This window comes from Amphiprion ocellaris, chromosome 24, assembly GCF_022539595.1.
Source record: "Amphiprion ocellaris isolate individual 3 ecotype Okinawa chromosome 24, ASM2253959v1, whole genome shotgun sequence".
Lineage (NCBI taxonomy): Eukaryota > Metazoa > Chordata > Actinopteri > Pomacentridae > Amphiprion > Amphiprion ocellaris.
In genome coordinates this window covers 10,448,451-10,567,264 of record NC_072789.1, presented here as the reverse complement: position 1 = coordinate 10,567,264, position 118,814 = coordinate 10,448,451, and the positions used below count along the sequence as shown (strand labels likewise).

Below are 118,814 nucleotides of genomic sequence, written 5' to 3'. Positions count from 1 at the left end.
AGGGGAGGATATCCTACCTCTGTCCTGTGGAGAGTGAGGAGCTGAACTCTACGGCCAAAACTTTCCCTCTGTAAGTGTTTTTAATTCAGACGTAGGCAGCGGCAGGAAGCCCATACTGAGCCAATGACTTCCTGCCAAGCCAAGCGTCTCCAGAAAAGACTGTACTGTCGGGGTTGGGAGGTCAGGAGGTTCAGTCATGAAGTAAACAACACATTTCACCTGCCTCTATCTCCCACAACGCCCACACACACGTATCTGGAACCGTCACACTTGTTGTTTGTGCTTCTTTATCATACAATTACCTCATTATCACTGTCATATAAAGGATGTTTTTCATTGATTTATTATCATTAGTTTAATTTTTATGTCTTTAAACAAGGCACTGAAGTTTTAACATCAGTTCATCCGAGCCATAAAACTCATATCTAATCATGTGGATAACAATGGTGTTAGTTTGGCGTTTGTGCAAAGACGTGAATGTAATTTTGTTTGTGGTATTTGAACAAACAATGATGCCACTCTTATGCCTGTAAATTATGCATGAAGCTGGAGCTAGGGCTGATTAGCCTAGCTTTAAATAGCTTGAGGTAACAGTAACAAAACAAAACTGACAATTTGCTCTATTATTTATCAAGAATTAGTTACAGTATGTTGCACGCCTTAAAAGGTGCAATTTTTACTGTTAATTTGTGAGCATTAGATGTGCTGTTTGCCACCTCTAACTCTGAGGTTGCACAGCACAGCCTGAGGTCAGTGTTATACTTTCTGTATCTGCAATCTGTTGCATCTGTCGGTGTGCACATGTGCAAAGGAGTATACAGCGCTGCTAGCATAGCAGATATTGGTGATTTCAAAAACTGTTTCACTGTATTTGACAATGGTCAATAATTCTCCTTTCTTTCTTTTTTTCCATGCATATATCAGTATAATTCTACAGGGTGTCCATAAAGTCTCTTTACAATTTTAAGAATTTATTGAAAAGGCGGTTGATAAGATATCTTAACCGGATTTGTTTTATTGTAATCAGTGTTTATTAAAGTTTGGAATCACATTGAAATTGTGTGTTTCAGGTATCCTGTTGGTGAAAGAGGTACTGTTAAATGAAACTCGATGTTTTCCTCAGCTGTTCTTGGTCACCCACTTCTCCCTTTATCCAACACTGTCCCTGTCTCTATAAATTTCTTGTGCCATGCATGAATTGAAGGACTTGACGGTGGATCTCTTCCATACTTATTTTTATAGTTTCACTGGGTCTGCACATCTGATTTTGTCTCAATAAACCATGATACACATTGAGCCTTCTCTTGAGGAGTAGCCATTTTTTAGGGTTTCATTTTCCTCTTTCACCAACAGGATACCTGAAACACACAATTTCAATGTGATTCCAAACTTTAATAAACACTGATTACAATAAAACAAATCTGGTTAAGATATCTTATCAACTACCTTTTTAATAAATTCTTAGAATTGTAAAGAGACTTTCTGGACACCCTGTATTTCTTGTTCATGCAGATGATGAAAAGGCTATCCAGCTACTACTACCTTCAGTCTCACCTCCCCTCAAAACACTGAATCCTGTGTTTATGAAAAGCATCCCATCATGTGACTATAATGCAGTTGTGATGCTTTTGTACTCTTTATGGGCCAAGTTTTCGAGTTCTCGTGTGGGCACAAACTGAACACACACACACACACACACACAGCGGCTGAGGGCACGCCTCTAGCTGGTGTGTATTAATTAGCAGTATGACACTGTCATTGGGGCGCTGCTCTGCTGCCAGGCAGAAACCAGCCTTACATAAGACCCCACCACCAAGCCACCAGCAGGAACACAGTGTTCCTAACCCCTCTCTGCACAGACTATCTGTGTGGAAAAAAAGAAAAGCACCTTTCCTTTTCTTTCTCTCTAACCAATTCTGTCTGGGCTCAGAAGGCAAACCGCAGGAGACGAGACGAAAGCAGAAGCCTTCGCTGTACGATGCTTCTGTTGTTGCTGGTGGTGTTCCTCGGCAGAAAGGACAGCATGCTAAATAAAGCGTCTCAGGGAAGTGAATTTCTCGAGACTGTGCAACAACAGTTAAGGCTTCCTAAAATACAGTTGACAGGATTCTGCTTGAAGTAATTGTGTGTGTCTATCTGGTCTATTCCTGGGTGTCCTCAGTTATTCCCAAACTTAGCATCACATTCACAATCACATGTTTATGCAGACACAGGAAGGAAAGAAATTTTTCAGGACTGTTGGAACTGGAGTCATGAAATCTGTGTTTTGTCTTTGTCATCGTCATGTGATGCAGAGGCTTGATCACCTCCAAACTCTGACATTCCCTGTGCATAGGCTCCCCTTGAAGATCAGTAAATTTCCTATCTGGAGCGAGATGGAATGCATTAAGTTCCGGAGGGAATAAGAAAAACATGTCAAACATATTAACTAAAGACGCAGCACAAAGTGGATTTGTTAATTTGATTACACACAGGCACGTGTAAACATTCTGTAAGCATTCTCCGGACATGTACATGTGATAGCTGATATTTTATCGCATGTATAACCCATTTTTACTGCTTCCACTTCTGCAATTTTATTTTGTGAATTATGAAAGGAACCATTTTTAGCCACTAGCACCAGCTCCATTATCAGACATCTGTAATTCACAGTAAATTGAAAGAGTAGCTCCAGTGAGAATTAAACCTATAACCCAGGATGGACTTGTTTGCATCTTGATCTGCAGAACTGTACTTTAAACTGCAATTATCCTCCTGTATGGAGTGGACTCGATGCACCCGCTGCCCTGCGAGTTAGAACAGCATGTGTGGTATGCGCTGTAGATTACAAACATGTGAGAGGGTCTTATTGAACGCAGTAGCTGCTCCTTTGGCAGCTTCATCCACCCTGTGCTCCACTGGGCCTCCCTGCCAGCTTGCTGCCGTGCTGTGCTGTGGCTCTTGAGGGGATTGGGAGTCTCTGGCCCCATTATTTCTCCCTGAATCAGCCTAAGGAGGGTTTCAGCCGGGCTCACTGAACTCCGCCGTGCAGCAGCAGCAGCAGCAGCAGCAGCAGCAGCAGCAGGGCGGTGCTGTGACCCACTTACAGTAGCCGGCTGTGGCTCTTCACAGAGGAGACGATGGAGGCACACAGCACTGCTGATCCCACATGAAAACATAACATACTGACATATATTTTAGAAATACCACACTCAATCAAATACTGGTTAGAAGAAAGGACCACGTGGTCTGCTGGTTAACAAAATGCTGCCTGTTAACGCTTTTGCATCTTGGCTTTAGGAGATAAAGACACCTAATTACCTGGGGAGCTGGTGAGCTGATCTCACATTCAAACAAACAGCAAAGCCCATGTGTGATGATTACAAACTGCACAAAATAAATACATGTTCATCCCATATAAAGGATGCATGCTATGTGTACACATGCTAGATCCTGGAAAGTCTCTCACTGAATGACGCACTACAGGGCCACATGCACACACTGCTGCATGAAGTTAGCTCCAGAGGATAATGTCTAGCCGTGGTCATGTCACTGCTTTGTTTCTGCTGTTCTCTGCCAACTCTGGGGATGAGTAGGTGATACTAACTGATTAGTTCGACTTGTGTAGGAAGCTACAGCTAGCGTGACTGATTGGTGAAGCCTTAAATCTGCTCTAATCAGCATGAAATCAACAAACAACAACAGTAACACCCATTTTACTAATGCTTTCAAATCAAAACAGACAACCAATGCTTTGAAAAGAAGAAAGGAAATTCTTAGTGTACTTCCCTTGCACCTATCTTGTTGTTCTTGTCATAACTACTTGTTCATCAGTAATGTTTATGTATTTTTTTTTTGAAATAAAACTTTCAAGTGAAACTTTTTGGAATTATTGGAAGTTTCTTCCTGAAGGTTTTGTAAATTTTCAGAAATTTGGGAAATTTTTTTGCTGAATTTTGAGATTTTTTTCAGACAAGGAAACAATATTTTTTGGTGCTCATAAATGAGGACAACAGGAGGGTTAAATCTTATCAGGAACCTGTAAACTGTGATGAAGAAACAAGTCTGAGTCACAGATGTAGTTGAACTGCACCAATTCTGTCAAGAGGAGTCAAATATAAACCAGAAGCTTGTAGATGGCTACCAAAAGCACATAGTTGAGGTGAACATGGCCAAAGAACATTTCACCAAATATTAGCATTTCAATGTGTGTTTTTGACTCAGTGTTTTTTGTGATGAAGCTACATGGGTTTCAGAGTTATAGAAGTCACTGGAAGTGTATGTAAACTTTATTTCATGACTGCAGTAGTTGGCATTGTGCTCCTGAGACGTTGTTTGCTTAGTGTTTCCGGAGTGTAATCCTATTAATATGTACAGTAACTGTTAATCACTGAGTTTATTCAGCGCTGCAGCCAAAATGAAAAAAAGAAAAATACCCTCATTGTGAGGGAGACATGAATGTCTGCACCAAAAACCTAAGTAATAGTTGTTGGGTGTCAATATTGACATGAAAATGTGTGAACATGCTTGTTTTTCAGCTTGTTAAACATTGTGAGAGGTTGTGTGGTCAGTTTCTATCTTGATCTCGCTTCAGTTAGCTCTATGTTCTCAACAGCAGGTCAGCCAGCAGCGTTAATGTCTTCTCTCTGAACCTTTTGTTGGCTTTTGTCAGTCATCACTTCTTCATGTCTGTCCCAACAGAAAACCGCCACAGGCAAAAATCCAAACATTAGGCTTTGCATTTCATTTTGAGCTGTTATTTTTGTTCCAAGAAAACTTTTTCAGTCTATATTTTTAAAACTAGATTCCCTCGGGATTTGTAAGAGTGAAACATCTGATAGCAAGCTGTGCTGTCAGTGAAGAGGTTTGGCAGATAAATCAGCAGAAGAACAAACATATTGCACATTTTTGTCTGTGAGGAAGCCTGTGCATGCATGTGATGTTGGTGTGTGGGAGAATGGAAAGCTCGAGTCTGTGCAGCTCTGTATCTCCTGGTCATGAGCACTCACAGTCCACGTGCTTGGACAGCATGTGGAGTCCAGGTCCTGCCCACTGCTCACAAACACTCCTGCTGCTGTTTACCATGCTAGCAGTGGAGTGGAAGACTCCAGCCTGCCGGTCCACATGCCGTCTTATCAGCCGACGCTCTCTCGCGGCTTGTAAACATGTTTTGCAAAGGAAATTCTTGGGGAAAACACTGTTGTAAAAAAGCCAAACACAAATCAGCTCATATTTTTGTTCCTCTGATGATGGCTAGTCGGCTGAAAGCAAGTGATATTATCAGAATCAATGATCTCTCGAAGGGAAGTTACTTGGCAACAAATGCTTAACACTGTGGAAGTTGTAAAATTATACAACTTTATCAAAAAGAGGAGAAATGTTTGGCTACAGTCTGTTTACTAACTTTGGATTCAGCTGAAACAGATGACCCAACCAGCCTGCAGGCTGGTTTTCTCCCATGTTCCTCTGCTTGTGTTTTGTTTGAAAACACGACCTGTACCCGATTACATCATGTTTTAGACTTCTTTGAGGCTGGAATTTTAGTCTCCCAGAGGCAAAGCGGGTCTGAAGGAAGAGTTAATCCCACTGGTTGATTTAAACCGCAAGGGGCAGAACAAAAATTTAACAAGTACAAGGGAACTTAGCAACACAGGAAGTGATAAAATTGGTCTGGGAGAAGCTTCACTCATGCAGACTTGATCAGCTAAGCTAGCATGCTAACTTGTTATTGGTGGCACAATTTGTTAAAGCAGTCAAATGGTGCTTTTATCTTGAAATTAGATTTGTATTCTCTTTCTGAAATTCATTTGTTTCCTTGCTCAGAGTTCAAAGATCAATACTGCTCTTATACACTATATTGCCAAAGGTATTGGCTCACCCATCCAAATAATCAGAATCAGGTGTTCCAATCACTTCCATGGCCACAGGTGTATAAAATCAAGCACCTAGGCTGCAGACTGCTTTTACAAACATTTATGAAAGAATGGCTCGCTCTCAGGAGCTCAGTGAATTTCAGCATGGAACTGTGATAGGATGCCACCTGTGCAACAAATCCAGTCATGACATTTCCTCGCTCCTAAATATTCCACAGTCAACTGTCAGCTGTATTATAAGAAAGTGGAAGTGTGTGGGAATGACAGCAACTCAGCCACCAAGTGGTAGGCCACGTAAACTGATGGAGGGGGGTCAGCAGATGCTGAGGAGCATAGTGCCAAGAGGTCACCAACTTTCTGCAGAGTCAATCGCTACAGACCTTCAAACTTCATGTGACCTTCAGATTAGCTCAAGAACAGTGCTTGTGGACAGCCTTCCCAGAAGAGTTGAAGCTGTTATAGCTGCAAAGGGTGGACCGACGTACTATTGAACCCTATGGATTAGGAATGGGATGTCACTTACGTTCATAGTCAAGGCAGGTGAGAGAATATTTTTGGCAATATAGTGTATCTATGAGTCAGACATTAAACTAGGGCAAACAGGCTGCTAGCTTAGCATTATCTTAGCATCCACAACCACAACTTGCCATTTTTGTGTTTCTGTTTTTGCAACAATTTAACAAAAAAAGGTATAATGTTATAAAACTTAAAGGTGTTTAGTTTTAACGTTAGACAGTCCTGCTTCTAGCCTTTATGCTAAGCAAGGCTGATCACCTCTACAGATATATATATATATACAAAAACAGGTGAGTGTGATAGCCTAGCATATTTTTCTGCAAATATATACTAGTCTGTTTAATGGCAACAATGTTTTTGCTAGAGGTTCATAATTTTATTTTAGAGGTCTGTTCCAATATGTTTCCATGTTTTAATGTTCAAAAAACATTTCTTTTGTTTGTTTATTGTACATTGCAACAGCACCATCGGTATGAAACACTTGGCTTGTGTCTGTTAAAGGCTCCCCACCTGAAAATCGTAGTGTGTTCTGATTGGCCCAGTAAAAGCGAGGTAACTTTTGTTAGTAACCCCATATTTACTGGGATGTACCTCTGAAAGAAGCATCTCTATGACAGACTGCGAGGAAGCTGCTTATTATTGGTTTGAGCCCCTCCAACAGACATACAGAGTGTTACATGATGACATAGATAAGTAACAGAAGAAAAGCCTGGACTTTAAACTATGTGTTTCAGGCAGGTTAGGAGCAGGTTTTCATGTGGGGGAGAAAAACTTCATTTGGTAAAGACTTAGGCTTTGTAACTTTGCAGATTTTCCACACAAAATAAGTAGCTATAACAGACTCAAGAAAAAGTGTAATATGGGCTCTTTAATACAAAGCTACTTGCAGTGCTTTCTAATGTTACAAAAATAACCAAATATAGGGACAAAACCTGAGAGCATCTTTTACGTATCACCATACATGTATTGAACCTTAAAATAAATTGCAAGACATATCTCCACCACTGCATAAACATCTCTAGCTCAGTATGCGTTGTTTGTCTGCATAGTCAAAGTACATGCCTTGACATTTTACACATTTAGATTTTTCAAACATTGCTCTCAGGTGTCACCCAGAGGGTTCAGCTCACTTGAAATGTGACCTGTCGTTTTCATGTCTTTGTGTGCAAGCTCTTCAGATGGGAAAACAGGCTTGGAATCCAGTGACTAAAGCACTCCGGCATGAGCTACTGCAGGCCTCAGGCTGAACAGGTGAACACACAGTGGTCGCACAGATCAATCAAAGGCCTCCGAAAAGCTAATATGCAAATCCACAGTATGACAAAAACAGTGTCATCTTTTTCTCTGCTTTGCATGTACAGAGTTTGTATGACCGTTAAATGTTGAGCGGATTATGTCTTCCAGCAGTTTACACAGGATTTAGGAACTTTAGGTTCCTGATGGCTTTTTGTCATCAGGACTTGTAGCCATAAATACTTAGATAATAAAGAATCTGGCATTAACCTAAAGCTCAGAGATTAATCTTAGTCTCTCAACATATATATTTGATAGAGATCTTATTTTTCATTACGTGAGGATATTTTTCTGAATTATATGTAAAGCCAGAATCGAGTTGGTAGTGCAGTATGTTGTTAAGAAACACTGTTAGACTGTGGTTGAGCAACTAGCATGCTCAGTATGTCAGCGCTATGTCAGTTTTTAGCATGTAATGAGTAGTAAGTTCACATTCTAATGCTTGCCAGGTAGTAAAATAACAACTGAGACTAATGGGAATTTCAATATTTTAACGTAAATAGTTGATCAGAAACCAAAGTGCAGTGAAATCCAATTTTGACCTGATGATGGTGCTCAATCAAAGAAGACTCAGGGGATCAGTCTTATAGGAACAAATGTGCACCCAATTGAAAAATTAACTTGGCAGTGTCAAACTCTCCGCTAATCCAGAAATGACACTGGTCACTCAAAGCGGCCACAGCCTTAATTCTGAAAAACTGTGGGTCCTTAGAGAATTATATATAAAAATGTACACCCCATACAGTTGTCATGAATGGGTAAATTAGCTACAGAGACCAACACCATTTCTTGTACCAGGCTGTAAACATGTTTATTTCTGTTGTAAAGTTGGACATTTTAAAATGGGGGTTCATGGCGATTGAATCACTGTTTAAGTCGGCCTCAAGTGGACATTTGAGAAACTGCAGTTTTTCACACTTAAATGCTGACTTAATTTTCCCACCCTGGTGGTTGCCACTTGCATTTAACAACCAGCTGGTGATAGTAGAGGAACAGTAAGGAGTCCCTGAAGTTAGTAAAAACCTTCCTCTAAAGACCAGGAATATCTGTACAAAATATCAGAGCAATCCATCAAACAGTTGTTGAGATCTTTCAGTTTCGGTTGACAGACCAGCTGACCCTGCCGCCCTTACAGTCATGCCACTAGCAGGTCTAAAAAGATTGAGGACCACATTGGCTTAATGTCATTTAATCTGTTATCCATCACGAAAAGAAGACTTCTTGCTATACTCACTGTAATTACAAAAATCTCTTTAAACTCGCAGGGAAAACAGTAAAAATCCAGCACACACAGTTTACCCTCTGATACTTAATCCGCATGCGTCAGGAAACACGGACTCTGCATGACATCGGAGTTTTCAGCACGCCATTCTCTGTCACAATCAAAAAGCATAACACGCAAGGCGAGATTAGGAGTTACAGTGACTTTGATGCACACAAACACTCATGCACATAAATCCTGTCGGCTTATCCATGTTTCCATCTGTGTTTCTGCCCTTTACTGCCCGAGAGGAAACAAAATTAAAGGCACACAGAGCTATAAAGTGGTTCCTAAAGAGCGTTTTCTCACATAATTACTGAAGACACCTTACTGTGTGCGATCAAAGTTTGTTCTGCTGTGAAAGACCTTGTAAAAAAGAAAGAATCCCTGACTTGTTAAACTGTGTGTTCTGGGTGATTTCCTGTAACTGGATAGCATGATGGCCAACAGTGTTCAGGTGTGACGTAAATGAATGCCACTGGTGTTCAGGCACAGAAAGGAAATCAGCAAACCACATCAAACATGCTTGATGTGAACACACCCTTAAGATGCTCCTTTAGAAAATGCAGCAGAAACAAAGCAGTGCTGGTGTAGAGATGTGTCTGATGTCGCCATGGCTTTCGCTGTACATTCTGCACTGTTGATGCATTCAGCATTTATGAGCAACAAGGTGATCTCGCTTTCGTTTTTCTTGTGCGTCACACTCTTCTGTATCCTCTGTGCGGCTGGCAGTGATGCCACCAGGTCCTGCGTAGTGGATGCTGTTTCAGAGCCGAGTCAGAGAGACACCGAGGCATTAGCTTAAGCCTATAATACCGAGCATGACAGTTTAACATTGAGTGCGGCCCTCAGCACACAACCAGTCTGACTCAGTGGATTTGGGATGATGCTGCCAATGACCTAAAAGCTGTAAAACACACAATCAAACATAGGCGCCTTTATTTAGTTTATGTTTTCCTGCCATCTGCATTGTTTTATTTTATTTTTAGCTGTGCTTCCTTTTTTTGTGCAGGAAAATGATTACATTTCGACAATAAATACAAACGCAAAATACTAGAAATACTGAGCTTCATCAATCAGCTTGACTATGAGTTTTTAAAGCCTTTATGTGTTAGACATGCTAGTAAGTTCAGAATAGAAATGCTTGTTTCATTCCCACAAGTTTTCCAGCTAGATTAGCATTACCTTACAGTAACTAAACAATATAATAAATACATGTAAAACACTTTCACCATCTGCCATATTCCTTTTTTTTTGTTAGTTACTGCTAGTGTTGGGTAGCATGTCTTCAACTACTGGTGTTGCTAGTTTAACTGCATTTCTCAGTAGCATTGTTCGCATTAGCATCCGCATAAGCTATATATTTGATGCTCACAAGTGTTCAGTACAAGACAATGCACTTCACTGTATCCATGGGATTGAGATTTATTTTGTCAGTTTTTACTAAATATGCAAATAGAGCATTACCTCAACAAAAACAGGACCAATAATGCATAGCCAGCAATCTGTGAAGGGTTTTTGGGCTGCCAGGTGTGTAGCCAGTTATGTGAAATATTATGCTAAAACACATATGAACCGCTAAGTTACACAGCTAGCATGTGTTAACCCAGCTAGCCTACTTTTAATTATAAAGTCACACAGATTGACCGTTCACACAGTCCAGCAGCTAAATAGCCTGTTAGCTAATTTGCTTTTCCCACTTCCTGGCACAAAAGGCCTCTCAGTCATACACTGCAAAAGTTGTTAAATATATAAAATATTTCCAGTCTACAATCCAGACCACCACAGCTGTTTCAGTTCACTACTTTACTCGTTTTTGTCCACTTTAAACACTCTTCTGCACACAGTCTACAAGCACCAGCTAGCAGCTTGTCAATAGCTAACTACTGGCTAGCTAAAGTAATGTTAATTACATTTGTCATGTTGGTGTAGCTTAGCTTAGCACATTTCACAGCTAGTGAGGCTTTGATTAATGTAATGTAACAGCTCGCTTAGCTCATTACAGTCCAATTAGCTGGCTTAACAGTGGCTGCTACTTCGACTAGCTTACGTTTATATGACCGATACACAGGAACTAGCTGTACCAAGCCTTCAGACCCATGCTCAGTAATTTATGTGTGAAGTTCACATGTAATTACAGAAAGTAAACAACTTTTAGCAAGACTTCTTAGCAAAACTTCATCTTCTTAATATAAACTGCAGAGCTCAAACATTGCTAGGACAATCAACGTTACGTCCACAAAAATAATTTCTAAAGAATGTATGCATTTAATTAAAATCTTGATTTCTTTTGCCGTTGTGTTGTTTTATCTGCCGTGATAGTTCACTTCTCAAACATGGAAAAGAGACACTCAGCTCTCCGAGCCAATGTTGTCCCTCCACTTTTCTCCTGGTTACAAATCTTGTTTTACTCCCCATACATTCCTCTAATCTCATCTCTGTAAATCTATTAGTGAGCCTCCTGCATCTGTAAAGCAGAGCTGTGAAAGCGGCGCCCCGGCTGCCTCGGAGTCTATTCTCAGCCTTTAGGTTAATCTACACAACGTCACTATGCATTAAAGTGTGGATGCCTGCATGAGCACCATCTGTGTATTTAACATTAATGTAATCAGCTTGCTGTCTTGCACTGTAACCTGCCCGTCTTAGTTGTTTGGACAGTAGCAGCTCTGAGTCTCCTGAGGGTGATCTTAGAATGAATGAATGCAGACAGGGATTGTTTTATGCTCACTCCTGTTCGACTGCAGCTTTAGGTGCTTTGTTATAACTCCTCCTTAAACCCAGAAGTTCATAAACATGTTGGTTCTCTCTGCATTGCCATATGAGGAAACACAGCTAAACTGACAATCGGACATGAATTGCTGGGATTTAACCTTTCACTCGTCGCTGTTCCTGCAAAACGTGCTCAACTACTAGAACTGTGAACAGCCAGGCTAGTCGTTCCCCACGTTTTCAGTCTTTACGCTAAGCTGACCTAACTGCTTCTTGCCCCAGTTTCATATTTAATGCAGGTTTTTTTTTTATTTTCATTTTACTCAGAAGAGGATTAAACTTAACACTGGAGGAGAATCAGCACACATACATGTTAACTTAAGCGGAACATATGTCTCTCATTCATATTGCTTCTGGATATATGCACAAAATCATACAGATTACAAATAAATCTTCATCAACATGGATGATAAAAGTTCCGTAGATTGTGTTGTGTTATGAGATTGCAAAAGCATAACTCCAGTCCACACTTCATTCACCAGAGCTTCAGAATTAGCATCTTCGTTGGTGGCTGCTTTTTTTTTTTTTTTTGGTGCAGTTTCAATTTAAGATGTTCCTTTGCATCAAACACACTGGATGCTCTCATTTTAATGCCACAGACTGTGCAATTTGCATATTTTTTTTTTGTTTTTGCTAGTGCAATGACATACTTGAAAATCACTGCTGATTTCTTTGCTGACATTTACTAATTTTCTATGGATTTTTATGTATTTTTCCACTGGGTGATACTAGTAAGCATCCAAAGTTGTTGATATGTGTGAACACAATATTCTTTTAATTCTATTAGGGCTGAAATATTACATGATAGTGAAGTGGAGTCTCTGAAAATAACATATGGCAAACATATGTTGATTTGAAACATTTGTGAAATGCATTCCAGCAGAAAATATACTTCTTTGAAAACATAATGGAGAATTCAGTTTAGGTGTACAGGAGAGTAACTTATGGGAGACGGGGTTTATTGGATTAGAGTCACATTTTCCACCTTTAACAGTGTCACCACTAAATCAGTGCAGAGAAGACAACATGCCGATCCTTTCATTTGCTAACTTACCATATATGAAGTGTTTTCAGTGACATACAGCTCGATCTGCAGGTCATGGATTCTGCACAGCACCGGAAAAATATATTATTTGATACATTTCTATTTCTCCATCTGTTTCTAATACACAGCTCTTTTCCTGGCTGCAGCGTTTCCTTATATGAATACAAGCATTTCGACTAAAATCTGGCTTCCTGGCAGGTCCGCAGCATATTTCTTCTTCCAAACATTCTCCCAGCACTGTCACTGTACTACAGTGGCAATTAACCGACTACGCAAATGGATGTTTACAGTTCTTGTTGATTACTGAGCTTTCTAAGCCACGCAGATTTTAATGACAGCTTGGGGTTTGTGAGCATGTGGGTCACCGAGGCTGGGATCTGCTGCAGGCTCCAGCGTCTGGCTCCGCAGTCGAGCCGGTACCTCACTGATTTTGACCTTAGTCCCGGTGCTTGTTTACCTGCTGAGTGGAATGTGGAGTTATGTAAGGCTTAATCTATCAGAAAGTACACGGCCCTGCGTTGCCTGGGCCACACAGACACACAAATGTCCACGCCGACTCGCACACAGACAAGCAGCCTAATGATATGGTGTATCTAAACTCTGATCGCGTAGGGAAACATCACCTTGTGTACACAGCGCTAAGCTTTATGACACAAAAGTGCACACGCGTGTTGAGGTCTTCCACCCTGGGATCAGTGTCCTGACGTGTACACTTTTATGACCAATAACTGGCCTTTTATGGTCACACAACAAAGATAAAGGCCCACTCAGCCGGTGAACCCACACTGAGTGGAAACACACACACACACACACACACACACACACACACACACACAGCTCTGGCTTTATTAACCAGCCCCAGTGTGTCTCTATTATAGTGCATCCCGTCTATGGAAACTTCCCTTCATGTTTGCTTAAAACGCTCCTCTGACGTGCTTCCGTTACATGTTAGCGCACCATTGACGTGCAGACAAGGTCAATATTACTTTCCGAAGGTTTCTGTGTGCGGATCGCCTCTGTGGCCTCATACTGGTGTGTGACTGGGTCAGACTGGCCGGTCGGAGCGTCTGCTGGTCACCATGCTGGGCACCGATGGGCCGACGCTCATAAGATTTTCAGTAAACACACAATCAGTCCAGTGAATGCAAAAACAGACTCAAGGAGCACACGTGGGACAAATATATGTGTAAAACCAACACAAACGGAGACATGTTGCAACCATTTGTATGCAGTGGAACATACCGAACGGAACATTACATAATCCTTTTGTTGAGTTAGATAATGACCTGAAATTCATTGTTATTTTCACGTGGAGCTACACAGATTATACAGTCAGAAATGCCAAGATTGCACAGTGATTTCAAGCTAAAGCTGTTCTTTCTGGAGGTTTAGTCACATAAATGAGCAGCTCTATAGGTGTTCTGTTTGTTTAGTGGAGCGAAGACCTGTGTCACCTACTTCCTGTGAGCTGGTATGAGTTTAATTCTTTGCACTTTAAAGGCGCAGCAGTGCTGCTTCAACAACTGCTCCCATAAGAAGTTTTAACCCTGCGGGTCAAATTGGACCCGTTTTAAAGTTTGAAAATGTGGAAAAAATAAATATTTTCACAGTGAAACTTCTGATGTCCACATTTTCAACACTTTTGGGAAATCGTTGAACATTTTTTGGTGGAAAAAAAAGAAATGTTAAATATATTTCTTAAGAAAATTCGCAAAAAAATCAACCAAAATTCAGCAAAATTCGCTGGATTTTGGTTGATTTTTTTTGAATGTTCTTAAGGAAAATATTAGAAGTTTTACTGACATATATGTAATCACTTTAGATATTTTTAGGATTTTTTTGAACATTTTTACTCATTTTTAAAAAATATTTACAAGAATTTTCTTGCCAAATTTGGGGGAGTTATTTGAAATAAAACTTTTAAGGAAAACTTTTAAGGAATTATTGGAATTTTCTTCCTGAAGGTTTTGCAAATTTTCAGAAATTTGGGGAATTTTTTTGCTGAATTTTTGGATTCTTTTCAGACAAGGAAACAGTATTTTTTGGTGCCTGTAAATGAGGACAACAGGAAGGTTAACAAGGAGCTGTCTGCAGGAACATGAAACCAGTCCTGTTAGTGGGAATGGGCTCATGCCTGTAGGAATCTCAGTCAGCGGCACAACAAACACCCACTAAACCGAGGTCACGCCGGGGTCATGTTTGCGGCAGCCAAGTAAATCATCCGTCAAACATGCCAGCCACAAGGCTAAAGCTTACAGAGCAGCCAGAGTCGGACGGAGACACACATTCAGAGGGCTTAACGGAGGCCGGTGGCACGCAAAGATGCTGCACCCAAAACCTCCCGACCTGATCCAGCCCTGGCAAGAGACACGCTTAACCTCTGTCCCTAAACAAGCAGATGAAGCCACGAAGAAAGATCCAAACACCTCAGACACCAACGGCAGGAAAGCGGAGAGCGAGTCAACCGGCCTGTAGAAACAAAGAGCTCATTATGGGACGGCTGTGATAGGTGGCAACGAGGTGTCCAAGAAGCAAAATAAACACGTGGTTATCTTCATATTAATGGCCGTAAGTGTGCTGTAAACACAGTGTGACCTTTCATTTCATGTCACAAGCTTACACAACTGAGGAAGACACGCCTGAAAGTGTTAACAGTGGACTTCCAAAGTTCTCTTCTTTTCCAACCAGTCACCTCACTAGAGCCGCAGGTTATCAAGAGCTAAACTGTTCTATTAATGACTTGATGAATGTTGCAAAGACATTTATTACTACAGCTACAGGAGTTTAATGGCATGGCATTAGTGAGAGTTGTGTGACTTGTGGCTGTGTAGATTTCTCCTCTTCCTGTGAGCTGGTATTCTGCTAGAATAATTTTAAGGAATTATTGGAATTTTCTTCCTGAAGGTTTTGCAAATTTTCAGAAATTTGGGGAATTTTTTTTGCTGAATTTTTGAATTTTTTTCAGACAAGGAAACAATATTTTTGGTGCCCGTAAATGAGGACAACAGGAGGGTTAAGATCTGCATGGTTCTGACTTGCTGTAAATGAGTTGCTGCACACTTTTCTCACATGACATAGAAACAATATTCAACAGCATCACAGTCCTGAATGTGCTGCACTTTAAAGAGCAGATGAGCGTGAACAGTCAGACCGAGCAGCTCCGGGCCACACAGACAGACTGTGAGCAAATGTTTGTTTACAAATGACCAGATTGTACTTGCTCCGATTGCTCATTGGATTACAGTCGCTGCCAAGTGTCTCCGATCGGCATCACACACTGAGGGCCAGAGTCCCGGCCTGAAGAAAACAAAAACACCCTGATAGCACAGAGCAGTAAACAACAGCGTATATGTGGTTTATTGATCGTCCCAGTGTGCACATTAAACGCCTTGTTGAAGCAATCAATAGTGCCCTGCTGTTAAAATGTCACACACTGCAAAAACTCAAAATCTTACCGAGTCTGTTTGTCTTATTTTTAGTCAAAATGTCTCATCCCACTTGATTTAAGATAAATTCACTTAACAAGTGACATTTCAGCAAGATGGAGGGACTTGTTTTAAGACAATGCATCTTAAATATCTTGTTAAGTCAAACAATCTTGAAATGATCTTGTTTTTAGTTGAATTTTACAAGAAAATTCAAAATAAGTTTAACCCTTGTGTCGTCCTGCAGGTCAAATTGACCCGTTTTAAAGTTTGAAAATGTGGGAAAAAATATATACTTTCACAGTGAAACTTCTCATGTCCACATTTTCAGCATTTTTGGGAAATTTTTGAACATTTTTGGTGGAAAAAAAGAAATGTTAAAAATGTTTCTGAAGAACATTTACTTCGAAAATTCACTGGATTTTGGTTGATTTTTTTGTGGATGTTCTTAAAGAAAATATTAGAAGTTTTACTGATATATATGTAATCACTTTAGATATTTTTAGGATTTTTTTGGAAGATTTTTACTCATTGTTTGAAAATATTTACAAGAAATTTTTTGCCAAATTTGGGGGATTTTTTTTTTTTTAAATAAAACTTTTAAGGGAAACTAATAAGGAATTATTGTAATTTTCTTCCTGAAGGTTTTGCAAATTTTCTGAAATTTGGGGAATTTTTTTTGCTGATTTTTTGGATTTTTTTCAGACAAGGAAACAATATTTTTTGGTGCTTGTAAATGAAGACAACAGGAGGGTTAATTTATCTCAAATTAGGAGGTTACATGAAAGCAAAAATCTATTTTTGAGTGAAAAACTGGGTTTTTTTTGTATATCTGGCTTATTTTAAGACATCTAAGCTTGACAATCCTGATAAAATATGCCTTAAAATAAGTTTCCCCAGCTAATTATAAGAGCTTAATATTCTAAATACCATATTTTATTTCAAGAAATCTTACCAAGTCATTTTCACTTGTTCTATTGGCAGATTTTATTTCACTTATTTCAAGGTAAAAGTTCCTTGAAATAAGTTTTTTTTTCTAGTTTTGAGAGGGGCATTTTTTCCAGTGCAGGAGTGTAAATTATCAGAAGTGATGTCTTTGTGGTGAAATAGTGGTGGCTCTACTGTAATAATAAATAGATTTATAAAAAGGTTAACCACTTGCAGCTACACTGAATAAGCCAGTTCAAAGCTCGCGTCCCATTTAATACATCAAACTTCACAGCTTACTGTCCTGGCATCGTTCCCTGATCGGAATCAAAGCTTGACCCCTGAGTCCCACAAGATGCCTCCCAACGCTGCATGTCATTAATTTGAAGGTTACGTAAGGAGCTGTTTTTGTGCAGAGCTGTGTCTTAAAGCAGGGCCTGGTGACAGCATGAGGTTGCATAAGGTGATACCGTTCAAAGTATCAGCTGCCGATGTGACACGAGAACAACGAGCGAAGGTGCCTCGTCATGTTTGAGGCTGAAGGTCGGGGATGGGAGCGGTTATCACTCAGGATCCTCTATCGGTCACCGGGTTCAAAGGAAGCACTCAGATAATGGGAGTGCAGCAGGTAACAACTACGGCGTCCACAATGCGGCACAATCAATGATGTGACCTTAGCGGAGGAGAAGCTAATGCCAACACTGCAAGTACATGTTTCAGGAAGCCTTTAGATCAGAGCACTTTTCACTCATTTTTTGAAAATAGAATAGAATTTTCTTGTGACATTTGGGGGATTTTTTTTTTTTTTAAATAAAACTTTTAAGGGAAATTTTTAAGGAATTATTGGAATTTTCTTCCTCAAGATTTTGCAAATTTTCAGAAATTTGGGGAATTTTTTTGCTGAATTTTTTTGATTTTTTTCAGACAAGGAAACAATATTTTTTGGTGCCCTTAAATGAGGACAACAGGAGGGTTAATATGGACTTACAAAAGGTGTGATTTTGGATTCTTGATAGTTGAAATGCTTTTTTTTGCGACATAAAATGTATATGTGAAATGCATCACTGTAAAGTGACAGATTGCGGTTGTAGTTCTGTTCTTTAGAACTCTAAAGTGGATTTTGGTATGACCCAGCTCGCTATGGTAAAGGGAAGTAGCATAAAAATAACCAGATGTTTCCAAAGCTGAAAGTATTTTAATGAATGATAGATTCTAGGAGGACAGTGGATGCTGCTCCAAAAATAGGAAATCAATACAAACAAAAAGAAAGACTTCCAGCTAAGTTTTAAACTCTGCAATGCAACCAAACCACTCATCATTACCTGCACTCAGTATGTGAAAAACAAAGCGTGCAGGTCAGAATAACAGCCCCGAGCGTGACGTATAAACACTCACTTAGGTTGCAAATTGTGGTTCTCAAAATGTACTTAACAAACCCCCCCAACCTGACTCAGCCTGCAGTGACGCATGTCTGATGCAAGCAACCAAACACCAAACACAGGTGAGCTGTGAACTAAGTTCCAGCTGCTCACACCAAAACACAGCTGCACCGAGTGACGGTTTTATCGAGCTTTTAAACAAGTGGAGCAGTTTGATTTTAAGAGCAGTGCTGGAGTGTCGGTCCAAAGCTGCAACAGATTTATAGCCACAGTTTGCTTTTATTTGTTCTGCTCAGGTGTTTTTATTATGCATGAGTCAAGATGAAGCTATATATAGGTCACAGAACGCATACGTGTGTGTGTTCATTTTCACTTTACTCGCTGGAGATGGTTGTCAAGGTGTCATACCAGAGAGTTTTTTAACTGTGACTTGGTGTAATTGTTTAAAGTGCTTCATATTTGCATCTTTACACCTAGAGAATACGTGAAAATGTTCTCTGATTGCTTTTCTTGTTCTGTAACTGTAATCAGCTCCTGGTTCCCTGTAAGCTTTCCTAGCCTTGTTGTACTTGGTTCTGGTTTGTTCCCCGTCTCGAACACAATATAAATCCTTAAGATTAAGTCTGTACTGTGTTTTGAAGGTTAGTCACCCCATGTGAATTGTCCCTCATAGGCTTCCCTAGTTTTTGCATGTCTTGTTCTCCTTCTGAGCATTTCTCCTGTTGCTTCCCCAGAAGTTCCTTTTCTTTTCTCCCTTGCTGCCCCAGTTTAGTCTCCCCATAGCTTCCCCATCACAAAGAGGCCAAATATCAGCCACAACAATCCACCAGTCGATCGGTTTGTCCCTCCTTCAAACACAGCTGGAAGTTCCAAAAACATCCATGAGAACTCTTTGTTTTTCGAGGTTAAATGCGAAGCAGTTTGTCCACATAGCAGAGCAGCACTTTCACGTTTTTCTGTATAAAAGGAGCCATGAAGTTTACTTCTACCGTCCACATTCATATCCTGCATCAGTCAACATACATGGACACAAATCATGTATTTAGTCACAGAGAAGACAAGTAGACATAGTATTTCAGAGCTGTATAATCTTGTCTCATAAGCTCATTTACTGTAATCGAAATAGCTTTAGACAAAAGCTGCTAAATGTTGTTTGGGAAAATCAGGCAAAATATAATTTCATCTACAATTTAACAATATTTCTTAGTCATTTAATCAATCAAGATCTAAGAAGGTACGACAACCAATGTGGATGATACAGTTATGAGCCTGCCTGCACAATGTAAGAGATCATTTATGATCCCAGTGAGGCTGTTTAAGAAAATATCACCACTATAAACTATGCACAGCAAGCTCTGTGAACAACAACACTTATTGTTCTGGTCCAAAAATCCCTTTAACAGCTAAAACACATACAGCTGTTTTGGAAAAAAAATATATTTATCTGTATCTCAGTCAGTTTATGATTAGATTATATATATCAGATTAAAGTTATTGAATTATACCGTAACCCTTTGATTCCAATAGGGATCTTTGAAGTTGGATTAAATATACAAACAAAAACAAAACACAGCATTAAAGTAGAATGTCTAATCCAATACATCCTTCCTGTTTCAGCCGGTTTTATAACAAATACACGCTGTATGTACACAGTGGTGCTCCGTATTTATTTAGCTGCCTGTTCTGGTTTGTATTCGGCAGTGAGCTGATAGGTCTGAGAATTTATCATTTAAATTTAAAGTGTGACCTGTAGGCCTAAAACAGGAACTTTAGAAGAATTATTAATCAATAAAATTAGGTTTCACAATGTGGCTATAATAAAAAAATGTTCTTTGGACATCACAATACTGGAGGGTTAATACATCTCAAATTAGGAGGTTACATGAAATCAAAAATCTATTTTTGAGTAAAAAACTGCTTTTTTTTTTTTTTTTTAGCATGTCTGGCTTATTTTAAGACACCTAAGCTTGACAATCCTGGTTAAAATATAGCTTAAGATAAATTTTTCCAGCTAATTTTAAGATCTCAATATTCTAAATATCATATCTTATTTCAAGAAATCTTACCAAGCCATTTTTCACTTGTTCTATTGACTTGTTCTATTGGCACTGTGACAATCTCCTCATGCAAGTGTAACATCGGTCCAGAACTTAGATCATAACTGCTCTATTAAAATGGCTCTGCTAGTTACTGTGCAGCCTGAACAACTAAACGTGAACTGATCCGGAAAGGCTGTTAAACTCCTCTAGGCTAGTTTGCTTTTAGATTCTCTTCAACAGTTGTACAGAGAACGTTTCTGTCATTTTTGTTGCGAATGCTAATTTCTTCAGGTTTCTGGAGGTGATGCAATGAGAGAGAGAACTGTAATCTCTCAAAAGATGTGATGAGACGTAATGAAATCTTTTTTTCACTTATGTCAAGGTAAAAGTTCCTTGAAATACGTTTTTTTTTCTAGCTTTGAGAGGGGCATTTTTTCCAGTGTGCTTCACTTTACTGCTGAAGGAGCTGCTTTCAGCCAGAATGCAGAGCGAGTCAGGGTCAGCGAAGGGCTGCCATGGCGACCTCTCGGCTCGGCTGCTATTACACCACATGATGTAACTACACAGGTCATCTGCCCGTCCAGTCAGGGATTTTATCAGAAAATCATTTCATAACAACACAAACGGAGCCGGGGGGGGGAGTGTTATGACACGGCGCGTTATGACAGAGTGAATGGGGAGACAGTCAGAATGTAGATGGGTAAAAAAACACAGAAGCTGGATTGTCTGTGGTGTGTGAAACTGATCTAATTCAGTCCATGGTCACCTGGTTTAGTCTGGCTGAAAAAAGCAATATTTACTGTTCTGCAATTTAGGTGAACAGGATCTCCGTGTCCTCATCTCTCTTGGCATTTGTCTGAGATTGTGTGGCGAGGAGTTCAATCGTGTCTTGAGGCGGCGATACATCAAAAAGCCGCTTTGGCAAGAGTGGGTTTTTTTTCTCACTGGGTTTATAAAACAAATGCTGGGAATGCACATGAGGCAGCGTTGGTACACACTGTACTGAAAACATGCTCTCATACGCCCTGTGATGGATATCAGCGTTCGCCTCTGGGCTGCACTGTGCTACAGAAACACAACGACGTCACACACATTCACCAGAGCAGTAAACACAATCCGGTAAATAAGATCTAATGAGTCTTCATTGATTCTCAGGTGAAAAACTCAGATGTGGGCTGCAGCAGAGACGTGGAGGACGCTGAAGTAGTTATAGATAAATAAGCACAGAAATAATAATATCAATAATGTTAATCCTAACCAGAATTACAAGGCGAGCACCTAACATGTAATGACTTGCCATATAAACAACATGACGCCATAGATATAGAAAAAATAGATTAAAAATAGCAGCAGTAATTAGTCACAGCCAGCTGTTGATTGACCTACTTTTACTTGTTTTCTGGGGTTGAAAAAATGGCTAAATTTAAACATAATGGAATAAATAAAGAGGAATTTGTCAGCAAAAATGCAATAACTAGTTTCTCTGCAGTCTTTGGCTAAATTCATGTTATTTGTATGTTTATATGTATTTAATTAGACGTGTTTATTAAAATCGGTCATGTGTTTTCCCTGAACCCTTCAGGTTAACTAACACAATGAAGCAAGTTTTCAGAGAGTTCAAGTATGTAATATAGTGTTGCATTTATATGTAAGAGTGCCACTATAACAGCAATATAACAATATTTGTTCCGTTAGATCAATTTTGCATGAAAAATACAATGACATCATGTAAACAAAGTGGCACTTAGAGGGTTAAATTCCTTGAAAATAAATGAATATTTGCTAATTATGATCAGAACTGATGCTGGTGAAACAAAATGAGTCACTGAAAGTAAAATGTATCGGTATTACATGAAACTTTTATGTTGTGTTTTTTATTTTACATGGACATTTTTGTAATTAAGGTCTGGAATGTGAGTTAATTTTTTTAAAACCATTTAAAAATTCTTTAAAATTTTATTTCTTGCCATATATATATATATATATATATATATATATATATATATATATATATATATATATATAAAAATTAAAAAAAATTTTAAAAATTTTAAATAAAACTTTTAAGCAAAACTTTTAAGGAATTTTTGGAATTTTCTTCCTGAAGATTTTGCAAATTTTTCTAAATTTGGGGAAATTTTTTGCTGAATTTCTGGATTTTTTTTTTTCCGACAAGGGAACAATATTTTTTGGTGCCCGTAAATGAGGACAGCAGGAGGGTTTAAGGACCTCCGTGTAACTTTTACCTACGATTCCCATCATGCAACGCCCACAAATGTCCACATCTTTCAAACTTCCACTCTCAAGTTGACCACTTTGTTGTACAATCTCAGTTTTAATCTGAGATAGCCGTAATGACATGGCAGTGACTCCATCACTCCACAGCTGAGCAGCAATCTGATCGTCACCTGTAAAACCAGCTGACTGCTCCTTTAACTGCTCCTCTCTCAGTATTGGCTTTCACCTGGATCCTCCCTCCATTCATTGTCCTTTAGGAAATCTTACAGTCAGTGTAAATAACCAAGGGGAAGCTTTTGGGAAAACACAGATCTTAATGTGTCTGCGTCCAGGGTCTCTGCAGCCACATCCAGCAGCTCAGAGAGGAGGCTGACGCTCCACTTAATCATCGGCCATGTCGACAGGGGGATTTTAGCTCTATTACTCTGCCCAATTCTCTCTCTTTCCCTCTGTATCCCCATGCCAAAAGCTCACTCAGTCCTACACTAGCACACTACAAACTGCCCCCTCCTCCCCTCCCGGGCCTGCTGCGAGCTGATGCATGCCACGGAAGCAGTGACGTCAGTTGTTTACTGTCTTGTAGGTCGCCTCTCGTTGCAGTGCAGCAGCACATCCAGCAGGGCTTATGTAACTGCCCCGGCCTGCTGCACGACAGCACCACAGGCCTCTGCTGCAGAGTGTGTTTTTGGAGGTGGTGGATGGTGAGGGGGAGAAAAAGGGGTGTTGTGCTGCAGCCTGCAAAGCATCACCCACATGAGCGCAGGTGCATGCACATACTGTAGTGAGCGCACGCAGCCCAGCTTTTTCCTCTCCGCTGCACTGCATTGTGTGTGTGAAGTGAAAACAGAGGGTTCACTGCTGGAGCACATAGTAGCCCTCCTCCCCCCTTCCTCACCCCCTCCCTCCCCACACATATCCCAGCATCCTCCACTGCAGCAGCAGCAGCAGCAGCAGCAGAGAAGTAAACAACTCTGACTGGCTGTGACTCAGTGATCAGAGCCGTTGATCCTGAGCAGAGTCGAGTCGCCTCCTGCTGGCAGCAGGAAGTGAAGAGCAGCAGCTGAATGTGGGCTGCTGGGGAAGGGAAAGTAGAGCCAGGATCAAATCTGTTTACTAGAATGATGGTCTGTTGTTACTGATCTTATTTCTGTGCTTAAATGACAAAAAAACAAAAACAAACAAACAAAAAAAAAAAGCTCTGGGAAAATCCAAAACAAATCCAGTTCATAGAGGACCAGTTTTTTTCATTTCATCATACTAATACTAATGCCAGTACTTTTATGACTGCTGTTACTACTATGACTACTAATTCTTGTTAGTAGTAGTGTAATTAAATTCATATATGATAGTATATTTTTATTATTGTAATAATAATAATAATAATAATAATAATAATAATAATAATAATAATAATACTTTATTATTAAATTAAAAAAAATAAAATTAGGTCAAAATATTTAAATACATGACCCCTAAAAAAATCACTAACACAATGTTTAAATTAAGAATTTTGAGTTTTTATAACTTTAGACTAAAAACTATGAGGTAAAATTAAGAATTATTAATGCTAATACTACTACTAGTAGTAATTGTAGTAATTAGTGTTATTAGTAGTGTAATTAAATTCCTATTTGAGAGTTAGTCTGTATTTATTATTGGTAATATAATAATAGTAATAATATAAATAACAAAAAACAACAACAACAACAACAATAATAATAATGATAATAATAATAATAATAATAATGATAATAATAATAATAATAATAATAATAATAATAATAATAATAATAATAATAATTATTATTATTATTATTATTATTATTATTATTATTATTAATAATAATAATAATAATAATAATAATAATAATAATAATAATAATAATAATAATAATAATAATAATAATAATAATAACACATTTTAATAAATAAAAAATTAGGTCAAAATATTTAACTATATGACTAAATCACATGTTTAAACTGAGAATGTTGAGTTTTTATAAGTTTTGACAAAAAATTCTGGGTTAAAATTAATGTACTAAGTCAAAATGAGTAAAAATGTTACTTACTGTTTAGTGATCTTAACTTGAAAGTTCAAAAACACTGAAGCAAAAAAAAGTACGTTTCAAAAATACGTTTGATGTTCAAAATAATAATAATTATTTTCATTGTTCTTCTTCTTATTATTATTATTATTGTTGTTATTATTATTATTATTATTATTATTATTATTATTATTATTATTATTAGTGATAATTAGAATAATAGTTTTATATTATTGTTGTTGTTACAGCAGTAAATATATCTTTAATTGTCGCTGTACATCCACAGTTGCAAACAGTAAAGTGCATCAGTCAGAGGTATATAAATGAAGATAATTCTAGAAACATGATACCACACATACAAGGCATTTGTACATTTCAGGTTTTGACTGTTAAGTGCAGTTTTGGCTTTTGGGGAAAAACTGTTAGATTTTTTTTGCAAATAAGATTTTTGACTTTGCTCAAAATGGTCTAAATGTGTCACATTTCCTTTCAATTCTTTTTGTTGATTTGTATTTTAATGCTTATTGTATTATATAAAGCATTTGGAGTTGCAAAAAAAGTGACATACAAATAAATTAGATTTGTATTTCTTCCAACAAAGAAGAAAATTTCAAGGTATTAATTGGTCAACTACTGAATTTCATGCAAGACCTGAGTGCAGCATATAAGATATATGCTGGTGTATCCGATGGAATGTGAGGAAATCCGGGGTTATTTGGGAATACGGAACCATTCTGTCCACTCATCATCTCTAATCCTGTGGTGAGACGGTGGATATGAGCCAAAATGAAGTTTGTGTGAGAGGATCCCAGTGCATGCAGTGGTCGGGGATCAGGGATTTAGCTGCAGCTTATCAAGACCTCCACTCCTTTCATCTCCTTTACCTCACTCAGCTGCTTTGAATTTGTCGACTTAGTTTGAAAAAATAAAAAACAGATATTACTAGATGAAATTCCTACTGGAAAATATTGGAAGAAGACCCTCCAAAGCTTTCCAAGAGAAAGATCTAATTTGAAAAAGTATGATTTTGTAGCTGAGCAGCGCTGCTTGGTGTCACAGAAACCTCATGAAAAAAGAGAAATCGGGTAAATATACACTGCAAAACAATGAAAAACAAGCCGTGTGCTTTGCCAGTCAGTATATAACAACATTCAAATACACAGAGCTGCATTAAAACTCTGCTGTCTATAAAATGTCAAGTTGTTTTTCAGTGCTAATAATTGATATATCTGTTATATATTTTCCCATTAAACTTAAAAACAAGAATTAAGAGAATTGTGCAATATGACGGTATCTATGAATATGGATCTCATATCATGTAAATATAAATTTAGTTAAATTAATTAGCTTCTTGAGCACAGTTTTCCAGCACAGATTAGGGTTGAGGCATAGAGTAACTGATGATACAATGCAATCCAAGTACACTGCATTACATTAAAAAACAATCATACATTGTGATACATGACAATATCTGTGGAACTGAAGCAGAAAAAAAAATCCCCTTAAAAAAATACAAGAATATCTATTTACTCCTTAAACTGTGGGGTCAATCAATTTCATAGCAATAAATAAATAAATAAATGCATACATACTAAAATATAATAAATTAAAATAAAATAAGATAAAATATAATAAAAAATAAAATAAAATAAAATAAAATAAAATTAAATTAAATTAAATTAAATTAAATTAAATTAAATTAAATTAGACTAAATTAAATTAAATTAAATTAAATTGATATCTGGTTCCAGTGTAGAGATGCTGTACTGAACCCTTTGAACAGATTATATCTAGTGTAAAATATGTCATAGAAAAGAACATAGTGCCGCTGTTATCTCAATTATTGTGAGCAGTCGATATGTTACTTCTGATATTTAGACTTTAAAAAAAAAAAGTAATTCTGGACAATTCCTCTATTTAGTTTTTATATTTATGTATAACAGAAGTGAACAGGTAAGGACAAGTTTGCATAAATATATAACTTCCTCATGAAAACACATTACAAAAGGGGATAAATTATATTTTTAGTAGATTATAAATACAATAAGTACTTGTTAACATTGTGTGTGTGTGTGTGTATGTGTGTGTGTGTGTGTGTGCGTGCCTGTGTGTGTAATATGTAAATGTGACCTGAGGCCTTAGTGAATAAAACATAAGTTATTGGTTTTCATCTTTTTTCATGTGTGTTGCGTTCATTTTAACATAAATAAATTCCAGTGAGATGCTTTAGGATCCCTCCTCCCACACTCAGGTCAGAGGTGGAGGTCTGAACATCACCTCTGATCCTGGAGGACGTTCACAGTCACGCACCCTCAACCTGCCATTAAACTATGCAAAAAAAAGCCCTGAAGTCCACGAGATATGACAGCTGAGGGACTCACATTTATGAAAAACGAGAATCAGGCACTAAGTTTGTTTAAATGAACCCTGTGTGGGCAAAAGAATGTGACCTACGTTTGGTGGAATCCACATAAGCAGAAGCACTGAATGCTGTTGATTGGACACATGACATCGCTGGAATGATTTCATGTTATTTTACAAGTGACTGCGTGTACTTGGAAATCTACCAGCCACCACCTAATGGAGCGAGGGTCAAAACAAGTTTGTAATGGAAACACAGCAAAAGGCTTTAAGTAGTGAAGCTGTTAACCAGAGATGAGCAGGAAACAAATAGTTTTTGGGGCCTTAAATGGCTCTTCTGAAAACACTTTAGAACAACTACTGTTCTTAAACATATATATATATATATATATATATATATATATATATATATATGTGTGTGTGTGTATATTTATATACACACACACACACACACACACACACACACACACACACACACACACACACACACACACATATATATATATATATATATATACATATAGTTTATTCCATTATTTTTTGCTCTTTTTTTCTATATTTGGGTCTTACAGGATTAAAGGACATATTCTATAGCACTACATCAGTCAAACTTCACCTGAAATGCATTTTTTTGTGAAATGCACAATCATCAGTATTACTCTTCGGAAGGAGCCTGTCTTCACTGTCGGGTTTTCTATAACCTGCTGCCACCAGACTCTGATCCATAAATGTCTTACATAATGATTACAGAGAAGAGAAACGCCTTCTTGTGGCCAACAAATGAATTCTTATCTTGTACTCCCAGCCTACTCCTGCCTCAGACCCAGGATGGTAAACAACCTCAGCACTGCAGCGACTCACTGCTGCCCTCTTCTGGCCAATACGCGGAAAGCAGAAGATTTTCTCCAGTTTAATTTGGACCAGTCTACTGAAAGTCAGAGTGAAACTGCAGCATTGGCATTAAATCTATTGAAACAAGTGAAAAAACTCCAGAGTAATCTTTGTCTTTATCACCTGCAGGATTATAATTGTCTCCAAAATGATCTCCTCAACAGGAAACTGCTTCAAAACTCAGCTGCAGTGTGTTGATTGAGACCAGAAGAACTCACATTACACCAGATTTAAAGCCTCTGCACTGCTGCCTGTCTGTTTGGGTTTTAAGAGCCTTTCATTGGTTTATAAAACTCTTAATGTTTGTTGTTTTATCTGTTTTTCGGACTTTCTGTTGTACGATGAACATCCCAGAACTCTCAGGTCTTTTTTGTTTTATTAATTTCTTTTAATTCAACCCAAATTAAGGAAAAGACTCACAGTGAGGCATCTTCTGGTAATTATGCAACCTTCCTAAAGACCTGAGGGCAGTAGAGCGTTGATATGTTTGAAAGCAAATGTAAGACACACCTTTATAGAATGGCTTTTAATTGATTTGGTGTGCTTTTGCTTGTTTTTTTGACTGTTTATTTATCTATTTAGGCCTGTTTTATTTTTTAAAAACCACCTGACTTCGTTGTTATTGCTTTATTTTGCTATTCTGAATTTTTTGACTAATTTTTCCTCCTCTGTTTCCTCATTGCATTTATTTACATGGCCTTCTTTCAGTTCTTTAAATTTTACTGAATTCTTCATTCATAATTTAATGTTTCTGGAAATATTGTTTGTGTGTTTTTAAAGTTATTTCCTTTGTTCTGTAAATCACGTTCAGTTTTAAAGTCATGTCTTATTGGACAATAATAGTATGTGCACAAGTATGGAAGAATAATAATAGTCAAATAAACGCCGCTGGGAATAGGAACAGAACTTCCGCTCTTGTTTCTAGGGGAACGTTTTCCTTGCAGGACCTACTTTAAATTCCAGGAAATGTCAACATGTAGTCGTCTGTGATTCTGACAGTTTTTATCTTTACTTTGGTGGCCTGAAGGAAGACGGTAACAGGTAAATATTTTATCTGTCATTACTTCTGATAAAACGTGTCAAAACTGTGTCTAAAACTGAGCTGAAATAAAACGCGTCGTAGTTTGGCGCTGAATTTATTAACGTCCGGCTTTATGTGAACACAATACAACTCTAAGCTGCCTTTAGAAACACTAAATGGGTTTTAAATTACAAAATTTTGTTAGTATATGTTGGTTATTTTTACGGATAGACATGTCCGGACAAACTGAACGTCTTATGACAAGGAAAACTCGAGAAAATAAACATGAATTGGTTGTTCATTTAAATATATTTCTAAGTACGCAGTGTAAATATAACAAACTCATTTCAATGTATCAGATTTAATATAAATGTATTAACTACAAACAAGTTTTGATTGTTGGTCTTCCTGGTTGTGTGTCAGCTGAAGGTGTTTACAGACATGTCAGAACATGTCTGATAGATCCAACAACCTGCAGCTGAACACTAGTGGTGTGCGATACTGCAAGATTTGGTATCGATCCGATACCAAATAAATACAGGGCCAGTATCGCCGATACTGATACCGATACTCCAGACTATTTTTTTGAGTAGTTGGTAGGTTTAGAACAAAAGTTAGGTGCTGTATATGGTTGTCTATGTCGTAGTTTCTCTTAAACCTCAAGGATGTGTAGATGTTGAAGAAAACGTCCATTGACACTGTTACGTTTATAATATAATTTATTACATAAATAAGACAGCATCTGAACAGGCACCATGGTCTGCCTGTGGAGAGTTTCCCAGCCAATATGAAAATCCCACTTGAACAAAGGGCTGGTGGTCATTTTATACCCTCTGGTAAAGGATAGAATTACAACATCTGGTTTAAACCCCTACTCAAGAACAACACCTCCTCAGACAAAAACCCCCTACTCTGCACATTCCTAAGGGTCACAGGTCAGCTATAGGTTAACAGTGGACCCCAATGTCAACACAGCATAGGGTTTCTGGAGCCGAAAACACATTCCTCAGTACTTACTACCACCTGTTAGTTAAAAGTTCACTCTATGGTCAACAACTATCAGAACTCATATCAGATCAGATACTACATCTACATCTGGAATGACGATGGGGTTGTAAATGCTTACAGGGTTTAAGAATCAGACTAATTCCTGAGTAGGTTTTCTGTGGGTCAAGCGAGGAAGAATCTGGGGTATCAATGAAATCACAAAGTGAGGGATAACCTCCTTAAACAGTGTTCATTTTTGACCGTTTGGTCGATATTTGTGCAATACATCTGTCACTGAAATAGAAATGCTCTTTTAAGATGCATTTTTAAATTTTTTTTTGCACAGTTACTTTTGTAATGTTGAATATGAAAAAATTTCCCCCCTGTGGTTATTGTCTTTGATAATAAAGCATGACAGACATTGTCAGTTCGTCTCACCCACCTGGTCCCCCTAGTTAGAGGTGAAACACTTCACTAGCAGAACGTTTGCTTATTGACAGACGCTACATTTACCAATGTTCCCTAAACACCTCACAGTGCAAACTGCGGTAGATGCTGCTCAGACGGCGCTAGTCTTTGTCATTGGCATACAAGAGAGAAACTGAAAATAAAATATCAATCTTATTACACTGATATCAATATGATTGATATTTGAATCAATCTGCCCACCTCTACAGACCAGTTAGTAACACAGATCTAAGTTCTCACTAACTACATTATTCTAACTCCAGCTGGTTATTTGACAACAGCAGTGACTGTCATCCTGCAGTGTTAAAACTCAAACATTTAATTTTACAGATTAATTCTTGTTTGAAAAGTCATATACTCTGTCGATTAATTGACTCATCGTTTCAAACTTTAGCCTAACAGCAAAGTCAACTAACGTGCTGATTTTTGTCATGTTGATGTGTTTTACAGATTTTATCATGGAGGGAACTTCCAAAAGTGACACTGCCAGTCAGCCGTCTGTCGCTGCTCAGGTTCCTTTTATTCACTTGTGCACCACTTTAGAGAAAATCCAGAAGGCTAAACTCCGTCCAGATAAATCCAAGATCCTTCGAGATTTTATTGAGTCATGGCGGAATTTTCATTCAGCCCTCCACAAAAGAAACCCCAAAACTACAGACTCCTTCTATCCTTCCATGCGTCTCATAGTTCCCTCTTTCGAACGAGAGCGAATGGCGTATGGCATCAAAGAGAGCATGCTGGCTAAACTCTACATCGACGTATTAGGTCTCCCAAAGAATGGCCCAGAGGCCAATAAACTACTGAACTACCGAGCTCCGACCACATCCCAGGGAGAAGCTGGAGACTTTGCTGGCATGGCGTACTTTGTGCTAAAGAAACGATGCACCAGCCAAGGAAACCTAAGCATCAAGGAGGTCAACGACTTCCTGGACTCAGTGGCTATGAACAACGCTGGCAAGAAGAAGGATCTTGTGAAGAAGAGTCTGCTGCACCTCATCACCCAGAGTACAGCTCTAGAGCAGAAGTGGCTCATTAGAATGATCCTGAAGGACATGAAGCTCGGGATCAGTAAGGAAACTGTGCTCCAAGTCTTCCACCCCGACGCTGCTGAGCTCTACAACGTCAACACCGACCTGAACAAGGTGTGCCAGCAGCTCCACAACCCCTCCGTGTCCTTAAGTGAAGTTTCTATCGGACTTTTCTCTGCTTTCAAGCCGATGTTGGCAGCTGTAGCTAACATCCGCAATGTGGAAAAGCAGATGGGCAACAGTCCTTTTTTCATTCAGACCAAACTGGATGGGGAGAGAATTCAGCTGCACAAGGACGGAGATGTGTACAAGTACTTCAGCCGAAATGCTTATGAGTACACGCAGCAGTTTGGAGGATCTCCACTGGAGGGATCGCTGACACCTTATATTCACAACGTCTTTAAAAGCCATGTCGTCAACTGTATCCTGGACGGTGAGATGATGGCGTACAACCCGGCAGCGGAGACCTTCATGCAGAAAGGGAGCAAATTCGACATCAAGAGGCTGATGGACGACTCTGAGTTACAGACATGCTTCTGTGTGTTCGACGTGCTGTTGATCAATGACCGGAAACTTGGAAAGGAAACGCTGAAGAAACGCTACGAGACCCTTCAGACAGTTTTCACCCCAGTCAAAGGACGGATCCATCTGGTACCAAAGACCGAAGCCAGAACCATGCAGGAGGTGGTGAACGCTCTTAATGACGCTATTGACAGCAGAGACGAGGGCATCATGGTGAAGGATCCTTCATCCATCTACAAGCCTGACAAACGAGGGGAAGGATGGCTGAAAATAAAGCCAGAATATGTGGACGGCTTGATGGATGAGCTTGACCTGCTGATTGTTGGTGGCTACTGGGGCAAAGGGAGACGTGGAGGCATGATGTCCCATTTCTTATGTGCTGTTGCCGAAGCTCCGAAGCCTGGCGAGAAACCTTCAGTTTTCCACACCCTCTGTCGCATTGGCTCCGGCTACACCATGAAAGAACTCTACGACCTTGGTTTGAAGCTCGCCAAGCACTGGAAGGTGTACCGGAAAAACGACCCTCCAGCATCCATCCTGTGTGGAACAGAGAAACCAGAAGTCTACATTGAACCCTGCAACTCCGTCATCATCCAGGTTAAAGCTGCAGAGATAGTCGGAAGTGACATGTACAAAACCAACTGCACCCTGCGCTTCCCCAGGATCGAGAAGATCCGAGACGACAAGGAGTGGCACCAGTGCATGACTCTGGCTGAGCTGGATCAGTTCCGCAGCAAGGCGTCGGGGAAACTCGCCTCGCGGCACCTTCGCATTGACAACGACGAACCACAGAAGAAGAAGCGCAAGATGCCGGCCAAATCCAAGAAGGTTCCCGGGATCATCGACCACTTCAAACCTCAGGACCTCTCCGGGGTCAACAAGGAGACGGATATGTTTGAGGATGTGGAGTTTTGCATCCTGAACGGCACCGAGGATCACCCTAAATCTGAGCTGGAAAAGGGCGTGGCCAGGTAACATGACAACTCTGAAAATTGCCTTTTCAGTAGCTGTTGTTGATTTAGAAATTAGAATGAGGACAGTGGAAGCTAGTGCTGGCCCGAATAGCAATTTCTTGGCTCCGGATATTCGGCCCCGATTAATGCCGAATATCGGAATATTCGGATCAGTTCGTAACGTTCGCCGGGGGGGGTGAAGAAAAGAGATGAATGAACTAGTCGAATACCCCTGGAAGGTGGTGGTGGTGGTGGGGGTTCCAAATATTCGGATACCACCGTAGCGATCAAATATTCGGGTCCAGCCCTAGTGGAAACATAATCCTACATTATAATCTTTTGGTGGATATAGCAAGCTGCTGCCAACAATTGCGTTTTTAAATGTCTAGCAGACCCAAAGCAACAATTGCATCAATTTCATATCATGTTTCAGGTCTTCAATCAACATATGTCCAATAATATAGTTCTGGTTTGGTCTCTAGCTAAAGTTGGATGCCAGAAAACCAAAACATTAAGCTGAAAGATGCAAAAATGTTCCATAGAATTAATGGGAACTGCAGCGTCTTGTGTACTTCACTGGAGTTTCATCACTTTTGTATACAAATAGTCATATGATCCATTGTTGACATAAAAATATTGATTATAGCAGCTTAAAAGGGAGAGCATGTTGCTGAACAGAAGCCACTGTGGCCACAATCTGGCTCAGTAATATCAGTAAACAGCAATGTTTATCTAATTTTAGCAAACATTAGTCACCATAAACTATTGATCATGCCAGAACAAGTCAGGCAGAGGCAGTAAAATGATGCACTTGCTTGGTTTTCATCATGTTCTTTCTTCCTTAGTGTCATGGAAACATGTTTTTAAGTAGCTTTTAACAAATGACTGATTGCTGATGTCGTTTCCTGTTAGGTGCGGAGGTATCGTGGTTCAGAACCCGGGCCGGGACACCTACTGCGTGATCGCTGGTGTGGAGAACATGCGCGTGAAGAACCTGATTTCATCCAACCAGCATGACATAGTTTGGGCCGCCTGGCTGCTGGAGTGTCTGGAACAGAAGGAGGTGGTTCCATGGCAACCACGACACATGATCCACATGTCGCCCTCCACCAGGGAGCACTTCGCCAAAGAGTACGATGGCTTCGGCGACAGCTTCTTCGTGGACACGGACGAGCAGCAGCTGCGGGAGGTGTTCAGCCGGATCAGCAGCGCGGACGCTTCGGTGAACGTCGGACAGGTGGAGGAACGTTACAGCTGGAGCGATCTCCCCACCAGCATGTTCAGACCCTTCACCGCTTACATGGACAGCTACGCCGACATAGGAGACCCAAAAAGTGCCATAGCTGCCTCCTGTCTGGACATCAGGGCGCTGGAGTTTCGCTACCACGGAGGGACGGTGGTGAAGAAGCTGGAGGAAGGAGTTTCACATGTCGTCATCACCGAGGAAACCAGACTTCTGGATTTACGGACTCTGAGGCGCTGCTTCAAGAAGAAGTTTAAGATAGTTAGAGACACGTGGGTGACGGAATCCATCGAAGCCGGTTATCTGATGAATGACAGCGACTACTTGGTTTGAAGAGTCTCCTGATTTTAAGTCAACACTGGAGAAAAAAAAATCTCTTTTAGCATTTTAATTAAGTCCCAATGAGATTAGCAAGAAAGTAATAAAAGTTGTAGCATAAAATGACAGAGAATTTTACCTCTCAGGGTCTTCACACAATCATCACTGTATGAGTTTTATCTTTGGTGTTCTTAATAAGTGCTTGTTTTTCATGGTCTGCTGTAAAAATCAGAAAAGTAATCATTGGTTTTTCAATTTTGAAAGTATTCTGATAGTTTTTTCTCTCAATTTTCCCCCTTCAAGTTTTTATCTGAGTAGTTATTGAAACATTTTTTGGAATAAAAAGAACATTTTGTACATAAGGGAAAATGGAAGGTTTAATTCAAGCAACTCTGTGTATGATTTCAGTGAATAATCCGCCTTAGTGGGCAGCAATGCTTCACCATAATGATCCCTCCATTGTAAAGGCTGCTCTGGTTATTTGGCGTTGCACTGCATGAAGGTTGGAGGACTTGTTAGAAACAGATTTAGAAAATAAAGCTAACAATGAAAGCTACACAAATATCTTGACCTATCAGACAGTATCTCATAATACATCTGTGTCTTTCATAATACAAAAATTTCTTTCATTAGACGCTTCTGGCCCCAAATACCCTTTTTTTTTTTTTTTTTTTACTACTCTAGTTAGTTTGGGATTAAATTAACCCAGATTTTTTTAACTCAAATTAACCCAGATTATTTAAAGCTCACAATGTCCCTTATCTTTAAACTCAAACTAAATCAGAGTTCTTAAGCTTAAATGAACCCTGATTTTTCTTTTTTTTCCTTTCACATGATTTATGACAGCTGAAGTTAACCCTGATCTTTTAGTTTAAGTTTCCCAGATTTTTGTTTAAAGCTCAAGATGCCCCTTATTTTTAAGCTGAAACTCAACCAAACTTTTTAAGCTCAAAATAACCCTGATTTGTTTAAGCTTCAATCAGTGATGTTTTATTACAGCTTAAGTTACCAGGATTTTTTAAAAGCTCCCAGTGCCCTTTGTTTTTAAGCTTAAGTTAACTCTTATTGTTAAGCTTGAACCAAATTTAATTTTCAAGCTTAAATGAAGCCTGGTTTGTTTACGCATAAACTAGCCCTGATCTATAGGACTAAGTTACCTTTTTTTTTGAAAGCTTAAATTAACTCTGATTTTGAGCTTGAGTTAACTCTGATTTAAAGCTGAGGTTGAACTTTAGATAACTCAGGTTTTTAAGCTCAAGTTAATCACGTTTTTTTTTTTTTTTTTTGAAACTGAAACGAACTTTCCTCTTTTCTAAAAAAGTTAACTTTTAAATTAACTGATTTTGAGCTTAGGTTAACTCTGATTTTTAGTTTAAGTTAACTGTGATTTTGAGCTTCATGAAACTCTGATTTTGAGCTTAAATTATCTCTGATTTTGAGCTTAGATTAACTCTGATTTTGAGGTAAAGTTAACTCTGATTTTGAACTTCAGATAACTGACTTTTAAGCTCAAGTTAATCATGATTTTTTAAAGCTTAAGCTGATTCTGATTATTGAACTTCAGTTATCCCTCTTTTTTTTTTTCAAAATTTGGAGCACTCCCTTCAAAGTCGTAAAAGACATCACATGATTGTTGTTTGTTATGAGTGAAATAAACTTAAAACCCTTTTAATATGAAAAAGAACCAAGAAAATGTGTCGTAAACAGTTTTGGTGCCTTTGTGCTTTCATGTCATTACATATTAAGTACAACTCTAATAAAGGTCTTGAAGTGGTTTGAAATACAAGTGTGATTTGCATCTAAAATTGGTGTTAAACTTAAAAGAAGCATCTTGTATGAAGTGGTGGCCTTTGCTACAGCTCTTCAGTGACTACTAGAGAGGGACACCACGGGGGTACGTTAAAACCGGTTCAGCTCAAGGCCTTCTAACAAAGATGTCGCCATGTTTTCCTGTCTTCAGAAATGTCACCAGAGCGTCGTGGGACTCATTGATATGTTATAACCTTCATTACCGTCGTCTCTGGGGTGCAGGTAGCTGCCTGTGGCGTCCTGGGCTTTGTTATCAGTAAATGCCGCATGAATACATTTTCAAAGTAAAGCTGATGAGCTACCTATACCGAGAATAACGGCTGTGGTCGACATGTTGTACGCTTCCCTGTTGGCTTTTGTGCTTTCTGTCACTTCATTGTTAAACAAATTCATTAACTTGCACCGTTCTTCGAATGTCTTAGCAAAGTGTTCGGCCCAAAAGCAGCACTAAAGTATGAGCAGAACCATCCTCATTACTGGTTAAGAACTATTCCCTGCCTCAGTAAGCACTCTGGAAGCCGTCGCCCACTCTGGACTATTTCCAGGTGATGCAGAGTGAGCGTTTGAGTGACAGCCTTTAATTAGAGCTACTCAACCAGTGCTTATTCCTGCGTGGCTTTGTGAGCGTGAAGTGTCATTGCAGCGCTCCTGAGAAGCCCAACCACTGGTCATCTGAAAGGACCTCCAGGAGCAGATTATCAGCGCCGAGGATCTGGAGAGGAAAACAGAAGCAGTAAAGCTGGCATTGCAGGAAAAAAAACCCACGTCCTAATGGGATAAATGCTCTAATTAAGCCGGCCGGAGCTGTTGGGCAACAGGTCGCGGCAACACTGGACACAGAGCAGAAACAACATGGTTTGGAAGCAGCTCCAGACAACCAGCGGCTGCGTCCACTCAGCTGAAACAAATGAGCTCCTGAGGAGACCAAACAGAGGCTGCAGGGAAGGTTTGTCTGCAGCAGTTAGCTCGACCCACCCTCCATGAGGCGAATGCACGTTATTTTAGGGCCTCATGCATAAATAAATGCTTGCGGTTTGTCAGGAATAACTGAAAAGTAATAAGTGGGTCGATGAGCAGAGCCACAGGTGAGCTGGTGTGCTGGAGCTGCATGAAGCAACAGGCCGGAACTTTATAGACCTGCACATTTAAGAAGCAGAGTCACACTGAAGCCATTTTAAATCAGGAAGGGAACATTTTCCTGGAATAAACTTCAAAATATGCAACTTTTATGCACATTTTTTGAGTTTTTAGGGGTTGAACTCCACATTAGTGATGAGAAAATGTATCTAAAACACATTCTGATTTACAAAATACATCACAACTTGCACTTTTGATAACTGCTAGCTGTGATTTTATTTGATTTCAGTGGGTTGAAACATGCAAAAAGCGTTGTTGTGTCCTTTCTTTTGATGAAACCAGGTGAGCAAACCTGCCTGACTGTCAGGTTAGCCTCAATAAACGCTATAAAAGATCTGCTGGTGACAAATTACAAAATAAAACATCTGTTTCAAAGTCTTCTGAGGCATTCAGCACGTTTAGTGTCCACTATTAGAGCTGCTTGGTGTTATTAAAAGCGATTGTTTTTTTCTTCATTTGTTGTCTCACAAACTTGGAGACTTAAAAAATGTGTTTATTTTGTGAAGCTCTTAAAGTTTGAAGCCAGAAATCCAACATCTGAGAGCGGATTTCTGTGTTTCTGACTTGACGCGCCTCTGGAGCGACAGATGCGGTGGCTGTGGTGCGCGCGCATAACGTCAGAGGCGGAGAAGTTTCGTCAGGCTCGCGAGATTAAGTAGCACCGTACCGGATGTTGGACTGGATTACTTACAAAATAAAATAAGATCTGTGACTTGTTACATGAATGATAGGAAATTTTGCTCTCCTTCAGTATGCGTTAAACTTAATCCCCCTTAATGATTTGAGTTTATAGCCCATTAGATGTATTTGCAAATTTGCAATGTGAGCAGCTATTTCATGTAAACAAAAAAAGGAAAATCAAATTCTAAATTGATTTTTAAACAAATTGTGAAGTTAGATTGTGAGAGCCCACATAAGGGACCTTCTGTTCTTTCTTAAACCTTTAATTTGTCATTCTGGATGGATTATTATTTTATCATCAGAATCGGCATTAAGTAAAGTACATAGAAGTTAAACCCTCATTTAAATTCATTTAACCTGTTGCCATTATTTAAATGAATGTTTGTTTAGTGTGCAAATACTCTCATACTCTGAGAGCAAAACAAAAATGAATATTATGTACACATAATCTTTCTAGTTTGCAGCCTATTTTTAAGCCTTTTGCCTCCAATTTGCTATTTGGCCACACAAAAAACTGTCAAATTTCACTCTCTAGAATGTAATTTGTAATTGTGCAATATTCTTATTCTTATTATTCTTAATCTTATTGTTTCAGCCTGGAACAGTTGCACAATACATTTCACTGCACATTATACTACGTATAATTGTGTTTGTAATAAATAAAGGCCTTGAATCTTGAATCTTAATGTTTTTCTACATATAGAATAACACTTTGCAATATTGTTATGATCCACGTTGAGAAGAATCCATGCAATTGCCTGGGATTTCTACATATGGAGGAATGTGTTTATTATTATTTTATGTATATTTATTTATGTTCCCTACATTCTGGCACAATCCTCCTTGCTAGTGTTACACATTTCCCTGCATTGGAATAAATAAAGACTGATCTTAATTTTTTCTTCTAGTACAACGGTTTGTTTTGGGAAACAAAAAACAGCATTTGATTGAATTAGAACTCCACTGAAAGGACAGAAAAGTAATCCCACAGAGGGAGGCGGTGTATTCAGTTTACGACCTTTATTTTGAAAGCTTCGACCGGAACCTTCTCCGCTCGTCGCCGCCGCTGTGACGCGGCTTCCAGCAAACACACACCGTCTCTTGGCGAACATGGCGGCAACTTGACGGCAGCGAGATGAAGACGGCGAGGGCTTGAAAAAGACAAGAGGTCTGTTTCCCGGCTGTAGGCCCAAACCGCCGACACAAAGCCACACAGCTTCGCCATGTTGGAAGACGACAGCAGCCTTGTCCCTGCACGACCGAGGCCGGGGGAAACGTAAACGCGTCGGTGAGTGTTTCTAAAAACGGAGTCGAGGCTGCGCAGAGGAGCGGCGCGGCGCGGAGCTCAGGGCGGGCGGGAGGACAGCGGCTTCACCGGTCAGCCATGGAGGATGCGGCCCGTCTGATTTCCCAGCCGGCCCGTTTTCATGGGAATTAGCGCCGTTAGCGGAGAGCAGCCCGGACGAGCCAGCAGCCGACACCTGAGGGGGGGACAGCGCGAAGCGGACCCGACGTCAATGACTGTTGCGGCAGAGGAGCCCCCACGGTGGAGTCGGCCGGTTCCCGAAATATGACCAGGGGTGCTGGGACGTGTTGGCAGCAAGAAGATGACGACGGCTTCCAAATCTGGCTAGAGCCCCCCCGAGACAACCAAAAGCCATTCACCGACTCCGAGAGGGCGCAGAGATGGCGACTGTCCTTGGCATCCCTCCTGTTCCTCACCATCCTCCTCTCTGATCACCTGTGGTTCTGCGCCGAGGCCAAGCTGGCCCGGACCCGGGACAAGTTCGCCTCCTCCTCCCACCTCCTCCTCTCCCCCCAGACCCACTCAGCACACAGCAGCCTCAGAGGAAACCCAGATGCTATTTTTATAGGAAACTCTACCAAACATTTGTGGCGCCTCGAAACTTGCCACCGGGACAGTTTGTCTAAAGACTGCTTCACTTTCGCGGACGCCGACCATTTGTGCAGGGGCCTTTCCGACCGAGAGGGGACGCGGGCTGTAAATATGAGCGATTTGTACCTTTCCTTTTGTAACTCCTACTCCCTGCTGGATTTGTTCTACGGGTCCACCAGTCCGGACAATTTGAACTGCAGCCTGGACGTGCTGGGGGACGGGGACACGACCAGGTGCAGCCTGTGCGTCCAGGCGTACCAGCGCTACGACCAGCACGCCCAGGAGAAATACGAGGACTTTGAGCTCCTGACTCAGAAATACGAGCCGGCGGGCTACTCGGTGAGGACGTGCATGGAGCAGTGCAAGGTAGGAAATGTCAGAAATTTTTTATTTTTTTTAAAGGGGGAGGTGGGAGGCGGTGGAGGGGGTGATGTGGTGGCCATCTGTTGATTTGGGCCCGGATAGATGCCAGCCTCGGTCCTCCTCCTCCTCCTCCTCCTCCTCCTCCTCCTCCTTCTGTCGCCATGGAGACGGATGACAGATTCAAGGAGACTCCGGGGCTCATGTTCATTCATCTCCTCTTTGTGTTGGGTGCTGATGTGCCGATGTGTTCTGGTTCTGTCTTAGCTCATGAGAGGGGGTTAAAAAAAAGGCTAAAAAAAAAGCCGAAGTGTTTGCTGTCGCAGGCCGCCAGGTGTTCATCATGGCCGCCCCACTCCATATCGAGAGCGTTTCATCAAAGTCAAGAGGTGGTTTCCCTGCTTAATGTGTTTGCTCATTACCAGGCCTCACGCAGGCCTCCTCTTTCTTTTTTTTCTTTTCTTTTTTTTTTTTTTTTTTATTGCCGGAGCTGTGTTTACCGGAGTAGCACGGCGGACAGCTCCGAGCCCAGCAGCCGCTCAATGAGCCTCATCTCCGGGGCTCCATTCACAGAAGCAACCAATCCCCGCCGGCCTCCATTCAGCCAACCAGGGGAGGGAGTCTTACTAAATCACACCAGGTCATCTGAATGCTGCTAATATTCAAACCGTTTTCCCCAATCGATCATCAGTTATTTACTTATTTACAGCAGGAGCGCACACACTGCAAAAACTCAAAATCTTACCAAGTCTATTTGTCTTATTTTTAGTCAAAATGTCTCATTCCACTTGATTTAAGATAAATTCAATTAACAAGTGACATTTCAGCAAGATGGAGGGACTTGTTTTAAGACAACACATGTTAAATATCTTGTTAAGTCAAACAGTCTTGAAATGATCTTGTTTTGAGTTGTATTTTACAAGAAACAAGGTTCATTTTACTTTTCATACATTTCTAAAGCTGAAGTGTTATTTGTAGAAGCTACACGATCTTGATTTAAGAAAGAAACTTCACTTGATTTAAGTAAATGCATTTTATTGGAAAATCACCAATTAGTCCATATTGTCAAGTTTGCTAACGGGTTGCATGCAAATTCAAAAATAAATAGTGGATTGCAATACTAGACTTATTTACATGGTGTAGAGTTATGTATAAATGAGGGAGTAAGAACCATGGTCATATTTGCAACAAATGTATTTTCAAACAACTGTATGCGGACGGATATCTTAAAATGCTTAAATCACACTTTCTAATCTTGTTTCAAGGACAAGGTGGTCTTAAATCTGGAGCCATGTCACTGTTATACAACCTAAAATAAGTAAAATCCATCTTGCATTTTGTACTAAACATGAATGTTTAAAAAGCAAATGTCTACTTTTGAGTTAAAAACACCTGCTTTTGGGCATAGCTGGCTAACCCTAAAATGCAACACCTCCAAGTGCTGTCAAAACATGACTAAGTATTAGGATTTCCAGCTAACTGTGAGAAGACATATCTCAAAATGGTTCAATTAATCTTTGTAATCCTATTTCAAGTAGAAGATGGTCTTAAAGAAGTTTAATACATCTCAAATTAGGAGGTTACATGAAAGCAAAAATCTATTTTTGAGTGAAAAACTATTTTTTAGCATGTCTGGCTTATATTAAGACACCTAAGCTTGACAATCCTGATAAAATATAGCTTAAAATAAGTTTTCCCAGCTAATCTTAAGATCTCAGTATTCTAAATATCATATCTTATTTCAAGAAATCTTACCAAGCCATTTTTTCACTTGTTCTATTGGCAGATTTTTTCCACTTATTTAAAGGTAAAAGTTCTTTGAAATAAGTTTTTTTTCTTGTTTTGAGAGAAGCATTTTTCCAGTGTATTCTGGTTTCCTCCAGCACCACCTTCAGAACGTAAAAAGTGAAGTTAAAGTGAGGTGACACCTTCGGATGTCTTATTAAACTCCAAAACAACCACATATATTTAATTTTACACCATATGTGACGCAGAAAAGCAGCACTTTGTTACTGTTTTTGCTTCATAGGAAAAGTTTATAACTGTGAGTACAATTACAGAAAAAAGTATTCATTTACATGATAATCCTAAAAGAAAAGATCACATCAAAAACTGCAGACAAGATCGACATAAAAAAAATCTGTGTTTGTACAAATCTTTTGCACGTTGGACCAGAAAATGACACGATTTTTTTCTGTTTTTGCTGAATTTAAATCTGCCAAAACACCATTATTTTGCTGATATATGTCAACATTTGAAAAGTGACTGTTAAAAATGTTATTTAATATTTTTAATCCTTAAACTGTTATTTTTTAAATGTTGTGAGTTTTGTCAATTTACAGATAAAGTAGTAAAATCACCTATAAAATGTATTAATTAACATGCTGACTGTAAAAACTACCAAAAACAGGCCAAATCTGTACATTATTTCCACATAAATAGTCTGTATTTTAACAAATTTGTGTTTTTACAGTGTGTGACAGTAAAAATATACCATTTTACTCTTTAAATCAAGTAAATATGTAATTATTTATGGATATTTGCCTTTATTTTCACAGTTTTTGCAGTTCTTAAACATTCCACAGTTTTAAATGTATGCCTGTTGTTCCATTGCTTTCTTTCCCCACATTCCCTGTCTCCCTTCACCGGGCTTCACAAACAACAACAATCCAAATGACTATCAGAACAGCTGCAGAGTGATTGATGAACTATTTGTTTCGGTTGTATCCGGAGCAGACAAATGATTTCATAAAGGAGACTGAATGTGCAGCCTGGCTCTAAACTGTGGCGGCATAAAGTCAGTCTACAAATAATCCACAGAACAAACAGGTGGTTTGCACTCTGCAGAGTTTTTAATGTAGCAACACATGAAGAGAAAACATACAGGAAATTTTGTCTGTCCATTAGTAGGAAAACCTTTTAATATCTTTTGTACTTGTAGTTGCTAAATACCCTCATAAAGCCCTAAAGTCTTCTGCCTGCTGCCTCAGAGTTTCCATTAAATAAGTGGTTGGGAACATTTTGCTGTTTCCATCAACGACATCAGAATATTTTTTTAAAGTTCTATTCTTGGCTTTTTGTTGACTTTATTAGACGTCAGTAGATGATCAGACAGGAAAGTAGGGAGAAGAATTGGGGGAAGAACCTGCAGCAAAAGGCGGTGAGCTGGAATTTAGCCCTATGGCCTCTGTTTGTAGGTCGCTTGCTCAGCCAGCTGACTCACTTTTGGCCACAGAATCAGCTCTGGTACATCAGAAAAGGAAGTCTCGGAGACATGAGCTCTGACCATAAGTCATTAAGCATCACAGAAGTCTTTGTCATGGTGTCTGCTGCTAGCTAAACCTGACACAAACACGGAGCTACCTACAGTCAGACACGCACTAATGTTCAAAAGTTTGAGCAATTTCACATTTTCCATGAAGACTCACATTTGTATTCATGCTAACATTACTGCACAAGGGTTTTCTAGTCATCTATTAGCCTTTCTACACCATTAGCTAACACAATGTAGCATTAGAACACAGGAGTGATGGTTGCTGGAAATGTTCCTCTGTACCCCGATGTAGATATTCCATTAAAAATCCAGCTAGAATCATCATTTACCACATTATCAGTGTCTACGCTGTATTTCTGATTCATGTAATGTTATTTTCATTGAAAAAACTGCTTTTCTTTCAAAAATAAGGACATTTCTAGGTGAACGGTAGTGTATGCTACAGCTCATGTACAGGACATTCTCTGACATTCATATCCTTCGTCTTCTGCCTCATCAGCTGCTATTTTTAATCATTTAAATTACTTAAATGACCACTAATCATTGACATCTCAATTCCACAGAAGTCAGGTCTAGTTTGGGAAACTAATACTGTATGTACATTAAAGGGTAAACCCCCTTTGGAGCAATGTCTATGTTCTTTTGAAACATGTAGTATTTGAATATCAATATGATTTGTATACAAGATCATTACTCATGACAACTTTGTTATTATAAATCTAAGTGTAAAATATTGAAAAAGATTCATTTTGATCCATTGAAACCTGTCTCTTATGCATAAGATTAACAAATTTTTCATGCTTCCATGACATTAACTGCAACATAACCGAATGAAAACAAACATAAAAGCATGCATTACTTAGACATCTTGGATATTAGTATTTGTTGCATACTTACATGCACAGTTTATATAGTTTAAACTGCTCATACTGTAAAAATCTGATCACATTCATTCTGCTCTTAAAGCTTTTCCACTTAGACGTTCTGCTGCGTTTTAACTGCTCCTTTGTACGTCTGCTTAGATGCTAAACTGCATTTTATAGTCGTAGTATTCTGCGCAATGACAGTAAAGCAGAATCTAATGTAATCTAATCTAAATTTAAGGGAGGAAAACACAAAAACTGAATCTATTTAGTGTGTATTTGCATTCTTCCCCTTGTTTTATATTCTCTTTCCTGAGCATTTTTAGACTAGATAATTCCTGCATTCGTGGTTGTAAATAAACACTCACACACGCTCCTGGAATAAACAAAGAAGCTGTAAAAGGGTTTTTTATGTTTGCTAGGCCTGTGACTAATGTCTGTTTTTCTACTGATTAATTTAATAACTATTTGATCAATTAATCTAAAAAGTTAATTAGGACCATTTTAGGCAAATCCAGACTGTAGCCGAAGCATTTTCTCACACATTCCTTTAATGGAAACTCTCAGGTAGCAGGCTGAAGACTTCATGAGTGTGTGTAGCAGCTCCAAGGACAAAACATATTAAAAAGCTCTTCCTGCTAATGAACTGACTCCACTTTTGCTTTTTTTAGAGGTGCATCTAACAGTTTTCTCTGTGGCGGTCCACGATCCAAACCACATGTTAGCTCGGCGCTAACCTGAAGTATCCCACGCTTTGGAGGCCTTCAGTCTTTGGGCTGACACTGAAAATGTGACGTCGGTTATGTTGATTGTGATGTTTGAAGATTTAAAACCAGACTGCACATTTAGGATCTTGTATATAACCATTCGTCTGATCTGCTAAAACCTACTTTGACATTTTTTGGGAGGTATATTGTGCCTTTTCTTTTGTTATTAGACAGATATAGTGAAGAGAAACAGGGAATATAAGGAAAAAAAAAATCAGCAAATGTCTGGGCTTTAGTCGAACCATAGTCTCACTCCTTGAAGGCGCCCATGGGTGACACACAACAATCATGAGGCCATTGGATCATCTTCTTTTTAGTCGTAGCTTCTTAAATGTAAATAATTTCTTCTTTCTGTCCTCCTCTATGACACTAAATTGAATATTTTTGGGCTTTGGGAAACTCATACTTTTTTAAAAAAAACTTTTTAGTTGTTTTCAAGCAAAAATATTTTTAAAAAAGTCGAATATTTTCTGCGTTTCTTTGCCACATACACTTTAAAATGGAATATCCTTTGGTTTTAGGCTTTAGTTCGAGCAAAACCAGACATCTGAAGGTGTTAACCATGATACCACAAGAGAGCTGCAACTATAAATTAATTAGCTGTTCACTATATGAACCAGCTTTAGTAGCTTAAGTTTAAAAAAAGAAGCAAAATTCCATAATTGCAGCTTCTTAAAAGTGAATAATTTCTTCTTTCTATCCTCCTCTATGACAGTAAACTGAATATTTTTCTGCTGTGGGAAACACTGATTTTTTTTGCTGTTTTTAAGCAAAAACGGTGAAAAAGTGTCTTTTCTTTTTCATGTATGCTATAAAATGGAATACCTTTTGGTGTTAGGATTTAGTTCGAGCCAAACAAGACATCTTCAAGTGTCGCTTCAGGTTCTGGCAACTTGAACTTGTGCTTTTTTGACATTTCGTGTGCTGGAGAAAATTAGAATGTGCTGCAAAGTAAAACAAAGAGACAGCTAAGCCAGCAGCTGGAGTTACCAGCCGGCCTCATGTGACATTTTTTCTCCTGTGCTGAACTGCAGCCTGCACATGATTCAGATCGGTGCTCCGGGTTCAGCCTCTTGGCATTTGGAGGGAAAACAGTCATTTAGTCAAGCTGCTAATTTCTTTAACAATGACCCCTCTCTATCACCTTCCTGATTATAGGTTGGCTGCAGCCTCGTGTACGTTACAGGAAAGAGCAGCGTGACTCAAACCTTAACGCGGAGCTCTCGTTGAGTTAATGGCTACCTGCCTCAGGAGACGCGAGGCGAGTGCAACTAGTGAGGCGGCTCAGACAGATGTATATGTAATCTGTGTAAATATGCTGAGATTACAGCGTACACCGAGCTGGAAAGTGTGAAAACGTGAAACAAACAGAGCCGCGCTCGGCTTGTCTGGTGGCAGCGGAGGCAGTGTTTGTCGGAGGACGATCTGTGACATTTTGAGTGAGGATGCTTGACACGGAGAGTCGTGTTTGTTGTGCAGGAGTGTCTCCGGTGGTCCGCAGGTGGTGCTTTGATTCCTCTAGCCTGAGGTGAAACATCACACGGCGGACACGGCCGGTGTGCTGTTCCTCACAATGGGATCCTCCATCATCTGACTGGGTGAAAGCCCACCACTCATCCTGACAGCAGGGCCGGATTCCCAGCATCCAAACCGCCGCTAATGCTGACTCCAGAGCAGCAGTGTTTCCCAGCAGTTTCTTTTTTTTTTCTTTTAACCTCGAGTGTGAATGTCAGACCCACAGGAAACAACGCACAAAAAGCACACAGGCTGCACAACTCGCTCATTGTGATACTAGAAGTTTAACCCTAATGTTGTCTTCATTTACCAAAAAATATCCTTTCCTTGTCTGAGAAAAAAACAAAAATTCAGCAAAAAAATTCCCCAAATTTCAGAAAATTCGCAAAACTTCAGGAAGAAAATTCCAATAATTCTTTAAAAGATTCCCTTAAAAGTTTGATTTCAAAAAAATCCCCCAAATTTGGCAAGAAAATTCTTGTGAATATTTTTTAAAAATGAGTAAAAATCTTCAAAAAACATCCTAAAAATATCTAAGTGATTACACATATATCAGTAAAACTTTTAATATTTTCTTTAAGAGCATTCAGAATTTTTTTTTCAGGATTTTTTTCTGAATGTTCTTAAACATTTTCTTTAACATTTCTTTTTTGTCCACCAAAAAATGTAGAAATGTGAAAGTTTTCACTGTGAAAATGTATTTTTTTTCACATTTTCAAACTTTAAAATAGGTCAATTTGACCCACAGGACAACACGAGGGTTAAAGGTGTTATTAAGACCTCTTCACATGGAGCGTATGTATGCACAAAGTTTTCCTTGTTTTGAGTTCAAAGTGCCTCAAATGGGAACTAAATGGAGGAGCTGGTTGCTTTCAGTCATCAATAACCAGGTCTGACCATGTTATAAAAATAATGTAAAAAAAGCTTCCAAGTGTTCTGTAGCATCAATATTTTCATTTTTGATTAATATTACATAACAACGCAGCAACTATTTGATTTAAAATGTCAGGAAACAATGAAAAATGATCACTGTGGCATCCTTAAACTGTTTGTTCTTATTTGACAGACAGTTCAAAACCCAAAGCATTCAATTAATTATCATAAAAGATGATAATAAAGACTCACATTGAACAAAGCTCCTGATACGACTGGATTTGCAACCATGAATAGATTAGTTGTCAACTATTTAATTAATCAGTTTGACTAACTTAAGAAAAAAAAAGGTAAAATTCTGTGCAGCTTCTTTCTTTCCCTCTCTTTTTACAGTAATCTGGATGTTTTGGGGCTTTGGAAAACACTGATAAAAATTTTTTTTTACTGTTTTGTACATCAGTAATTCCAGGAAATAATGAACGGATTAATGGACAGTGAAAATAATGACTTATTGAAGATCTTCAGGACCAAACCTACCATAGAAAACAGCAAAGTCCTTCTTTTTGTTATTCAATAATTTCGCAGTATTTTTTAAAAAACTGCCAGAAAACAGTTTTGTTTGTCCAACTCAGCAACATTCAATAAGCCAACAAAAAATAATCATATTTAAAAGCCTTTAATGTTGTTTTCTCAATCAGCTCCTTGCTGTGGTTGATGGGTTTTTCCATAAACACATTTATTTCTGAAGTTGGATTGGTTTGGTTGTTTCACGTGGCAGATTTCTGAATTTCTTCCTGCGTTTGTGCTCTTCTTGGGTTCAGTTTGTCACATAAATTCATGCACCAGTCAGGATTTATCATCTTTTGGATCAGAATCTGATGACACATGTTGAGTTGTTTGGTTGCTGTCAGTCAGATCTGGTCTGATGAATCCAATATTCCAAGTGCAAAGTGTTGAAAAGATCTAAAGAAATGCTCTGAAATTCAATATTAAGTGTCATATAGAGAGACTTGAAGTTTTTAGGGGCTTTAACTGAAGATTTTTTGGCATTTTCCTGAAGAGTCTCAGACCCAGAGGCTACATACAGCAGTTAGTTTGTTATAATTCATCATTTTTTAGTTAATCTTGTGCATAAGTGGTGCAAAATAAATTCACCAATTTACCACAAATTAATGTTGAACTAAAACAGTGTGAGAAACTGAGGGCGCTTGTTTTTGTACCCATTTTTTCCCTTTCGGATCTTTTCGCCAGGGTTTTTCCAACAGAGATGTTGTTTACTTTTGAGCGTTTAAGCAGATCAAAATTTTCATTCATTCATTCATTCATTCATTCATTCATTCATTCATTCATTCATTCATTCATTCATTCATTCATTCATTCATTCTCATTTTATTTTATTTTATTTTAATTCACTTTTTTATTTTTTTATAAAATTTTATTGCATTTTTTTATTAATTTTTGTTATTTCATCAAATTTTATTTATTTTTATTTTATATGTCAAATAAGGTTAGAAAAAGTGTTGATCCTAAATTTGGAGACTTGACAGTTTTATTTTCTTTTTGAACGTCTCTGGTATTTTACATGATGGGTTGTTTATACCCTTAATTGTTGAGCTGCTCTGCTAGTGATGTCTTTTTTCATGTGTGCATATTAAGTCTTCCACTGTCAGTCTGCTCTGGAAGTGTTTTGTCGGACCATTTTACGTTGCAGGACTTTCTGAAGGTTCCTGCAATGTTCTTTGCTGCCACAGAGGAAATAAATTTTTCAAGAATTAAAGCAAGTTCATACCATCTGCCAACAGCTTTACAACAGAAATAAACCAAAGAGAAAGTCTGTCCAATGGCCAAGAATTACAAAAGTCAAATACTGAGAAAGCAAAACATTGTGGAAAATTGTGAGGAATCAACTTGCTGCAGTAACTTAGGCAGAAATATAGAGAACATTTCAGTTTCAGTATTTTTTAAATAAACATTGTAACAGTTATCCCAAATTATGTAAAATATATAGTTTTACTTGTACGAACATCTAAACCTTGACTGACCCTGTCTTCATTTATGAAAGTAGAAAATGCTTCGACGTGATCAGAGCACGGGGCAGAATATCTGCAGTTTTTCTCAAAAAAAAAAATCATTAATCATGAATAATGACTTGGCAGCTCATTTGTGAATTTGAAAGTCAGAACTTGCACCTGCCTGGTCAAGTAATCAGAGTCTGTGAAACTGTAAAACTCTTCTACTTTTTGACCCTCTGCAGCCTCTGTACATTGTTCTACTGCTACATCCTGCTACGTCCTCATCTGCTTTCATGACCACATCACTACTTTGATGCAAAATAATTTCAAAACACACTCCCTGGTTAGTCTTCACACACACCCTGCCCCCACCCTTCAGGTCCAATTGAAAGTCTAATCTTAGCTGGTGTTGTGTGCGAGTGAAAAGGAGGACAGCGTCCACAGCTTCCTCCCTCTTTAGATCCTTGTCAACCGCACACATCTGCATTGATCTCAGCTCTTTTTGAGCCGGGGGGACGGGTGGCAGCGATACCAACAGGCTGATCCCTATTGATTTGCGCCGAGCGCTCCGTGTTCACTCGTCCTTCATTTGATAGTGGTCAGCTCCTCCGACTGAAATAGGGCAGCGGCTGAGCTCAGTGAAGACATCATGTTACTATCTGGACCTGTTTGATTGTCCGACCTGGGAGCAAAGAGTGTGTTTCAGAGGAGGGGGAGCAGTTTATAAAGAAGTGTTGGATTTCCAGCCTTCATCTGTTACCTACAATATGGACAGCTACGCAATAGTGCAGTAAATGATGTGTAACAACAAGGATATCGGTTCTCAGATGGAGGCCCTGAAACTGAACCTAAACACAGACGGAGCTCTGTGAAGTAATGCAGTTTCCTCTTCGGCTTTGGGAAAAGGCTTAAGCTCGTGCATTTGGGAGAACAAATCTGTCACTTCACCAAAATCTCATCAAAATGGTCACAGTGTCTAATGAGCTGAGTCACTTTCAAAACCAGCAAGTAATGATTATTTTCATTGTCTATTAATCTGCCATTTATAGACTGAAATATCTCAACAAATGCTGCACTGATTGCAGTGACATTTGGCACACACATCCACGGAGATCTCCTCACTGTTCCTTCAGCGCTGTGATCTGGTCAGAAGTTACATTTATCCAGTAATAACTTCCCAATTAAGCTAAACATTAACCCTGCTTAACTTTAGCCTGCTCACATTAGCATTTAGCTCAAAGCACAACTTGTTATCCAATTAATTAACTGATTAGATAAAAAATATCAGAAAATGATTTTTTAAAAAAGTCCATCACAGGTTCCCAGAGCCCAAAGAAACATTCCCACATGACTTCATTTATCCAACAGTCTGAAATTGAAGAATATTCAGCTTGCAAAGAAAATCAGCACATCATTACTTTTTTAAAGGTGAAGACAGCAAGTGCTCAACATTTTATTTCATACATTTTCTGTTCACCCACAGAACTGCAGCTTATTTATGTGAAGAGCTTGTTATCATTTCCCGACTAGCTGTTATCACAGTTCTGCTAAAAAAATTCGGAAACCGCTTCATACCATGTTTCAGAAGGACCAATAAGCTGAAATACTGATTTGTATTTTACCATGACATGATATGTTTCTGTCTACTGAGTCAGATTTTACTGATTTACACTGTGAGAGGTTTAAATCTTTAAGCCGTGCAGCTGCTATATATCAATATTTATTATGTCAACAGTGGATTAAATGACTGTGGAAGTTAAAGGACTAAACTAAAGCACTTAACTCTGCAGTTCACCTCAGCTGTCTGTGCCGCTATCTCGCAATGATACAGAAATCTTTAACAAATCCGTGGATCTAGACTATAAGCTGCATCACTGCCAAAATCTAATCACTTGGTCCTTGTGTCATTTCTGACCTTCCCTGAAAATTTCATCCAAATCTATTAGTCTGTTTTTGAGTAATGTTGCGAACAGACAGACAAACAGAAGGACAAACGTACGGTGATCATCACAAAACTCCACTATGTTCCTTGGCTGAGTAATGAATAAAAAAAACGACATATTGATACATGGATATAAAGATGTAATATTACACGTACTGTAACAGAGTATTTTATCTATATTATATTATTTATACGTTTATTTAATAGGGACAGAACAAGAAGCATTGTTACAATAACTGATGCCATGTTCATAGGTCAATAGCTAACAGCTAATTCGCAGAACAGGTCCCTGACACATACAAAAACAACAATAAATACAACAATCAATGTTACATGAATGTATACATTAAACACATTAACATATAACAAAGTGTCTATCAGTGCTCACACTTTTGGTTTGATTTGAGCCATCGTTTGATTTTACAGTTTATTGGTTGTTTCTTTTCGTAGAAATGATCAAATAATCCAGTTTTTCTCACAAATTTTGTTTAGTAAAATAAGAGCTTAATAGGACACAAAGATGTCCTAAAAATAAAAGTAACTATTGATTTTGCTGCTTTTTTTCTCTTTTTCTAAGAATCATTCACTTTATCTATGAATTAGTAAAACATACTCTCTACAGTTTTCCATTGACCAAGGTTACCTCTTTTAACGTCTTGTGTTATCCAACCAAACGTATTCAGTCCACAGAGATATTAAAAATAGATGAGCAGTAAACACTTTTGATTTGAGATGCTGCAACCAGACAATGCGTCGACTATCAAACAAGTCACAGATGATTAATTTTCTTTGAACATGTCGTATTAACATCATCATCCTTCCCTCAGTGGAGGCCCAGTGTCGCTATGCAGATCCGTCACTCCCCGTGTCAGTGTGGTGCTTTTATTTGGCGCCTGCTTTACAGATGTATCTTTGTGTTGCGGTGATTTAGTGTGCATACATCAAACCAGCAGTGACTGTGAGGGCTCATGGAGTGGAAGTGGATGCTGCTGCAGCTTTGATTCGCTCTCATCCCACAGAACCTCCTACTTGACAACAAGACATAGATACAGACTGTCTCATCCCCAAATCTCTCCTTTATGTTCCAGTGTTAATGTGGTTTATCTCATCTGCATGACTACCCTGTGATCAGCCATGCTTTTTTAATTGCTGCCTTTGTTAGCCTTTTTTTTATTATTCATATTAGCTGACAGTGTGTGTGTGTGTCTCCAGTCTCACAGTGCCTCCAGTGCATTAATGAACGACAGGCTGTTGCAGTGCATTGCATTGTTCGCCCGTCTAGGTTGCACCGGAGTGCTCACGTGTGATTTCCGCCATTGTGTCTTCCTGCGGCGGCTGCGAATGCTGACCTTGGAGATGGTTTTGTCCCTTTGAGATGCCCGGCCCACTCTACGACGGCCCCTTTTATGAATGGGCAGATCCCTGAGCAGAATGCTGATGAGGCAGGAGGAGGGGGGCTGCTGCAGTGCACGGCGGCGGCGCTACCATATTGTTTTAACTGTGAAGCGCCGTCCGGGGAGCAGATCAGATCACAGGAGATAACGGCAGCGCTGGAGGAGGGAGGGAAACCACAGCAGGCGAAAGGGGTTAACGTGGGTTACCCAATTAATAGGCTTCATTTAACCTCTGTGGCGTCTCAATTATAGATGACACGTTGAGGCAGTCCTCTGATATACAGTAATGTTGTCAATCAAGGGCAAAGACTAATAGCAATCACAGCTGGATTGTTTCTGATTACTGGAGTGGTTCCATTTAGGAAGCGACTTGTTTCTGCACCTCTGTAGCACCGCTCAGTACATCCCAGATTCACTACTACGCCAGTTATCTAATGAGCCATTAGGTTTTTAGCTACACTGGCTCTAGTCCCAGTTTGCGGCGCTCCTGTGTTAGCATACGTTCAGGTCACAGAGGTAGCCGTCGGTTTCTCTAAAAATTAATTAGCTGGTGGTGTTTTAAAAAGCCAGAAGGTCATTTAAAAACACTTACTGTAGCTGTGAAGGGGAATCAATAACACTCATCAAACTATCTGGGTGCAGAAAATATCAAAAGGGATTTTTACTTTCTTGCTTGTAGCCTAAATGATTGTCGATATTCTTCCTCATTTGAGAACTTATTTGTTTCGAGTCAGAAAGGTAGTTTTTCTTGCATTTGTCAATGAAGTTTTAAAATTTATTCTGTTGCATCACTGTAAAATCTGATGTTTGTTGTCTTCAGTCTACCAATGAATACACAGACCAAATTGGGTTTTTTTCTGAGTAAGAAGACATAATATTTGCAGGTAATTGGATCAAAATTCATCCTGAATTTTTTGAGGAGGTACAAGATCCAATTATGACTAAAGCATATGTCAAGCAGGAAATCCAACAACAGTCAGAGTTGTATTGACATTTAATGTGTTGATTGATTCACAACGTCAAGAAAACATTCCACCTTAAAAGGAGCTAGAAGCCGCCTTTAAGCGACACAATGAATTAAGTAGTAAAGATAAAGCAGCAATGCTTTTTTAAAATTTTTTTGGAAAAGGTTAAAGATAAAAATATTACTGTAAAATAATTAAAAACTTATTTGAAGCCCTGATTTAGTATTGTTTTCCTCATTCATCACTGTTAATGCTACAGCCCATCAGCGTTGGAGTCTAAAGTTGGGTTGCAACGCTTATTTACAAAAACAGCTTAATCAGGCTGTTTTCCCTCAGTTTGCCATTTTGCAGCCATTTGGCTGATGAAGATACTGAGACAGTATAGACATAATCCTGTAAAAGGGAGCATTAAACTTTTCTTTTTGTCAATAAATGACTTGCAAGATGATGACTTTGTGAACTTTTCATAAAGTCAGTCTGACATTTCACCATGTGCTCCACTGTAGTCGACCTATGTGTGTAAACTTCCACCGTAGGTACACAACCGTTCAAAGGTTTGGGGTCACCCAGACAATTTCATGTTTTCCATGAAAACTCACACTTCTATTCATGTGCTAGCATAATTGCACAAGGGTTTTCTAATCATCAATTAGCCTTTCAACACCATTAGCTAACACAATGTAGCATTAGAACACAGGAGTGATGGTTGCTGGAAATGTTCCTCTGTACCTCTATGGAGATATTCCATTAAAAATCAGCTGTTTCCAGCTGGAATAGTCATTTACCACATTAACAATGTCTACACTGTATTTCTGATTGATTTAATGTTATCTTCATTGGAAAAAGCTGCCTTTCTTTCAAAAATAAGGACATTTCTAAGCAACCCCAAGCTTTTGTACAGTAGTGTATGTAGTTGTTAAGTGTTCTTAAAGACAAAGTGCAGCTTTATGGTCCCATATTCTACCTTTTTTTTTTTTTTTTTTTAAAGAAGTTGACATAAGTTTCTTATGTCCCCAGAAAATATATTTCAGTTTCATCGACAGTACACAGATCTGTTCTGTCTACCATGTCTATAATATCCCCATTTCAGTTCTGTTCTAAACAAGATGTTTCCGTGTTTGTAGCTGTAAATGCACCCGAGCTGCTACTGTCCCCGCCCCCTTCAGGAAGAAGACTCTCTCTGTGCAGCAAAACAATTACCCACATTAGTTGAAAGAGATGCAGATGAGTGTGAAACCAGGACTTTCTGACAATTCTAACTTTCTCTCTGTGCGACCCTTTTGCCTTGAAATATCGCTGAATTCCCAGCACCTTGTTTTTAAGTTTTGTGTGGTGAGTTTGTCAGACAACGCTGCGATTCTAGTCCTTGTCTATTGGTTTAAAGTTGCATTCACCTCTGAAAGTCGCTCAGCTTTACAATTTCCACAAGACCTCTGATGTGTGAGCGATCAAAGTTGTTAGTCACATTAGCCGCTACAACGTGCTACTCTGAAATGCAGGTAAACCTGGTGGACTGTGGTGCAGCTGCTCATTTAGAAAAAATTACCTGGAACCAGCAGAAAATGAGTTTAAACTGGATCAGTGTCGGTTTGTTTGCTAATATGGAGGATTTAGGCCACATTCTCACTGGCTTGTAAAACTGGGAGGCTGTTTTGTCATCTTTATATCTTTTCAGTTTTTGTTTTAGACCTCCAAGTTTGTAGCGACCGCAAGACATAGATACAGAATAGAAATAATAATTGATTTACATCATATAGGACCTTTAAAGTTAGTTATATTCTCCTGACAAATTAATAAATTGTTTTTGTCTTTGGACCAGAATATGTTGAACACTGTCAGAGGCTCCAAAATATAGATATTTTTAATCACCTTCCTAAAGATTGAACAGTTCAGAGTGTTTTGCTTAAAATTTTTCTGAGATAGTTTTCCTCTGTGCTTTTCTGAGATGTATAAAAGTGGGAACAGCTGTACGCCAGTCAGGATTTAGCAACATTTCAATCTGAATCTGGTGCCTGTTGGGTCGTTTTGCCACCTACATGTTTTTCTGTCTAGCTTTAACATGTTAAAGTTCCAGACATGGCTTTTCATTATACTGCATTTTTAACAATTTTGACATTACTACTGCTTCCTATATTTGCTGTCCCAAACAAAACAGACAGATGTGTCATAATGACACATTCTTTCAAAAATCCTCCCTGGAGAGGAATTGCATTTAGTTGCCAAGCTGTTCTTCCTGTTTGAGCAATAATTGAACAGCCAAAAATTTAATTATAGTAAAACCATTCATTATTTCGGCTTCATAATTGTGAGAAAATGAAGATGTTTCAAGCAGGATGTTCTTTTCCTGTGAAACACCTAAGGGTTAGACTAATACCTCCATTCATTTAAGCACATGGCATCAATTAGTCTAACGGTCCTATTGTCTGCATAGGTATTTAAATGGATTATTTCTACAGCGACAGATAGAGGCCTGAATGCATATCCCAGCCGCTTTGTGCTATATTGCATTATAGTGTTTAACTAATGCAGAAAATGAGTTTTTGGTGCAGGGTGGGGGGTGTGCCCTTGCTTACGGGGCGCTCAGCTGTGTTGTCCACAGCTGGTGGTGTCAGATATGAAAAGTGATGACTGGGTATCCTGAGCCGTACCTTCAGATGATCACATCTAAATTCTCCACCACTTTGCACTAATGGGATTATGTGACTTTCCCTTTATTCCCTAGTAAGGTACCTCTGCCTTCATGTGACCTTTTTGAAATCCCTTTTGAACCACTTCTTCATGTATATACAGTACAGTGGACTGGGTAAAAGGTTACGTTTGATTCTCTGTTAAGCTCTGCATGGCCCATTAGGATGATTGAGGATGATGTTTGTCCTGGTAAATGAATTGTCGGTCACTAGTTTTGTTTATAAGAGCGATGAGGTGCGATGTTTTAGTTCCTCACAACAGCCTATCTACACTTACAGTTCCTTCCATGAAATTTCTCAGTGCATGATGGATGCTGCTGTCTTATGCAATAAGTTGATTTACAGTACGACACAGGCGACTGCACTGGCAGCCGGCGACTTATACAACTGTATAATGGCTTGAGTGTATTAAAATGAATCCCTCCAGGATACTGTAAAACAATTTAACTTATGTGAACCATCTGCAGCAAACGTCATACGCTGTGTTTGAGTAAACCAGCTGCTTTTCATTCAGAATTTGCTGCAGTGGTGATATTACATCATCTTCCCTCGCTGCTCTAAAATTTATTCTGCTTGATACAAAAGCCGAGAAGGATGAGGGGAGGCGGGAGAATAACAGGACATCTGAGAAGAAGTCTCAGTCTAGATTCTGCTCACAGGGCGACCTTAGAAACTAATATAGCTCACAGGCTAACAGCTAGCAAGCATGCTAATGCTAGTTGGTGACAATGGCGCTCTAAGGTTCTTTCATTTTTTTTCCACATGGTGCTGTTTACTCCCCCAAGTCTTCTGTTTTTAGGATTGAACATTATTTCATTCAGCAAAGAGCCAGATAATTTGCTAACAGTCAGTTAGCAAGCACATTAGCTTAGCTGCCAATGTGACACAGTTTCCCTGTCCTGTTCTTCTGACGGTAGTTTTTTGGGCTAAACTCAATGTTACTCCTGATAGTAGTGAGTGAAATTCTACATTTCCCGATGCCAATTTTGATACCACGTATAAAAATTAACGGTTTTATTTTTAACTTGGTACAGAATCATAAAATACTGAGAATCTATTACTGTTATTAAAGCATTTTTCTTTGGTGGCATAGCATTTCTAGCCTGACATATGAAAAAGAATGCAAATAATAAATAGCCACAAAGTGATAAAAACAAAAATCAACATTTCAAACAAACAGTATTGTATTGTAAAACTCATCTGGGTTCATGTAACAACTGTGATATAACTTTTTGTCATATTTGCTGAGCCTCTGAAAAGCGTTACATGTATTTGCTTTGTGCGTGTGTGTGGGTCTCTAACACAAATGCTAATTATTGCCACATTTGCCTGAACAGGCAATGGTAGCCTGAACAAGCTACATTAGCCTGAACAAGCTACATTAGTCTGAACAAGCTACGTTAGCCTGAACAAGCTAAGGTAGCCTGACCAAGCTACATTAGTCTGAACAAACTATTAGCCTGAACAAGCTACGTTAGTCTGAACATGCTGTGTTAGTCTGAAAAAGCTACATTAGCCTGAACAAGCTACATTAGCCTGAACAAGCTACATTAGTCTGAACAGTTACATGCTATGTTAGTCTGAACAAGCTACGTTAGCTTAAACAAGCTACATTAGTCTGAACAAGCTACATTAGCCTCAACAAGCTACGTTAGCCTGAACAAGCTGCGTTAGTCTGAACGAGCTACATTAGCCTGAACAAGCTACGTTAGCCTGAACAAGCTACATTAGTCTGAACATGCTATGTTAGTCTGAACAAGCTACGTTAGCCTGAACAAGCTACGTTAGCCTGTAGCATGTGGAGCATTGCTTCAACAGATGAAGTTGTTATGGTCCACAAATAGTAACATTTCAGGATGTGAGCATTATGATGACATGTTTTTAATATAAAGTTTCCCTGATTTCACTGTGAATTTTTGCAGTTTTAAATACTGCTATAAAAGCTAGTTTCTCTCCCCCTGTCAGCTTTGTGTGAATATGTTTGGAAGATGTTTGTGGAGGTAGAATTAGTTGAGCCACACAAACAGGTATATAAACATGGCAGGTCATTGATTCCAATTAGCCTTACTTCCTGTCTCTGTGACCACATTACTCCTGTTCTCCGACTGCCGGAGCACACGAATGACGAAAACAAAGTCTCAGTGGAGCTTAAAATGAACATTGGTTGAAATATAAATATTTCCAAGTGTAGTTTTAAATGTCGATGCTCAGAAATGTTCTGTTGTTAATGTTCCTCTTGTAATGTTCACCCGATAGCGATCCACAGCTGGTGTTCTAGCAGCAGGACACTGTATGAGAATCCTTGGTCTGCTTTGTATCACACTGCAACGATAACAATGAGACAAATCACAAATATTAGGGTCTCCTGAAGCAACAGAAACACTAAACACCTGTTTAAATATTGCTAAAACTGAAAACAAAAGGAGCTATTGGTATCACAGAAGGAGAGGCTGCAGAAGAGATCTCAAACTAAACAAAAAAGCAAAATTCATTCTCGTCAAACCAGGATGTTGTAATCTATCACACATTGCTCCTGTTCGTTGTCGGAGTCCTGCATTAGCGGGACCATTTTAGCGGAGCCAAAACAAACCCTTGTATGCGTTTGTAATATCGCCTCATATCCCGTTGTCTGCAAAACAATCTCCATTAAACTGGGCTTTTTGTGAGACACACAGCACGTCTCTGACATCGGCGGTTTTTCCAAGTATTTCCATTTTGCGGTTAAGATAAGATGTAACTGATATCCTGTCCTTGAATGTTGCTCCCAGTGATTGAGAGAAAATGCGAGCTGTGGTATCCCGCCCACAGATATAAGCCCACTTATAATGAAGAAGAGCTGGAACCATCAGTAATCCAACACTGTCTTTTGGTTTTAGTGGAGAGAAGAGAAGAAATGATGATTTGAATATGAGATGCTGCTGTCCTCTGGAACTATGTTGTCAGAGGGAAGTATTGTACGTTTATGACAGCTTTTGTACTTTAAGATTAAGCTTTGACATAATAAATACACAATAGATAGTATAAAATCTTTTTGAATACAGGAGAAAAGAACAAACATTTTTTTCCTTCCTCTACCATTAAATGAGCTTGAAACCCTCAGATTTATCTACTATTCCTGTATATAAAACTGGATCTAAAGTAGTTCAAACCTGCAGCAGCTCCAACAGTAACAAGCTGCAAGACAAACCTGTTCTTGATGTGTTACTGTGATCACATCTGTCTGTTTCTCAGTTACACTCACTGTTTTTATTTTAAGGCAGTGTAAACGTAACTTTATTGAAGTCAATAGGGGTTAACTGATAGAGATTTTTCATACAGATTATTAGTGATCAAGACAACCTTTACAGCGCTGCCCCTAAACTCTGTAATCCCATAACAGTTACTAATCAATCAACTTTTATTTTGAAGCAGCACAGCTTGCTGTCAGTACCACCTTAATTCTCCTAGATGAGCAATTGATTCTTGTTCCAGCTGCAACATTTTTCTGTCAAGTCTGTTTGAGTTGGTTTTTACCGGCGTTCATGTTTATTGAAGAGCAGCATATAAATATGTCGAATATGGTATTATTATTATGTGGACAAAGTTATATCATTAACTGGCATTTATATGACAGTACCACAAAAGTAATGCAACAAGTGGTGTAAAAATTAACTTTACACAAGGAATAAAAAGGTAATCCGTTTGTTTTTTTGTTATTTTTATAGTACAACATAAGTTGACAAACATCCCACTTGTGGATCTGTAACTGCACAAGCCATAAAATCCCCCCAGAAAAGGAGCCTATAATAAATCAGCTCAGATAAAAGAAATGTTAAAATCCTAAATTTATAAAAGAAGAATAACTGTCCACATACAAATTCTTAAATTTCAAATCAGATAAATAGTTTTTGCTGAAAAATATTACAAAACAAATAGAAGCAATGATCACACTGGACTGAGTTGGATAATAGACCCAAAAAAGTCTGCATAACTAGCAATCAATCTGCTAAAATGTATTCATTAAAACCTTTTTAAGAGAATATACTGCTAGTAACTGACAACATGTCAATTAAAAAAGTGATGAACATTCTAATTTTTTTTGTGCAATGACCCAACAGTGTTGACCTCTTCTGTAAAGCAGAAAATACTCCACCATTTGTTGTCATCTGCTCTCAGACACACTCCAGCAACAACCAGTTCCATGAATGGATTTTATTCTTAACTGATTAGCTGATACAAGCCATGTAAATCATTTGGTAACCGTGGCAACGCGTACGTGCGTCAGTGCGAGTGCAGGGATTTCACCCCGATCGGTCGGTCAATAACAGTTGAGACTGCGGTCTGTTGTGTTTGTATCCTCTGTGGACTTTGTCAATTCATTAAGCCCATTAAAAACACACAGCGATCCCAGCGTCTCTAGCAGGTTTTCATTCTTCATTACAAAGAATAGCAGCTCACGGTAACAAACCTGGTGATATTCCTCATTGTCACTTATTTTTTCTTGGGCTCTTTGTGCCACCGGAGAGCATAAATATACACATGAGAAGTATTAAACATCAGACCGACCTGCTGCCAGCAGACTCAATCTCATTTTCCAAGATAAGTTCCAAAAGGTACACTGGTGATACAGCTTAAACAGTCCAGTCAGTGAGATACCAGTTGGTCTGGATGACTTCATGTTCCAGAGAATTATTCATTTTTTTAGTGAACATGAACCAGACCAGAGCAAAATATACCGACCACTAACATACCACGAAAATATACGTACTTTATACCAAAAAACATTTTACCCTGAGACCAGGATACAAGAGATTTGAGTATAACGGTTGACACAACAGCTCCAACTGTACACCACTGTTTTTTTTTTACACAAAACATAGTACCAATAGACACTTCATCAGTAGCAAGAAAAAAATAGTTTGATACGTGTGATTGTTTGATGGTTTCACTGAAATGCAATAAATGCAAACAGCAATTAAATCACATAAAAAAGTAAAGTTTAGTTGCAGGAACAGACTCAAAGTGTGCTCCCTCTCTGCATCATAAACAGCTAATCAGATCGCTTGATAGTGGAGCACAATACAAACAGCCAATCAGTTAACAGCTGTGTCCTTTGGTTTGACCACTATCATTTTTCACCTTGTGCACATTGTATTTAGTTTACTTTAACATTTTGGTGAGATCATTCATTTATCCTTCTCCGCTTTTATTACTCCGCCAAGGAATGGTGGAGTTATGTAACGATCGCCGTTGGTTTGTCTGTCTGTCTGTAAGCAACATCACTCAAAATGCCGAGTAACGGATTTGGGTGAAAGTTTCAGAGAAGGTCAGAAATGGCACAAGGACCAAGTGATTAGATTTTGACAGTGATGTAGCTTATAGTCTGGATCCACGGATTTGTTAAAGATTTCTGTGTCATTGCGAGATAGCGGCATGGCGTCACTGTAACCATGACAACAAATGAACACTACGATGATCACATGACTGCGATCCTCCTAAAAATCCACCACTGTGGACTTATCGGGACTTACCCATTGGAAATGATACAAGCAACAGTTGATTAAATTGTGGGGGTGTTTCTGAGTCCCACCAATTCCTGCCACCTGCTACATATTTAGGTCACAAGATTCGGTATCCGTACATTATGTACACATGCATAACACACACCTGTGCTCAGTGCAAGGTCTTTTTGTTTGTGGGTGCATCTATATTACATTTTTTCATGATTTCATCCATCAGAAATCATACAACGACTGAGCAGCTATGGCAGAGTACTGCACTCTCTGAGTGCTATTCTTGTTTGTTTAAGTGCTTAATTGGTGTTTTTTTCAGTCCTGATAGTGTTCCAATTAAAATACACCTTTTTTTAAATTAAAAATTGCCAATAATCATCAATACTGACTAAAATCAAGCATTTTATCAGGACAATTTGTCAGCCCTTCATTATATCATGAAATCTTTAACCCATGCACGTTTTGTATTTGTACATTATAATAGCTTAACTTTCTATAAATGTTGCAGCTTCGTGTCTAATTCTTAGTAAATTTAGTCCATTAATCTGTTTGTCCTTGGAGCTGTAACATCAGATATGCTTCTTCTTCTTCCAAAATTTAAGTGTATCTAATATATTTAATCATTTTCTAGTTCTTGTTTCAGTCTGTTTTTTGCTGTGAAAGAAAAGGTTGTCGAGGAAAACTTTTAGAAAACGTCAGCTTGGTGCTTTAATTCAGTAATTGTACCTGAATGTTTTAGCTGCTTAACCCTAACCATACTGTAAATGCAGTTTATTTGCCTTACTTTTTCCAAACCTAATCATAGTATAGTTGATGCATCAGTGTTAAAGGAACTTAATTGTATTGCAGGGTTTGCTCCAGTGTCTTGTGCTGGAGTTAGATGGTCGGCAGCGGTCTGTCTCAGAGAGCTGCTCCATTTAGCATGAACAGAGAGAATGTCAAACCATTATCAGAGCCACCTGCAACACCCACAGTCCTGATGCTGCTCCCGCCTGACCTCCCCTCCAAATCCTCACCTCATCTGATCTGCCAAGTGGCCACCTGAGTTGAGAGCTGCTCTGCTGCGTTTTGAGGAGCTGCGACTCCCAGAGCCCTCCGCAGTGTTCAGCTCTGTTAGAACAATGCACGCTAAACGGGAACTTTGTCTCATTTCTACCAGATGCCCCTTCACACTCAGCAACAGTTAGAATATGTCTCAGAGATATTAGCAAATTTCTCTCCCAGAGACACGAGCGGTGTAGCTGTCAAGGCCGCGGTGTTGACTGCAGCGATGGCAGGAGGAGGAGGTGTATGAAGGCAGGAGCTGATGTCCTGGTGTGGGGGCGGAATGGGAGGCCTCTTGGCTGTTTAACTTCCATTTTGTTCTTATGTATTAATCACGCTTAGACCGCTTTAGTGACATTTCTGTGCATAACACCAGAGGTCTGCTTAAAACACGTTTATTTTGAACTTGGCGACCGCTGTTGGAGTATCTTTCGTTCTTTTAGAGCAGGGGTGTCAAACTCATTTTAGTTCAGGGGCCACATTCAACCCAATTTGAGCTAAAGTGGGCCAGACCATTAAAATCAGAGCATAATAGCCTTAGTTTGTCATTTACACATTACAACTTACAGATCATAGTTTATCTACAGAGGCTCAAAACATGTAGTCTCAGGTATCTGGAACTGAACGATATAGTATTTTACTTTATGATCAAAATGACAAAAGTGGTGGAAACTGGTCAATCACAAGGTAGCCACGCCCTAAAACATACCCTGCTTTATCCTCTATTTTACTCTAAATGGGATCATAATTTACTAAATGAACATCATGCTGATTTAAAGGAGACTTGAATCTAACCATTGAGGCCGTAAACTCATTTGGAAAATGTTTACTGGGGTAACAAATCGAGTGAGTAGTAGGTTAATTTTCTTCTTGACTTCTAGACAATCAGGCTGCTTCAGGTGTCACCCCCCGCTGGCTGTTAGAAAGAATGCAGGTTTAATACACTGGTCCACATGTTGTGTACATGAGGGTCCATTAGGGGTCGGATGATTTAAGTTTCGTCAGCTTGATAAATCCGCATGAGTCTGTGTGGAGTGGACCCCTCCATTGATGTCCATGTGCAGCCCATAATATAACCGTACAGAGCCTGGCATCAAATAGTCTCTCCAGAATTTTATGTCATTAAATGAAGTCCATTTTGTCTCTACTTTTAGCCCCCCACTCTTTGAAGGGAATGTTCACACTGTCAGTGCTGCACAGGCTCCCAGTATTGACCACAGTTATCTGACCTCCATCACTCCACAGTGACCTTTCACATTTTCACTCCCGTGCAAGCTAATAAATCTATATGCTGATTGCTCTCCACTCTCCCCACAGCCATTCCTCCTCATTCCCTCACAGTCATTAGTGGCGACACTTGGCTGATAATGATTGCCATTTATAGTATTTACATTGAAAAGCGATCAGGAATCGTGACGTCATTTGCCTCATATACTATTTTCTGCAGACACCAAATTGTGGAAGGTCAGTGCATAGTGATGGCACTGAAATGAACGAAATTATTACTTTGGACGATTTGAGAGTTTGTGAAACTGACTTTTTGTAAATCTTATAATAACTTCATTCTGTTAAGGTGACTATCTGTGAAGTCTGCAGTTGTTGTTCTGCAGCAGGTTGATGCAAAGCAGCTCTCAATATCAATACTTAAGCTGAAAAATACAAAGTACTAAAAATGGCCTGAGGTGAGCGACGAGGGAAACACACTAATGCAAATGCTGTCAAATATGCTTTAATCCATACTTATGTGCCGTATTTGTTATTGCATCAGTACTCTGAATTGAAGTTTGTGTCAGTTTAAACTCAAACAAGTGAGCTCAGGCCTTTAGGAAGTGAGCTGAGAATGAACGGGAGCTGCTTACTTATAAAAATGACCAACGCAGCGAATAGTACAGCTGAGCTCCGTCCAGTTTGCTCGGTCGGTGTGTGTGGCGAGGCCCCCACTCAGCTGTGTTTATCGTGGAGCAACATCTCTGGGGTGGGAGGGTTCAGTCAATAACATGTCCCGGGTTTAGGTCGAGCCTCCTGCAGTCAGCATGCTCCCATCGATAGAAAGCAGAGCCACACTGACCTATGCAGCAGCCTCCCTGAAAATGAATTCTTTAAACCTTTAGAGAGGAGGGCTGCAGCGCTGGCTCCGAGCCAACAGGGATCCTGCGACCAGAGCACGGCTTAATCTACTCAATGTGAAACCAAACCTGGGAAACAACCTCATGTCTTGTAGAAATTGGGTTTGTTTTCCACAGTAGATAGGATTTTTACATCAGCTGAATGCCAATTGTTAGATCTACCCGTTTGGTAAATGGAGCCCATTCAATGCCGCGGCTGCGTGCTCAACTGGGATGAAAACAAATCCTGCCATATACATTCATGATCATGTTTTCTCAGAAATGATCTACAAAACATGCTTCAGGGAAATGGATGCCATGTTTGTGTCTACAATAGGCGGATCTGTGTTTAGATCCACCTATCAGGAGCCGGCACAGAAGATTCACATCATAAAAATCTCTCAGATCGTGTCACTCCAACCTGATGCTCCAACATCCCGTGTGCTCTGCTGAGCATTTCCAGTTAAAAGCTTCAGGTTTCTGGAAACCTGTCGATACGATTAATGGATCATTAATGAAGGCCTGTGTTTACGCTTTTACTTGTCTTTGCTGTTTGTCTGCATTTACACTAAAGCAGCTCTGATGACCTGCGATTCCAAAGTGTGGATTTATTCAAGTGAAAGGACATTTTAGGGTTTTTCTAAGACTATATGAGTATTTTCTGGAGCCAGTTCACTAAAAAAAACAACATATAAGTGATGAAAACATAATTCTGAGAGTTAGAATCTCAGGTACTGTTTCATTTGCACAAAGAAAGATTCTAAATATGTCAGAAAACTAGGATCGTATGACTTTACTTCTGTTTATGCTGGTTAAAGAGGTTATAAACTCTCCAATATATATGACATCTTCTTTTACACACTGCATTTGTTTATAGTGTAATCATAGCAAAGAAATTCTGCTACTAGTAAATGATGTGAGAAGCAGCAACAACAAACTGAATGAAATATGTATAATTACAGCATTAAAAAAGAAAATGCAAACAGCTTTGTTTGGATGTATGTTAAAGCAGTAGCTTGATGGTTTGGGAAATGTGCTTATTTTCCTTCTTCGATGAGAAGATTGGCGCCAAACTTCTAGTTAAACCCAAAATTATTCATACTCATGTCAAATTTAGATATATAGTGAAGTATTATTTGACCAGTAGAATTTTTCTGGCTGGAAATAACATCAAGAAGAGACAAAAGATTGTAAAGCATTCTGTTAGAGAAGTAACATTTTACCCCTCGAAGTTGTCGCACATTTATGAGAACATTCAAGCCAGAAGAAACTTGTTTATCAAATAAAAGTGCAGTACAAATCAAAAATTGTTCAATGGTACGTCAAAGTTTGGACTTGATTGTTGTCTATGTGCTAAATACCAAACTACATGAAGCAGCTCGTTAGCTTAGCCTAGCGTATAGACTGAACACAGAGGCAAACCATTAGCCCGACTTTGTTCAAAAAAATAAGAAAAGTAAAGAAAAAGAATCAGTCTATCAAAACATATTGTAAGCCTTTATTAATTAGGAATATGGGGCACTTTGTTGTTACAGCAGCAAAAGGAACAGTGCAAACATTTAAGAAATATCAGTAGAAAATAAAATAAACCAAAAATATACATAACTTCTAGTTCAGATTGTCTAAATTCCTCTGGATGTGGAAATAATGATATTGCACAGATTCTGTTATGAGTAGAAACACTGTCAGAGAAGTATTAATATTGCACAGATCTGTCTGTAAGTTGAAAAATACTGATAATTGCACACTTTAAAACTAGCTATGTCAATTGTCAGTTTTTAAATGTACAAAGTTTCCATAATTCACACCTTTAAATGTGTTGAAATTGCAGTACAGCCTAATGAACATATGAACATCATTTTTGAATTCCTAGTGTCTGTCAGAGCACAAGAAAAGTATTTTTGTGCTTTAAAAAATGCAATTAAACCACAAATTTTAAGCACACAGTTTTGGAATTGGGGCTGCACAGTGGCTTGGTGGTTAGCACTGGGATAGACTCCAGCTCCTCTGTGACCCTAACGAGGATTAGGCGGTGTATAGATAATGGATGGAGGGATGTTTCAGAACTCTGATTCAGATAATAATGAATGTTGGAACACATTTATGAATTGTCACATATTCATTTTTAATGCTTTCCAGAGTCTTTTTGTGTGTCTGTGTCAGAGGCGTCGTTCCTCTCAGTGTGGACTCGAGTCACAAACCCTCAGGAACCCTCACTTGCCAACATGCTGTTGAAGAATCAAACTAATGGAGCCAAATGTTTGCTCCCGATTTGGCTCAGCGACTGATTCTTTGACAACTTCCAGACTAGTTTTAGGCTCAGCCAAATTCGACCCTCTTAGACCCTGCTGTCAGGAGAGCACTTGTTGGTCGGAGATGACTCGGTGAACGTACAAACAAGAGTTTCACTGAAATTGCAAACCATCTAATTTGACGAGAACGCTCTGCCTCAGAGTGTCATTTTCCAGAAGCGCACATAGAGCGCCTGGATACGCTACATCACCAGGGAATGGGAGGCAATAAGTGCGGACATCAATACAGGAAAGCAGACACCCCTATGTTTGCCTGTCCTGCTGGATTATCCAAGGGTTGCGTCAGTGACCCGAGGAGGCCGCTGAGATTTGAGTTGTGAGTGCATCAAAGTCCTGTCAGCAGCATTTAGCCAGTATTGATTCTTTTATGTTGTGTATGAAAATGCTCTTTCAGTTTCTGGACCACCCAGGTGACCGCTCTTCATTCCCACTTTACAAATGTCCCAATGTGAGACTCGTCTGCATCAGGAATCTAGCCCTAATATTTTGCACACTCAGTACATTGGAGAGGTTAAAAAAAAAAAAAAAAAGCCTCTCATCAAACGAAGAAATGCAGCTAAAAATAGCGCAGGTAGTGCGAGAGCCACTTCCTGTTCTACCGCAGCCGTGATTTGTGTGAGTGGTAATGATCTGTGTCATTCAGCTTCTAACTGGGATCTCACTCTGCAGCTGACTCATGTGCTTTTTATAGCCGTCTCTGTCATTCCACTTTATAGCCGCCGAGTGTGTGTGTGTGTGTGTGTGTGTGTGTGTGTGTGTGTGTGTGTGTGTGTGTGTGTGTGTGTGTGTGTGTGTGTGTGTGTGTGTGTGTGTGTGTGTGTGTGTGTGTGTGTGTGTGTGTGTGTGTGTGACAACATCGTCCTGCTGGGAGAGAAACACGGTGTTGATACTTCACAGCGTGTTGACTTAAAGTTTCTACATACCCAGGAGCTTAAGCCAACAGGAGTACAGTTAACTTGCTGCTTGATTTGTGAGCATTGGCTTAAAGCAGGTTTTATGGCGTCTGTTTGCTGTTTTATGACTGATAATAAACACACACTTTGTTATAAACATTTAGAGCTTCCTACAGAAAACACCAGCTATCCAAGGACGCAAACTTGGACACGCAATACTTTAAATTTGTTTGACATTTTGAGAAATATATTTTGAGTGCGATGAGAAGCATGATCTAATGTCTGTATATCAAAAGTTAAGCTTCTAAAGGGAGGTTATTGGCATAGCTTAGCTTGGCACAAAGACCTGCAACATGGAAAAAACAGCTAGCTGGGCTATGCTTGACAGCAACAAAATACAGCCTTTCAAAAGCTTGTTAATTATCACATTATATGTAATGTTTGCAGGATAAATGTGGTGGTTTTTTAGCTTAGCTTGTCATAAAAACTGCAGACATGGTCAAACAGCTCGCCTAGCTTTGTCCAAAAGTAACAAAAGACACCAACTCCATTCTTAAACTGTTTAAGAATGTTTTTTTGTCCATAGGATAGATATGAAGCTTGATTAGCTTACCATGACATCTGTAAATGTGGGGAAATGCAGCTAGCCTGGCTCTGTCCAAAAGTGTCAAAATATGCACTCCTCCCGTCTAAAGCTGACTAATTATCACATTATATTAATTGTTTGTAGGGTAATATGAAGGTTTGTTAGCTTAGCTTATCATATAGACTGCAAACAGGGTCAAACAGCTAGCCTAGCTCTGTCCAAATGCAACAAAAAACACAGACTCCACTCTGAAGCTCTCTGATTAACATTAGCATATTGTATTTTGTCCATAGATAGATATAACGCATGATTAGCTCAGCAGAAAAACTGTAAACGAGAGGAAATACAGCTTACCTGGCTCTGTCCAAAAGTGACAAAATACACGTACTCCCTTCTAAAACTTTATATTTAAAACAAATTTTATGTTTGTAGGATAAATATGAAGCTAAGTTAGCTCAGCTGAGCATAAAAACTGGAAAAAGAACTTGTCCATGTCTGCACTTCAAATTGGAATCGATAAACAATAATGATACCATGTGGTAATTAGCAAAAATCAATGCCTACAACTAATTGGTGAAATGCTTAGTGGCTAAGGTCGAGATACTTTCTTTTCAGAGACAGAAATGCTGTTAAAAGGACTGAATATTGGACAAATGAATATTGTTTCTTTCTGGGTTTTAGTCATGACAGAATTAAATAGTCCTTAGAAGCCAAAACTATTCCTCGACTTTGGATTCTTTTGTTTGGTAAATTATGATTTATCATCAGTTTATCATTATTATTAGAAATATGTGTTTACATACATGGTTATGGTTGCATACAAAACCTATATGAAAACACATTTGTACATGGCCATCTCCCTGATTGTACCTGTACTGTTAATTTACAATTCTGACAACACCTGATAAAGATGTTCTTGTGTTAAATGACAGTTCATTTGAAGTTGACCATTTCCTTACAGAGGTGGTGTTTTTTTGCTGTTACTACTGAATGAATATTGAGCAAACCCACTGTCTGTGCGGCTCAGTGGTTCCTCTTGTCTGCAGACAAGCTCTCCCACAGTCCTCCCTGTGTTCGATGACAGGCCTGTGAATGGGAATGGTGAGGGGAAGCCCTGTGCATGGGTGAAGCAGGATGGAGGGCGAGCTGCCTTGCATGTCAGATTTACTGGAGCTGTCAGCCTGAGACGGCCGCTTCCTGTGAGCGGCTGGATTCTGGTGGACTGACCAAAACTGACCCGTTTTCGCAGCACAAAAGGCTCAAGGTTTGTGTATCGTATTCATCTGAGCTGAGCTGTGGATGCCCATTAAGTGAAGCAGAGCGAAATTCTTTGTAGTATTAAACACAGGTCATCTCATTACACCGTAAATGTGACTTTTCTCTCTCTGCAGTTGCTAATTTATGCTACATGCACCACAATAGCTTAGAAACACTTCTCATCCGTTCACATTAAGTCCAGTTTGCTGCCTGCTGGTTGTAGCGCTATGGAATAGTGTGACCACCTCCCATGGATACACTCGTTGTTGTGATGGTCGTTTCATTACCAGATCTGACAATGTTTTTCGCTCATGGATTGATTGATGCTATAGGACAACAGACAAGCAAAAGCCCTAAAGATTTTAAATATTAAAATCTTTAAAAATATATATTTTTTTGTTAGTTTTTTTATATAAGCATATACTGTACTTCCTTGATAGTGATTTGTGTATTTATTTAGCTAATTACTAGAATTTTTGTTGTGGTTTTTCTGCAGTGTTTGAGCCCCTTCATGATAACATGATCGATATATCTAATATATCCCCACACAATAACAAGTATTCTCCAGCAGCAATCAGTGCTACTACTGTGTTTCTCCTTGGAAAGACTAACTAGCTTCTTCTTTCCAAGTAGAGGAACTAGCAGCTTCTACCCCAAAAGGCTAGCTAGTGTCTTCTTCTTACAAATAGAAGTACTAGCAATTCCCACCTAAAAAGATTACCTAGCATCTGTGTTACAAGTAGAAGAATCAGGAGCTTCTCCAAAAGGCTAACGTCTTCTTCTTACAAGTGGTATAGTCTACTGGTATAGTCTTTTGGGATGAATCTGATTGTAATTAGTGCAAATTAAGGAGAAGTCAGTGAGCTACAGCCCAAATCAGCAGAGACAAACACCATTATATGGCAGCATTTTTGATTTGAATGGAGAAAACTTATCCCACACTGACATGAAATACATATATGAACCCGGAAATGGTTCTGTTGTACAGCTGATATGTTACATCTTTAAGGGACAGACGTGTTAAACTGCTAACAGTCCATAACCAGAGCTTCAGTGTTGGTTAGCTTCATATGGCTGCAGCATGCATCAGTGAGTCCTACACCAGGAGTGTGAAGGAAATTCTGAGATATCTGATTCTTGGCCTAACGTTATCACAGTTTTAAGTTAATGAACAAAATGTAAAAGAAGGGGAGAATAAAATATACTGCAAGTGCAACATAATAAAAATCTAAAGTCCATAACAGTGTGATGTAGCATCGGCCCAGAATAAGATGAACATGCACATGCTTCAGAAATAAGAAGCATGACTTGCTACAGTCTGCTTCTTATATAATAGTAATCACTATGGTGAAATTCAGATGCCAGGCTGCTGACACTTATCTGCCAGAGCGTCAGCTTTTGAATCTTAATTTTTAAATGTTATTTTTAGGCTTCAAAGATTTGCTTATAAGCACTGGGAGGAAAAGTCTTACTGGCATGTTTTACATCTCTGCTCATGTAAATGCCGCAAACATGAGGACAACCGTCTCTTTGATTTCCTGTTTGAAATTCAAGATTTGAAGTGTTGACAGATGGAACACGTGAACGCTGCATGTACAAACGTCCAAGCTGGGGCTGAAATCAGCTGCAGGAATAAAGCCCTGGTGGAAACGGTTGCCAGCTCGGTGTCTTTGCTGTCTGTGTCTCTGGGCTTCAGTACATTGTTTGAAGCAGACTAAGCTGCATGGCGACAGAGGCTTTTTGAGTGCCAGGTTCCCATTCACACTGATCACACATTAGACTGATCAAATCAGACCTCCAGGCCTGCTTCCTGACTAACTCAATTTGCTCTTGTATGCTTCCCTTTTCACGCTGAGCACACACACAGACTGACACACACACACACAGACCTGTATGAACGCTTCAACATGTGCACACAAACAGAAAACCGACAGAGTGGGGCAGTACCCATTGAGCTCTAATGAAAAGCAGAAAAAGCTGTTACCTTGGCAACTGCCAGCATACATCTTCAGGAGGACCCAGATTTCCTGTCTCACTGCGATCGTATTGTTTTGGTTCGCTTTTGATAGCCGCGGCATCCCCAGATGGATTATCTCACCGCTGCAAGAATTTATGCAAAATCATCGCAAATTAAGCAGCAGCCGTTTGTGCAGAGAGGAAGCTGAAAATCCACAGTCGCACGTTTAACACCTCAGACTCTGATAAAGCACCCCAACTCTTAAAAGGCAAATAGAATCATTGGTCTGAGTGATTTTTATGCTGGCCTTCAGCCTGTTTCTCCTCTGTGCATTCAGCTGTTGAGCCCCTCTACAGCAAGAACACTGCTGTCCAAAGCAGAGGATCATGGGTGTTAAACTAGCAGTGTGATTTAACCAAATTACCCTCGAACATACAAAGATGTGTACAGTTTGAATGAACGTGCTTATTATGTCAGAACATCCGCATTTTTATCCCTCCGGTGTGAGAAGAACCGGGATGAAAATGGAGACAGATCTCCCATCAAGGCACTGAATCACACAGTGCTGACCTTTTTTTTCTTCGAAGGATGAGTGTATTTCCTGGAAAAATTTACTGTATATTCCAGTATGAACATGAAGTCATTTGTGTCTGGAATACGTTTGATTTTACAAAGGACACTGTTCTCATCATTATCATTCTCATCACCATCACCATAATCAGATTATTCTAATTATAATTGCGTGTACAGCGCTTGTTATCTTTGTATGTTGGCATAAACAGGAAACGAATCAGACCCCCATGTGGGAGGCTGTAGGAAGATTTACCTGGATGTAATTTAACCAAACATCCAAGCCAGGAGGAGTCAACTTTAAACCCACAGTGACAGTCAGCCGTCCCACCTCCACGCCAAGAAGGCTTCTCTGTGATTAAATAACACAGGATATAATTAACTGTGTGTGCAGCATGGTCTCCGCTGTGACGTCTTTCTCCTTGGGTTTTGTGTTTGTTGTCAGTACACAGGCTAAATGTGAGATTTTATGATAAACAATTATAGTTTAAAAGCAATAAATCCTAGACTCTAGGGCAAAAATGGAGCAAACTGCAGAATAAAATGTTTTTAGATGACAATTTCTCTAAAATGCTGTCTTCTTAATCATTAAGTTGGAACAGTTTGGCTTCCTTTACTAAAAAGATGTCAGTATTTTTGCTTTTCGAAGTTTTTAATAGAAGGAGTTCAGCTGGAAACAGGTCACATGTTTCTCTGCACCAATCAGACCTTAGTAGTATTTAAATCAGTATTTTTGTTCATTTTCCCATCAAGTTGAGTTTTTGAGTGGTAAATTCCTAATAAATAAGTCAATGTTGGTGAGTGTTCCTTTCATAATTCGACTTAAATAAGTTTTAAAGAGCTCTTAAAGTGTGCTCCACCATTTTACATTAGTCTTGCTCTTACATGCTCCCAAACAGGTCCTCATTTTGTAGCTCATGTTGCTAAGATTGCTGCTAACAATATTCAGTAAGTTGTTGACATTCTCTCATGACAAATTCAGGCATAAACACATACAGATGTATAAAGACGTCAAAAGAACAAGGAGAAAAAGGTCGCTACTATTGTTTTCTTGAAAATTTGAATCAATATTTTTGTTTGGGCATGTTGCCAGGCCTCTGTCAATTAGAGTTTTACAGTTTTAGTGTGTTGAACTGAAAGTGCTAGCTTAAACCTAAATAGTTTCTTATTAAATCACAAAAATGTAATTTGTCAAGAATTTTTTTTTTTTTTGAAAGCATACTCAACCAATTTAGCATTACTAGACAGATGTATATAAGAAGTTGATCCTTTGTGTAAAGAACAAGGAAAAACGTTGAATTTGGTTGGTTTTGTAGCCTCTGAAGCCAGAGCCCTCCAGATCTGGGCCAATCAGATCAGATTGGAGGTGGAGACAGGACCTAAAACAGACAACGATGCATAAAAGGCAAGTTTTCAATAAATTACGGCTCTTTTGACCTGTAATTCTTGCCCCTATATCTCATTAGAGCACTAGAATAAAAGCACAGATCTGGCAATGTGCATGACATGTCCTCTTTTAATAAATGAAAAGGATTGAAATCAATGCTGCAGGTTCAGTGAATCATTTTTATCCCTGTCAAAACCTAAAACACCTACCTACAACGCAACACAACCTCCAACAGTTGGACCAGAGGTCCTGGCAGGATCCACGCAGAGTTCAGAGGTTTTCTTTTACACCTAAGTGACATCACTTGAGGACATTCACCAGGCTTCAGGCAGCTCCCTCTGGAGACAAAAGGCTTTATCCTCCTCTTTTCACAGAGACAGTAGGCCTCCCCAGCACCTGGATGTGTTCAATTGATGGAGTTCCCCTTAAAATGTGAAGCGTTTTATTGGTTGGTATGTGTAAACTGTTCCTGCTAATGTTCCATCATTCTCCTGCTTGGTAATTACCTGACTGGTGCTAATGGTTTGTTTTGACTTGGAAGTGGCTGTTGTACCTCTGTTGCTTGAATGTGTCAGGCAGTCAGATGACTCTTTCAGCAGCTTTTATCACTTAATAGCAGCACTTTCCCATTATTATTTAACAGACAGAGCTTTTCCTTGCATGTCTCACTGGCTTCTGCAAGACAATCAATGACTTATTGTGTTACCACCCAGGTAGAGGACACTCTGTTGGCTGATCAGAGGTTTGCTGTGATGCAAGAAGTTCAAGTTGCTGATGTAGACAATAGAGTAACCTTGTGTGGGTTCTATATCATGACATTGTGTGTTTGTGCACATGACTTGTCACTGGTTGATGACAGAGAATGACGTACGTTCACATCCTCATGGGGATGACATCCCTGAGGAGTCTTTATCTTGCTAACATGAGACGTTTGACACATCTATCATTTATTATATATTTTAATACAGTTATAATATTTTAACATTTATAAGAGAATGTGTTTAATCCATGGGGCCTTTTCATGAGTATCAGTTGTCGCTGATCACAAATATTATATTGCATGTTTTATGTTCAATGTGGTGTCATAAAAATTGTTTGGAAAATGCTTTCTTTTTCACTGTACATACAACAGTAATAGAGGATATCAATAAAGAATAAATTAATACAATGCATTCAATGTATTAACCCTCCTGTTGTCCTCATTTACAGGCACCAAAAAATATTGTTTCCTTGTTTAAAAAAAATCCAAAAATTCAGCAAAAAAATCCCCCAAATTTCTGAAAATTTGCAAAACCTTCAGGAAGAAAATGCCAGTAATTCCTTAAAAGTTTCCCTCAAAAGTTTTATTTTTTTAAAAATTCCCCAAATTTGGCAGGAAAATTCTAGCAAATATTTTTTAAAAATGAATAAAAATCTTCCAAAAAATCCTAAAAATATCTAAAGTGATTACATATATATCAGTAAAACTTCTAATATTTTCTTAAGAACATTCACTAAAAAATCAACCAAAATCTAGTGAAATTTGCTGGATTTTGGTTGATTTTTCTGGTGAATGTTCTTAAGAAACATTTTTAACATTTCTTTTTGTTCCAACAAAAAATGTTCACAGATTTCCCAAAAATGTTGAAAATGTGGACATCAGAAGTTTCACTGTGAAAATGTTTTTTTTTCTCCACATTTTCAAACTTTAAAACAGGTCAATTTTGACCCACAGGACGACACAAGGGTTAATGACTTTTTAGCCACGTTAGCATTGTGGCTATATGAATCGGACTTTTAATCATTTAATGCTTTGGTCTAGATTTAAATCTCACAGTTTGCCAAATTCATGTTAGCCTGTACTTTCTGTTTATCACTAGTTATGAAATCTTAATATGTTAATGTGTAATATTAAATGATGGTAAACATTCTACCTGCTAGATGCCAGCATGTTAGCATAGTCACTGTAAGTATATTTGCCTGACAGCATTTAGTTCAAAGCACCATTACTTGAAGCTGCAGCCTCACAGAGTCACTCTCATGGGTAAGTTGTTTTGTCAGCCATGTCAGTGTGAGTCTAAAACTGTCTCAACACTATAAGCAAAGGTAGAATATTAGCATTGTCACTGTGAGCTTGTTAGCTTGCTAACTTTAGCTTGAAGCACCACTGGGCCCTACAGAATCAGAGCAGCTAGCATGGCTGTGGACTCTTAAGCCTTTTGTGTAGTTCTGTTGTCTTGTTGCCATGTCAGTGTGACCACGTGTGATGTGCACCACTTTGGTCCAGAGTGAAACATCTTAACACGCCAAACTATTATGGTAAACTTTCTTAACATAGTTGCTCAGCATTAGCATACTAGCATTGACATTGTGAGCTTGTTAGCTTGCATGTTTTAGCCTATAGCTTAAAGCATCACTGAGCCTTACAGCCTCAGAGAACAGCTAGCAGAGCTGTAGCCTCCTGCCTTTCTTCCAATCCCTTTTAGGTATATTAATGTTTGTTTGCGCTTATAGTTACTATTTGCACTAATTTAATACCACTTTTTCAATTAGATAACCATTTTTTCACCTTTTGAAGGTGTGTCTCATTACATATCTCTTTTTACATTTCTTGAATACCTGATTTGAGGGTATTAAAGCAAATATATTTGTTATATATTTTTGTGTAAAATGATGCATGGTATTATTGGTCTATTGTTCATTTATTGACCCCATTTACAAATGAACCAGCCCATATAAGAAGAAGTCACATTGGTTGGTTTGTTTGTGAAGATGCAGCATGAGTTTCATACTAGCCGATGCAGAAAATGTCTCTTGGACACATCATAAGTTCTGATGAGCGTTCAACTCTGCAGGTTGAAGATTTGGACAACAGGGTGTTTGGTTCTTAACCAGTCTGATTATATTTATGTGTTAGATTGTCTGTGCTCTTAGCTGTGATTTCCCTTCTCCTGCGTTAAGATCAGTACATGAAGAAAGAGCTAAAAATGAGAATGAATCCAGACTGTGGTTTGCCCTTGGTTCATTTTGTTTTGCTAAGCTTTCCAAGCCTGAGGCTTTGGCTATTACATGTCACCATCTGTCTCCTTATGCACATAAGTCTGTGCATTTTGTATTACATCCTGCTTCACAGTGAAATACAGCAAATTTTACTTGGAAGAGGACACAGGCTTAAATTTGGTGAGCTTATTTGGTGCCATTTGGTTTTATATTGCATTGGCATCACCCCGCCGAACACACCAAACTAATTTAAAAACACATCTTTGCTGTATGGAATACAGCTGAACTGTTGAAGTCGTCGAGTTAATAGTGAAAATGGAAGATTTGTGTGATATTTAGCTTGAAGACAAGTGAAAAAAGTCCTGCATCTTTTACCTGCTGCAGCAGCCTCTCATAATTCATATCCCATAAATAAGCAAACGATTACACTGTATTTGGCATGTTTTACTGTTGGTTTAGCTAATGCTCTGCAGTAAGATTGATCCAATATCCCAGCGGCTCTGCCAGCAGCAGGGCAGCATTAACTAATGTTTCCTGAGCTTTCATTAATGCATTAAGTGTGCATTTTGATTGGAAAAATGCTTGTATCTGATATTCAGGGCTTTAAATATACAGGTACTTAATGTTTATTGTGTAGAACGTAAATGGGCTCTTGTATAAATTGAATATTAACATAGGGAGGCCTCAGACCCAGCAGAGCCAAGTAACTTCCTGCAGTCCTCAAGTGGAGCACGAACCTGCATCTATTTATGTCATTTTCTCTCTTCTTCTTCTTCTTCCTCCTCCTCAGACGGCCTATAAGCCCTGGCTGTGTGCTCAGTATTTCCCCACCACCCAGCAGTCCTGTCAGAGGAAGGTACCGTGCCACCAGTACTGCCTGGAGGTCCAGCAGAGCTGTCCATTCATCCTGCCCGACAACGATGACCTGATCCACGGTGGCAGCCCCAGCTTCATCTGCACAGGTTAATACGACTCGCAGGCCTGTGCCGCACACGAATGCTGACTACCTGTTTGCACATGTGGGCATTGATGGCCTTATGTTCTCTTCAGGGACAAACCTCCCAATTTAATTTATGTTTTCTGAATACCTAGCGAACCATGTTTTCGAAAATGATGTACACTGTTAATTCATCCAGAATGTGTCTCCATATTGACTGGATGGTCTCCCTCCAGGAAAGCAGTGAGGTGTTTCTGAAGGCTTTCTGATGACATCTAGTGGCGCATTTGAGCATTGCGCCACTCACACAAGGACATTTTAACAATGCATTGATACATTGAATTTGGCCTGTCACTCAATATTTACTGCAGTTTATTCCGTAGTAATCACCGAGGACTCAGCCTCAGAGGACCAGATGCTGGCTGTATGCCAAAGCACAAGTTACCTGCAGAAAAATGATGATTGTAGCTCTGTATGTGGAGACTGCCACAATCCTGCAGGTTTTTGGTATGGACACTAGTTGATAGAACCAACATATAACAGATGCTTTCTGTAAATTTGGAAATGTGTAGTTTCACTTTTAATATTATTGTCATTGTTGTCTTAATACCACATTAAGGTAGATCACAACGGAATTCTTCAAACTGAGGCGCAGATGCAGAGACTAAGATGTAGCATGAGGTGACAGGTGCATGCAGGTGTTGCAAACTCAACAGAAAGTTACTTATTGTAGTCCAGCTGCTGAACTGATGCACTTACAGCACCAAAGTCAGCAGTTTCAGCTGCAGCGCTACAGAGACACATGGCTCTTGGAGGCAATTAAGCTACTTGAAGTCCTTAGTGCCTGTCTACCACACTTTAGGTCAAAAATAGAACTCCTTCTGAGTCATAACTCAGTCAGATCGGAACACACAGACATGATGCACATATATTGAGATTCAGCGTGACTCACACTTTCCAAACATGTCACATCTCAAAAGTCTGTGATTTAAAAAAGCATCCATTTATCTGTTCAAAAACTATATATAAGAAAACTTCTTGTAGCTTCAGGGCTTTCCTGAGAATTGGCTCGTTTTAGGTTTGCTTCAGTATCAAATTAATCCATTGATAGTTATCAGTAAATCTGTAAGTACATAGCAAACCGCTACTGCTAATAACTAATTCGGCATACTTTAATGGTGTCACAATGTAACTACAGGGTCTAAAAATGGGGTTTTAGTTGCAGCCCACAACTAACGCCATAGCAGTAATTGTACTTCCTGTTTACATCTCTCAAAGCACCATGAGAACCGCAGTTCCAGAGCTCAAAAATGTATGATTTCTCCAACTAGATGACAAGATACATTGTGTGTTGCACGAAAAATATGTTGTTGACTTTAACAGAGTGGTTTAGGTTGTGTTTAGGTGGAGATTTTTAAGTTAATTGTAGGGGAAATACTAATCAAGATCTCCCAATGTTCAAAGAAATTAAGACTCCGCACCCCAGTTTCATTCAAATCTGTTTTAAACTGCCCCTTTAAAGAAAGCTGTAAATTATCTCGTTTGACACGGGTGAAACAAAACTAAAGGAGAGTCGGTCAGTCAAACACAGAGAAAATTTCTAATCCATCAGATCAACCAGTCCTCCATCAAGTCCCATCATCCATCACTTTGTGTTTCAGTCCAGTGAAAACTTAAGTTCTTCCTCCGCTGCCTGAGTTGTCCTGTGCAGATGAGAGTAGCAACACGCCGGCAAGTTGAGATATAAAGAGTAATCAGCTGATGCAACGATGCGTCACCCTCTGTGTGGTTCTGAATTTAATTTGAGTTCAGCCAAGGATCACCCATGTCTGGTCCTCCATGCTTTATTAGAGCCACACAGTGAGGAGCAGCGGGTTCGATCCATCTACAGGGCCGAAGGATGTCCAAAAGGAGGGTCAGTGTCAGCAAGATGATTGTCATTACGCTGCAGATAAACAGTATCTCCTGAATTCACAATGAGCCTTGTTTTAAATAGATAGATAGATAGACAGATAGATAGACAGATAGATAGATAGATAGATAGATAGACAGATAGATAGACAGATAGATAGACAGACAGATAGACAGACAGATAGATAGATAGATAGATAGATAGATAGACAGATAGATAGACAGATAGATAGATAGATAGATAGATAGATAGACAGATATATAGATAGATAGATAGATAGATAGATAGATAGATAGATAGATAGACAGACAGATAGATAGACAGATAGATACTTAATTAATCCCGAAGGAAATTCAAGTGTTCAGCAGTTTACATACAACAACATGAATAACAAAAAAGGCAGGACAGGCAGGTTAGTAACCTTAATGTTAAAGTAATAGCATTACATTAACATTAAGGTTAGTATATAGTGAATATAACTAAATAGAGTCAAACAGCCGGAAAAAGTCAGCATTTTCACCCGCTTTTATCTTTCTCAGGGCTCTTGAGGGATCATCCGTCAGACAGTGAGGCTCAGTGCTGCGACGTCCGATGGGACTCCAGAATGGACAGCCCTTCAGGCGGCACACTAAAAAGAACTGCTTCTTCCTGCCAGCCCGAGGGGGCCTCGGTCACCTCCGCCGCCACCCCGAGACTGTGCAGCGGGCGACTGAAGATCTGCCTGCTGGCGCTCGTCCTCCTACACACTGTCATCATCATTTCAGCCTCCCATAATTCCACATTGGTTGGCGTGGCTGCCATTTTCTCACCAGATGAGAGTGCTTCTAATGAGGAGTGAACCTTGGGGTTGAATCAAGGCTGGAGCTTGCAAAGGAATGATGTCGCCGGAGCAGGATTATGGCATTTACAGTGTCATGGCTGCCAGGGACACATCTGGCGAGACGTGCTGGAAATGCCTCTAGAATCTGCCGCTGATGAACCATCAACCACAGGAAGTGGGAGGGTTTTAACTGGAGCTATGGGTGCTGGGATTGGACATCGACCAAACCGAGACGTTTGAGAACCACCCCGCTAAAAGAACTGACCTCTTGCCACTTGAAACCTGCTCATTGTTTCTATTCCATCCAAATGTTTTCTAGCATATTGTCCCTACCTCTCCTCCCCTCTCCTCCCTCCCTCCCCTTCCTCCACCCTCCGTTTTCGGTGTGTGTATGGATAGCATGTCAGAGGAAAAACGGACATCGACGAAGCGTGCACTCTCACTTATCATTACCTTCTTTCAGGTGCCAGAATGTTTTGACATATCAACTGTGTTCCACTTCCTCCTCTGTACCACCTCAGAGGCATCTTCTTCACTGGCGTGTCTGTGATGTTGCTCGAGGGCCTGCCAGGACCAGCTCATCCATCACTCATGTGGGTCTTGTTTCTCTGAAAACAAAAATGTCTGTGATTCTTCTGTGTTCTGATGTTCAGCTTGTATTTTTGTCCCCCCCCCCCCAAACCCGGACCTTCTCTCATCCCCCCTACGACGGTACATGCCTACACATTTTAGGACCTTAAGTGCTCTGAGACTGGCTCGCTTCCTCTTCTAACTGGTTAGCCGTTAAGCGAGTTAGGAAGGGCAAAGGTAGTGACGGTTCAGCTCACGACTTAGTCGCCGCGCAATGCTCCTGAAGTGGTGTTCTCTGGTTTTTTTTTTTTTTTTTGAAGTGTTCAGTTTACCTCATACGGTGGAGTCGGTGGAGCCACAGCGAGTATTTAGAGCTGTCAGACATAAGACTGCAGGGACAACCTAGGGACACTAGAGGACAGCTGCATGAAGCCAAAACACCAGAGGCCTCATTTATCAACGATACGTAAGCCTGTTCCTACACACACAATCTGATTTATCAGTTCGGTCTTGTATTTCTGAATGCGCATACATTTACAGCAGGCGTCTGACCACAAATACCACCAAACGAAACCCCAGTGGGACACTTAGCTGCAGACCCACAATCCAATTCTATTGCCGTGTTGCCAAGTGTTTTCTTCTGGAAAGCAGTGTAGCCTAATCTCATTTTCCCCTAGAGTAAAAATATACTGTTGAACTAAAAAGACAGACGGAGATTGGACCTTCTTTACTGTCAGCTGTAATGCTTTAATTTCATGCTAGGTAGCAGGAGTTTGCTAAAAATACTGGTGACTATTAGTGGCTACTGTAATGTTGAGGCAAAAAGTTGAAGCACAAACACAGTTGACATGTCAAACTCTTCTCAGATTCCCTCTGAATTACATCCTCCTCATTGTGGATGTTATCAACGTTCCCTTCATTGTACAGGGTGGGCCATAAGTTTCCATACATCGGAAAAATAAACATTTTATGTTGGATAACCGTTTGTATTTATATAATGTGCTCTATATGATTAACATTGTTTTGAAAACACAGAATACGTGTTTTCCACTGTTGATGAACTCGCATTAGCACAGTTGAAGTTATGCTTGTAATGGCGTTGGTGATACGTTCCTTGAGATGATTTATGTCTCGTATCTTCACGTGGTACACCATGGCCTTCAAGGGCCCCCACAGATGGCGTCAAACGCATCATCTAGGGTATCTGAAACATAAAAAAATATACATTATACATTTTCCTATGGATGGAAACTTAAGGCCCACCCTGTAGGATCTCTTGGGCTGCTGTATCTTAACAGCCAAGTAGCTACCACTGTGTATAAAAGATGGACGCAGCCATGTGGTGCTATTCCTGGGTTCTGAACTTCCATCCTGAAGACTTGACTTTGGAATTTAGCCGTCATCATCTTGCCCATTTGAAAGTAGACCTAACATAAAAAGAGAGATGGATCGGACTCAGAACTCAAGGACACTACATACTGCGATACAGCACAGCTCTGCCCTAAAACACACTCTAAATGGGCTATAATGTACAAAATGAACATTACGCTATATTGGAGTTGACTTGAAACTAACAATTGGGACCATAAACTCATGAGGAACATATTTACTGAGGTAACAGATCCAGGAAGAAGTAGGGCCATTTTCTCAAGGACGACAATATGATAGGCGTTTTTCCTCTGGCACCTACTCGGCTCGACTCTACTCGACTCGATTTAGGTCGTTTTCCATTACAACTGAGTACCACCTCATTGTGGGTGGAGTCATCAAGCACGGCGTCCCGGAAGTCCCTTAACGTCATTTGTGTGCGACACAAACGCAACCCAACAATGGAGGACATCGAGGCGATGCTATACCTGCTGATGGGTCTATTTTGCCAAGTTTTTTAAAGAGCAATGCACACCGTCGCAGTTTTTTGAAAAAAATGGCGGGTTTGGTTTTCGTGAAGGAGTTGCTCTCGTGTGTCATCACTGCTTGTCCAATCAGTGGCCTGCACTCTGTAAACGTCACATTATTGGCTCGACTCGGCTCGCATGGAACCCTGACCGAGTAGGTACTACAATAGAACCTGGGACCAGGTACTACGTCCTATTGGAAAACCTCACAAACCGAGTAGAGTCCAGTCGAGCCGAGTAGGTGCTAGTGGAAAAGCGCTATATGTGACTTCTTTTTGTACCCAGAGGAGGCACCCCCTGCTGGTTGTTAGAGAGAATGCAGGAGAATGGAGGTTATGTCCATCTTTTATACACAGTTTGTGGTTTGCAGTAGCAGCTTTTTAAAGGTGCAGTGTGTAGGACTAAGTGGTCTCCAGCTGTGAGGTTGCAAAAACGCAAAATGCTCTCTTTGGAGTCAGGTTTGTCCATTCTGGGCTACTGTAGAAACACGATGGTTCAACATGGAACTCCACTGAAGAACACCCACTCCCTCTGTCGATATAAAGGGCTCAATCTTAGCTGTTCTTATTTTCAGGTGATTATACACTAATGAAAACCTGAATGTGAATATTATATTTCAATTCTGCTAATAGACGCATCTAATTCCGGCACACCGATCCTTTAACAATGCTGCAGAAAATGCTAGACTACTTCACCTATCAGGGACACTCAGCGCAAACCCGAAAGTTCATGAACCTTCAAAAGTATTACCCATTCAACAGTGAGTTCTTTTGGGGTTAAACTATCTCCCCCTTATTTATTCTAGACATGGTTCCTCCTGTGGAAACACAGGCAGGAGATCAGTTCCTCAGAAGGTTCCTGTCTCCGAGGGTAAGTTCCTGCTGTGGCGACACATCTTGAGCTTGATAAATGAGGCCCCTGATCTTTGAGTGCCTCTCTGTTGCGTAAACCAGTGAGGCGGATGCCGGTAGTGGAGCAATATAAAAGAAAACAACCAGGGTTAGTGTCCTACTTTGTGGCATCTTCACTACTGATGGCTTGGCTTCTCAGTATCACAGCTGCTGCAAGTGACCAGCCGGCGAACCAATCAATCAATCAATCAAACCGGTGACTCTTGAATCACCCTTAGATGAGCTGATCAACCGCTGTCTCTCACAGACTAGCAAAGGGCTGTGTTAGCATCAGCGTGCGAGGAGTGTGAGGAGTTTTCAAGGGCTGATCCATCTGATTTTCTCTGTTTTTATTTTTCTCTGCATTTTGCATGGCTGCTGCTAGTAAAGTGCACATTGACACGAGGACGGCACTCGCAGGGATTAGGAAGACTTTGATGTTCCCCTTTTCAGCTAGAGATTGGACAGAAAAAAGAGATTAATCCAAAGCTACAACTTGATACCATGAGCAACTAGTGACATACCAAAAAGTAAAGCTGAGGATGGAGAATCTTATTCCTGAAGCAGTTTTTTGTTCCTCTAATGATCGGCTAAAGACAGACTGAAGTTTTAACTGCATCCAAATTGTTCTGGCTGTGAAAACATGGTATCGCCGCCTCTCCCACCGTCCCCATTAACAGCTTGACCTTACCTCGCCTCGCATCACATAACGGCCATCGATTAGCTCTTCGCTCACACAGCATCAGAATGGGATGTCACATGAAAGTCAAGTCCACGTTTGCCTCTGGATGTTCACGATGCGGTGCACAGACTTTAGCCCCCCAGCCCCAGTTCACCCTCTTTTTGCTCGATTGTGGGACGTGTCGTTCCATTCGTTTTGTTTTTTCTTTAATCCTTGACTAAATCTGTTGATGACATTCCCTTGAAGACAGCAGCAGATGTAATAGGCCCACACTTTGTGCTCCGTCCCTTTGATCTCTAGCTGTTCACGATCTGAGTCCTGTGGATCTATGCAGATGAACCATCCCGAACCCAAATCAAACCCGCCCAGCTTCCACCTCCACCACCGCTCCCCTTGTCCTTTCTGTTGTAAATATGTCCTGAGGATCTGAAACTGTCCCTTCCCACCTTCCCCGACCTCCCCGACCCCCCCACTGTTGGAATCTCACTGTGTTTTCTGTTCGCCTCCTTGGTTTTTGTCTGTTTTTTGAGATTTTTGCCGCATTTTTCTGTTGTCTAAAGCAGTGGTGTGAGTTGATGAGTAGGACTAAGTTGGATGTTAAAAAGACGAGATGAAGAGGTCTTGAGAAAAATATACAAAAAAAAATGAAGCTTGAATTGAGAAAAGGGTTCAAATATAGAGAAAAAAATTATGATAAAGTTGTCATATTGTCATACTAGAGATGCTTTAGTTTGCTAATTTACTTTCTTTTTTTTCTACAAAAGACTTGGATGAAATTATTTATAAAATGCGTCCCACGAGTCATGATCTTTTTTGGACGTAAAACAAATACATTTATTAACATTTTGTTCAAAAGAAAATAAATATAAATTATGTTAAACATTACTGGTGTTTGTATTTTTTTCAGTGTCTTTAGCATTATTAAAGTATTTAATATTGAAGAAGATCAGGCAAAACAAATAGAAATACACATATAGAAATGATTGCATCAATGTGTGACAGAATATTATTTAAAATTATATATTATAGTAGAATAATTATTGAATTTTGAAGAATTGGTTACTTCAATAATAACAGAAATTCACTGGATATTTACTTCAATATACACATTTTTGTTTCAAATAAGTCTGTTTTTGCCTGATAATGACATTTTTCAGGGCAATTGTCTTAACATTCACTGGCCTTTCAGTTTAGTTTTTAGCTAGCAATATGCTACATTTAGCCACTTAACTAGTGTTAGCTAGTGCAACTACAAATCTAGTGTTATTCTAACTCAAACTGCTAGCGGTTAGCAAACACAGACACAGTAACTACACCCCTTTAGCTTTTAGCTTAGCCCTCCTGTTGTCTTCATTTACTGGCACCAAAAAATATTGTTTCCCTTGTCTGAAAAAAATCCAAAAATTAAGCAAAAAATTCCCCAAATTTCAGAAAAATTGCAAAACCTTCAGGAAGAAAATTCCAATCATTCCTTAAAAATTTTATTTAAAAAAAATCCCCCAAAATTGGCAAGAAAATTCTTGTAAATATTTTCAAAAAATGAGTAAAAATCTTCAAAAAAAATCCTAAAAATATCTAAAGTGATTACATATATATCAGTAAAACTTCTGATATTTTCTTTAAGAACATTCACATAAAAATCAACCATGGTTGATTTTCTTGTGAACGTTCTTAAGAAACATTTCTTTTTTTCCACCAAAAATGTTCAAAGATTTCCCAAAAATGTTGAAAATGTGGACATCAGAAGTTTCACTGTGAAAATATGTATGTTTTTTCCACATTTTCAACATTTAAAACTTTTGTAAACTTTTGTCCAGATAAAGCAAACAAGACCCATAGAGCAAAGCTATCTCCTCTCTTCTATTTTTCATATTTTCATAACATTGTCAGCCTTGACTGAATGTCTCACTCTACCTCATGCAACCCTGTTATGCACATTATCAGGATAAGACAATTTATTTTTACTTTTTTCTTTACATTTTTCCATCAGTAAGTTTGTCCACTTGGACAGCAGTAACAGCTAGCTAAATAACTAGCTTCTACTGCTGAGAAAAAGCAAACATTAGCATGGATTAGCAACCCTGTTACTGTGATTAGAGTAGGGTTAGCAAACAACAAATAAAACATGGAATAAAAATGGTACCATTGACGTGTAAACTGAGCTAGTCAAGCCTTTGATAGTTTATTACCTATAATTGATGAATATGGAGCAGAAAACAGTAAAAGAGAAGGTGTATTTTTCAAATTTAAAGCCCAAAAGTCCTCCAATGCTGGAATGACCCATCAGCAATTTCAAATTAACAATGATGACATAAATTTTCACTGCAATTTCACGAGTTGGAATAATTTCTTGAATTAGTTAACAAATTACTGTTTTATTTATGTATTTATACTGTCCATTCATGTCATACAGATACAAACGCAGTAGGATTTCATTCATAAAACATCTGCAGACAGATTCAGGCCAGTGTCTCATGTTGACCAGCAGAGGGCAGAATAGCATCATATTTCTGAATTCACCCCACAATGGCGTCATCTTTGTGAGCAGGTGTTGTGAAGAGCTGCTGTGTGCCTCGTCACACCTCAACCCAAACATCAGTCACGACTCATTTCCTCTCGCTCTGATAAAGTTTGCTTTCCATCACAACGGATCGTTTTCTTTCTTGCACAGGGGAGAGTTCCCCCCCTGAGCATTGCATCAAGCATAAAAACATCATTTTTGCTTCGTAGAGCCTCAAAAACTGATTTCTCACTTGTGGGCATCATCAGCTTGATGAAGTCATCATGATTCTCAGAACAGGCAAAAAATCTGGATGTAGATTAACTGATGTAAGGCCTCTGGCAGTTTGGGGGATTTTTAAAAACATTTTTTTAAAGAATAACATGAAATTTGTTAAGCAAAATAACAATTGCAACAATAACAATTTCAACAGCATTATGCCTCAGTTTATCATTTACACATTACAACTTACAGACCACAGAGTATCTACAAAGATACAAAACATTCGCTAAAGTATTTTACCTGAAAAAAAGACAAAAAACAACCAAAACACGACAAAATATTGAAAAAATGAGACACGCAATGACAAAAGCAAGAAACAAAATGACAAAAACATGAGACAAACGGCACGAAACGAAAAAAGAGACAAAACTAATTAGATAGAAAAGCTATAAAGCAACAAAAAAATAAACAAATGACACAAATGAGACAAATAATGACAAAAGTGCAAAACAAAAGCACAAAAACGACACACAAAACAATGAATAAAGGAAAACAAAAAATGACAAAAATGAGACAAAAAACGCAAGCGAAACGAAAAGGAAACACAAAACGACAAAAACGAGAAACAAAATGACAAACTTGAGACAAACGATAAAAGCCAGACATAAAAAGACAAAAAAAAACAACAAAAGCAAGACAAAATATTACAAAAATGAGACACAAAACGACAAAGAGCAATCCAGCATTTTACTTTAAGATCAAAACAACTTGTTATGGTCTAGGAATTATTTTAAATTTATAGTTTTACTAATCCACAAATTGCAGTTAATGTCTTCTTTGTAGTTTTTACACTTTACAAAGTTGTCCAGTGGGCTGGATTGGACTCTCTGGAAGGCCAGTTTTGGCTCACGGGCCGCATGTTTGACACCCCTGTTGTAGAGCCTCAGCAGGTCCCTCATGGCTTGTCAGAACAACAGGCAGGAACAGGAGGTAAGAAACGTGCTCGGCCTTTCATGTAAAAACCAACCTCCATGTAAGCGCTGCTGTAGGAGTTCAATCTAAATCTAATCTTATTTGAATAAGTTTGCCTGACTGTGATTTTTTTGATCTGATCTGGCACAGCTGAAACATGGAAAGGTGGGTTTCATAACTTTAGAGTTACAAAGAAAAAAGAAAAATGAGCACCAGGAAAAGAGAAGAAATGATGGAAACAAGAACAAAGAACCAGCCCCAGGATGTGATTTCACATTATGGAAGGGAGCCGATTATTATCGTGACACAAAAGGTCAGCCAAAGAAAACAAACTAATGTTATTGTGTTTTATTATTTTGTGTGTGTTGTGCATCATCTTTCCATTTGCTACACCTGTTTTATTCGGTATTTTAAAAACCAAGAAGGCAAAAGAAACAGTCTGCCCAAAAGAGGCAGCTAAAAAACTTCCAGGATCAGTCGACTGAGTTGTTTTGATCTTAAAGTAAAATACTGGATTGCTCATTGTCATTTTGTGTCTCATTTTTGTAATATTTTATCTTGCTTTTGTTGTTTTTTTGTCCTTTTATGTCTGGCTTTTATCGTTTGTCTCATGTTTTTCTCGTTTTGTTTCTCGTTTTTGTCATTTTGTGTTTCCTTCTTGTCTCGCTTGCATTTTTTGTCTCATTTTTGTCATTTTTTGCTTTCCTTTATCCATTGTTTTGTGTTTCATTTTTGTCCTTTTGTTTCACACTTTTGTCATTATTTGTCTCATCTGTCATTTGTTCATTTTTTGTTTCTTTATAGCTTTTCTGTCTAATTTTTTGTCTCTTTTTTGTGTTGTGTTGTTTGTCTCATTTGTTGTCATTTTGTTTCTTGCTTTTGTCATTGTGTCTTGTTTTTGTTGTTTTTTGTCTTTTTTCAGGTAAAATACTTTATCGAACGTTTTATATCTTTGTAGATACTCTGTGATCTGTAAGTTGTCATGTGTAAATGTTAAACTGAGGCATAATGTTGTTGAAACTGAATTTATTTTTCTTAAGAAATTTCATGTTATTCTTGATGTTTTGTAAAACAATAATTCCTTAAATGTGAGCATTTTCAGAATGTGCTTTTTTGCACTAGAACAAAGGAAAAATTTGGAGTTGTAATTTATTGGTTATTATACTGTGATTTTACTAGTCTGGCTCACTTGAGATGAAATTGGGCTGAATGTGGCCCTGAACTAAGATGAGTTTGACACCCCTGGGCTTGATTATATTAGGACCAGGTGTAATACAACCTGGCCTCCACCAGAGGGCGCCAGTGATGCCAGGCTGGCTGTAGCCCTGACGTCACAGGTCACATGACCCTGACTCAAGTGAAGAAACCGGAAGCGCGGGAAGCGTGAAGTGACCGGAATGGAGCAGAATAAAACCGGAACAGCCTCGTTTTGTTGTCGGAGCGGCGGAAGGGAAGGTTTCTCCTCCTCAGGACGCCCTGCAGACGAGCTACGGTCCCGGTTCGGTTCTTGGAGAAGTCCGGTGCGGTGGAGACGTGGAGGTTGGAGGCGACGCAGGCGGCTGGGGGGGATGGAGCCGAGTCTGTATGTCCGGTAACGGCAGTTCCTAGGACTTAAGGACGGAGGAGAAGAAACCCGAGACTGATTTGGAGTCACATTGGTCCCGTTTGGTGAACTTTGAGGTCGGTGGATGGACGGAGACTGTATGCTGCTGGTGGAGTTTGGTGGCTGGAGGACAACTGTTGGGTAAACCTGAGTCTGGACCCGTGGTGAGTAAACTCTGGCTTATTGAAGCAAAAACGTGGGTCAATATATAAGTGCGGGACTTTTTGTATCATAGTCGACATTTTAGCTGTTTTCAGGCCTAAAATCAACATTTCATTTTTAGAGAAAGATTCCTCTAAATATTATATATACAATTGAGTAAAATTAAAATAGAAAATTATTTATTAAGTTATTGTAGTAGACCTGTTGATGTGATAAATCTACACTACTTTATATTAAATAGCTAAGAAAGCCAGTGTTTTCTTCAGGAGGAAATGACATGATATGGAGAAGGTCATGTGATCTGTATTTTTTTTTTTTTAAATCACAGGAAACTGGTTCAGTTTGTCTTGCAAAGAAATGCACATAATGGCCGCTACACTGCAAATGCATAATTACAGGAACTTTTCAATTCATTTCAATACATTCTTTACATCGGCTTAGACAGGATTAGATCTCCTATTACATGCTCTTAATCCACCTGCATATAACTGTCATGGGTTATTTCAATGCCCAACACAGAAATATCTGTGGAAAAACAATGTTATAAATCTTCCCTTATGTCCAGTCATGATCCCAGTGCAACCTGACAGCTTGAGCAGTTTTGGAAAGACAAAAGAGGTAAACTGAAGAGTATGTGTGAGACGGATTGAGGCCGATCCACACAGACTCAGTGCTGTAACTACAGACAGAACTGCATCTGCCTGTAGTTACAGATATGAGGAGGCTGAGAAAAGTTATTTTAACTTATAAAGTCACTTAATATTTTCAATTAATCGACATTGCATTGTAGAAGTCAGTTTTCACTTCAACACAAAACAGTATTTTTTGGAAATTTTTGTCAATAATAAAAATTAAATTGACCATGATTCAGTGTTGGAAAGCAGCAAAATGGAAAACCTCCAATACAGGCGAATATATATCAACATATGTATTTAATAGAAACTGTGGTTAGTTTACACTTATCACAGGAGAATGACACATATTTGTTAAACCCCATTGAATCATTACATCATATATTATTAGTGCACTTGCCAGCGAAATGAACTGAAAGCTGTTGAATAATTTTGATGTTTGAACTGTACACTTTAGATCTCTTTGTATGGCATATAAATGCTGCTGGATGTTAATTTTTCTATTTGCATAATCAGAAACATTAGCATCAATTAGCATAATAATTTCTTCGGACAATAATTCTGAACTTGTCCAGTATGAATAATGAAGGAGTGGATTTGGGGGATTATTCAGGATGATAAATCCATTTATTACATTTTAAAAATTAAGAACAGCCGTTAAAACCATAAATGGACCTAATTTTAACTCCAGGTTGGTCAATTTTGATGAGATTTAAGTCAATTTACAAGTTTTACAAGACGCCGAATCAATTGATAAGAATAAGTTACATTTTAGTTCTCATTTTATATGCTTTGATATAAAATGAACTGAACAGACGAACTGTGGAAAATTTGTCTGATCTAACACTTCCCAATCAACAAAGTTTAAACATTTATATCTTTATCCACAATGCTGGGAACTACATGGTGAGTCAGTTGGTGTCAAGAGGATCTATATAAGTATTTGGAAATGAAAAAAAAAATGTTGAAAGAGGCCCTCAGCAAATAGAAAGGAGCTGTGATGTAACACATGATGTAGTTATTACCCTGTTACAGCCTTGAGGTGGCATCACAGGACCAGTTTAGATCCAAGAGTGTGAAGTAATCCTCGCTACATGGATTTTTATCTCCACACTGGAGCCAAATAAACTGGCTAGACGATGATGAAATGACCGATGGCCTTTGAGGGGAAAAAGTATGAATTGCACTAAGGGGTTGGAAACATATAAAGATATAAAATACCAAGTAAAGATAAAAATAGTTGCATATATAGTATCCAAATATTGCAGTGGGAAGATGTAAAATCAAAAGCACAGCACCTTTAAATGTATACAGTGGAGGAATATGTCTGTAATTTATGTTCTGTAAATACAAATATACACAGTACATGTACACAGAAACCTGCTGCTTCATGTTTACCGCAAATTAACATGATTTCTGAATCCAAACAGTCACATGATCCCGCTGCAGGTCTGATGGTTTCACTGCTCTGACGGCAGCTTCCTCTCTGCTCCGTTGCCATTTCATGTAGTCTCCCACAGCACAACTCGCACTACTCCCACTCATTTTTCTTCTTCTCTGAACTGATGTGACATTTCTTCTTCTCATGGAGTCTTTCTTTTTACTGCCCAGGCAGGTTTTCGGGAAAAGAGGAGAGACCTCTTGTACTCTGAGGTCTTGTTAGAGCAAAAAACTCAAGAAATTCCAAATTGTGTCCTCAAGGTATCAAATGTGTCAGAGGCACAGAGACCCAATTTAAAGTGTGGTGCTCCTAAAGTCATCAATGCTGTAGCTACATGGAGGATTCTGTATGTTAGTGTACCATTTCAGGCTAAATTTACGACACATTTGCACCATAACTAACTAAATATTTCAAGGCTAAACTTGTATTCCTAATTGAATTTTCTCCACTGACACCTCCACAGCAATGACTATTTAAACTATAGCTTCCTATTCATCTCAGCACATTGATTACACAATATCCCACTATTAAGAGCAACATGCTATTTGCAATATTCAGATTTTGCTATAAAACCGAACCTGTTTATGCCCGTTCTTTACCGTCTGTTCCGATCAGACAGTTGTAGTTTTCACCCTGTGAAGGCTTTCTGCAACCTTGTCCCCCCAAAATTACCTTCCTATACAACTAAACTGCCATCTCAGTTACATTTTGAAGAGAATGTAATTTTGTTCTGAGATAAAGATAGTTTCTGACCTGTCAAATGTGGCCAGTTTGGTGACATTAAACTTGCATTCAGAAGACCAGGGTTTGTGTCCTGTGACTAATGAGAGACCACCAATCTCAGAGCTTTCAGTTATTATCGGCTTTATGGTTAGTTTTAGGCCCAAAATCTACGTTGTTAGGTTTACACAAATGTCTTGTTGTGTTAGACACTTCTACATGTTAGAAGCTTGGTAATGTTTAGGCACCTAATGACCTGGTGACTTGGCTGTGACATCCTTAAACTAAGTCTTTTCTTATTGTTTTGATTGGAAAACCCCTCATAAATGAAATATTGTATGTTCAGTAGACATGCATATAATAGTTGCTGTTACAAAATGTCTTATTCATTGGAACACTATGAATTTAACTTGTTTTGTTTAAAACTAGTGTGCTACTACCACTTGGACCTCCATGTTTTAGCCATTTATCATTTAATTTTTGCTTTGTATTTTAACAATTTCATCTGTTTCTTTTATCTATACCAACATTTTAATCATTACTTTAGCTGCTGTAACCATTTTTTATTGTTAACCAACTATTGTAACCACTAATGTGTTGCTTTTAGCTAATGTAGCTACTGTGTCAGCAGTGTCTACGTTACATTTAGTCATCCATTTTAACCATTTTTTATTGCCCTTAGTTGAAAATCTCAACTGCCTTGTGATTATTAGCTATCATTGAACTTTTGTAACCCCCCTTTTTACCATTACCTTTAGCTATTTCACATTTTAAATAATTGTTTTTAGCTGTTTAAACCATTGTCCATTAGCTAACCATCTCTTTAAAGGGTTTAGTCATTATTTTTTTAGCTATTTCTGGCCTTTTTAAAGACCGGTTTAGCTAACTACTTCAATCCATGTCCATTTTACTATTAGCACACTATCTCAGCAGTGAATATATTTAATTTAGCAACCTGCTTTAACCATTTATTATGACCTTTAGCTAAATATTTCAACTGCTTTGTGTTCATTTTAGTTATCTCTGAGTTATGTAACCTATTTTTCTGTTTCTTTTAGCTGTCTTATTCATTTTTTTAGCTGTTTTGATGATTTTCCACTTAACTAGCTGTTAAAACTATTTCTCTATTGCACTTGGTTAACTGTTTCATCCATCTGCAATTTACCAGCTATCTCGGCAGTTTAAATGACCTAACTTTTAGCTATCTGTCTTGGCTCTTAGCTTTAGCATTGCCCTCAACTGTTTTGTCTGTTGTTTTATTTTTCCCACCATTAATCTATTTCTCACACTCTTGGTTTCAGATATTGGTGTTCATTTGTCATCCTTAGTTCAATATGTGGAAAAATGTTTTTAAATGAACTCATCATCTGCAGTTTCTGAAATTATTTTGAGGGCCCACTGTTGTACAAATACTGCTGGCTGGGATTCAGGGTATTTGTTTTCATCCATGTAAAGTCACTTCATTGCACTGTCTGTTGATCCCAGCTCCATTTAGAGTGCTCATTACAGCAGTAGTCATCTGTCTTTTCCAGAGAAAATCCAGTGTTTCTGTCCTGACATGAAAGCATAAACAAAATAATAAGACTCCTTTTTTGTTTTTTTTACCCTCAATCACACATAAACAAAGAGCGCACATGTAGAGCTTGTGTTTTTATCAAGCAGCCCACCACCAACCAAAGAGCCCAGTCTGTGTTCTTTCTGTCACACGTTGGAAATGAATCGGAGATGCCAGCCTCCCTCCCACATCTCCCGCTGCCCACTCTGCTCTCCAGTCGCAGTTTATTTATCGAACAAACTGGCATCTAAATTGACTTTGAAAGGCTTCAGTGGCTTGACACCTCGAGCACCGTCCACCCAGTGCCGGGATCTTCAGCATCAAAGGTCCCCGCCGCTGCAGCAAGTTGGAGGACCGACAGGAAAACTCCTGGCCGGATGCATTTCTGGCTGCTGATGCCTGCGGGAGAACAGCTGGGGTAACTACTGTACAATGGGCCTTTGAGGAGTTGGGCAGCTTGACAGCAAAGTGAAGAAGAGTAATGTGTTTGTGTGATCTGTTTTTTTTCTTCTGCAGGAGAAACAAGGTGCTACACAACCCAACGTACACGCAACGCTGCTGAAGTCCGGTGATTCTGCAGCCTCACATCGTGCCCTCTGGGTGCACATGCCACTTCCCATCTGTCTTGTGCGCTTTGTCGAACAAGCTCCCGGAGCCATTGTGTTTTCAGTCCAGGCTGTGAGAATGGATACTACATCTTATAGAACCACATTAAAGTTTAATGCTGTCATGAGTTTCTTCATGTGTGTCACTGCATTTTGAAACATTAGGTTTTGGTGGTCATGGTTCCTACAGGGAGGCATTGTATGGCAACCACTAAAGGCCAAAACAGTTGCATTTGCAAATACAGCATATTTATTTGGAGTAATATTTGTATACATTTAATAAATATATACTATACCGTTCAAAAGTTTAGGGTCACTTAGAAATGTACTTAATTTTGAAAGAAACGCATTTTTTTTCAATGAACATAATATTAAATGAATCAGAAATCCAGTCTAGACATTGTTAATGTGGTAAATGACTATTCTGGCTGGAAATTTTTAATGGAATATCTCCATAGGGGTACAGAGGAACATTTCCAGCAACCATCACTCCTGTGTTCTAATGCTACATTGTGTTAGCTAATGGTGTTGAAAGGCTAATTGTTGATTAGAAAACCCTTGTGCAATTATGTTAGCACATGAATAAAAGTGTGAGTTTTCATGGAAAACATGGAATTGTCTGGGTGACCCCAAACTTTTGAACGGTAGTGTATATTAAACATTTTCACTCTCTTTTTAGCTCTGTTGTGGTTTCCTCAAATCACGATGTTCCTCTATGTTGCTAACTTTGCTCAGCGGCCTCAAGGTGCTAAGCAGGTATCATCAGTGGGTTTTACAGTGATGCTTTTGTTTTTCCTAATTGAAAAAAGCTACAAACAGTGGTTGAAAAGTTATGAGTTGAGTGAGTGGAAACAAAATGTATAAAGTCATGGGCAACAAATCAAAACAATGAGCTTAAAGATGCTAAAATGTTTGGTAGAGGGATCTAAAATCGGGTGATAACTGTCTGTGGGTTCATCACTGAAGCTGTCATGTGATCCATTGTTGATATAAAAATTCTGAATATCACAGTTTTAAATCCCACAGACGTTATAAAGCTGAAATATTTTACTTTGAAAACTGTCGAAATATCTTTAATAACCTTTAAAGCTTCAAGGAGGTTTCATGTACAATTGCATGTTGCATTATTTTTTCATATATTCAGGATAAAAAGATAAAGATAAAAAATGAGACTATTCCTACTGCCCTTTTTTGTATTTTGGCCAGATTAAACTCTTAGATTATGTGATTTATGAAATGCAATCCCTAATTAAATTAGTGAAATGTTAGTACAACTTTGTGCTTGAACCTCTGAATTTGTAAACTTTCCAAAAATACAGTTTGGAGATAAAAAAAATCACCTAAAAGACACACATTTAGATAGATGTTTTAAAAGTAAAATATTTTAATGCTCTGAACTCAGTTTAATCCCAAATATGATCTATGAGCATGTTTTTACATTTGTACATTCATCTGCTAAAAAAGTAAACTTTCTCTGCTTCTATTTCCATAAAATCTCACTTTGATAATATTTGTCTTTTCATAATTTATGTTATCTAGTAATGTTAGTTGTTGCATTAGCATGGGTAAAACTTTATAACTCAGTAGCTTAAAGTCAAAAAACCCATTAGACATATATTATTAATCAAAGAGGAGTATTTTTAAATGTAGCAAAACATACCTGGAGGCAGTTTGTAATGATGGCACTGTTTGGCTTCCATAATTTTGCAACCTAAATAGATAAGTAGATCTATCACTTTAATATTCATATATAATCAGAATTTTCTGTGATCATGACTGCTTCAGTGCTCGCTGCTGAAGTTCTGCGACGGCCTTGAGTTACTGCTGTTCCTGTTGGCTGTGACGCAGTTATCGATAGTCAGCAGAGGTCATGTTATTGAAGAACACACCGAACGTGATCGGTTTCTTCAGTGTTGGTTCCCATGCGGCTCAGTTTTCTTACTGCAGGTTGCTCTTCGCGCCAAGCCTGTTACATAGCTAAAATAATCAGTCTTGCAGTGAGCATCACAGAACTGAAGTAAACAGCAAAATCATTTTAGACACGAGGGTAAAAAGGAGCTGCAGGCTGGGATAGTGCTGGATGATTGACAGTCTCTATTAATTCCTACATGAGACACACATGTATTAATGAAGTGACTTCCAAATATATCCAAATACACTCTTCTGAGGCAAACTGACCAGTCTGAGTTTGAAGCTATGAGAGATGTGTAAAGTCGGAAGGACATAAATCATGTCTTTCTCCCCTTAATTTTTTTTTTCTGTCTCCAAGAATCTGTAAAAAGTCACAATAGCCAGATGGCTTGTGAGACGCTCCTGGCTGCAGCAGACATGTAGCAGATATCAGTCAGAAGCCCTCCTCCTGTAGCTTCTTCTTTACACTGTGCTTCTGTGTTTTTAAAGCGTTTTGCTGCATGAATCATACATAAACAGAGCGCTGTATAGCTCGGCTATAAGGGGCTGATGTCAGAGGAACGTTTTCCTCCAGTGCACACTTACCACATTGTTTAACTGCCTGTTACACATGTAGGCCTTCAATATCAGTCTCTTCTATTTTCTGCCTTTTATAAAAGGAACCTCTGCTACGTTCACGCCTACCATCCACACTGCTCTGGCACTTCAGGGCCCTTAAAATAGAGCATTTTTCTGACCCTGTTTTGGTTTGACATCTCCGAATCGATCGCCGGCTGCGCAAAGAAAGCTGGCGCGATTTCTGTCCGACTCAATCGTGGCTTGCTCTCGATGATAACATCATGAGATCAAGGCGACTGCAGTGTTTGAAGCCAACCATCGCACTTGTTCTCTCGAAAATTCACAGCCCCAGGGCAGGATGGGAAACACCTGGCTTTCACCTGATCCGACAACTGAGCGGAGATGTTGGCTCAAAAATGTGATGTTTGGTAGACACCTTTTTTTTTTTTGAATTGGAGAGATTTTATTTGTCTGGTTTTAAAACTGTTCATCAGTCAGAGATTAATGTGTAATCTGCATTCAGATTACACATTAAAAAACTACATGAAACATATTTCAACACTACCCATAACATTGAACTGGTGTTAAGATATAATAAATGTGAATGTCTGTACAGATGTTTCAGCCCTGACAGTCCGAATATCTGACATATTTGTACAGAAATTTGCTGGTTTGTGAGTCTTTCCTCTATATTTGACTATTTATTAATGTAGTTTACGTATGTGCTGGTTTACATGAGGTTGAACTATGAACAGGGACCCTTTTAATAGGCTTCTCTTTCATAATTAAAATGGTTGCAGAATGGCTGATACATGTTTCTGATGACATTTCAATAAATCCATGTGTTGCAGTCACTCCCCGTTCGGACCGGAGGCTGCCGGAATCCGTCCATCTTCACTGCTGACTTTTAACACCTCCCAATGCTGCTGTTATCTGCGCTGGTCTACTTTCCAGGTATGGCACAATTCACCTTGAACGAGCTCAAAAACCCATCAGCTTTACCACTTTATTAGTTACACAACACTGAGGTCAACATGGGCTTCATCTTCCCTGGCATTAAGAGCAACAGTGAGGATACCAACACAGTGCACAGAGACACTCTGCACACTGCTGTGGACAAATAATGAAGCCCTTTCCCATTCCGTTTAATTATATCAGATATTGTCATCATCTTACTCCTACTCAGGGAAAGCCAATCTCGACATTAAGAAGCAGAAGAGTATAATCACAATCAAGACGCTCAGCTAGAAATGCTTTATAAAGGTCAGTCGCCAAAGACAAGCTGTACTTCATTTGTTCTGGTGATGATTTTTTCAGTGTGACATTTGATTTAATATGCAGCATGCACAATGTACTGTGAAGTGGTAAAAAAAAACCCGCTGAGCCTAAAATTGTGACTTCTTTTAATTTTACAAAGCATTTTAATATTCCAACATTGGCTACGGTGCCAGTCATTTCCTATTTGTATGTTACAGGCTGAGAATTTGAATCGAGTTTCCCTGGACTGCTAGCATTAACATTAGTTCCCTATTCAGCACAGTTCATTTAACAGATTGATCACACGGTTCTCTGATTTATTATTTTACAGGTTGATAATCTCATATGACACCTGTAGCAGTATTTCCTGGCTGTACGGGCCCAGTTGATTAAATCTGCCGTTTTAGTTGTACAGTGAGAGCAGCTTTCCAGCCTGTTTAGCGCACTCCCTCCACGGTTGACGGTTTTAATTCCCACAGGCTAATAAATTGAAAATGTTGAGCAGCAAATCTTGAATGCATCCACGGACCTTCTGTTTCTACTTCATAACTGTACAGAATGTATGATGACTATAATGGAGGCAGACTGGTGGAAAATAGCAGGACAAAGTGGAGTTTGATCTCGGAGATCAAAGGCTGAGCAGCTGCACAATTAAACATCAGATCTGCTAGCCAACATATATTAATATTCGAACAATTAAATTTACACAAAGTGATACAGAATGAAAATTTGCTTAATCTCATTAGAGACTGACAGCACTGTTGTCAAGCTCAGTAAGCACGCTGTGTGGCTAATGCTACATTAGCTTTGGTTGTATTCCTACAGATTAGAGCTCTGTGGAGATTTTTCACTGAGGAAAAATTGGGAATGGTGGAATTTTTAAGAGTTGTTCGAAACCATTTTAAAGGACTGTGTGGGTTAATGCATTTTCATGTCGCCTGTTGATGTTTACATCTGTTTTGCTTCTCTCCTGCTCTCTGTGCTCACATTTACTGTATTATAATACAGCTGAATTCACAAAGCAGCTGTTGTCATTTACATATTTGCCTGTTTCTATTGTCAATAGAACAAGTATGATGTATTGACTGAGATGTGTTTTGCCCCAACAATTAACGTGCAGTCAGAATCACTTCATTTTAGATTTTATAATTTGTTATTTCACCAGGAGAAATCCCGTTGAGATTAAGAACTTCATTTGCAAGGGAGTCCTGGCCAAGATAAGCAGCAGCAAATACAAAACACAGTTATAACAATTAAAATACAAACCAAAAACGGAAATAAACAACAAAAAAAACTAATTAAATTTCCAAGCAAGTTATGAAAAACAAGTGCATGTTGTGGAATCGGCCTCAAGAACTCGCATTTTAGATTTCAAAGCACTCAGTGAGATTAACTCATTTCATTTCCAGTCTTTCTGCAACATATTCCAGGCAGAAGGTGCAGAATAAACAAAAGCCTTTTTACCCAGTTCAGCGCAAACATATGGAACAGAAAGCAACAAATGAACTTGTGAACGGAGTGAGTGAAGATCAGAACTTTTCTGTGCAGTTAGAAAACAAATGTAGGTGGGCAGTAGTCCAAGTATTGCCTTGTATGAAAGTATACCAATGACGGATCCTTCTGGTGGCTAAAGCAGGCCATCCCACTCGAGAGTAGAACTCGCAGTGGTGTGTTGACACTTTACAGTTTGTAATACACCTAAAAGAAGCATGGTAAACAGTGTCAACCATTCGAAGACATTGAGCAGAAGCATTCATATACAAAAGATCCAACATACGTAATCCAACACAGACAAAAAAGCCGCTTTTTTACACTAAAATGAAAACACAGTTTTAGTCTCAGCTTCTTCACAAGATTCTCCACATGTTAGTTGAAAGTGAGGGAGTCATCAGTCCAGACATCCAGGTATTTATAAACGTGAACCATCTCTATTTCTTTTCCCTCAAGTGTGGACGCTGAGGGAAATGCCAATCATAGATGCAGTGAGAGTCTTCTTCCTGAAGGGAGTGAAGACGGCAGCAGCTCATCTGCATTTGAAGCTACAGACTCTAAAACAGCCCATCTAGACCACAGCTAAAACCAGAGTTACACAGTCCTAGTGAAATGAACCATCTTTATCAGTACTTTAAAAAAAAATAAAAACTTTCTGAAGACACATGAGACTTCTTTTTTTTTAAAATTTCAATTGCAAAATGTTGTAAATTGCTGTCAAATCTGAAGCTCATGTTGTCTACGTGCCACAGTCTTCTTAAATGATTCTAAAAAAATCCACACTGACTTTAAACTTCCCTGTGCAGTTCTGTCAAACGATGTGAGAAAGAAAAGGAAGCTGACACGAGCACCTGAAATCATTCTGCTTAACCTGCATTGATTCAGACTGGAGTTGAAATGGGGGTTAATGACATTTCGTTGAAATGTTCACATTCAGACTTACACCAATCAAAAACCAAAGTGGCTATTACTCACTGGCAATTATATTCATGCGGGTCCTCAGAGGAAGCCGGAGAAAAAATATTGTAATATTGTAAGAAGTGAAAAATGACTGAAAAAGAGCAGAAACGATTTGAATTGAGTTCACAGTCGTGCTTAAAATGCGGGATTTTTTGTGATTTTGCGTTGCTGCGATTACGCTAGATAACGGCACAAACGCACGCATTTTAAAATCAATGAGTTCCTCCCACATGGCGAGTGTGATACAGGACATGGAGACGTGTGAGGCCTGAGGCTGTCGACTACCTCATTACCTCGAGGGGACGGAGGAATGAGGGGGTGCAAATGCTTGAACACCCACAGCACCCACACACATTGATTATAATCACAGGGGCGCTGAAGCGTAGAGAGCAGAAGCAAGTGTTTGTCTTGGAGAGATGAGAACAAAGCCCAGGATCGCATGTAAAAACAAAGCTTTGTTGCGTTACTGTGAGTCGAGTGGCTCTTGTGAATCACTGCTGTGTCTTTGCTGGAAACTGAAGGTCCAGTGTGAGTGAGTTTAAGCTGTAATGTGGGTGTGCGTTTACTTAAATCCTTCAGCAGCTCTCTACAACTGTGAGACCTTCAACAACTCCTGGTGGTAAATTACCCATTAATCTTGAAATAATTTCAATTTCCTTCCGGTGCTGAATTTAATGCGACTCCAAATCAGCTATGAACTCCTTTGGCCTCCAGGCAGATAGAGAAGATTGGTGGTAAACTACAAAATAATTGCTGCACTCTTTTGTGGTTCTGTCAAATAGCTCATACTTGCACTTTAATAGCAGTAACACAATGGAGAATACATTAAGGATATTTTACCATCATCACTTAAGCAATTCAGTCCTAAGTTTGGGGTTTAGGTCATAAAGACACATTAATTATCTGAAGTCTTTTACCTTTATGAAATACTCTGCTAGCGCCAGCAGCAACTAGCTCAGCGTAGCATTAAGACAAGAGTAAAAGTATTGTCTCCAACAACAATGAATCCTTCCTGTAATGAAAGGAAGACAAGTAATTTTATATACAGTATATGTATCAATCAGACAACATTTCACATTCTGCCTAATACTGTGCAGGTTTTCCTCGAGCAATGAATCAGCTCTAAATTTTTGAGGGATGGAAATCTTGGGGGTCTTTCAACCAATTCGTAGGTTATCAGCCCGTACTGCATTACTTCACTCCTTCCCTCTCCCATAGTTTCTGATGTGTTTTTACTAGCCTCACCAAAATCCAAAGCTTTTATTGTTTTCTTATGCAATGTTTGTCTGTTTTCCTATCTGTTATCCCGTTCTCTCTTCTCTTTAACTTCACCCCAACTGGTCGAGCCAGATGGCTGCCTTTCCTGAGCCTGGTTCTGCTGGAGGGGAATTTTCTCTTTCCGCTATTGCCAAGCGCTGCTGAAAGGGAGTCTAAAGGAAACTTAGCGTTTGTTGGGTTTCTCTGTATAGTTTTGTAATTTCCCAGCTATGTGAAGTGTCTTTAGATTACATCTGTTTTGAATTAATGCTACATAAATAAAACTAAATTGACCTGAATTGATCATTCCCGTACATACGGGCCAATAAGGACCTCCTCCACAGTAGGGACATAATCATCCATTGTGATCATTGACAATCAGAGGGTAACCCAGATAATGTCAGTGACCTCTTGTAGTTGTGTGGTTAAGTCCATGTAAAATGTCTGGTTGAGTCATCACCCTGGTGTTTTACAAAACTGAGCTTTGAATCTTGAGGGAAAACTTAGTGAGAGGGAGTGTTTGAACCCAAACCATGATCCTTTTCTAATCCTAACTAAATAGTTTTGGTGCCTAAACTAGTCTGAGATGCAATATTTAGATATGTGATTCATCTCAAAGTAATATCCACATGAATGCAAGGACCCAAGGTTTCCCAGTAGCATTGAATTATAACAGGAAGATGATGGCCTGTTAGTGTTTTTAATATTGTTGTTGACTGGTATAATCAAGAAAGCGCTCCTATCTGTAAGCACCTCCAAACAACACTAATAAACTACTGCTATCTTGTTTATCTTGTTAGTCTTCTTAGTCTTTATAGCAAACTGAATTCTGTGGGCAACCCATAGCTTCACATTAGGAATATAGATGTAAAAGTGGCATCATTCTTGTCGTCTAACTCTCTGCAGGAGCATGGAGAAGCTGTTCTCCCAAGATTGTTCCTACTGGAATGTACAAATCAAACGACTGTAAGGAAAATGGGCTTTTCAGGACAATTGATGCACAAAGCTGTGTTGTTGAAAACACCTCCGATCAATGGTCCAGTGAATTTCAGGTACAAAGTAAAGAGTCTCTCTCAGGTCCACATGTCTTGAGGATGTTCCCGTCACAGTCTGGTGGCTTTGGAGTGCTTTGGAGTGAGAGCACAGCTTAAGAGGATGAGGGAAAGGCAGGTATCTGAAGGTGAAAAGCCTATTTGCTCAACACACCTTCAGTGTCGGTATACTTGTTGAGTTTGGATTAATTTAGTTCACATGTATGTTAGAATGGCTGTATTTCCAGTACGGCGATCAGTGGAAGCTGCTGGCAGAGCTGCAGGCATGCAGGCTCAGAAAACAGCAGTCTTCAGTGTCATCTGAAGTAGGATTCTCTCAAAGAAGCTCTCATAAATAAATCAGTGTCTAAAGACACAAAAAGGAATGAGATTAAATCATCCGTCAACAGCTCCGCATTTTGGAGTCGATGCTTTTCAGAAGTCCTCTGAATAAATGAATGAAAATCCTTCCACTGTAAGCTACCTTTATTCCCTGAGATACAGAGAAGCACACAAAGACATGTGAGACACGGTTTAATTAAACACATAAACAGGAATGTGTAAAGTGAATTTACAGGATGAATAAATTCTAATCAGTTTCCTGAATATTAATTCTCTGTCTGCAGAAACGTAACCAGCCGACAGACAGACAGCTAAACAGGCAACCAGACACAAAGAGAGTTGATGAAGGCTTAAAAAACTTTCATTTTAAAGTATTTTCTCTGAGTGGAGTATAATTCATTCACACTCAGACCAGAGACTTTCACGGTTAGGTGGAGTGATGGAGGAAAAATCTCGACACTGCCTCATTTTGATAAATGGCCTATTCTTCAGAGCATCGCCGTGTGAATACATTTAGGAAAAAGCCCTCTTTGAAAATCCACTTCCTCCCTCAAGGGTTGAACTTTAGTTGTGTTAAGTGTTTTCGCAGCAGCGATTCCAAAAGGCCAAAAATATTTTCGTGAACCAACAGGTATAAAAGTAAACAGCTATTAGTGGGGTCAAAGCCATGAAGACAGGAAATAAGATGGCAAAAACACCAGGTTGATGCATCACTGTGGGAAAATCCTGCATTTTAAAGACAGAAGACGGTGCTGAAATTGTTGGCAAAATGCTGCCAGACAGAACTGCTATTATCAGGATGTGCGGGGAATCTGGGTATGTGAAGTTTAAAGACATAAAAACTTTTCCTCCCTTGCTTTCCTGTTTTGGGCTTTGCTTCATTGAAGGTGCGAGGTTGACAACATAGCCGCTCTATTAAGATGGATGACATACCGGCTCTCCAGCTCACAGTCTTTGCTCTGCAGCAGTGAAGCTGTCATTAGCTCACTGCAGTTTAGGTCCACAACCCTGAACCCTCCATGCTGCGCTTAATAAAGGAGGCACCTGCTGACCTCTGTTTAAGGAACAGAACATATGACTGTGTAATTTATCACTGTTTTCAACTACAAAATGAGTTGTGCTGCAGTATGTTGTACTAATATTCTGAGGGACCCTCGAGGTTTATTTTTGTAAGTTATGTTAGATTTTTACAAAGGAGAGATTCACCTCTTAAAGAATCCTAAATAGAAATGTATGGGAGAAATCGATAACGTCAAAGATGACAGTTGCATGATGGATCCAGCCAGTAATGTTGTTGCACTGATGTGAAAATAGTGTCGTAAAACCATGTACATGTGAAGTAGAATAATGTCCCGTGACAAAAAAACATGCTAAACCTTATTTTTAGGCAATGTAGTTTTAATAAGATTTGACCTGTGATTGTATACGTGCAGCTTTTATGTCCTTGTGACCACTGAAACTCTTTTAATTTATTTATAAAGAGGTTTACTTGTGGTTTCTTGAGTTTCCGGAAGTAGAATATGAAGTAAAGCCTTCAGTTGTCAGCCTCTCTGTTGAGGAGCCAGCTTCCAGTTTGGGTTCAGAGGCAGACACCATCTCTATTTTTAAGATTCGGTTTAAAAACTTCCCTTTAGATAAAGTTATAGTTAACACTGCTCATGAGACCCTGAACCATCCCTTAGTTAAGCTGGTATAGATCCAGACTGCTGGGGGATCTTCCATGATGCACTGAGCCCATCTTTTCTATTTCCCTGTTTGTGCTGCTATTGCTGCAGCTAGTAAGCCAAGAGCACTGACAATATTGTGCAGGAAAAGTGGTTAACATGTAGCTGGCTTACTAGACAGTTAGCAAATAGGCCACAAAGCATTGATTTCTAGCAAATGATGAGTCTACAGTGAGTATCCAAGACAGAGTTTCCAGCTGCGTGTCATAAAGTGTTACAACATCTTTCAATTAATTTGGTTTGCAGTAATGTTAGTGTTTTGATTCCCTCTCAAAACTCTCATTAGTATCACTTCTGACTGGACGAAGCAGCTGCTTTCAGAGGAAAACCTCTGATAACCCAGCAGCAAAGCTAGCCTCTAGCAAGTTAGCACAGTGGAGCAGTTAGCGCCTAAAATGCTAACATGCCTCTGCATCCGCTCCTTGTGTAAATACAGGTAACAGTTAGAGAAGCAGTTTGCTATATTAACTTAAAAAGTGATCTTATAGCCTCTCTACGCTGCCCCGAGTGACGGCTTTCCACATAGGGAACTTGCAAGTTTTTGCTTGGAGTCATATTTAGTTGTCTGTCCAAGTCACGCAGCAAAAAATTGTGTCTGCAGTAGTGTGCATGCTGTGTACGTATGGAACTGAGTCCTCCAAGCAGACTGGAAAGTGATATTATTCCTAACATAACACGTCCACAGCAGAGTATAATCCCTCGACACATACACAGACTCACAAACACAACATAGAGCTACAGTGGAGGACTGAAACTGTAATGGAAGCATAAATAAAATATATGACAATTACACATAAAACATATGGGACACTTACAAATAATGTAATAAAGCCCACAGCCATAGTCACACATGGAACAGATGGCGACGGCATTTACTGCAATTACACCTCACGTCCTGTTTGTATGTTTTTGTCATGAAATTCCTCTGTTTTGCAGCCAGATGGATAGAGAAAGGTGTAAAAACTGCGTGTAATAAATAAAAAGAAGAACGTCCGCACACAGGCTGAGCAAAACTTCAGACACTGAAAGAAAAGCCAAGACTCTGCAGTCATATACTCGCTTCTGTGAGAGCCGTGAAAGAAAAGCAAACACATTAAAGCCGAGGTCTTTGGAGGAATTTGGCAGTGTCGTCTTGTTCGGTCGTGTAGGTGGAAAAGGTCAGTTTGTTTGTTCATGAGAAAAGGTTAAAGTGGTTATCAATCATTTCTGCTTGAGGGGACGAGATGATGGTGCTTCCTAATTTTATGCAATCACTATGAGCTTGAATATCAATACAAGTATTTTTGAAAAATGCAACATGAGGCCTGATTTTTAGCCTATTGAATATGTTGATTGTTTTTTTTGTTTGTTTTGTTAGGCACTCACCAAATTACTCGAATACCAAAGAAATCTTGACAATTGATGATTCTCAAGCAAATTTCAAAGTGTTCACATCCCTGCCCTATTATTTGATTGTACGTTAAATTCTTTTATGCCATATTTTGTTTTTAAACCATTTTATGATGAATTTGTATCGTCTTTCTCAGAATCCCAACCCCCCTGCACTTGTCTCATTCTCACCTTATTGAATTTCTGTCAGTGAATGCTACAAGAGGTCGCCTACAAGTTGTTTCCCTAAAGAAATAAAAAAGATTTAGGAAAAAAAGGTTTTTAAAAAGTAGAATTTCCCTCAGATCAGACTTCTTTCAGAGCGCGTCCTTGCTCGGTAACCAAATGACAGTAAAGCAAAGCTTCACACTCGACTGGCTTCTGCTTTGTTTGAGTTCACTCGGTGATTATAATACAGTATGTTTAATCAAAGATGCACAGAAAATGAGCTAAACCAGCAATGAAATGCCACGCAGCAGAAGAAAGAGAGGAATCCAGGAGCTTTAAATCACGTTGAGGCTGCTTAATCCAACAGTTTGAGGAGGCTCATTTCTGAGGCTATGAAAAGGCTCACACAGTCTGTTTATGTGTGTCCTCTCTTCTTCCCAGAAAACCATGTAAACATTTCATTATCTTCTCTTTGAAATTTCAGGAAATTATCATATTTCTTTGAACTTGACTGACTCTGGTCTGACTGGTTTGACTGAAGAGACGGTGCACGTACTAGTTGCTCTGCATATGGCGCTTCCATCTGGAGTTTTCATCTTCTGAACAGCCAGTGATGCATGTACGGGATGCAAATCTGGACCTGATGTACGTGACCATATGGAACATGGTTCATTTCTCTCTATGCAAACATCATACATGCATATGACCAGTAGACTCCTGTAGCTGCCTGCTTAACTCACATTACACTCCATATGATCTCATTTACTCGTGTATGATGCATAATGTCTCATTATTTTTCAGTATTCTACACTTCTCTGCACACACATGCTCTAATTGTCAAATATACAAATTTAATTCCCCTATTTGCTCTTTTCTTCATCTTGTTCTCGCTTATTTTGCTGCATTTTATCATGGAAATCCCAAATTCCCCACAGGAAACATTAACCTTAATATTTCAGGCTGTATGTAGTGAACAGTTTTTGGACAAAATGCTGCACGCATGAGCGGTGCAGATGAAGATGATGTCACAGAGAGGCATTATGACCATCGTTTTATGCTTTGTTATTGCCTGACTGATCTCCCTCTTTAGGAGGACGGCCTGCATCTGTGAAGTTGTCAGACCACAATTCATGTGAACGTACTAATTATGAAGCCTGCGCTCATTTTAACTCTGACCTTTACTCTGCTTGAGACCTTTAGTGCAACCCAAACCTTTTAAGAAATAAAAGTGTTAGTGATTACCCATCAAATTTAAAGACGTAGCGCAACTTCTTTGAACTTTGCAAATTGGGCAGAAGTGAAAAGGCGCAGTTCAGGGGTTAGTATTTGCATGAGAGGCAAGTAGAGAAGAATTAGAAGTAAGCGGTACAAGAACTAGAAAGGTTTGGCTTGTTCTCCTCCTGACAATCATTAACGCTGCTTTTGATCAAACATGGGCTGCCTGGATTACCAGCTGCAGTATTAACAACTGCCGTTGTCTGTGAGGAAGAAACAAGAAACACTGAGAAGGTCTGTAGGGCTGTAACAACCTGAGGAGTAAAGCTTTTAAGCAAACCAGGTTTATCGTCTTAAGAGCGATACTGTGTGGCTTGTTGGATAACAAGTCAAATATTTGTAGACTTCAACCTGGAAGGTAGAAGACATGAAAACATTTGCACAGTTAAGTAAGAGGTCCGGCATGTGAGCAGTAAGGTGTTGTATGTTAGCGCTGCTGTAGCAGGTGTTGGTCAGAGAAAAACTAATGAAAACAGTAGACTGAAAGCAGCAAAAGTTCGAGTTACTAGTAGATCAATGTCCAGGTCAACATTGCTTGACCTGCAATGTTTAGGATTAGGGTGGTACACGTCAAACATATACATGAATGTCAGGACTCAAGGTTTCCCAGCAGACCATTGCCACTGTGTAAAAGATATTTAAATATTAACTCCAGTGATATATCAATTCCAATCCACCACCTATACATGTGGGTCAACACATCATATCATTAAAGCGGGTCTGACTTAAACGGCAGTGTTTACTCGGTCAGATAAATTGAAAGTGTAAATCCAGCTGTGCTCCTGATACCAATTATAATTTTCCTTTCATTATGATAATCAAAATGGAACAAATTACCTCCCAATTATCGTCATGTATGGAAACCCGAGGCGCTCCCAGTGTGAACTGTGCAGGAGCTGCTGGTGTTTGATGTGGCCTCAGTCTCTTCCTCATGTTTGCAGTAGAGTTCGGTATCCAGTTGTGTTCAGTAATTATTTCATCCAGTTGAGTATTTCTAATTAGAAGATCAGTTTAATGTCAGGATGAAATAAAATTTAGTGTCATGAATAGCGCTGGAAAGGTGAAATTTTAAAGCCACAGCTCTCTTGTACCTGCACATGGAACATTCCTGTGAACACATTAAACCGCAGATCATTATTTGAACAAGGTCCCAGATGTGCAACTTGTTGTCACCATAATAATTACTGGTGCTGTAATGATCAAGCTAATGGCGGTCCTGCTGAGGACGCTCATAATCTGTGATTGAGAAAACAGTCTCATAATGTGCTGCAGCTACTTTTAGACGCTTCCAGAGGTTCTTCGTCAGTATTGATTTATTTGTTGCTGCTGCTGAATTCCTCCTTCAGGCTTCTTTGTGTTTTGGTGAGAGGTTTCTCTCCGTTGCTTCATCTGTTCTGGCTGAGCTTTACTTTGTCCCCTGTCAATGTGGTTTGCATTAAAAATAAATTGGGTCTGAACAAGCAAACACATTTCTCATGACCTTGTGTCCGCTGGGTGCACGATGCAGTACAGAGTTTATACTCAGTACATGACAGACGTTTGGATGCCAACACTGTCCAAACTACTAATGTGCTGTTTTTAGAGCCTAATCAAACGTGTCATTATATTGCTAGATTAGCAAACTATATAATGGGCACGTTATGACAAACACAAACAGGCTAGGAACATGTCAGCGCTTGTTTGTCACGTCAGATCTTTAAACTACTGGCCATATTCCGACAATTTATTCTTGAGACGAGGCATCATGTGGATGGAAACATGAGAACACCAAAGACATTTGTTGGTATCTGCTTTATCGTCTTTTGTAACTTCAGATGGGACCATAATTTACCAAGTAAACATCAGCTGCGACCATAAACTCATTAGGAAAATCTTTACAATGGTAACAGATTAAGTAAAAAGTTTATTTTCTTTTTTGCCAAAATGTCCAAATTTTATTTTATATGCATATTTTCACACCAACATTTGAAGATTTAAAATTCCAAATACAAGAAGCTGCTGTGATTCAACCTTAATTCCATTCATAAACTGCATCATCGTTGCCTCCATTGTTGCAAGAAAACTGCAACAACACATGCTTTTTGCTTAATCGCTCATTCAGATAAATGCCAAAAGACATCCAGCTTAGTTATAAAGTCCAGTTTTAATTAGCCAGTAAAATGATGATATTTCTAATGGCAAAGTCAGAAGGAAGGAAGGGGGATATTAGAAACCCCACGAGCTCGTCAAATGAAATATTTTTTATCATCCTCTTTTGCTCCGTCCCCACAGTGCAGCACTTGAATCCATTTTTCTTCTGAGGGAAACTTCAGAGTCCTTCTGAGGCAGCTCATGTTACATGTGAGTCCTTCTTATAGCATGTTCATGTCAGGAAACATGCGGTCATTATCACTCATTTAGTTCATTTAGAGTTTTATTGGGTTCCCATGGCTGTCAGTGGTTTAAGACCAAATGTGAAGCATCAATCTGGGAAGCAGCTTTTCTCCAGAGGACGTCCTCCATCTGCTGCACACAGTCTCCCGGTGATCGTGGTTAAAGAGCAGATCCTGAAGAAACAGTGGAGATTTGAACTGTCTTTTACTAGTCGGCTTAAATCGACTCTAACATTTTGAACCAACGCATAAAGCAAAACTGTGCCAAAGACGAGAGCATAATCCTGTTATGCTGACACTTCGTCACACGTCCCTCTGCTGGAGGAAATTAATGCACAACACTTGCCAAATGCAGCAAGCTGTTGGTCCTGGTTTGGAGATGGCCAGGATGGACAACAAAGATGCCAAATGAAGTAGGGTAAAGTCCCAACCCATTACTATTAGCTGCCATCACACAGGCCAAGTGATTAGTTTCTGTAGATAAGTGCAATGAGGTGCCAGTCCCAACAGTATCAGAGGGTTTCCCACAACATGTCTTACCCTGAGACAGTGTCATGGGGAAGGATATATATAGATATATATTGTATGTATAGATGTACATACCAATACTTGCTATGCAGGGTTTCATTCCCATGCATTCACATTCTAAATGTAGCCATCCCTTCTCCGTTCTTTTCCAATCAAGCCATGTGTTTTTATATGGAATATGTCATATTTCGTATCGTGGAGACTGTTCTTTTCATCAGTTACTTAGCAACTAAATGACAAATTACGACAATAAAAACCTCAGCAGTGAGAGAAACTTTGAAAAACAGAAGGACATCACTGAGATTGTTGCGATTCATTTCGGCCCGATGTGGATTCAAGGTAGGACTGTCAAGCTCAAGATTTTTCTCCACAACGGGCCGTTACGGCTGCTAGCAAGTCCCTCTGTGGTAATAAGAGTCATTAAAGCCACATGAGCCCAAAGAATGACAACTGGGATGTCAGAGCTTAATTTAGCATCTCTGAATGCCATTCATCGTGTCTGCCACATCGCCAACATCCTTACCGCTGACAGTGCCGGCTGGGAAAGCTGTCCTTTCTCTTGCAACAATCTCTTGTGGCACGTGATTAAAATTTTAAAAATGCAGCATTAAGCTCAGCTATTCTGTGAAGAAAAAGCGACAGTAAGCCTCAGTGAGGGAAAGGGCAGGTTTCTGTGGTTGATATTTAGCCTGGTGTGGAAGGTTCCACTCTAAAACAAATCCCTCTTGGAAATGTGACCTTTCACAAAGCCTCCTCACCCTTTAGATCATTTGAAAGCTAAATTGAAAGGCTCTTTTTATGTCAGAATTAGCCTCCCCGGTCTCAGCGAGTGTTTTAGCACCTTTCATCAATGCAGTGTGTTTTGCTCACAATGGAAAATGTGTGAATTGAACAGAAAAAGTAATAATAATTCGTAGCCTGGAGGCTTTTATAGCTCACACTGACTTTCTTTGCAAAAGTGCTCCACGTGTTGAGCTGAAAATACCTACATAGGCTGCAGACATGTCCATAGCAACTTATGAATCTATTGTACAATACAGAATAAAATGTAAAAGTCACCTTTTTTATTTCTGCGCTGGAAACAGTCCTCCTGCGGTGCTGATAGCGCTATATGTGCTTTTAAGTCCCAATTGAATAAACTACAGCCTTTACAGGTGAACACCATATCAGAGCTTTAACCTATCTTTAACCGCTATGTTGTGAGTCACCGTGGGAGGAAGGAGGAAGAGGAAGATTGGGGTAAGGACGAGAAAAATCCCAGAGGGATGGAAGGGTCATTAGGAATACCTGGTTAGAGGCTGGAAAGAAGATAAATGAGCTGTCCGTTGTGCTCAGTTGGAGGGAGGTGGTCAGGATGGCTACAACTGCGAGGACGTGTCCATTTACTAGACGCTCTGCTGTTGACTTCCATTACTGAACCTTGTGGTGGAAGACAGCCATGACAAATAGTGCAGGAATCAGCGGGCTAATGGCATACAGAACACAATATGGCCGCCTGCAGCTCGCGGGTCCTGAGAAACACGACGTTGGCTGGAATTACAGATGAGCTAACAGCCGTGTGGAGCGCTGCAGCCTTACAGGCGTTGCAATGCTGTGTAACTCAGCCTGAAACCTAATAGGATGCTTCATCTGTGTTCTGTCGTTTGCTTGCAATCACTGAGGCTATGAATCCTAATATGTGGTCAGGAACGTTTTTAATGAAAGAACAGACATCTGAGGACTCCAAAACAGCTAACTTGTAGCACAGCTTGTATTAGGATCGATTACTGTAAGAGCTAGTTGAGCTGCGGCGGATGCACTGGGGCAGTTTGCATGTTTTGCTTGCACAAATGGTAGCAAAGTGAAGTTACACAAAAGACTGCCTGATGCAAATTCTCAATAAAATGCACTTTATTGAGGTAGCAAATATGACTCTTGGTTCATTTCTGGCTTCCAAAAATGATTCTAACATGCAACTAAACTGCAACAGTAAATGCATTTTGAAGAAAACATTTCAGTTTTACTTTAAACTGTTTTTTTATGTGTTCATACACAGTTGTGTTTCAGGCCACTTGGAGATTGTAAATCCAGTATTTACATGTATGTTTTACTCTTGTTTGGGCCTCCACCTTCTCCTGTCTGTCTCTGACGCTGCTGAATGTTCCACTATGTTAAGGAGGCTGCAGGGCTAAAACAATGAGCTGAAAGATGGTAAAATACTGCAGAGCTGGAGGGGACTGCAGTGTTTGATGGCCAGTTTTTTTTTTTTATAAAGTTAAACTAAAAGCTTGAAATACTGCAGTAAGCAAACCTTTTAAACGTCACTGGATCTCTTTATGTTCTTTGTATTTTACAGACTCGTGACAGCTATATAACTCACTGACAAATAGCAGGAACTTCCAAATAAAGTAATAAAGTTTTATTATGAGTTCATTTCCTTTCATTTTTATTTATATTGCACAGATTCACAACAAATGTCATCTCAAAGCGCTTATTTGTGAAAGTAGGCACTGTGAATGTATTTTTTTCTTTTTTAGTGTGAGGGTTATGTGCATTCCAGCCTTTAATAGCTATCCATTACAACAGTAAACAGCACGGCTATCATTAATATTCAGAAAACACGGCATATTTTGCTGTGTGCTCAGGCTGTGTAAAATATTTAAATAGCCTGCATCGGCCTGAGAAAAAACAAATGTGTTTCTGTTTTTGCACAGGGCAAGATCCACATCTCTAAGGATAACTTGGGGGGAAAAAAATGTGTAGTTTCTCAGATTTCTGCTCCAAGACGACAGATTAAAGTTGTGGCCGGGCGCGTTGCTATGGAGATGACTCCTAAGCATTCAGGCTCGACTTCATCCTGGTCCGTGAAATGCGGGTTTGAACTTCCTGAAGGCTTCTCCATCCCCCGTGGACTTTGATTCATGGCAGAGTGTATTCGCTGGGGAAGCCGACTTGCCGTTGTTTGTTGCTGTTTTATTATTCATCGCCCTTTTTTTCCCCATGCTTTCAGTGCTGAACACTTATTCACAGTTCAGCTCTCCAGCGCTTGAGATGACAAAGTGGTTCAAACTTCAGTGCAGGATGACTAATGCCGAGGCATTTATGTCGTGGATTTTAATCCAGGAAGACAAAACAGCTTGCAGTTCATCATCTGTTTTTATGGTTATTGTTAAATCATGAGCTCTGGAAAACCTTTATAATTATATCACACTGGAGACAAGCATGGACACATTCTCCACTATTAGTCTAGCAGACCTGGAGGCTGCTCTAGTAAATATTTTTCCCCCTGAAGCGAAGACTTTACCCTGGAATACGTGTTAACACTTCAGACACTTCCTCAAAAAGTGTTCAGATGTGTCTTGAAAAGAACAACTCTTGTCTCGTCTTCCGGTAGCTTCACCTTTGAGAGTGCAGCCGAGAAGACAAGAGCGAAAAAAAAAATTGAAGCAGCAGATTAGAGCAGATTCTTTGGCAACTCGCATTAACACTCAGGTGCAGGAGCTGTAGGCCAAAACAAGTTTTCTTATCCTTTGCCTGAGGTGAAAAAATACAAAAATCACTCCTTGTAATTATAAATTATTCCGCAGAAAGGAACAAAATAAAAAAATCCAGCAGAGGTACGTTTGACTCGCAGCTGTCCTCAAGGAAGCTATTATAAATAAGTGAGAAACAGCTTCTTCCAGTTTACTTGTTTGTAAGTGTTTGCTGCTGGCTGACAATCTTGTAACTTTTCAGGAACTAAAGCAGCTTTATTTGTAGAAAACTCAAGGTGTGCAGAGTTTCCTCAGAACCTGTAATCCCTCAATTAATATAAAAACATTAAAATACGTCAAATTAGAGGTTAGCTTCGGGCAAAATCATAATGAGCAGCTTAAAAAGCAGATTATCTGTCAAGTTCATTTCTTTGTGCTTGTAGAAACTATTAAATGAACAGGAATTGGTTTGAATACTGACACAAATGAAATGTTCGCTTTTCTGAAGAGAGCACAAATGATTCATCACCAATATGAGAAGTCGCTGTTTCACTGCCAGGAATGTGACATCTATGGAAGATGACATCGCAGTTCATGTTTTTGCGCTGTCACTTCTTTTGTGTGCCGAGATGATCTAAATTTGTTCCACGTGTTGTGCGCAGAGCTAAAGAGGCGAATGAGGTTTGTGTGGCGCCTGAAGCACCTAATGTGAATTCTTGTAGAAGGAGGTAGAGATAAGGGAGGAACTGACTGTGCCCACCATCCCGTGCCTCCGTTTCATTTCACTTTCAATTTGCGTCAGGCATTGTTCTGGGGACGAAGTCACAATTGGATTTCTCACCCCTGGAGGGGCATTTTTACCTTTTTTAAAGGAGTTTGTCAACTTGCTGTGCTTTGGTCAACTTCTGTTTGTCTCATTCGACACTTACTGAGTAGAGGCTTGTAATATGATGGTCAATCTTTATATTTACTGCCTTTAAGGAAAATTAAGAAATACACCTTTTTGCTTTCTTAACAACAAATAATTCAGAAATGTTTTTTTTTTTTTTTTAGTGGATACATAGAGATTTTAGTATTACCTGCCATGGTAATACCAGATTTTTATCCAGTCAGGATTATGTACAGTATGTTTTTGCTGAACTCATCTATCACAAGCCTATTGGGAAGCTAATAAGATGAAAAAAGTTATATAGAGTAACTTCATTGGGCCAGTCCACCCTGCTGTGACTGATTTATACACTTGGGAGTTCATAAGACTCAGCCTATGAAGGGTTGGACAATTTTGGACAATGAGGTTTAAAATGCCCTCCAGAACGATGTTTAGTTATTACCACAGTTTGATCCCTTTAATGTTGGTCCCATCTGAATGAGGTTTTAGAGGAGAATGTTTTTCACTGCTGTTTTAGGGAAGCTTGAAGCTTTGTGCATGTTCTGACTGCAAGAAAGTACCCTGGAGAAGGGATGTTGTTGGGGGAGAAAACCTCCAAGCGGCTGTGACAAATTGCCATGCAGGTCTTGACACTTACTGATCAAACTCGGGCTGGAAGGTTGATTGGTTGAAGTCAGAGAGGACAAGAAGAGGCATTTCCTGTCCTCATCCACACACAAGATTCTCATTACACACCAACATAACAAACCTTCATTTTTCTATTTCCTGCATGCTCATCCATCAATTATTTGTCGTTGTTTTGGTGAACTCTGAGGTACCATCGTGGTCCAAGCTGCAGGATCCTTCACCAGAATGGAAACATAAAGACGAAAAGGGCAGATTATAGAGCCGTTCTGTTCCACAAATGTTTGCACCACCTCGTAGCTGCCCTGACCTCCTGTGGTTGAAGGCTGAACAATTCAAAGATGATTAAAAAAATGCATCATTTTTTTTTCATGGATAAAACGAACGAGATAATAAAAGTATTGAATATTGACTTTTATAGACCTTTGAACAAAAGTAGCTGCAAAAATGGATGTGCTAAGCTAACTCCTTAAGGAGTGCTGGCTTTGGCTTCATATTTACTGAATGGACATGAAACCTACTGTTTGGTTTGTGCCCAGACATTCTAAGGACATGTCTTTCACCTCCCAATTATACACTTGGTTGTAGTGAGTGTGGTGCAAGAACTTTGGGTCTGTCCTGTGGGCCGCCATTGCTCAACACTCCGACTATTTAAAGCAGAGACCCTCTTTGGTCCTAAAAACTACAGATTAGATTTTATTTAGACAGAATTGGACACTGTCTTGCTCTTCCGCACAGATTCCAGTTTCACACTGTGGAATTATTTGTATGAAAGTATCTCTGGATGAATCCTGAGCTCCATCAGTGGTGAGGATGTTTTAAAATCTGTTATTAGGCCCCAGAGCTTGACTCTGAAGGTAAGAAAAACGAGACGGTACCAGCTGTAAGATGTAAGTAGCCTTTTTTAAAGTATATATTTGAGCAAGCAAACCCCTCATTGAAACACTGCCTTCAGATGAAAGTTGTTTGGAAGTAATTTACATAATTTATATAAACATTAACATTCATAAAACTGTTAAATCCATAAAATTAGAATCAGGAGTTCCAGATGAGGTGCCAGTGATTGAAATCTCTCCAGCAGTGACAGATATTTTACCTCTGCTGTTCTCTTCACTGTTGAAGTGTGTGGTCTCATCCCGCCAAGATCTACAGAGCTGTCTAAGGCCGCCAGAAAAAGCTTTTGGATGTCTGGGAGTCTGGCAAGAGATTTAAAACGATGCCGGAATTATCTGAAATCAATCATTCTGCTGTGAGGAAAATCATCTGCAAGTGGTATGGATTCGAAATGGCTGCCAATTTGTTCAGCACAGGAGGTTCCAGCAAATTCAGGCCCAGAGAAGAGAGATGGAAAAAGAAGAAATGTGAAAGAAGACCTAAGGAGTGGAGAGAATCTACTATCAGTATAGTGCTTAAATTTATCCTGTACGGACGACCTGCCAGGAGAAATTCTTTCCTGTTCAAAACAACATTTGAGCATTTTGCCAAAGAACATGTTGACAAAGAGCAGGACTTTCAGAACAATGTGCTCTGGACAGATCAATCAAACATCAGGTTGTTTGGCCACATCAATAGAATAGTTATTTGGTGCAGACCAGTAATTTTTCAGAGGAAGAACCTCACAGAGCAACTTTTATTCTGCATCTTAACAAACAGTGCCTGAAGTCATCTGTCTGAAAGGTGAACTTGAACTGAAGGTACATCTTTCAACAGGACAATGATCCTCACAAATCCACCAATCAAAGCCTCAATGGGCTGCCAGAAAAACCTTCAAACATCTTTCAATGGAAGGAATTTTGAATCAAATATGATTTCAAAGTTCTGCAAATCAATGCTAGAAACTAGAGGGGAGTTATGCAAAAACTCTCCAATAATTTATTTCTGATAAAGGCATAAAACAAGCTACAAAGACCAAGAATATACTTACTTTTTCTGCAGAAGAATATTGCTTCTATTGATGTTTTTGTTCAGTCTGATTGAAAAAAAGCTTATTTTCCATGTGTTGTTGTTCATGTTTACCACCTTTATCTTCAGGCATTGTTTCAAAGAGGATTAAATGTTCAATGGTAAAGGCAACAACTTGCCAGGAGGAACTTATTTTTTTCATGTAACTGTGCAAGCCTATAAAGGTGAATGGATTTGCATAAAATATA

At 39.2% G+C, this 118,814-nt stretch overlaps 2 protein-coding genes and 1 long non-coding RNA gene across 3 annotated transcripts; all 3 read left to right on the top strand.

Annotated features, from left to right (window-relative positions):
• The first annotated feature begins 28,930 nt into the window (after positions 1–28,930).
• On the top strand, positions 28,931–36,356 carry lig4 (ligase IV, DNA, ATP-dependent). The gene is made up of 3 exons (XM_023267213.3): positions 28,931–29,082; positions 30,968–33,038; positions 33,933–36,356. The coding sequence occupies exons 2-3, from the start codon at positions 30,976–30,978 to the stop codon at positions 34,594–34,596; spliced, it is 2,727 nt and encodes a 908-aa protein (XP_023122981.1). The 5' UTR covers positions 28,931–29,082; positions 30,968–30,975; the 3' UTR covers positions 34,597–36,356.
• Positions 36,357–39,285: 2,929 nt separating this feature from the next.
• On the top strand, positions 39,286–85,930 carry nalf1a (NALCN channel auxiliary factor 1a). Its single transcript, XM_023267212.3, has 3 exons — positions 39,286–40,471; positions 78,130–78,301; positions 80,728–85,930. The coding sequence occupies exons 1-3, from the start codon at positions 39,779–39,781 to the stop codon at positions 81,024–81,026; spliced, it is 1,164 nt and encodes a 387-aa protein (XP_023122980.1). The 5' UTR covers positions 39,286–39,778; the 3' UTR covers positions 81,027–85,930.
• Positions 85,931–90,091: 4,161 nt separating this feature from the next.
• Positions 90,092–95,579, top strand: LOC129348320 (uncharacterized). Its single transcript, XR_008600844.1, has 3 exons — positions 90,092–90,506; positions 94,599–95,270; positions 95,369–95,579. It is a non-coding gene; the product is annotated as an uncharacterized LOC129348320 (long non-coding RNA).
• Positions 95,580–118,814: the final 23,235 nt, after the last annotated feature.

Coding starts and splice junctions, on each gene's coding strand:
- lig4 (XM_023267213.3), top strand. CDS start 30,976: ATGGAGGGAACTTCCAAAAGTGACACTGCCAGTCAGCCGTCTGTCGCT. Junction 33,039..33,932: donor CTGGAAAAGGGCGTGGCCAG/GTAACATGACAA, acceptor GTTTCCTGTTAG/GTGCGGAGGTATCGTGGTTC.
- nalf1a (XM_023267212.3), top strand. CDS start 39,779: ATGACCAGGGGTGCTGGGACGTGTTGGCAGCAAGAAGATGACGACGGC. Junction 40,472..78,129: donor CGTGCATGGAGCAGTGCAAG/GTAGGAAATGTC, acceptor CCTCCTCCTCAG/ACGGCCTATAAGCCCTGGCT. Junction 78,302..80,727: donor CCCCAGCTTCATCTGCACAG/GTTAATACGACT, acceptor TATCTTTCTCAG/GGCTCTTGAGGGATCATCCG.